The following is a 121,896-nucleotide window of genomic DNA, read 5'->3' on the forward strand; positions in this document are numbered from 1 at the left end:
AAGTGAGATAGTAGCTTGCACCTTGTGTGGAAATCCGAGGTGGGGGAAGATGCGTCGTAAAGTCTTTAAGGTGATGAAGCTAGTGCGTGCTAATTTGTCTACTTGGGTATTCATAGTTAGCTTGGAATCCATGGTGATTCCTAGGTTTTTCACGTCCTTGGATAATTGAGGTGGTGGTCCGAGATCTTCAGGCCAGACGCACAGAGGGTCATAATTTTTCCAGTCACCACATATGAGTATTTCTGTTTTGGAGGTATTTAGTTTGAGATGGCTCCAGGTCATCCACTGATCAACGGCTCTGAGGCAACTGAAGATTTGTGAGTTTTCAATGTTTTTGGGGTCTTCTAATTGAAGTAGTATTTGTGTGTCATCTGCATAGTTGTAGCATGTGAGATTGAAATCATTGATCAGTTCTGGTAAAGATATCATGTAGATGTTAAAAAGCAAAGGTGAGATGATTGACCCTTGGGGGACCCCTGTTTTTGTGAGGTAGGGTTCGGACGAGAAGGGGGGCGAGTGGATGATATTCGCTCTTTTTTGGAGATAGGAAGTAATCCAGTCGAGAGCAATTCCTTGTATGCCGGCTTCGTGGAGTCTTTGAATTAGGGTGTCATGGTCAACCGTATCAAAGGCAGCTGAGAGGTCCAAGAGAAGTAGTGCAGCAACTCCATTTCGGTCGACTGTGTTTTTAAGCTTTGCTTCTATATTCAGCCTTACACGATTTATCTGATCTTCGCTCTTAGATGCATTTTGAGGAGTGTTTAGACTGTCCAACCATTCACTCAACTGCTGAGCTGACAATCCCTGTAATGAAATGTTACTCGCATTTGGTACTGGTAACTCTTGCATTACTGCATCTGAAGCAGCTTGCGGTGTCAAAAGTTTCAAACTCTGACTCGCGTTCGGGCCATTCACTGCATATGGAAGTGCTACAAGTGGACTAAGATCCATTAAATGTCTAGATCCATTGAAAGTCTGTCCTGCAGATGACATCATCTGCACAGGATCACTCACTCCCCCCCGCACAAGACTCTGTGACATTTCATTCTGTTCTCCTACGTCTGATTTCTTCTGCGCAAATAGGGGTACAGCTGGACCAACAGTAATTGGTAGCGATATTGCATCTGGGGCCACCCTAACACTCGCACCTTGTGGGAATGTTACCCCCATTGCCTGGTTCATGACTGGTGTAATATCTGACTGTGTTCCCGTCAGTGGTGTAAACTTCGGCAAACCCTGCACCTGTGCTGAAGGCAATAACATTGGGGTCGGTTCTGTCTGAACTAACATCGGCTTTGGAAGCACTTGCTCCGTTGGCACCATTATGTTCGAGACTGTCTCAGAACTGGTACATCTGGATAAATTCTCTGCACCGTAGGTGGATGTATCTGCGCATAAACCACAGTAGTAGTTCCTGCACTAGGTGTACTCTGTACTACCCCTGGTATTTGTCCGCCTTCTGCCTGTTCAGCTCCCTTGGCCCCCTGGGCTTGTGCCGGAGCAGCTGTAGTGGCAGTGGTACCAGTGCCTGGACCCCCTGAATAGGTTGTTAAAGGTGGAGGTCGATCTCTTAACAGCTGCGTAATGAGATTCTCAACATCAGAATCTTCATCATCAACATAAGACTTTCTCTTTTTCTTTCTTCCTGCACTTTCATCCTCTCCGTAATTGCAGGAAACAATTTAACATCCTGTAGTGTCACTGCTCTCCATTTCTTCTGTTCCCAATCCCATCTAGCTTCAGCTAAAGATTTCTCTACTCGCTTCATTCTCCTTTTGAACTTCATCTCTTGTTGCTGTCTGGCCACTAATTCCCAAACTGCTAAAGCCTCAAACTGTGCTGGTCCCAGTAATTGCTTCAAATCATATAATGAGATTTGTAATTGGTCCAAAATTCTCAAATTAAACGTTCCATGCTCCGGAAATGCTAAAGACCCTTGCTTCTTAGTTAGCTTACACCATTGCTTCAACCACAAACACGGTGCTACACCTTGCTCCTCCATCACAATGTAAGCCAGAGAATTTTCCGGTGGGGTCGGCTCCCCCACTGACGCCTTAATGTAAGAATCACCCTTCATCGTACTCCTAAATGCCCTGAAAAACTTCATTTCGTCTGTTTTGTTTACTTCTATTCAATAATGAAATCACTTTTACTCCCAAGATTTCCTTCACCCGCTCACTCAACCAATTGCCTCTTACAGACGGCTGCCAATCCGCTTGCGGCTCTTCTCACTACCAACCTGATGCCACACTTACACACTGCGGCTGGAATTCTTGCGGCTCGTCCCCCTAATTCGATTCACACAACTAATGCAACTTATTGCGAGCACTTTAACCGAAAACCAATAACTAAAACAAACCTGCTGGTTTACTACAGGAAGGGACACAATCGCTTCAGAGACCTTACGGATTTTCAATAATGGCTCTCTTGCTCATGTAGCTACTCCTCTTTCTCAGTCTCCCACATTTGCAAGCAAAATTTGACCCGCAAAATGTTTACTCTCAACTGATCATTGTGTCTTTCCTGGTGCACATAGGACTCGCCAAATCTCAGTCGAAACTTCTATTACTCGATTGACTCACACACCGACTTGTTGACCACGCCAGAAAGATTACAACATATAACCAAGTGTCTCCTACACTTGCTTGGCAATATACTCCGGAGTCTTAGACCACACAGGGTCCGTACATCACCAACAACCACGTTGTAAGGAAATGCCTCCTTGGCATGGTTACCCCCTGACTTTTTGCCTTTGCTGATGCTAAGTTATGATTTGAAAGTGTGCTGGGACCCTGATAACCAGGCCCCAGCACCAGGGTTCTTTCCCTAAACTGTACCTTTGTCTCCACAATTGGCACAACCTTGGCACTCAGATAAGTCCCTTGTAACTGGTACCCCTGGTACCAAGGGCCCTGATGCCAGGGAAGGTCTCGAAGGGCTGCAGCATGTCTTATGCCACCCTGGGGACCCCTCACTCAGCACATACACACTGCTTCACAGCTTGTGTGTGCTGGTGGGGAGAAAAAGACTAAGTCGACATGGCACTTCCCTCAGAGTGCCATGCCAACCTCACACTGCCTGTTGCATAGGTAAGTCACCCCTCTAGCAGGCCTTACAGCCCTAAGGCAGGGTGCACTATACCACAGGTGAGGGCATATGTGCACGAGCCCTACGCCCCTACAGTGTCTAAGCAAAACCTTAGACATTGTAAGTGCAGGGTAGCCATAAGAGTATATGGTCTGAGAGTCTGTCAAACACGAACTCCACAGCACCACAATGGCTACACTGAAAACTGGGAAGTTTGGTATCAAACTTCTCAGCACAATAAATGCACACTGATGCCAGTGTGCACTTCATTGTAAAATACACCCAGAGGGCATCTTAGAGATGCCCCCTGAAAACATACCCGACTTCCAGTGTGGGCTGACTAGTTTTTGCCAGCCTGCCACACACCAGACATGTTTCTGGCCACATGGGGAGAGTGCCTTTGTCACTCTGTGGCCAGGAACAAAGCCTGTACTGGGTGGAGGTGCTTCTCACCTACCCCTGCAGGAACTGTAACACCTTGCGGTGAGCCTCAAAGGCTCATCCCCTTTGTTACAGCGCCACAGGGCATCCCAGCTACTGGAGATGCCCGCCCCTCCGGCCACTGCCCCCACTTTTGGCGGCAAGGCTGGAAGAGATAATGAGAAAAACAAGGAGGAGTCACCCCCCAGTCAGGACAGCCCCTAAGGTGTCCTAAGCTGAGGTGACTCTTACTTTTAGAAATCGTCCATATTGTGGATGGAGGATTCCCTCAATAGGATTAGGGATGTGCCCCCCTCCCCACAGGGAGGAGGCACAAAGAGGGTGTAGCCACCCTCAAGGACAGTAGCCACTGGCTACTGCCCTCCCAGACCTAAACACACCCCTAGATTCAGTATTTAGGGGATCCGAGAACCTGCAACCGAAAGAAGAAGAAGGACTGCTGACCTGAAGCCCTGCAGTGAAGACAGAGACGACAACTGATTTGGCCCCAGCCCCACCAGCCTGTCTCCCTACTTTGACGAAAACTGCAACAGCGACGCATCCAACAGGGACCGCGACCGCTGAAGCCTCAGAAGACTGCCCTGCATCTAAAGGACCAAGAAGCTCCTGAGAACAGCGGCCCTGTTCAACAAACTGCAACTTTCTGCGACAAAGAAGCAACTTTAAAGACCCCACGTTTCCTGCCGGAAGCGTGAGACTTTCCACACTGCACCTGACGCCCCCGGCTCGACCTGCAGAAAACCAACAGCTCAGGGAGGACTCCCTGGCGACTGCAAGCCCGTGAGTAGCCTGAGTTGACCCCCCCTAAGCCCCCACAGCGACGCCTGCAGAGAAAATCCAGAGGCTCCCCCTGACCGCGACTGCCTCAAACAAGGGACCCGACGTCTGGAACCAACACTGCACCCGCAGCCCCCAGGACCTCAAGGAACCGAACTCCAGTGCAGGAGCGACCCCCAGGTGACCCTCTGCCTAGCCCAGGTGGTGGCTACCCCGAGGAGCCCCCCCTGTGCCTGCCTGCATCGTTGAAGAGACCCCCGGGTCTCCCCGTTGGTTTCTACAGAAAACCCAACGCCTGTTTGCACTCTGCACCCGGCTTCCCCTGTGCCGCTGAGGGTGTACTTTCTGTGCCTGCTTGTGTGTCCCCCCCGGTGCCCTACAAAACCCCCCTGGTCTGCCCTCCGAGGACGCGGGTACTTACCTGCTGCCAGACTGGAACCGGGGCAACCCTGTTTCCATTGAAGCCTATGTGTTTTGGGCACCTTTTTGACCTCTGCACCTGACCTGCCCTGAGCTGCTGGTGTGGTAACTTTGGGGTTGCCTTGAACCCCGAATGGTGGGCTACTTTGGACCCAACTTTGAACCCTGTAAGTGTTTTACTTACCTGTGAACTTAACAATTACTTACCTCCCCCAGGAACTGTTGATTTTTGCACTGTGTCCACTTTTAAAATAGCTTATTGCCATTTTAGTCAAAACTGTACTTGCTATTGTGATTATTCAAAGTTCCTAGAATACCTGAGCGAAATACCTTTCATTTGAAGTATTACTTGTAAATCTTGAAACTGTGGTTCTTAAAATAAACTAAGAAAATATATTTTTCTATATGAAAACCTATTGGCCTGGAGTAAGTCTTTGAGTGTATGTTCCTCATTTATTGCTTGTGTGTGTACAACAAATGCTTAACACTACCCTCTGATAAGCCTAGTGCTCGACCACACTACCACAAAATAGAGCATTAGAATTATCTCTTTTTGCCACTATCTTACCTCTAAGGGGACTCTGTGCACACTATTTCTTACTTTGAAATAGTATATACAGAGCCAACTTCCTACATTGGTGGATCAGCGGTGGGGTACAAGACTTTGCATTTGCTGGACTACTCAGCCAATACCTGATCACACGACTACATTCCAAAAAATTTAATTAGAAACTGATTTTTGAAATTTGAGCTATTTTTCTAAATTTTTAAAAGTCCTCCTAGGGCCTTGTGTTAGTCCCTGTTAGCATTTCTTTTAGAGTTTAAAAGTTTTGTAAAAGTTTGGATTAAGTTCTAGAGATAGTTTCAGATTCTTAAAAAGTATCCCAACTTTTAGAAATAATGTCTACTGCAGAAGGGATGGTGGTAGAGCTCAACCTCACCCCTTACCTGCATCTTAGGATGTCAGAGTTAAGGACTCTCTGCAAAATCAAAAAGATAAAAACTGGATCAAACCCTCCCAAAGTACATCTCCAGGAGCTCTTGGCAGAGTTTGCTAGAGACAACCCCTCTGAAGATAACCTTACAGAGGAGGAAACTAGTGAAGTGGAGGACAATTTCCCCCCTCCACTCCTAGTAAGGGAGACCAGGGTTCCTCCAACCCTGACTCCACAAGTGATAGTCAGAGGTGCTGCTTCTCCCACAGGGGAGTCCAACAGCTCTGGAAGCATTGAGGGCAGCCTCAATGAAGATGACCTCCTGTTAGCCAGGATGGCCAAAAGATTGGCTTTGGAGAAACAGCTCCTAGCCATAGAAAGGGAAAGACAAGAGATGGGCTTAGCTCCCATCAATGGTGGCAGCAACTTACATAGGGTCAGAGATACTACTGACATGCTAAAAATCCCAAAGGGATTGTAACAAAATATGAAGATGGTGATGATATCACCAAATGGTTCACAGCTTTTGCAACCAGAAAAGTAAACAGATCTCACTGGGGAGCTCTCCTTTGGGAAATGTTCACTGGGAAGTGTAGGAATAGACCCCTTCACACGCTCTGGAAAAGATGCAGAATCCTATGACCTCATGAAGGCTACCCTGAATGAGGGCTTTGGATTCTCAACCGAGGAGTACAGGATTAGGTTCAGGGGGGCTCAAACATCCTCGAGTCAGACTTCTCAGTCAAAACACTGGATGGTTGGATTAATGGCAGTGGTGTAAATTATTATGATGGGCTATACAATCTGTTTATGAAAGAACACCTTTTAAGTAATTGTTTCAATGATAAACTGCATCAGCATCTGGTAGACCTAGGTCCAATTTCTCCCCAATAATTGGGAAAGAAGGCAGACCATTGGGTTAAGACTAGGGTGACCAAGACTTCCACAGGGGTTGACCAAAAGAAAGGGGTCACAAAGACTCCCCAGGGGAACAGTGTTGAGACATCCAAGGGAAAAAGTAAAGAGTCTTCTACAGGGCCCCAAAACCCTGCTCAGGAGGGAGGGTCCAAAGCCTCTTCACAATCCTCATTTGGGTACAAGGGTAAAAACTTTGATCCCAAAAAGGCCTGGTGTCATAGCTGTAATCAGCAGGGACACCAAACTGCAGACAAGGCCTGTCCCAAGAAAGGTTCCACTTCTACTACTACTACTACTACAGTTAGCACTGGAATAGCCAGTCTCCAGGTGGGATCAACAGTGTGCCCAGAGCAAATCAGGGTCCACACTGAAGCTACATTAGTCTCTGAGGGTGGGGTGGACTTAGCCACACTAGCTGCCTGGCCCCCTAATATGCATAAATACAGGCAGCAACTCTTTATTAATGGGACTAGTGTAGAAGCCCTGAGGGATACAGGTGCCATTGTCACAATGGTGACAGACAAACTGGTTTCCCTAGGACAATACCTGACTGGACAAACTTATCCAGTCACCAACGCTGACAATCAGACTAAGGTACATCCCATGGCTATGGTATCTTTAGAGTGGGGAGGGGTGACTGGCCTGAAACAGGTGGTAGTCTCCTCTGCTATCCCAGTAGACTGTTTGCTTGGAAATGACCTGGAGTCCGCAGCATGGGCTGAGGTAGAACTCAAAACCCATGCAGCCATGCTGGGTATCCCAGAACTGGTGTGTGTCAAGACAAGGGCATAGTGCAAGGCGCAGGGTGAAAAAGAGGTGTTGGAGTCTGGAATAATGGCCCAACCCTCCAAGAGAAAAGGAAAGAAGACTGGGGAACCAGCTTCAACACAGCAAAAGAAAAAGAACCTCTCTTCCCAGGAAGAAGTTCTACCCTCTGAGGGAACAGAGCCTATGGAGTTGGAAATATCAGGTTGAACTCTTAGGCCCAGGGGGACCCAAAAGGGAACAGCTGTGTAAGGGGTAGGAAACCTGTCCCTCTCTTGAAGGCCTTAGGCAGCAAGCTGCTGAGGAAACAAAAGGAAAAGTCAGTGGAACACACAGGGTCTATTGGGAAGATGGACTCCTTTACACTGAGGCAAGAGAACCCACACCTGGTGCCACTAGGAGAGTGGTAGTGCCTCAGGAGTTTAGGGAGTTAATTCTGACCTTAGCCCATGACATTGCATTTGCTGGCCATTTGGGACAAATCAAGACATGGGAGAGGTTAGTCAACCATTTCTATTGGCCCAACATGTCCCAGAAAGTCAAGGAGTTTTGTGCCTCCTGTCAAGCCAGTGGTAAGACAGGTGGCCATCCAAAGGCCCCCCTCTTATTCCACTTCCAGTGGTGGGGGGCCCTTTTGAAAGAGTGGGAGTGGACATAGTGGGTCCAATTGAACCTCCCACAGCCTCAGGGAATCAGTATATCCTAGTAGTAGCGGATCATGCTACTAGGTACCCTGAAGCAATTCCCCTTAGGTCCACTACTGTCCCTGCAGTAGCCAAAGCACTCATTGGTATCTTTACCAGAGTGGGATTTCCTAAGAAGGTGGTTTCTGACAGAGGTACCAACTTCATGTCAGCTTACCTAAAACACATGTGGAATGAGTGTGGGATGACTCACAAGTTCACCACACCATACCATCCACAAACCAATGGTCTTGTTGAAAGGTTTAACAAGACATTGAAGGGCATGATCATGGGGCTCCCTGAAAAGCTCAAAAGGAGATGGGATGTCCTCTTGCCATGTCTGCTTTTCGCCTACAGAGATGTGCCTCAGAAGGGAGTAGGGTTTTCCCCCTTTGAACTTCTGTTTGGCCATCCTGTAAGGGGACCACTAGCTCTTGTGAAAGAAGGCTGGGAGAGACCTCTTCATGGGCCTAAGCAAGATATAGTGGACTATGTACTAGGCCTACGTTCCAGGATGGCAGAGTACATGGAAAAGGCAAGTAAAAATCTTGAGGCCAGCCAACAACTCCAGAAGATGTGGTATGACCAAAAGGCTGCTATGGTTGAGTTTCAGCCAGGGCAGAAAGTCTGGGTTCTGGAGCCTGTGGCTCCCAGGGCACTTCAGGACAGATGGAGTGGGCCATACCCAGTGCTAGAGAGAAAGAGTCAGGTCACCTACCTGGAAGACCTAGGCACTAGCAGGACCCCCAAAAGGGTGATCCATGTGAACTGCCTCAAACTCTTTCATGACAGGGCAGATGTAAACATGTTAATGGTTACAGATGAGGACCAGGAAGCTGAGAGTGAACCTCTCCCTGATCTCCTCTCCACTGACCCTAAAGATGGCTCAGTAGATAGAGTGGTCTACTCAGACACCCTCTCTGGCCAACAGCAAGCTGACTGCAGGCAAGTCCTATAACAGTTTGCTGAGCTCTTTTCCTTAACCCCTGGTCAGACACACCTGGGTACCCCTGATGTGGACACAGGGGCCAGCATGCCTGTCAAAAACAAAATCTTTAGACAGTCTGACCATGTTAAGGAAAGGATCAAAGTGGAAGTCCACAAGATGCTTGAATTGGGAGTCATTGAGCACTCTGACAGCCCCTGGGCTAGCCCAGTGGTCTTAGTCCCCAAACTTCACTCAAAAGATGGCAAGAGAGAGTTGAGGTTTTGTGTGGACTACAGAGGACTTAATTCTGTCACCAAGACAGATGGCCATCCCATTCCAAGGGCAGATGAGTTCATTGACAAATTGGGTGCTGCCAAATACTTTAGTACCTTTGACTTGACAGCAGGGTACTGGCTAATCAGAATGGAACCAGAAGCAAAAGAAAAGACAGCATTCTCTACACCTGATGGGCACTACCAGTTTACTGTGATGCCCTTTGGCTTAAAGAATGCCCCTGCCACCTTCCAAAGGTTGGTGAATCAAGTCCTTGCTGGCTTGAAGTCCTTTAGTGCAACTTATCTTGATGATATTGCTGTCTTTAGCTCCAGCTGGCAGGATCACCTGGTCCACCTGAAGACGGTTTTGCAAGCCCTGCAAGCAGCAGGCCTCTCTATCAAGGCATCTAAATGTCAGTTGACCCCCCTGAGCCCCCACAGCGATGCCTGCAGAGGAAATCCAGAGGCTCCCCCTGACCGCGACTGCCTGTAACAAGGGACCCAATGCCTGGAACCAACACTGCACCCACAGCCCCCAGGACCTGAAGGAACCGAACTCCAGTGCAGGAGAGACCCCCAGGCGACCCTCGGCCTAGACCAGGTGGTGGCTACCCCGAGGAGCCCTCCCTGTGCCTGCCTGCATCATTGAAGAGACCCCCGGGGTCTCCCCATTGCTTTCTACAGAAAACCCACCGCCTGTTTGCACTCTGCACCCGGCCGCCCCTGTGCCGCTGAGGGTGTACTTTCTGTGCCTGCTTGTGTCCCCCCTGGTGCCCTACAAAACCCCCCTGGTCTGCCCTCCGAGGATGCGGGTACTTACCTGCTGGCAGACTGGAACCGGGGCACCCGTTTCCATTGAAGCCTATGTGTTTTGGGCACCTCTTTGACCTCTGCACCTGACCGGCACTGAGATGCTGGTGTGGTAACTTTGGTGTTGCCTTGAACCCCCAACGGTGGGCTACCTTGGACCCAACTTTGAACCCTGTAAGGGTTTTACTTACCTGTGAACTTAACAATTATTTACCTCCCCCAGGAACTGTTGATTTTTGCACTGTGTCCACTTTTAAAATAGCTTATTGCCATTTTAGTCAAAACTGTACATGCTATTGTGATTATTCAAAGTTCATAGAATACCTGAGTGAAATGCCTTTCATTTGAAGTATTACTTGTAAAATATTTTTTCTATATAAAAACCTGTTGGCCTGGAGTAAGTCTTTGAGTGTGTGTTCCTCATTTATTGCTTGTGTGTGTACAACAAATGCTTAACACTACCCTCTGATAAGCCTACTGCTCGACCACACTACCAAAAAATAGAGCATTAGAATTATCTCTTTTTGCCACTATCTTACCTCTAAGGGGAATCCTTGGACTCTGTGCACACTATTTCTTACTTTGAAATACTATATACAGAGCCAACTTCCTACACATGTGGATAATTGTTTAGCACAAAAGCGCCACACACATATGAAGTTCGACGACTTCCCTACTCTCATACCACGCACACTCCTACTAACCTCACCTGGAGTACGCAGACTCCCTACCTATCTCACATACATCACAATTAACCTGCGATTTTGCTTAAGCCTGTGCAAGCGCAACATACCACTCTCTCACTATCACAAAAACGCAGAGAACATACCCATCTTTACTAGATGACCCGGGAAAGTCATTTCTGGGCTTAAGGGGACATCAGCTTTGCCACAATTGCCATTTCAGAAAAACAAGATTCAAACCTCATAAAATATGGACAACTTAATCTTAACTTAGACTACTACCATAACCAATAATCACCACATAACTAGTTCCCCAAGGAAAGTAACCATCAAGCTGCTACCAAAAACTGCTAGTGCGTCTGGTCCTTAGTAAGTAAACTTACAAGGGGACGAGTATAGGTTGATGAACCTTTTGAATCGCATGGAGTATCCTAGTCATGCAGTGACTATTGAATCAATAACCAACATCAATAATCAAGGTAAACACTTTATGAAACCACAATATAAGCCATTCTAATCAGAAATAACCACTACTCAGGAAAAGGGTTAACAAGTTTTATTCCCTATTGCTTACAATTCTAAGTCATCTGTTAGTTCAAACTTTATTCAAATCAACTCTTTATTAATTCATCAGTTAAAAGACATTGGCCCTCATTACGACCCTGGCGGTTGGCGGAGAAGTGGTGGTCTTACCGCCAATCGCCATGGTCATCCGCCACTTCTCCGATCTGACCACCAGGGCGGAGACGACCCAGCTGACCGCCATGGATTTCATGGGGTTGGGAACTGCCATGAAAACCATGGCGGTAAGCACTATCAGTGCCGGGGAATTCCTTCCCTGGCACTGATAGGGGTCTCCCCCACCCACCCCGCTTCCTTCCTCCCCCCCCCACCCCCCTGCCATCCCCCAAAGGTGGCAGGACCCCCATCCCCTATCCCCAACATAGCAACCCAGACACACACCGTACACGCATGCATACACCACCAACACACATACCCGCACACATATCACCAAACATGCCAACAGCCACACACACAGTCATACACACACACCCACATACAGACAGACACGCACACATTTCCAAACACAACACACCCCCTGCATGCATGTACGCACTCACACACCCCCTCTACATACTCACACGCACACCTTCATTCACGCACACAACACACAACAACCCCCCACCCCCCTCCCCTAATGGACGATCAACTTACCTGGTCCGTTGATCCTCCCGGAGGGGACGGGATCCCTGGGGGCTGCTCCGCCGCCAGCACCCCGTCAACAGAACACCGCCACACCGAATCCGGAAAAGGACGGAGGGCTGCCAGCAGTCATAATTCGCCGAGCGGAAAACCGCCTGCACTGGCGGTCTTCAGGACGGCAGTCCCTCGGCAGTCTTGCAAAAAGACCGCCGAGGTTGTAATGACCACCATTATCTCTTAAAGAAAACATATGCGACAAAGCAACACCATAAGCTATGAATATCAGCATTAATAATGTAATTCAGCAATTAGGTTCATCAGTCATTTGTCACCGTCACCCCTAACATCCTACCTAACCAAGAGTAGCATTAGCATGGGGGTCTTCATGTGAAAAAAACAATTTAGAGAAAACATTAATTTGGAAAAATCTAGCTAAGTGTGAATCTCTATAACAGCGCAGTTGGTATCTAGAAGAAAAGGCACAAAATCGTCAGTCACATTTTCATAGCTACCTATCCAGGATGGATCAGCAACAAGTCAGTCTTCGTCTTCAGGTCATCAAATAGACAGCTACAGATCAGGCTCACAGAGTTTGAGCCCAATATCAGCAACTCGGACAGCGTCTCCTGACTTCATCAATCTCTCCCCAGATTCGCCTAAATTCTGAAGTCTTAGCCTCTTTGTCATGACTTTTTATTAGGGTCTTCCAGTCCATCCCACTAATTGCTAATTGGTCATTCGGTTGGCAGATATGACTCTAACCTATAGTTTTTATTTACCAAATCTTTTAACTTGCGCACAGGTCAATTCACAGAAAGCTGATTGGTTCTTCTTACGATGAGGACATCAACCGGCTCTTTAGGTATCAAAATTGTTGCATATGGCTCTCCAATCAGTGCCTCTCTTGTTCATGTCCTGGGAAAGTACATTTAGCATACACTACACATAATTGTATCAAATTGTCTTCATCATCTCCTGTCCGTCGGTGCATTGCAGAATGTTCTAGCTAAGCAACTTGAACACTGAGCAGTTCAAGGTCTCTGTCCCTGGTTACTAGTCCTTTGCAAGGCGTTTGAATTCTCCATGTTCAGAGCGAGCAAGGTCCAGTGAAACTACGCCTCTGGTTCAGCTAACTTAATAATACAAAACAAAGGTTATGCATTTCATTATGATATATTACTACATTTTTCTCATATTTTCATTATTTTGCATATTTTAGTCATTTTAGTACATATGGTGATCACTCCCAGAGGGCACATTTTCAAACGTGCACATTATTTTTCTACAATTAATTTCTCTATGCATTTTCACATTAGTAACAACATATAAATCATTAATAATTTTCTTAATTAGCATATCTGCTTCAACACCTCCATTACCATCCTTTTGCATTTCCAACCTTCATAATTGAAAGAAAATATCAACCTGGTTTGTAAAATCTTATGAGGTTCTCCAAACTTCCTGCGTCCGACACATATTTTCCAGATGGCCTGTGATTCAAGAGCACCTTAGTCCCTTGCCCTTTTTAATACCTCCCTTGAATTAGCAGTGGCCCCAAAGTCATGGAAAGTAGCTACAGTTGTCCCTCTCCTGCAGAAGCCCTGTGCTGATCCGTTGGCATTAAGTAACTACTGTCCAATCTCTCTTCTTCCCTTTCCAGCTAAGATCTCAGAATGTGAGGTGAATAATCAACAATTTTTACTCATAGGCTTCTGACCTGTACATAGTACAGACACAGCCCTGCCGGCAGTTACCAATGATACGCATGATGTTAGATCAAGGAGGCAGTGCAGCATTTATTCCTCTAGATCTGAGTTTTGCTGCCTTTGATACTGTATTCTATGGTCTCCTATGTGACAGGCTTTATTTATATTCCATTGGGATCTATCAATAAAGTGGCTGACATTTTTCCTGACTAAACTCTCTCATGTTGGTTGTCCTCAAGCCTAACGTTTCCAAACCGAAGCCCAGGGTATATGAAGTCCCTTAGGCCTCCTCATTGAGCCCTGTATTTTCTAATATATACGTCTCCACTAGCTGATCATATCCGCAGGCATGGTTTTCCCTTGATGTCATAAGTAGATAAAATTTGGGTCAGCATCTTGTTTGCAGACAGATCCATTACTGCCAAAATCGTTAACTCATGTTTTCAAGCTGTTGCATTCTGGATGAAATGCCACTCTCTTAAAATAAATAGTGATAAGAGTGAGTTACTCCCCTCTTGGTAGCTGCGAGTGTTGTGTAGCCATTTTAGCTATATTTATATATATATATGTTATTTTAGTGAACTAGGCCTGCCACTTTGCACTTTAACCTAGATATCTTTTATTTTAGCTTCGTTATATTATTTTAATAGTAGCCACATTTGCGGTCTTTTTTATTTTCTTTATCTAGCTGTTCTTCACCTAGGTCAGCACTGTGTTCTTAAACAAGACCTTTCACTCTGTGCTTTTCTCAAGGGTGTAGTAAGATAGGTTGCCGGCAAAAGTGGTACTCTTTGTTTCCACTGTTCATAGAAACATACACACTTATACGTGGGGATCCTTTCTTGGAACATCAGCTGTTTTATTATAAAAACTATTTTGACCCATTTACGTTAGAGGGAGATTCCAGCCAGATGACCACAGCTGTATGCTGATTGCTTCGCTACAGCTGCATATGTGAGAATAATGTAACTGAGAGAAACGGATGAGATCTGAGTGACCACGATTCCCCTGAGGAGTCATTTAGGTCATGCGCCTGGTTGCCCTAGTCATCCCTACTCTTGGGTGGAGATGAGGCATTGCTAGTTAGCAGGAACAAACATGGATTGGGCCGACAGGTGTCACATGGTGTGGGATCAGTCTCAGTCCCCAAGTACAGGTGATTCTTCTGCCGGAATCCAGTAGTCTCATTAGGATAATGAGAACCTGTGCAACACCAGTACTGGGCAACGCTCCATCTCCAATGGAATCAGCAAGGAATCTGAGTTTGTTTCTGATGTGATGGTTTCATAAAGCAATTTAATGTACTTACTTCTAAATGCTTTTTTAAATCTACGCATGCTACACAAGATACATTATTTACCATGGGCCCACTTTATTCAGAGGATTATCATATCCTACATCAATTACTGTAACTCTCTTTACCTTCTAGGACCCCCTAATAAAACTTTATCACAATTGCAACTGATCCATTACTGGGGCCTTCCCACCATTCCCCCCCCATTTTTCTATCTCCAACCGTTTAAAGATGTTATACCGACTGTCAGTACAAAACCACTTCACTTTTAAGGCTTTCTGTATCTGTCACAGAGCCTTCATCAAACATATCCTCATATTTACAATCCAGGGATTCACCCATTTGTTTCAGCATGGAAATTGTGCTCCTCGGATGCCCTACTGCTATTGGTTCCCAGCATCAACTGCATGAAACAAGGGGTGAAAACTGTTTCTTACTGTCCCTCCATCTGCGCTGATACTAACCATCTTAAGTTTTGTGAAGTTCTCAAGCTATTGCTTTTCCACTAGTTGATAAGGCAGTCTTCTTATTTAGCTTAGGGGCACCGTTTCCAGGCAATTTTCTACACTTTGCAAGTAGCCGTCATTTCTATATTTATGTGAAAAACTGAGTCAACAACCATTTGATCATTATCCCACAGGGAGTGAATTTGTTTGCAATCGAACATCATATGAGCTAAGTCACTAAGGGCTCCTCCACAGTTCCAACATTCATCAGCAACTAATAAGTCAAATGTCTCCATTCTCTGAGTGGTCCAGATGTATCTGTAAATCAACCAGAAGCTACCTTAAATAAGTACTGGGATATTTTTGACAAAAGCGAGGCTTTCCAAAATCCACTACACATATTACCTCTTCCAGTGATCAAATCTAACACAAGCAATCAGAACTATTGTCCATCCCCTCTTACTCACAACATACACTCTTCTCCAAAACACATCACCACACCCTGTACTTTTCAAACACCACTCACCAGCAGTAACTCGCATACAAATCCTTCACAAAGAAAACACTATGGGGGTCATTATGACCCCGGCGGATGGTGTTAATATGGAGGAAAGTACTGCCAACAGGCTGGCAGTACTTTTCTCCATATTAAGACATTGGCGGTTTGGCTCAAGCCAAACCGCCAAAGTACCACACCGTCTGCCACGGCGGTAATGGCCGCCGGGCTGGAGACTCGAGTCTCCAGCCCGGCGGCTGTCACTAGCCCACCTGCAGGATTATGACCCCGCCTACCGCCATGGTTTTCATGGCTCCCTTACTGCCACGAAAACCATGGTGGTAGGCACTATCAGTGACAGGGAATTCCTTCCCTGTCACTGATTGGGTGGATCCTGGGGAGGGGGTGGGGAAGACCCCTCTCTCACTCCCCAGGCCCCCCTCCATCTCCAGCCCCCCCGTTCATTTATGCACTTTCATTCACAGACGCATTCACACACTCCTTCCCACATTCAAGCATGCATGCAGACATCCATTCACACACACACACATCCACACACTTATAAACATACAGGCACACATGCATACACACAACACAACATACACGCACTCACACATCCATGCATGCACACACACACAACACGCAACACCCCCCGCAATCATGCATGCACATGCATACACACACACACCCCCACACACACAACACCCCCACCCCTCTCCCAGGTCGGAGCACCTGAATTACCTTTTGTGAGGGGGCCTTCCGGCAGGAGATGGGGCGCTGCTACCAGCAGCAGCGCCCACCAGCAGAACACCGCCAGGCCGTATCATGTGTCATGATACGGTCTGGGGCGGTATACTGGCATGGCGCTGCTGCTGGCAGCACCGCCACCTGTATGGCCACAGCCGGATTTCCGCCATCCTTCTGGCGGAATCCGGCTGTGGTCATAATCCGGTTGACTGCTAGTAGCCGCGGCAACGGTCTTTTGGCCACCGTCACCGCAGCGGTAGGCGATGTATCCCGCCAATGTTAGAATTAGGCCCTATATCTCTTCTTATTACTCCACAAAAACAAAACAACACACACGCCAGCTCGTTACAATCACAAACACTTTCAAAATACTTTCCGTCACACCCACTCCCACCCTCCTGACTACACAAATAACACAAATCCTGAACCAACTTTACTCTAAAATTCACATTCTTCACAGTCTACCACAAACACCCCAACACGGCAACATTCATTCACCTGCCTCTCATCCATTGCACAATTTAGAGCCTTACAATATGACTGACATGCCCTACCACCACCCCTAACCCATAATCCATCAACTCTAAACAGACTTAAACAAAATATACAACATGCCACTTGTCACAATTTTGCATCCCCATGTCTATTACACAACAGGGCTACTCTACAAAAACAACATAACTTATCATCTCACTTTCAACCACCATCTCCTCCACCATCACCCACCCACACACGCAAACCCAACCAAATGCCTTCTAAGCCTGCTGGACGAGGAACACGATATAGAAAAACAACACTATTGTAACCCTCATATAGTTAAATATCAATGCTGGACACATCCTAGATGTCTTTAAGGGGTCCCAGAACTAGTTACTGTTCAAAGCATCACACCAGTCACATGGTCAGACCACTATTTGGTAACTTTCCAACATAAAACACTACACATCAACACACCCAAGACCACCTTACATACATCCGCCTTTCAACCATGGAACAAACTTAATTTTGAACACTTAGAAACATAACTAACAGACAACACAGATCTAGAAACAATTAATTCTGTTCAAAAACTTTACAAGTGGCTACATGAAGCTTTCGATATCCTAATATCACTAAGAAGAACAAAACAGGACAAAAGAAATCAAGCACCTTGGAGGAATACAGAACTAAAAAAGATAAAACAACAAATCAGAAGGCTGCAACTAACCTGACTCAAATCAAACAACATTCAAGACAAACTTCAGCTAAGCAAACTTAACAGAATATACAAACCAACAATCAAAAAAGCTAAAAAAGGTTACTACTCAGACAGAATTCAAAATGCTATATCTGCAAAAAAAGAATTTTATAAAATTTTCAACAAACTTCGAAAACCTAAATGCATGGAAGGAACTCATCCCATTACTCAAGATTTCGCAGTCAAACTAGCAAATCATTGCACAACCAAGTCAGACACATTGGACTCCTTTTTAAAACAAAGGAAAACCACCAACACCAACCCGTTTGCAATAATCCCCTCCAAGAGTAATCCAACCCAGCCTCTGTACTTCCGGCTGCCCTTCTGACAATTGTCCACCACACATCTTCAAGAATATTCTTTAATCTATCTCTGCCTCCACACCAGTAAGAAGAATCATCAATAATTCTTTAACTATGGGAATCTTTCCTGAAGATCTTAAAAAGGCATAAATACGCCAGTTATTAAATAAAACAGTCCTGGAACCGCATGACCCAACAACTTTCAGCCCAATTACAAATGGTAGTTTCCTGGGCAAACTGATAGAAATAACAATTTTCACCCAGACGTCTCAATTCATTGAAGATAACTCCATACTTTCAGACTACCAAACTGGATTCTACCCAGGAAGAGGCATGGAATCTGCCCTCATCGCCATCTGGGATGATCTTAAAAACACAACAGACCACAATGGAGTTGCTGCACTACTTCTCCTGGACCTCTCAGCTGCTTTTGACACAGTTGACCATGACATTCTAATACACCCTACTAAGCTGGTATAGAGGGGACTGCTCTCAACTGGATCACATCCTACCTTCAAACAGAACTAATGTTGTCCATACTCCCCCTTTCTCGTCCAAATCCTACTTCAGAAAAGCAGGAGTCCGTCAAGGCTCAATCATTTCACCCATGCTTTTTAACATCTACATGATGTCATTACCGACAATGATCAATGAATTTCAACTGACATGCTACAACTATGCAGATGACACACAAATACTCCTTAAACTAGAATGCCCCAAAGACTTTGCAAACTCACAACTCTTCAGTTGATCAGTGGATGACCTGGAGCCATCTCAAACGGAATGCTTCTAAAATGGAAATACTCACATATAGTGATTGGAAAAATGATAACCAATTCTGCGCCTGACGATCTGGGGCCAACTCCTAAACTATCTAAGGAAGTAAGAAACCTTGGAATTACCATGGACTTCAAATGAACAAGTGTTGGACCTGGCCCTTTTTGCAGGGTCATCCCCGATCTTTTTGCCTCCTTCCTCCAATTTTCTCTGACCAGTTTTTGTTGGCTTTAGGACTCTGGGCACTTTACCACTACTAACCAGTGTTAAAGAATATATGCTCTCTGTGTAAATTGTATTGATGATGGGTTTTTCCATGATTGACATAGTTGATTTACTAGAAATTCCCTAGTAAAGTGCATTAGAAGTGCCCAGGGCCTGTAAATCAGATGCTACTAGTGGGCCTGCAGCACTGATTATACCACCCACGAGTAGCCCAGTAAACATGGTTTAGACCTGCCACTGCAGTGCTTGTGTGTGCAGTTTTAATCTGCAAATTCGGCCTGGTAAGTGTACCCACTTGCATGGCCCAAACCTTCCCTTTTTATACATGTCATGCACCCCTAAGGTAGGTCATAGGTATCCCCATGGGCAGGGTGTAGTGTATGTTAAAGGTGGGACATGTCCTGGCAGTGAAATACTGCCAAATTCGGTTTTCACTGTGCAAGGCCTATCTCTCTCATAGATTAACATGGGGGCTGCCTTTAAATATTAATAAAGTGCAGATTTCCTTTGGGAGCAGATGGAAATGTGGAGTTTGGTGTCTCTGAACTCACAATTTAAAAAATACATCTCTTAGTGAAGTTTGGTTTTAAATTGTTAGTTTGAAAATGCTACTTTTAGAAAGTAGGCATTTTCTTGCTTAAACCATTCTGTGACTCTGCCTTTTGGTGGATTCCCTGTCTGGGTCAGGCTGACAGTTAAGCTGTTTTTGAATCCCCTCTAGACAGTGAGACAAAGGGAGCTGGGGTGTAGCCTGCATATCCTGAGTCATCTGTGCTAGAGTGGAGGGAGGAGTGGTCACTTACACCTCAATGGGCTGTGCCTGCCCTCTCACAATGCAGTCTCTAACCTCCTGGTGTGTGTCTGGGGCCTGGCCTGGGCAAGGCAGGATCTTGGGAACAACAGAGACCTTTCTTTGAAGTATGCCTACTTCAAAGGCAGAAACAGGTAGAAGTAATGGGCTCAAAGCCCCAAACTTTAGATTTCTTCACAATCACTTCTGGATTCAAGAGTAACCTCTGCAAGGAGAAGATCTGAGGAGAAGTGCTGTCCCTGCCTGTGACTGTGCTTTGTTGGGCTATCCTGCAGTTGCTGCTTCTGCCTGTGAAAGGGGACAAAGACTGGACTTTGTTGTGCATTCCTACTTGAAAAGAATCTCCAAGGGCTTGAACTGAGCTTGCGTCCTGTTTTGAAGTTTCAGGGTCATCAAAGACTTCCTCTGCCAGCACCTGGACTCTCTGCTGAGACTTCTGCCCTGCCAAGTGGTGCCCTGTCCAGTCCCTGGGCCCGTGAAAGGTAAAGTTGGCAGACCAAGAGCTGAAAATCCACGCACAGAACGCTGTGCGGGGAAATTTGACGCACCATCTCCAATGTGGCTGATAAAAGATGTGCTGCTGGCTTCACGGCTGAAATCGACGCTTCATCTGCATCACAGCTGGAAAGTCGACACCCCGCGGCTGGAGAAACGGCGCGCAACACCTGGTGCAGTAGCTAATAACAACGTAAAACCCACGCAGTGTGGTTTTCTAACACCGTGCGACTGGATTTTACTCGCAATGTCCCTGGGTGTCAAAACCACCCCGACTCTTCGTGGATCCGAGGTGCCCCATCCAGAAACTGACGTATCACCAACCCGACCTAAGAAGAAACGACACGCGGCCTAGCTTGCAAGAAGGAATCGAGGCATCGCTGACTTTTTCGATGCACGCTCTCTGTGCAGCTTTATTTTTTTACACAAACCCTTTGTGCAAAATCATGGTTTCCATTGTTTTCTATGGAGTAAGACTCTTATTCTTTTGAAAATTCATATTTTAACTTGTGCATGTTGGATTTTTGGTGGTTTTGGTCTTGTTAGATTTAGATAAATATTGCCTATTTTTCCAAACTAGCGTGTTGTCCATTTTGTAGTGTTTTCACTGTATTACTGTGTGTGTTGGTACAAATACTTTACACATCGCTTCTGAGTTAAGCATGCCTGCTCGTGCCAGGCTACCAAGGGGGCGAATGGGGGTTAACCAGGTGTATTTCTCCTTTGCCCTGACTAGAGTGAGGTTCCTTGCTTGGACAGGAGGTAACCTGACTGCCAACCAAAGACCCCATTTCTAACAACAATGAATACTCCAGTGGACAAATTAGCAAGATCAAGCTTCATCACCATGAAAACTCTGTGACGCATCTTCCCCCACCTCAGATTTCCACACAGAGTGCAGACTACTATGTCTCTTGTACTATCTAAACTGGATTACGCCAATGGCCTCTACCATGGATCAGCTCTTACTACTATGAAAAAACTACAACGCATTCAGTACTCGGCTGCCAGACTACTCCTACATGTAAAGCCACAAGCCCACATCTCCCCTGCCTTGAGGGCCCTACATTGGTTACCGGTTACCAGAAGATCCACCTTTAAGCTGCTTTGTATCACCCACAAAGCAATACATGGAACAGGACTGCTTTCATCAGGAATAAAATCACCAAATACATTCAACAAAGAAACCTCCGCTCAGGATTGGCACCCCGCCTCAAAACACCACCATTCAAGAAATAACAATAGGTGGTACATCTTTCTCTGTTCAAGAGGCCAAACTATGGAATTCTTTATCCCCAAATATAAGATCCATGGATAGCTATCTTATCTTCAGAAGATTACTCAAGAGTTGGCTCTTTCCTACATAACCACCATACCCAAACAGCAATGGACTGTATATCTCTCTGTGTGTAAACATGTTATAATTTGATTATGTGTATACATAAATATATGTGTTTCTTTGTACAAATACGTATAATAACTATTTTATCTTAAAATATATACATACTCTTTAGGTCTGTTTAACAAGTTAAATGTATATATGTATGAATTTGTATGTGTAGGTGTATATTATGCATTTATTTATATATATATGCGTGTGTGTATTATTCTACACTTGACGTTCATAGGTCACTGCATAGTTTCTATATAAGTTGCTTGATTAGATGCTTATGAGTCTCTGTTTTATTTTATCTATCACAATAGGAAAATATTATATTAACTATTTATCTACAAGCATTTTCACTATTGAAATATTGAGGAAAGATAAAATAATGTTATAAAAGTACACAAATTAATTAACTTCAAATAATGTAACTCTTGAAAGCCTGTGTTTATAAGATACAATTTTAAATCTCAATATATTATATTCCTTATACATTTATTCCCTTAATTATGTACACATGTATCTATATATTTACCACTCTAATCCTACTGTACAAGAGGAAAAAACAATTTTACTCTCTCGAAAGCTTTAATCTGTTTGACCATCACCCCATATCCACTGTATCCACCCTGTCTCCATTCTCTGACTCATCCCAAATCCATTTTACTACTATGATCCAAAATAACCCTTCCCAGACTCTTCCCTCTTCTACTCCTCCTGGCTCACTCCAAACCTGTTTATGACTATAATCTCCCAAACAACTCTCCTACATTCACTCTCATTTATCTATCCTTTGACTCATCCCAAAACCCATTTAATTACTATGATCTCCCTAATCCCTTTCTACAGACTCTTCCATCCTCCACCTTTCCTTTACTCATTCCAAACCTCATCTTACTACTACGATCTCCCAAATAACACTTCTGGATTCTTCCCTCCTCTATCTCTCCCTTATTCTATTCAAACCAACTAACAGAATCACATGTCTTCTGCTCAAATTAACTCATACCTCCCTACGCTAATACTAATTCTGTAATCATATTTCCCTATACTAATCCACCACCAATCCTTTGGGTTCCGGAGCAGTGTGCTAGTTGACAAAAAGCACTTTGGTGCCTCATCAGGGGGAGTAACTGCTATATAAATACAATTACAAATGGTGACCCATTCTTTTGTAGTAGGTCTCTCAAAATGTTCCATTTATCTTGCGTGTATATGCTGAGTCTGAAGTTAGATTGTGTGAACAATTTGTATGCTTTTGCAGCTGTGTGCCCTCTTTGGTTGATTGTTATCATTAATGGAGGTAGAAAAGGGATGGTTTACTGAGCTTAGAGACAGCTACCTTTAAATTCAGCACATCATAGAAGTCTCCATTTTGTCTTGAAAATCGGTGAAAGATAGGGGCTCAAGAGTGTGAGCCCAGGTCTCTAATCAGTGTGATAGCAACCCTGTATCATTTTTCCCAAAAGTTTGGTTTTTCTTCAATTTTGATTCTTTTGCCGTGCAACAGGGACTATGGCGTAGAATTTGATCATTTGTTTTTTAATGTTTTATCCAGTAGACCTAAAGCCCTAACTGTGCTCCATATGGTACTCTGGGAGTGTGTGACTGATTGATATCTTATGACCACAAGTGTAGAGATTACAGCTAGAGGGGAAATTATATCTCTTTCTATTTATTTTCATAATAGAATATTAGCCTAGTCATTTCTGAATCATTGTGATCCTAGATGAATCCGAAATGCTGTTTGTGATCTATTAAAGTCAGCCAAATTGATACACTCCCCCAGCAGTTTCGTGAGTCCTATTTCTATTAGGAAGATTCTGCCCTATTTTGATTTTCATAAGAAGTCAAAGATGAAGCTCATTTGCTTTTTTTTTTTTTATTGTTCAGAGCGTTATCCTGAAGCTTGGGTGTACTTAGCTTCTGAATTTAATATGTGTTAATGCTTTTTCTGCATTTAATGTGAATATTAAAACGTTATCCAAATATATAATTGTATGGTATGAATGGTATTCCTTCTGTTTCGGAGTTGTTTGTAAACAGGTGTTAGAAGGCTTCCATCACTAATAGGAACAGGAGTGAGTGCAGACAGCCTTGCCTGTCCCTAGGTAAAGGGAGAAGCAGTGAGATATATGTCCACTGACCTTGACTACAGTAACTGGGTCTGAGTATAGTGCCAGGGTCATTCTGCAGAATTCCACACCAAGGTCAAAGCTGGAGAATGCTGCAAAAGTTGACCCATGATACCTTAATTGGTTTTCTACATATAAGGCCATTGCAATAATTTCCAGAGTCAAACTGTTTGGATTTCTTTTTCTGTTATATGCCCAAAGAGACCAGTATTGCCTGCAACCAAATGAGCTTCCATGAAGCCAGTTTGTAGCAGACAGATCAGGTCTTAAAGGACTAATTCTAACACAGATTCCAAGATCTTCGCATAAATCTTGCAGTCCACATTTGTTAGTAATACTTGTGATGTTTGTGCGGCTCTTAAAAAGCTTGTCGCTCCATATTTATAACCAAACGTGGCTCCGTCGCTTTCACTTGGCCCTCATAAGTAAATTGTTTGAAAAGAGAGCTTAAGGAATCAAACAGGTCTTCTAACCAACATTCCAAGAATAAGGCTAGGCGCTCATTGAGAACACCGAGAACACCCTCCACCCCCCCATAGTAGGCCTTTGATATTTTTTTTAGATTTAATTGGTCTGTTCAGAGTTACTTTGCTGGTGAGACTACAGAGGTCTAAAGTTAGCTGACTCCCCTATTTTTGGTGAGATCAGGTTATTTGAGGAGTACAATGAGCACCGTGTTGATATCTCCCCATTATTGTTCTTGACAGCTGCTATTTTCGTGCTACATTTGTTTCATTTTGCACATCTTCCTAAATTTGTAATTTGTGACCCATAAATGAGCTGGAGAGCTTACTCTATTATTATGTTCGTAGTTTAAGTTGGTCAATTTATTAAGTGTAAGTGGGTCTTTGTTTAAGGACAACGACTTTGCGATGTTAGAAATGTATTTTTCCAGGCCATTCAACCAATTTTTTCTTGGTCTACTTTTGGGACCCATGTTACTAATCAGGACACCCCTGATAGTAGCCTTTAAGGAGCCCCCTCGAGATCTGATGGGTCCGTGCAGCTGGTTCATTGTTATTTAAAACAATTGTTGATGGCGTCTTTTGGATCGCTCAACAGTTCTTCATTCATTTTCCAAATCCCAGTTTGTTGTGATGCAGTGCCTAAGCTGTACTCTAGTGCAATGATAATCAGTTTGATCTTGAGATTGGTAGACCTGTACAGGTGGCCATCTACCAGAATGTTATAAATTCTAGAGGAGCGGCGATTGTGAGACTAAAAGGTATATATCCTTTCCCTGCTGGGTTCTACAGCCTCCGTATATCCTTATGGTCATGGTATTTACACTTTCATTATGCACTTACTTGTGGAATTTGGAAGAAATTTACAATATGACAATCTGATTAGGATACCATCCCATGGGAGTTTAAATTCTCCCCCCAAAAAGATTTGCGCTTTCCAATTCTTATCTGATAGCTTTTTATTAAGTGACAACCTTAAATTTGGCTAATAAGCTACTGAAGCACAGATGCTCATCATGGATAGACTTAGATCGTCTAACTGCAATTGTGTAATAATGCAGTGACCACTATAATCATATTCTAATAGAATGATAATTAAACTTGACATCACCACATTCTGTAGTGACCCCCTGGAGCCACCATTAGTTTCTTGAAGTTGTATTTTCTCAGTACTTATTTTTTTCAGCAGGAATTTTAAATGTTTCTCATTTTATCTGAGTGATGCTTTAAATATTAAGGGATAAGACTTTCAGGGTAGTCATGCTTGAGTTGCAGCTTTAGTGTAACTGTCAACTAATTGTATTGTTAATCCTCTAGCGGGATTCTTGCTGGTCTTTTTCAATAGACTGTGTGAAGACGTGTATTGAAGCTTTAAAGAGCATTGTTATGGAGAGGAGAAAGATATACCCACCCGCATAACTTAATACATTAAATAAATATAGTACATGAATCATTAAGGTTTCTTCTCATTTCTAGTTATGAAGTTGATTTCTATTATGTCTCATCTATTCAGAAATATGTTTGCTCAAAACAAATTATAAACAATTTAAGGATGAACATTGCACATTTCAGTTCAACTAATTTTGTACAGATGAATATCAATATATAATGAAAGAAAATAATTATGGTTCAGCATGTTAATTATAACATCTTTATTTTCCATTATATGTGTATACATACAAGTATAGAATGTATGTCGGAACGACGCCTGCCGGAACAACGATTGCCTGAACAACGACCTCGTTACCACTAATGCCTTTATCACAAATGCCTTAACAACGACTTTTCATTGTAAAGGCATTCCTGGTAAAGGCATTAGTAATAGGCATGCATTGTTCCTGCATGTGTCCTCCCTGGCCCCCACCCCTAAAAATTACCGCAAACCCCCACCCCCCCCAAAACCACACCAACCCCCCACCCTTACCCCAACCCCCACCTCCTCCCTAAAATTACTGCGACCCCACCCTAACCCCAAAATAACCTCAACCCCCCACCCGCACCCCTGAAACCTAAAGTACCCCAACCCCTACCCCTAAAACTACTCCGAGACCCCCACTCTGCCCCTAAACCCCCAACCCGCCCCTAAAATTACCCAACCCACCCCTAAAACAACCCCAACCCCCGCCCCATCCCTAAAACCTAAACTACCCCAACCCCCACCCCTAAAACAACCCCAACTCCCACCCCTAAAACTAAAACCCCAACCCCCCACCCGCACCTAAAACTGAAAATACCCTGACCTCCCCACCCCCGCCCCTAAAACTGAAAATACCCCGACCCCCCACCCCCAAAACTACAACCCCAACCCTAAAACTGAAAATACCCTGACCCCCCCACCCGCCCCTAAAACCCCAACCCCTGCCCCTAAAACTGAAAATACCCTGACCCCCCACCCCTGCCCCTAAAACCCCAACCCCTGCCCCTAAAACTGAAAATACCCTGACCCCCCAACCCTGCCCCTAAAACTAAAACCCCAACCCAGCCCCTGAAACGGAAAATACCCCGACCCCCGCCCCTAAAACTAAAACCCCAACCCCCCACCCCTGCCCCCCTAAAACTGAAAATACCCCAACCCTAAAACTAAAACCCGACCCGCCCCTAAAACTAAAACCCTGACCCCTAAAACTGAAAATACCCCGATCCCCCCACCACGCCCCTAAGACCCCAACCCCCCACCCTTAAAACTGAAAATACCCCGACCCCCCACCCCCGCCCCTAAAACTAAAACCCCAACCCTCCCCACTTACCTGAGTCGTTGCGTCGTCCTCGTCAGCCGACTCCCTTGTTTGTGCCTTAACCACGCATGTGCGTTGTTCAACACCTGCGTGGTTAAGGCACAAAACAACAAAGTTGTGGTTAAGGAAAGCGTAGTTCCGCTTTCATTGGCCACGACTTCGTTGTTCCGGAGTCAGCCTTCAGGGCGTTTCCCACAAGTATATCGTTTAATGTTGCACTATTGTACGCTACAAGTATTGTTTATCAGCGATTGAAAATTGAAAGCTATTTTACTGCTATATACATGACCACCTTGTTCTTCACAGTCTTCTCCCTGAAAGGCCAAGCTTCCAAAATGTTCATGATTCTTAGGTAGCTGTGGAAAGCAGTTAAGAGTTAGTGATTCAGTGATAAAATAGGGGGCCTTGATCTAAAAACAATTGACTGTTTGTGATCACTAGATGAGCCTGAACTCTGGCACACTACTGAAAGAGAAGCACAATGTAGTACAATGCAGCTGTGGTAAAGACAGTTTGATGGGTTACTTAATGTTCACAAACATATGCTGTTCAAAATTGCAACCTGGTTGAAAACACCATGCGGTAGAATGAAGAATTGCTGTCCTGCAGCCAAAACCTAATTACTTTACAAAATGTTTACAAACCGTTACTGTTTGTAATCCACATTACTGTGAAAGCTAAAAGCCACCTGAAACAAAGGAAAGTGTGGAAACAATGAAGAAGTGATACGGCAAGCTTATAAAGTAAAGAAAATGTTCTGGAGTTTAGAAATGGACCCTGAAAGAAAGGTTTATAACAAATATTACAGTTACTGGTGGTCTGTATGTAAAAATAGGTCTATTTCATGACCGTGGAGGTTGTGGAGACTTTAGGTGGATGGCTCCCTATTTGGGGAGGCCCACCTCGATGATAAAGTTGACTGCAGTCTGACATGCTAAAATAATCTGGTGTGTGAGCCACAGGATAAAGGGTACAAGTTAGGACCGCTCACACCCTTCTCAATCCAGCAAGCATGCAGGTAACTAGATATTAGACCTCTGCGCACAAAGGTGGGGTCACAGGACAATACATTATAAAAATAAAATGGTGCAGAGCGGGTGTGTGCTAACTAAGTAAAGTGACCACTCAGCTAACCAACACTTGAGCTTTGTTTCTTGACGCAGCCCTCTTCCTGTCTCTAGTGAGGAAGGGAGGGCACTTTTGGGTCTGTGTCTCTGGATTCCTTCTCCTGGTTCATCGTTTCACATAGTGGACTAAAATAGAGGCCTGTAAACATTACCCCTTGAAAACTAGAGCACTCCGAAAATGCAACACTGCTGTCAACTGCCAGAGCTTGTGCAAATGCAGCAGAGGGAGGTCTACGCAATGAAGGTGAAGGGGTGGGGAGACCAATGGAAAGTCAACCCTTTTTCAAGGAAAATCAAGTTTGTCTCTGAGGGGTATGTGATATATTGTTTGATGGCTCCCTGGGTGGGGGTGGGGTTAAGGAATTCACACACAGAGCCAGAAAGGGGAAATTGCAGGACAATCTCAGTATAAAAAGAACAAAAATGTCAAAGTTGGCACAGCTGCATAAGATGGCCATGGACTTTTGTGCTTTTGGAGAAGGCGTGTTTTCTGGCTTCTGATTTTCCTTCTTTTTAAATGTACCCCACATTTGCTCTAGCAGACGTTAAGAGTCCATTTATGCACTGTCTAACATGAATGTTTGGCATTTGCCAGAGTCGTTCTATAGCTGGCAATGGTGCACTTGATTGCACCAGGTCATGGTTGCTGTTGTTCATGGGGTTGCTGAGACATATCCACCTTATTGTCCTCACCATTTAGATGTGCCTTCCATTTCGTGTGCTAATGGACTTTTCCCGAGATCAGAATCATTGAGTTTGGCACAATTTGACACAAGTGCAGTTGCATAGGGTAGACAAGTCTAATCTTCAAATACAGCAATTTTGCAAGTCAAGACTATTGAAACATGATTATTGGTTGCTATGCAATCAAGGGACTCTGGTAACCCTTTTAGGCAGCATTTTATAAAAGAGCCTGTGCTAATAGCATATGCATGAATAATGATTGCAATTAAATAATTTGCTTGCATAACTGATTTAAATTGTAAGGTGCGCAATAGGATTTCTATGTATTAAAATATGTATTTAGGCTTTCTTAGCCAGAGATTCATTTGTGCAACAGTAGTGAAAAGTGCTAATTCATTCGGTTTCCTTTGCCTTGAATTATTTACTAGGTTGCTGATGTACTAGAAAATGTCCTATTGTATTGAAACCGAAACCATGTTTTAACTAATAACAGCGTTTGTTCTAGCTGTCGAACAAGACAGGAAGCATTATTAGAACATTCGAATGTTGGCATGTCCATTGAAGACAATGGACTGCTGCGGGCTTTTACAGGCCGGTAAAAGCCCGCAGCGCCAACATTCCAATGTTCGCTTTGTTCACAGCAACAGCTGTGAACAAAGCCTCACGGAGCCCGAGGGGATTTTAATCCCCTCGGGCTCCGTGAGCAATTTGTTTTTTTTAATAGAACATTCTGCCCTGAGTGGCAGAATGTTCTAATAGCCTTAGAACCCGCCGTAGCGGGCTCTACCGGCTATTAAAGGCCCTTTCCCTTGTTAAATGCCCTCGCCTTTGGCTCGGGCATTTAACGCGGGAGCGGGCCTTTAATAGCCGGTAGAGCCCGCTACGGCGGGTTCTAAGGCTATATTGAATTCACATGAGAACTGTTAGAATCATCTTGTAAAAGCCTGGGAAAGGAACCCAATGTTTCAAACTTTTCCCCAATGTTATATTTTGGCAGAACTGTATGAATTCATCAAGATGACTCCGCCCCTTCCCTGAGAGAATCTGGAATAGCTGCAAATGTGATGGGCGTCAATAATTTACATTGGATATTGATCTATTTGTGTAAGAGAGGAGTCTTCCAACTGGGGGGAGGGCATGCCCCTACATGATCCTTGGGGGGGGGCGCCAGGCTCTGGCCAAAAGAAGCATTATAGTGATAACAGGGATTTGTTTTAAGCTTAAAAAAGGCGCTGGAGTATACTGCTTTGTAACGGCACATCACTAAAAAAAATTGTGACTGATATACAAGCTGGGAGTATGTGTCTTAAGGGAAAGGGACTCCAAATACTCTTCAAAAACCCCCACCCCCAATAATCACACTGTGGATACTTTTACACGTTAATAAGGCCCGCCCAACTAGAACAGTATGTTTTGCATCATGTGTTGGATTGCATTTTTAAAACAGTAACAGAACCATACTACTGTTTTGCTTTCACTAATGCTGACAAAAATCTTTGTAATGCACTTCTCTGTTCAAAGACGACATTTATTATTTCACCACAAGGTTCCTAAAAAGGAGATTAGGATGTTGAAAGCACACGTTTAAAAATAGTCACAGCAGTGAAAGCAAAACGTACCAAAATGATTCTCAACTGCAATGTACACAGCAAATATATACAGTTATATTATGCATAGCAAATAATGAATTAAAAATTAATCCCTGAGGGCCTGCCAAGTTCTTCATCTTTCTCATGCCAGCAAGACGATGACCGAGTTCGACTGCAAAAGAGATTATCACCCTCACGGGACAGACATCAGTCATCTGACATCAAGAATCCTGATTGAGGCCACTCTCACTCTCGCTGTCGCACTGGGTCATTTTATATCTTAAAAAAACAGAAGGAACTTTCTGGAAAAAAAACCTCATTTAGTAATTCAAACATGCTGGATATTTTAGGTCTGCTTTGAAAACAACACGTTGGGATTTGGCCACAATCCCAAGATGCTAAATCAAAACAAGGCCGTTCCCTGAGTACATTCTTATCAACCAAAGCCCCTGGTGAGAAAAAGCACGAAAACAAGCACAGTTCACAATGTGGAAAAATACAAACAGATTTAACATGGCAGTGTCTAACGTTACGATAAAATAGGCAGCTAATCTGAATACAAAATGTAGTCTGCAACTGGTGAACACTGGACAGCTAATCCTGGTGCAAAGTGGTGCAACACAGTCAGAGGTCAAAAACACATATTTCACTACAACTACAAAGTGCACGTTTTGCCTATACTGGTATGTGTGAAGCTCTCCGCTCTAATTGACAGTCTCTACACATATAAGTGTGGGTTTTAGCAGTAAATGTGGGAGGGATACAGCGCAGTGTGTGAGAAAAGGACAGGCATACTACTACAGGGGACAGGAAGAGTAAGGGGCGTTTAGGGATGGTGAAGAAGAGGCACAGAGAGGGACGTCACCCACCCACACAAGAGTATGCTAATCATATTACTCTGGGAATGAAGACTTGTAACTTACATTTTTGTAGTGAGTTTACACTAAGAGTTTGTGAATACTGAAAGTAGTAAACTTATTCAAACGTGTAATTTATCTTTGTGGATCAGGCCCTTTATGTCTATATCAGTCAAGCCATCAGAATGGACCTAGTGAAAAAATGGAAAGACATTGGCAAACTGTTTCTTGCAGTCATCTTGTCCCTGATATACTCTACAACAGATTTCTCCAGTTGTCAGTGACATTTACCATGGAATGTTCTTCTTCATTAAAATTGGAAAAGCTAGGTCTTTGGATAGAAGAGATAGAGGTAGCTATCAAAACAGCAGTTTTCACAATTAAATTCGGATTTTGTGTATTCAAGTCGCACAGCCCAATGAATATTGACAAAATTACATTGGGTGTATATTGTAGTTCAAAGTGGTGGGGACTGTACTTGTGAGGAGATTATTGGGGGGGGTCTCATTCCTTGTGGAGATCACCTTACTTCACAGGAGTACTGGGGGCAGCATTCTTAATTTCTGTATTCAATCAAAGGACAATGTATGGATGAATACTATTTTGATTGTCCTATTCTAAGCCTAGAATATTACATCTGTAGTTAGACGAGCCAATTAAAATATGCAAAAGTGAACATGAGCTTGTTGTGATGTAATTTCCGAAACTTCAGGTCATCTGTCAATAGCAGTTCTCCTCATACTGCTCAGTCACAGTTGCCGACAATTGCCTTTATGAAAAATCCCACCCCATCCAGCTCAGCATTCATGAGAATGCCTGTTTCAGTCTGGAGCACATCTTCTTTATTCCTTATAAGGCATCTTTGTTGGATCAGTGAGTCCTGACGTCATCAGGAAGGACCATTCCTTGCATCAACAGCCAGGGTTCATTCATTCAATCACTTGCCAGATGCCCACCAAAAGGGAGGAATGGCATAAAGGTATGCAGTCACTTTGGATTGGGACATGGTTTTGGTACTGAAGCATGGGGGAAAGCCACTACTATGCCCTCTGATAAATTCACCCTAAAAGTAACCTGCTGTGCTAGATCTTAAGAATTCTGACAATTACACCTTGCACCTGCCAAGCCAAAATATATTCCTCCATTCCATAATTCATCCACATTTTTTCTTGCATCCACGGACACTCGAGACTCAAAACAACATACCCACAAACATCTGCCACATCAATGTTTCTGTTGGAGGGTGGGTCATTAGTTGTGTGGCCTACACAAGTAATAGGTTTGCATTCTACCATCACTGGGAACCAACCACCCCATTGTAGTGCTTGACTCTCATAGGGTAGCGTTGCAGAGCAGTCCAAGGCTTACTCAAGGAAGGTGGGGTGGGCTAGCAATCACGATTCACAAGCACACAAGAATAACACTCAATAATTGATTGTCCAGTCTGTGCTTTTTCCCTTGATAAAAAAAGTACATTTATTACACGCACACATACACTACTCAATAATATGCAACAATTTATAAACGTACACAAGCTAATGGAATTACTTTTGGGTGACATTGCGTAATCATTCATGTTTCTACAAAACAGAGAGGTCAACTAACAACCCACATGGCAACACATTCACTTATATTCCAATGCAAATACATTAAGGTATATAATCAAATTAGGATTTAAACATGGATGCTTTTTACAGACTTGGTCTTCTTTTTTAAATCGAGGTCAGAATACTGGAAAAGGCAACTAAATCCATTTTGACTCCCTTTTGAAACATACACTTAAACAGGAAACATAAAGAAATCAGTTGAAAATTATTTGAATATTGTGTCAGTTGTTTCAGAATGGATTATTAAAAGAAACAGATCGCCATCTTACAAAAGAGGCTTTACAAATGTACAGAAAATAATTTTTGGTTACCTGCTCTTGGTTGTTTCAGAACATCAAAATGTAAACAAATAGTCGATATTTTATTTCTAAGAAAACTGGCGGTCTAAATCAGACTTGCCAACCTCGGATGATCTTGTATTTTAATTACTGTGTTACTGTACCTATGTTGCATAGTTCAATTTGATTGCTAAATAAAATTATGATCCGTAAATGTTAAATTAACACGAGGTGCACTATGCCGCGCTTAATACGTTTCTTTCAAAAAGCATAAAGCTAGAGTAGGACATACAATGTAACTTGTCTGCACTTTCGGAAGGCGATTGGGAGGGTGCAGTTTACATAATTGGTACATTTCAGACATCCTTTGGAAGAACTAGCGTGGTGAACGATGCCATTTGGCAGGGGTTCTTAACTGGTGGTCCATTGAGCTGGGAGTCCGCACCACCTACTCAAGGGTGCGTGACTGCTAAAAATATATATATATATTAGCAGAATATTAAAGTGTATAAACCTAAAAAATCCTTTTTTTTTGCAAGTCTACGTGTTTCTTTATTTTGCTATATTCTTTTGAGGGTGAAAATGAACAAAATGCTTAGGTAGGGGTCCCTGACTTCCAGCAGTCATTCGGTGATGGTGGGCAGAAACGTCGCCTTATAGTACAGGAAATAAACATACCTCACCTCTTTAACGAAGAAGAATAAATCCTGTCTTGCCATATGGCAACTCTCTTGTCCTGTGCGCCCTTGACCGCCCCCTATCACACAAGCCCATCGCGCCCCTCCCCTCCTTGCCCACTACCTACAAACCGCCCCTGCAGCTGTTTGAATTTAGCTCCCCTGGACAACAAGCCTAGCCATTGGGCACGCGAATGTCACGTGGGGCGATTCAGCGCGCGCGCTTGCTTGGCTGTTCATTTGCTGAGCCCCACCCCCTCACTTTCTTTCATTCGTCTGGGGAGAAAGCAGTGGCGGTAGGATCGGAGGGAGGCAATACTCGGACATAGCGTTTTATTTATTTTTTAAGTTGTTTGCAACTTCTCTTATCACCTCCACGTTTATTTTTTAATATAATTGTATCGCCACCTATATTATATATGTACCAGCAGGCTGGTGGCTCACTTGATATTTTTGCAGTTTCCTTTTTGTTTGTTTCGTGAGCTGCAGTGTGCATTTTGGAATTTCAGCCGTTTCGGGTGTCTTGCATCGTCTGCTTAGTATTGCCTCCTTGTACCGCTGCAGCCGCTTTCCTCCTGCCGGCGACATGGCCACCTCCACGCCGGTGCAGGGCTCGCGCTCGAGCTCGCGTAGAGGCAGTGCGGCTGGAACCCCTCTCAGTCCCACGCGCATTTCCCGGCTGCAGGAGAAGGAGGAGTTGCGCCACCTCAACGACCGACTTGCAATATACATCGACAAGGTGCGGAGCTTAGAGTCGGAAAACAGCGGACTCCGGCTGCAGGTGACGGAGCGCGAGGAGGTGCGCACCCGCGAGCTCACCGGCCTTCGCCAGCTCTACGAGACCGAATTGGCAGACGCCCGGCGCGCGCTCGACGACACGGCGAGGGAGCGCGCACAGCTGCAGATCGAGCTCAGCACTCTGCGCTCCGGGCACGAGCAACTCCAGAGCAGGTGACTTGTTTTTACGAGAGCAGCATGTGCAGAAGAGCTGTATTTGTAAACATGGTGCATATTTATGCAGTGAACTTTCGTGCGAATGTGGAGGTCGAGTTCTACGTTTTCAAAACGTTTGTTGTGTGTATGCGACAATGAGAACAAATGAATCGGGAGGGTTGCAGCCACGATTGGGGGTTGATTTCTTCAGAGTAGATTGAACGTGGTAAAGTTAGTTGGGAGAAGTAGTTAACCGTATAACGTGGATCGATTGCCTAATTTGTTTTGGCGTAGGTTTTCTTCCAGGTCAAGGACATGGAGCTCTGCAGTTGTTCAACGTTTTTGTCTATGCTTTAGAAGCCCCTTGTTCCCTTTGAAAAGTCTGAGTTGTAGTGGTACCTAGTGTTTGTGTGGTACGTCCTGTTTCCTCGACGATAGGGCGTTGCTTCACTCAGTGTTTATAAATGGACACGTGACCTAGTAACTACTAGATAACTGATGTTTCCCTAAAATGGGGAAAGAAGTATAAAGGATCAATTGGTTGCAATCAACACACTTGTAATGGGTAATGTGTGTGTGTTTTTTTTCTTTGTTTTGTTTTAATTAGTTGAACAAAACCTGCATACAACGGCTTCAGTAATACACAGTTACTCCTAAAAAAAATAACAGAGTCGACCCTTTTAGGCGCGAAGTTTGATTGCTGTTGATACATCCTGAGTTAGGATGAGCTCTTTCTAGAGTATAATATACTAGCTGTCCACGTGGGTGGAGGTGAGTCTTGTCCTGTCTGACTTGAGGTGCATGTTACACCAAGCACTTCATACCTAACCTATAATTTGTCCAAATGGTGTACGGAGGAAATGCGTCTGCAGTTCATGCTTGTCATACCTGTGCGGCATTGTTCGGTCCTATTCCAGCAGTTTGCTGTTAGTGAGCAGTAATGTTCTGCTGTGAGTGCTATACCGAAAACAGATTGTGTCTTTCCCTCCCTCATAATGCGTTGTGCAATACCAGCTGATGTCAACTATAATGCAGCCTTATTGCGTGCACGCGTGTCTCCAACTGAATGCTGGTTGTGCTGTCAGCAGCTTCTTTTACCGTGCCTGGTTGAGGTGTTTTTTTTTTGTGTTTTTTTCGCTCCAGTATGCTAGGATTATATGCTTACTGTGGCAGGCGGGGTTAAAGGTCACAAATCCGCATCAGAGCTCACGAGCCTAACATGCCATCTGGCGAACATAACTGTCCACTGCCTGACGCAGCTGTACCGATCCCACACGTGCACCTCTCGAGATGTATGCACCTTTCGGACTTTATAAATATTAAGTCTTGAGCGTTAACTTTTTCGTGAACGTTTCGTAGCCGCCTCGTAATGCGATTGTGCTAGCGTGTCGCCTTACAAGCCCTGTCTGTATTTATTTATCTCTGCACGCGTTCTAAATAAGGGCAACAGTCCCGCGGAAGAAACAAAATGACAGGTGCCAGCCAGTTGTGAAAATACGAGCTTCTGTTTCGTGTGCCTTGGAAGAATTCATGTGGCGGAATTCATTTTAGCCTGTTTTTATGAATTTCGCTTTTGTATCCAGAGTTCTCAACTCCAATGGCGGTAAACACAAAGTTTGCAACACAGGGAAATAGGATGCTATAGATTTGTAGTGCATATACATTTGTGTATAATAGTTAAGTGTGTCTGAAGAAACTGACAGTGTGTAAACAAAAAAGAAAAAAAATTCCTGGCACACTTTAAGCGTTACTATTACCCTTTGCGTTTTCTGATTGGTATAGCGTGAATGGTGAACTATGCAGGCGGGATTGAACCGCAAATGGTGGATGATAGTGCAGTTATAAGTGTACGTTTGATAGGATTAGTACAATTGGGCATGGCTAAACCAGACAAAACTAGTGGAAGTTTGCTAATGGCACAATCTAGTTGCTGGCTCTGTATGAATTTGCTCCTGGATTAGCACTCAGAAACCCAAATTGATTTTATCAAAGGATAAGCAGTTTGAATCACTGTCATGAAGTTGGGGATCAAATGCATGCATCCATCAGGCCACTTTTGGCAAGCAGAACCAAAAACCGGGTAACGGTACCCGTTGTAGATACACTCCAGGAAAGCATTTGGTTCATTATTGACAGCAGGCTTCTGTCCGTGGAGGACAGACTGCCAGTAAGGAACACCTCACCTGCAAAGTGAATTCACCTTTCATTAGATGTTAATCCGACTGGACCTGGCTGCACTGTACAGTGACGTTGATACATTTTTGTTTTGGTGGCAGAGGCCAGAATACCTTCCCTGTCTCGAAATTTATAGTGTTTTTTCCTTTAAATCGTACTACCCCTTTGGGTTATTGATCTCTTCATTGTGATTACTCGAACTGTAGAAAATGAGCTTGGAGACGGGGCGAAATAGATTGTGGGGAATGTGGCAGTGGCATCAGGAAGCACCGAGGTGGAAAAGGATTTGGGTGAAGTAGGTAGACTGATGAGAAGAGGTGATGGTAATTTGAGTGAGGAGGTAAAGGTTGATCCAGAAGTTTAGAAAGGGTGAAAGCTGAGAAGGAGTCCATGGAGGGAAAGTGGGCGAGGATGGAATTTATATCCCTAATGGGGAAAGGACAATGGGAGGGATGAACATAAGTGTTCGCTTTGTTGATTAAAAAAGAAGGGTCCTTTTTAGGAAACCCAGCACAATTGACTCGCCACTTGTCAAGGTGAAAATCCCTGATACCAGTGTTTATTCATCTGTTGTAATGGTAAGATCAGCCATGCTCAACCCCACACTTTCTCCACCATTTTTATAACAACCTTTCAAGCATCCTCTGGCCAAGTACTATTCTGTCACTTCTATCAAAAGCCCTTACTCCATCTTCATTAGAGGTCATACATTTCTGATCTTTATTATCACTTCCAGCCATTCCACAGCTGCCCCATTGCTAATCACCCCAACCCCCTTTCTTAAGTACAAATCCCCATTGGCATGAGATGAACAAGATTGCCCACTCCAAGCGTTACATGTTTAACACGTGCTAGAAAATATCCCAAATGAAGTCTGTTTATTTGTTTCAAATTGAACAGGCTGCTTCTTCTCTTTTTTTTTTTTTTTTTCCGAAGGGGAAATGTTGCACTTTTGAAACAACCAGAACTAAACTGTTATTTGAGTTTTTTTTTTTTCTTCTTTTTTTTCTCCATTACATGAATAATGGTGCTGCCAGTGATATCTAGATTTTGACTTCTACAAGGAATGTTGGTGGACATTTGGTTGGCCAAGTTCTATATTTTTATTCTGTGTTGTGCATTGTTGGATCAAATGTCTAGTGAGCCACTAGAAAGAAAGTGAATGAAATCGGGCTGCTTCTTTGAATATTGGCATCTGGTCTTGTGAATTTTGATAGACGGTGTTCCCTGTCATTTTAAAATGTGGTTGTCTCTGCCTGTCCCTAAATGATATACGTCGGTGTTGCCTACTTGTGCCAGACTCTCGTGCCTCATCCTTTTAAATTGGGTGCCAAAAGTTCATCTTAACTCTCTCTTGAGCAGATTCCAGCTATCACACTGTTTGTATGCTTAAATATTGAGGTGTGGAGCTGCATCAGTGCTGTATATTAGGTTACAAAATACACTACATTCTGGTCCAGCAGCAATATTAAATAGAAATGCTTTTAAAAAAAAAAAAAATTATAATGCTGCAGCGTGTTACCTTCTTGACGGCAGGGCAGTAGTATAAGACTTCCAAACCCTCTTAGTCACAAAATCATCCACACTGTTGTGATTTTAGACACCGGGAAGGTGGACAGATACTGACCATTCAGCGACCTCCCATTTTGCAGAAATAGTAGATTTACACCTCTACAGCCTGAAAGATAGTGTTTTCTAAATGTAAAAGTAATCTTTCTTTTATGATCTTAGACTCCTTTGTAGAGAAGTGTGCCAGCCTGTGAGGTACTGCCTAGTCATTGTTCCATCTAGAACCCCTATTAGTTGTGCTGTACCTAATCAAGACGGCCAAGAGCTTCAGTGTTGGTAAACAAAGAGGGTCATCCCTGTATCATGCCTTAACTAAGTTGAAAAGAGCAGGGCAAACCCCATTTTAAGCAATAACGTGTGTAGCTCAGCACTATCACCCCTAAGGGTATCTGGGCGCAGAGGGTGCCATGTCTGTCATGTCTAGAGCCTCCTGAAATCTGCCAGGAAGGGAGCTGTCCGGAGGTGGAGGGGCAGGTTGTTCCAGGACTTGGCTGTGATGTAGAGAGGAGTGCATGTGCCTTGCGGGAACGTGGAAGCTTAGTGGTTAATGTAGGACGACCCTTGGTTGTGTAGAACCTTGTATGTGGGTGTGAGGATCTTGAACTGGCCTCTCTTCTGTATCAGGAGCCAGTGGAGGTATCGTGTGAGGGATGATGCTGGAGCGTTTGGGGAGGTTCATGGTGAGTCTGGCTGCAGTGTTGTGTAAAAGTCTGGAGTCTTTTGAGTAGAAATAGTAGTTCTGGGTAGAAATTCCGGATTAGAGGCTGCTGCTGACTTGTGCATGCCGATTTTCTGGTGTTGGTAGGGATCCATTTGAAAATTAGGCGAAGCATTTGGAGGATGTGGAAGCAGGAGACAGCTGAGTTTCCATGTCGATTCATGGACAGTTAGCTGGCGAGGATGATGCTGATGTTTCATGCGTGGTCTGGTAGAGTGGACGTTGGACCGAGTTCTACCAGCTTTGGTCACATACGTAGGTGTTCCTCCAGAAGATCAAAACTTCAGTTTTGTAGGTGTTTCAGTTTGAGGCAGCTGTCTTCGATCCATCTTGCTACATTGGTCATGGTGTTGCAGAAGTTGGTTTTGGTGTTGTGGGTGCCCTCTGTGAGTGAGGGGATCAGTTGGGTGTCATCCACATAGGAGACCATGTTGAGTCCGTGGTATTCTGACTGTCTGCGAGAGGGTCATGTAGATGTTGAAAAGGGTGGGGCTGAAGGAAGATCCTTGGGGTACGTCACAGGTGATGGTCTTCAGTGTGAAGGTAAAAGAAGGAAGTTGGATGCTTTGAGTGCGGCTTGAGAAGGAGGTGATCCACTTGAAGGCGTTTTGTTGAAAGTCTATGTTGTGAAGTCTGTTGAGAATGTGGTGGGAGACGCAGTGGAGAGGTCCAGGAGGATTAGAGCTGCTGTTTCTTCTTGGTCGAGGACGGTCCTGGTGTGTGTGTGTGTGTGTGTGGCGGCAGCGGCGATCAGTGGAGCCTCAAAGCTGTGGTTGGCCTGAAAATCCTGATACGGTTTTGAGAAGGTGGTTTTGTTCAAGGCTTTCTTGAGTACTTGGTAGGGGAGGAGAGCGGTCTGTAATTTTTCTTTTTGGTTGCTGTGTTTGGTGAAGTTTCTTAGAGAGGGGTCTGACCTCTGTATGCTTCCATCCACCCAGGAAGGTTTCTGTGGAGATGGAGGTGTTGAGGATGCTGGTTAGTTCCGTGCTGATAGTGTTAGTTCTGAGATTGAAGAGATGGTGGGGATATGGGTTGGTGGTTGCCCCCGAATGGATGGACTACATAGGGGCTGCAGTGGTCTGTGTTGTGATTAGGGACCAGGTGGTTATCGTGTGGTTGTTCACTGTTTGAGGTTGTCCAGGCTGGAAGTGGTGGGTTGGGGGTTGAAGTTGTCGTAGATGGTGGTGATCTTGTTGTGGAAGTAGTCTGAGAGGGTGTTGCAGAGATCGTGGGGGTGGGTGGATGGTGGTCTCTGGCTGTCGAGTCGGAGAATCCTTTGATTTTGAAGAGTTCTTTTGTATGGTTGGCCGCAGTGTTGATGTGGGCGGTGATTGCTGTCTTTTTTTGCTGCCTAGATGTGTTGGTGGTAGTTGTTGAGGGCTGCCTTGTGAGCTGCTCTGACTGAGGGGTCCCTCGTCATGCACCATTGTTTCTCGAGTTAGTGGCAGTTGTGCTCGGAGTTTCTGAGCACCGGAGTTTACCATCTCGCTTGCTTGGAGGTGGTGTTGGTTTTTGCCGGTTTCAACGGGGTTACTCTGGGTGCATCTGGTGATCCAGGTGAAGTTCTGGGAGGCCTGGTTGAGGTCTGCCATTGGCTGGGTTACGAGGTGCCCATGACTTGTGTCCATAGGGTATTGGTTACCTTGCCCCAGCTTCGGAAGGGGGTGCTGTGGTGCTTGGCGCTGGTGTGCTGGGTGTCAGAGATGGTGACGTGGCCTATCTTGTGGTCGGACCAGGTGACTTCAGTGAAGTGGGTGAATTTGATTCTGTCGCTGGAAGTGTAGATAGCGTCAAGTGTGTGACTGCCGCTGTGCATGGGTTTGGTGATTTGGGTGAGGGTGATGTTGCTTTGGTTCTCCAGGCGAGTGGTGGAGTTGGGGTGGAAATTGAGGTAGTGGAGTAGGATGTAGTGAATGGGGCCAATGGGGTTGGCGATGGTGCAGCAGAGAGCTGGATGTGGTCCTGGGGGTCTATACATGAGGGTGCCTCGCATTGTGGTGTTGGCATCAGTCTGGAGTCAGAATTTGAGGTATTCCGTGAGGGAAGTTGGCTCGCCGGTCATGGTACATTAGATGTTTACCTTAATATGATGGTGATGCCCCTTCTGTGTTTGGTGTTGTCTCAGTGTATCATCTTGTAGCTATCTGGGGTGGCCATGATGAGATCGGGGTTTGAGGAAGGGTTTAGCCATGTTTTGATGATCATAGAGACATCCGTGTCATACGTGGCGATGGTGTCTCAGATTTCCACAGCATGTTTTCCTAGGGAGCGGGCTTTGAGTGGGATGCACAAGAGGTCCTGGGTTTGTAGTCCTCTGCGTGGGCCCGATTTGCAGGAGAAGGCAATGTCGTCAGCTGAATGGCTCTTTGGATGATCTAGGGGAGGTCGTGAAACAGCTATTGTTGCGGCACCTGATGTTCAGCACCTGGAGCTGTGGTAGAAGGTGGGAGGACCTGGGGGTGGGCGTGGCCCAAGCACGGACTGGCTTGCTTTTGGCATGTCTGCCTCGCTGCTAGAATCGGCCTGCATTAAATGTCCTGGGAGGAGGAAGGGGCAGAGGCGGAAAAAGATCATCACCACACACGAGTAAAGAGGAGTGCAAGTAGAGCTGTCAAGTGGCAGGAAGGCCCAGGGAGCTGTGGCTGGGTCGAAGGGGGTCAGGCACTGTTCATCCAGTCCGCACAGTGGCCTTCATTAAATGTCCTGTGAGAGGGGCTGGGGCGGGAGGGCGAGAATGGCAGAGGTGGGAAAAGAACATCAGCGGATGTGAGAAAAGAGGAATGCGGGAGGAACTGCCGAGCAGCGGGAAGGCCCATGAGCAGATGGGGCGCTGTGGCCAGCCCCATTTAGGCTGAGACTCTCCATTCATGTTTTGTAGATCAGTATGCGCTTTAGAAAACATGAACCGAATCCCATACTTGTGAGGATTGTAAACGTAAAGGTCATTAACTGAGTTGATGCCTTCTTGGCATCTAAAGCTGAGACAACTGTTTTGTTACTGTCATTAATTAAAGTTAATTATAGGGTTATCAGAGGATGAAATCTGATCTATTTATCATAAGACCATATTGAATTGGGTGTGGGAGTCTGGTTATGCCTGCAGAGAGGTGGTTGGTAAGTACTTATGCTAGTGCCAGTGTTTGTGCTTTACTCAGCAATATGTAGCTGTATTTAAAACAAAAAAAATGTTTGTCAACTTCATGTATTACTGTATCGTGGTTGTTCTGAGATTTGGAAGTCTCTACGTCAAAACTGATAGAAATGCACGTGGCATGCAGTATGGTTGTCCATGTGACAACTGATTTCACCTATGCTGCACTTATAACTTATTCTTACCCAACTTATACAAGAATGTCACTTAAGCCACATAACCCTGATATTTAGGTATGGAAGAAGGTACATTGGGGGCAAAGTAGCAGTTCAATAACCACAGGAGCACCCAGAACTGCTTCTAGCAGGACCGAGGCAGCTGTAGTGTACCTGGAGCAAGGTAGTTTCCGGAGTAAATTCAGTTTGGTACCCCTCCCTGGTGTACGTTGTGTAACAGTCTGGCTTCTGCTGGACATTAGTTGCTGGGTTGTGCTGTAGGTCTGTGCCTTCCTTTCCAGTCTTACTGTTTTGCTGGCATTTGGTAGCACCCAAGACCCGACAAGACTGTTAGACTGGACCAAGTTACAAAAGGATTACAGAACCTGTGCTTCCCATGTTAAATCTTATAGCCCCCAGTGGGTAATGGGGACTGCGATTTTGAAGAAGGTAAAATCTTCGGGGGGGGGGGGGGGGAGAGGTGCATATTTTCAGCACTCTCCCTCTGGTGTGCCCGAGTCGCAAGGGTCCACAGTGGCCTTCGGTTGGACTCCCGCAGTCATGTCTGTCCTCTGTGCTGCCTGCCCCTTGAGTCCATTTCCGGTTTAGCACCAATTCTGGTGTCTTCGGCTCCGCTCACATCGACCCTGGATGAGAATATACAGGCTGTTGTGCTATCCAAATCCCAAATGAATCCACCATTCTGCAGTCTGGCCAGGTTTCAACTGATCCCCTGTTGACTTTCAGTGAGGCACTTACCAGCATCCTTATAGGGATCTGCCATTAGATAGGTTGCTATTACCATGTGCCTAGCAATTTTGCCTTCCTAACTCAAAGTCCCACCAATGAGTCTTGTGGAACAACTGCCACCAGCAGAGTAAACCAAATGCTTTTCCTACTATTCTTCTCTCCCTGCTGGTGGTCAGTTGTCAACCATTTCCAGGTGACCGCATACCTCCTAACATTGTTCGTTTTAGCTATCAACAATTTCAAGTCTGGGCTGCCTGAGGGAAATCTGTCCGACTGTGTTCAGAATTTAGAGGAAACTGCAAAAGACCTGCAGTGATAGCTACTAGATTGTGGATAGGCCCTAATTGTACCCCCACCCAGAGCTGACAGTCACAGATGCATGACTTCTGTGTTAGGGTGGCCATCTGGTAGACGTGGAGATCAGAGGACACCAGTTAACCCCCCGCATCTCCTCCCCCCCCCCCCCCCCTCCCCCCCAAATCCTCGAGAGTTAGGACAATTTGCTTGGCATTAAAGGAAGGCTACCGGTGCATATGAATAACACCTCTGCCATGCTTTACTGCAATAAGCAAGTTGGGGTGATGTCCTGGGCCCTGTACCAGGAGGCTTTGAAGTGACTGGAGGGCCAAGGGATTTCTCTGGTATTGAACCACCTGGTGGCATCTCTAAACACCAGGGCGGACAAACCCATCCACAGATGCTTTGCAGTTCACAAATGGCAGCTACATCTTGAGGTGGTACATGCCATTTTCCAGCAGTGGGTAGAGCCCTGGCTGGATCATTTCACCACAGCCGAGAATAAGTCAACTGTTCAGCACACTGGAGTTTTCCAAGGCAGTTCTGGCTCGTCCACACTTAGTATCAAGGCTGGCGTTCAGGATTCCTGTTTACCTTCAAACCACTACATCTCGTGCCCCAAGTTCGCAAGAGCGGCCAGGCCCTGTTCAAACTAGAGGCTCTGTTTTGGGCCAGGAGAGTGTGGTATACAGGAACTCTTAATCATGAACATCTGTCCTCTTATCGTATTGTTGCTTTGGAAGGATCTTTTGTCATAACAGAAGGGCAGGATATTGCACCCGGGACCATACTCTTTGCAACTTCGTGGTTGTAGCTTGGGTGGTGATGGCTGACCTCCTGCAACCTGAGGTAGTATCTCATCCTGGTGTGAATGTTCCTCCACTAAATCTGTACACAACAGCTGGCAGGGCAATTCTGTGGATTGGGGCAGCGCCTGACAAATTTATCCTTTCCAGGCTAAGTGTCTGAAGTTCAGCTATTTGTTCTGCCTCTAGCCCAGCGTAGGCTAGCCTTAGGCATGGTTAAGTGGTATTCATCGGTCTATTTGTGGTTGCTGGATCAGCATTCATTGTTCAGTGATTTCGTTACGAAGAGGTTTTTGAAAGCTTTGCAATATGTTTCCTCCAAAATCTTGTGTGATTCTCCTGTGAGAATAGAATGTGGCCCTCATATTTCCAATGTGCATTTCTTTTCAGCTGCTGCACCGTCATCTCTTGAGATGTCTGACCTTGAAGACCATTTCCTGATCTCCGTAACATTTTGTAGATGTGAGCAGACTTTCAGACACTGTAAAACCTGAGCTTTCTTTCTACAGAAAGTGGTTACTCCTTTTTAATGTTTCAAGTCATCACCCTCCAGCATACTTGGAACCACCAGCAGGAAGAGAGGTTGAATCAGTTAGATCCTAAATGAGCTCTAACTTACTATATTGATTATACCATGTAAAACCAAGTGAATAATCTGCGCTTTGTCGGACTTTGCAGGTCAAAAAGAGTAAATCTGTTCAAAAACAGATCATATTATAATGGATTGTTCTGTGCATAAACATCTATTCTGCATTATTGAAAAATCAGCCATCGGAAGGCCTGCTGGCTCATTTCACCATGACCACAGCTGTTACCACTGCATTAGCATATGGAGTGCCTAGTTTAGACATCGGTCAGGCGGCTATGTGGATGTCAGTACACACGTTCATGAGCACTACTGCCTCAGCAATTGGGTCTGCGTTTTGGTCTGAGTGAGTTTATAGATACACCGCCTTGCAAGGTACTACTTTGGTACTAATTCACAAGGTGAGGTATCTGCAGTTGTAAGTGTCCAGCAGAAGAACAAGTTACTTACCTTGGGTAACAACCGTTCAGGTGATTACTCCTGCTTAAAAAGACCGTAGTCTAGTGATCTGCACACTGGTAGTGCCGGTTTGCAGATGGGCTCTGCGTGAGGGTTCGGACAGCCTAGAAAGCAACAGTGGTCAGTGCCCAGGGGTGGTGCTTTAAATGTGGCTCCACTTTTGGCGTGGGCTCCACAGTACCACCTGGCGCCGCACATACAAACTACTTAAAAAGTTTCTGGGTCCAGTCTGCCATTTGTGAATTTATTCACAAGTAGAGGAATCTGCAGGTACAGATTTCACCAGAAAGGTAAGTAACTTGTTTGTTGAGTTTAGTCAATATTCAGGGGAGTGGTGCATGTGCTACCTATTCCAGTGATAGGTTCTCAACCTTTTGTTATCAGTGATCAACATTCGTGGCACTCGAAATGGCGAGCAACATCTGCGGTATAAAGGAACTTGTGCGTAGTTGTATTGGTAAAGGTACTCAAGAACCAGCACTGGGATGAATAGAACACACACAATTAACACCTAGAAATTAGCAGTAAGTAACATTACTTGAGGTAATGTTTAAAGTAGAGAAAAACTGCTTTTCAGAGCCGACTATAGACTTTAACCAAAATGTGAACAAACTTAAAGATACAGACGCAGTGGGTGTAGGTTTAAGTAATTCTTCGAAAAATGGCAAATTATGAGTAGGCAAAAATGGTTACAGTTGGAAGGATTTAGAATTTAATATTGGCAACGAACCTGCCAATCTCAGAGTAGCAAGTGTCAGTGTATTGCAAAATAACATTTTTAACCATGAATGGAGCTCCACACTATTGTTTATTATTGATAGAAGCAGAACTGAGATTGAGGTTATTGCAAGGCACTTGTTTTTTACCTTAGTGATTCTGAGGCTCTTTTTCTGCATAAATACTTGAAAAGCATTGGAAGGACTATTCTGAAAGAGAATTGTCTATTCCCTGTGAACATTTAGGAAAGAAGTGATTGTAGGTATAGGTATGAACTTGCTTTGCCCTAAATATGATTTATTAATGAGGGTTGGAGGGGTCAATCTCTGGCGAAATGTAAAGAAATGTAATTGCAAATGGTGCCCTTCAAACTCAACAAGCACCACTGTTGTCCTGACCTTGGTCAGATTGAATTATCACTGTTAGAAATGGGGCCTCTAGTTGCCAGTCGGTTTGCACCCTGTCCAGGTAGGGACCCTCACTCTAGCCCGGATAAGGGAGATACCCACTCAGATAACCCCTGCTCACCCTCTTGGTAGCTTGGCACGAGCAGTCAGGCTTATCTCAGAAGCAGTGTGTAAAGCATTTGCACATAACACAGTGACAACACTACAAATGGACACCACACTAGTTTTAAAAAAAAGTCACTACTTATCTATATAAAACAAGACCAAATACGATAAAAATTCACCATACAGTAATAAATATATGAATTCTGCAAGATTTACTCAAATACAGTTCCTTGAAGTCGATAGCTCCACCTGGGGCTGTCATGGCATCGTGATCAACAAAACCAACAATACAGGCCAGCCGCAGCACTCTCGGGCCAGCTATGGTGTCGGGGAAAACCCGCAAACAGTACCTTTTGGAATTGCGGGGTGACGTGATCCTTGCGGTGAGCTCAGCAAGAGCGGCACCGGTGCGGGAGTCATTGGGCCCTTGAAGTCGCACACCTTACGGATCGAACTCCGGACTGATGAAGTCAGGAGCGCTGATGTGGATGGCGTCTGGCTGTGGTGCGAATCGGGATAATGACGTACGGTGCCCTGTGGTCGCGTTGCAGGCAGCAACTTGGTGACTGCCCCCAGCGGCTTTGGTGAGACCAAGGCTGCGAGGCAGTGCAACATTCTGTGTCACAAGGTCACGGCGCAGGTAGTGGCATTGTTGAAGTGCTGTCGGTAGGCCCAAGCAAGCAGGACAGGATGGTGCTTTGTGATCCTCAGGTGCGGTGTCGACAGGCCACGGTGGTGGCGGGGATGCCTGGTGACTACACTGGAGTCAATGGTCCTGGCGTCGGTGGACCGGTGCCGCAGTGCGGAATGGTGCTTCGTGTACCTCATGAGCGGTGTCCATAGGCCATGGTGCAGGCATCGGTGCCGGTGTCCGCAGGAGCGGCGTCACTGGGGATGCCTACGCTGCAGTGTGAGCAGGCAATGCCGAAGTTGGGGGCCCACAGGTTGCGGTGCGAGCAGCAGCTCAGTGAAGTCCGATGGTGGCGTCGGTGAGACCCGGGTCGTGTTTCGAAGTGGGGCAATGAGACTCCGTGCGTCGGCAAGTCGTGGTGCAGGTCAGCGTCGCTGGGTGTGTCGTGGTGGTTTCTCTTCTTGAGCACCACAAAACACACAGTTCCCAGTGCTGCAGGTCGAGGAAACTGAAGTCTTTGGTGTCCCTGAGACTTCCAACAGGAGGCAAGCTCTACTCCAAGCCCATTGAGAACTTTCTCAAGCAGGAGCACATTAGGAAAGTAATATCCACCATGTTAGGCTGAATGAGCACTTTAAACCAATGTATTAGCTCGATTTGCTGTTTTCCATATGCCCTAGGAATCACACTCTGTTCCCAAAATTCATCCTCTGTACTATCCAGGGTGGCTCAAAGGTGAAATCAACAGGGTGGTGTGATGTGTGCTTTTTTTGTATTTTTTTTAAATTTATTTATTTGACCATTGGTTCCACTGTTTAATCTGCTAGCATTGAGGCTGGTTCGGTCTAATTTCAGTAGCTGATAGGCTGGAGTAGAAGTATAAGAACCCAGTCTGTTATTCATGCAGTTTCTCCTAGGACCGTTTTATTTCGGCCATCAATGACAGTTTTGAAAGCCTGGTCAACATATGGGCACTGGTGTTCAATGTCACTTACTCCTTTAGGCAATGACAGACTGATTCATGTGGTATCCCCTACTGGGCACACGACCAGCTGTGACCCAGCCCTACCAGTCTTTTAACCCTTTCTCTGCTACCCTAGTGCTGAGACGTTTTTATTTATTTATTTTTTATATTTGTGGTACTGAGCACTTAGACCCCCATAACTTTGTATACATAAGCTATCCACATTAAATTTGTGTCCTTTTTGTTTCCCCAAAATCATAGGGATTCTAAAGGGACCCTGTGTTTCTGGATTGCCCTTGAGGGGACTGATAATTTAGACAAAATATAGCTAAATGTTGTATTTTGGGGAGGAAAGGGGGGTAAAAAGTGCTAAAAAAGATTTCCTTTTTCCCCCCTGCAAATTGCACCAACAAAATGTTTGTAGAGCTAAAATCACCATCATGCCGGCTATTGGGAACAGACAGACTCGATTCAGACAACCAATTGTTTTACCACAGTTTTGGAATCTTACTGGGAGATTCCTTACTTTTTGTGTATTCAGCTTCCTTCCAGTTTGTTGGAAAGCTAAACATTTCTGAAAACTAGACAAAATTGTGAATTCAGCAGCGGGTCACCTGTGTAGATCTTTAATGTTCTTCTAAATAAACTAAGTGCCAGAACGAATTTTAACGAACCTGATAATTAGTGGGGGGAAAACGGGCATTGGCAACAACTTTTTCATTTTTTAACTTCTCATCACAATGGCCAAATTACAAAAGCAACATAACATTAATCTGCTAGACCCTTCTGCTTCCGGGGATATATTAGGTTTTCCGAGAACTGGGAGCCAATAACTGAGCTGTGCCTAACAATAGTTTTTCATTATCTGCTGGGTATAGAGCATTTCATATGGTAAAATATAAATAGTGAAAAATGGTATTGAGATCTCTGAATTTGTAGGTACTCATACTAGCATGTATGGAGGGCATTTCTCAAAATGACTTGTCTTACATTTCGAAGATGCAAATGCAGAGAATGACAATTGGTAATAACACTTGTTCTACTATTCTGTTTTCCTCCAAGTCTCCTGATAAAAATGGTATCCTGCTTGTGTGGGTAGGCAGAGTGCCTGTGACGACAAATAACTCAAAACGCACATGGATACATATTTTTATTTTATTTTTTTCACTCAAAACTGATTAAATTTTTTGTGCAGTGTGGCTAGCTGTGGATTTTGGGCCCTGGCTCAGCTGAGTGGGTTTCTTTTTCTTTTTCCTCCCCCTGCAGGGCAAATCTCAAACTTTGCCTGAACATCCATCTTCCTTACATTTCTGTGATGGAAACTTCCATAATCCACAGTAATACTCAAAATTCCTACCACCCACCATTGCCCCACTTGTGCTCATAATAATGCTGCACCTCTTATGTGCTGAGGCTGGTGCCCGTGACAGGAATGGGTGAAACCAAGGACAATTGGAGTCCTTGCGCTGGGTCTCCCATATGTTGCACAGAGAGACATGCACACTTATTCATTAACTAACACAATTATTTTGTGAACAATGCTTATACACAGAAATCAATCTTTGCAGTTTTGTTTGTCCTAGTTGGCTTGTTTTTCCTAGTCACTGAACTTCTGTTTGCGGGCGCTTGAAGTGAAAAAGGACAAAATAGTACCTCAATCTCTTCAGGAGCACTGGACGGGCACTCATTAGGTTAAATCAATCAGGGTTTAGTTCTGCTCCACAGCAAAGACAGGAAGTGATGTTGGGCTTGCAGCGACCACTTACGCAGCTGTAAAGAAGAGTGCCATGCATGGCAACAAATTGTGAGTGCCAGACTGGCTCCAAGCACTTTCAAATATACATCGCCTCGCAAGTGATACATGCTATCACAGGCTTGACCCTAAAAAACAGTTATACCTGGTATCTAGTGGGTTTGCTGGCTTTTCTCCCAAACTCCGTGGGCGGCAGATGGTAATTACCCTAGCCGCCTCTTAGGGGGACAGAAAGACTACCTATTGCATGTTTTCGGAGGGGGGTACAAGCCCTTGCCCAAGAGACCGCTCCACAGCACACAAGGGCTGGTGCAGAGGATGGCTTTTGAGCGGAGGTGTTAAACTATTTCTTTTTGCCAGTAAGCCTCCACTATAGTAGTGGTTAAGAGTCTAGTCTAAACCTGGTTTCAGCAATGGAGCCTGGTGTGCAGACTTGAGCAAATAACTTCACTTCAAAACAATTGTTAGGGCACATTCAAAATCGAACTAGCATTGGCTTTGCCAGTGCCTTTTAGCCATGTAGAGCAATGTGGCTTTTGTACAGTATCAGTAACAGGAAAAAAAGTGCTGTGACACAGCCACCGCTGGCTGTCTCATAGCACATTGTTTTCTCTTGTTGTGTGGGTTGGAGAAACAGGCAACTGGAGGGTGGCTAGGATAGATCAGGTAAGAGGAGGGAAATGCCAATAGGACTTTGAAGCGCTGTTATGCATACGGCGCTGGCTTCTACATATTTTTTTTTTCTTATGGTGAGTGGGGGGGAAGGGCAGCACAGACGGGTGATGGTGGGAGGGAAGAAGCAACTGGGAGGGTGGTGGCAAGAGGGAAGAAGTAACAAGGAGAGGGGTGCTGGGGAGAAGATGCAATACAGGCAACCGGAGTGGGAGGATAAGAAATAAAACCGTTCCTTTGTCATTGCACTAGCAGCGGAAGGACACTAATCAAGATGAAGCTGACACGTGCTGTCTAATTAGGAGGCAGCAAATATGAGTGACAATGAAGCCAATAAATGGTAGGCAATAGACACGGACCAATCCCCTTGTTAAATACAGTATCCCTTGCAAACTACAGTGCATGCACAATGTCTTAGGTGAGACCTAAAAAAAAGTTGCTTTCCTTCTCTCTCGTTCATGTGTACAGCAGCCTCATTGGCACTAATAACAAAATTATCAAATGGAGAATAGTGCAGGAACTGCTGTGAAAAAAACTTTCTTAAAACATTTCACATTGTTAGAGATCACTAGACCAAAAAATAATCATTTTAAATCGAACTCTCAATATTAAAAAATAGTGGTGGAAAAGCTGATAAATATCTAGTCTCTAAAGCCAAGGGTTTGGTTTTGCTAAGGTTTTTTGCAGTTTGCCTTGGAAGTGGATTTTCATTAATGAAAGCCCATTCCAAGCACGTGTGACCTGGTGCTCATGCATGTGTGGTGATGCACAACAGATTGCCATGTTGAGCAAGTAAATGAATAAAAGTGAAAAATTAAAATAGTATTTTTTCACAAAAACAGGTGAATGGCCCTGTAAAACTTGCTGCTGTCAGGCCTTTATAAAAAAAAAATGGGGAAGGAAACATCAGGAAGACCGGGAGAGAATGGAATGAAAAGTGCACGGGTGAATCAAAATGTATTTTTTCCCCCTTTTTGAATCACAGAATGGGCTGGGTAGCATTGAGGAACACTGGGGACTAAAGGAAATGCACTGGGAAGAAAAAGCTGTGCGCACGGCAAAGACATACATTACCATGGAGTTCTTTATTCAAAATGATCCCTTCAAGTATGCAGTGGAAGAATACAACTCACCCAGTCAAAACACTGGGAGACCATAATGCTCCTGGGGTGTAACAAACAGAAGAATAACAAATTATGCCATAATTGAGAGTAGACAACTAAGGTAGACCACAAAGCTGGTCATCTATGAGCAAGCAGCTAGCCCAAAAGCCGACTACGCACCTGTAATGAATTGGAAACAATAGGCCTGGCCAACAGACAGCAAAAGATTATAACCGGCCCTACCTAAAAATCAGTATACTCATTCTTGCTTCCACACAAGTTGCTGCCCTGTCTGATGCACTGGTGAGATGTATGGCTCATTTCTGTTCTGTAATAGTCTAGGACTTGGTGGTCCACAATGCTCTCTTTTAAACTGTGGTTTAAGTAATTTACACTTATTTTTTCTTTCCAGCTATGCAAAGAAAGAAGCAGACCTTGGGGATGCACTGTCCAAGCTTAAAGCCCTTGAATCGTCACTGAACTCAAAAGATGCTGCCCTTGCTACAGCCCGCAGTGAAAAGAAAGCACTGGAAAAACAACTGGATGACCTGCAGGAGGAGTGTGATCAGGTGAAAAATGACTAGCTTTTCTAGCTGCTATAGCTGTTGCACTGTCATATTATCTTGGAGAATCCACTTTTGTGAAAGAGGATCCATATCTGATTTGCCAGCTATTTGCATTTTATAGCTCAAAAGACAATGCAATTAGACTCAATTATTTGACTGAATTAACGTTTTTTAATTTTGGGGGAGTACATAAATTCTAAAATGAAAGTGGCCTTTTGAATGCTTTTTTAATTTCTGTTGGAATCTAGGGAAATGTTATTTTGAAATAATCTGTTGCTCCTAGCTTATAAAGAGTTCATGAGCTGCTACCAGAGTACCCTTGTGACCGTGATTTGCAGTATTGTTAATCATCTTTTCTCTTGAGTTTCCTGGTTGAACAATAACTCTTCAGACTGTTAGGAATGTATAACTTGGGAGACTGTCCATAATAAAACTACATTCCTGGGCAATGGGTCCCAACCAAATTGTGGCAATAGTCTTGCATCTCACAGAAGAATCAATGGTCCATATCCATGAATCCAATAACTTTCTCTCAATTGTGTTCTTTGCTCTGAAATGTTCTTATGGCATATACAACACGTAACAAGGGAAAGGTGTGGACATTGCTTTCCATTGTAGTCTACTCCATCTTTACGGAGCATTTTGCTTATTCAGCTTTTGGTTACCAAAAATGTTAGCATGGAAGCAAAATATGATTTGTAGCACAATCAATTGGAGTTTGTGTGATGACCACAGAGCTGAAACCCATGTTTAAATTTTGTTTGATTATTGTACTTAAGCTTAACGTACCATATTTAACCTAATTTCAATATTTCTTAGATGTAAACTTTTAGGCTTCCTCTTCAAATTATATTCTAGTGTTTAAAATTGCCTAACCTCTTGTCAGAATTGTTTAAAGGCATATGTTAATTTAAATTTTTGGTTCTAAATTGTAGCTTGCAGCCTCCTTGAACTCCGCCAAGAAACAGCTGGGGGATGAAACGTTGATTAAAGTGGATCTTGAAAATCGTTGTCAAAGTCTCATAGAAGAACTGGAGTTTCGTAAAAATGTTTATGAGGAGGTACTCTAAATTTAAACTAATTGAAATTACTTAACAAACATCTGTGCTTGGACACTTCTCCAAACTTTAACTCCCTTCTTTTCTTCTCAGCTTGTCTTTAGCTACTCTAATGCCTTCCGTGCCATTTTGCATCTTGACCCTGTCATATCATATATTATATTAAGGTACTTCTCCCCTCTGCAGGAGTTTATAAGCATGGTTCTTGAATATTCTGGGTTCCAATATTCATATCCTTATTGTATATAAAGGGAATCTGATTGTCATGCACTGGTATTGGTGGAAATAATGCTTTTGCCCGTTTTGAAAAGGAACTTAACAGGTGTTAAGTGCCTGCTCCCTTTCACAGTAGCAGAAAACTGACATGCAAGCTCCTACTTGCTGCTTGATTATAAATAATTCCATATTCCAGGGATTTAAATGAGCTCAATAGGCTTTTGCAGTGTTGGCACATCTAACTTCATGTCTGGCAGCAAACAAGCTGACTTGTGCATAAGCAGTTTGTATGAATACCTCTTTGTGCATCTTTTCTTCATACCTAGGAAATTAAGGAGACCAGCAAAAGGCATGAAACTCGTTTTGTGGAGGTGGACTCTGGTCGCCAGGACTATGATTTTAGATTGGCTGAAGCTCTTCAAGATATTAGAGAGCAACATGACTTACAAGTTAAACTGTATAAGGAGGAACTGGAGGAAACCTACCATGCCAAGGTGCGTATTTATTTATTTTTTTCACTTGTATGATGTGAACACGCTGCTGAGGACGTGATACACAGAGGTAAACTTATACGTTTGTTACACTTTTTCAGTGTTCATAAAACTGCATTTTAAAGGTAAGTCCAAGTGCAGAAACTCCGTAGTCGGGCAGAGAACTCTGCATATAAAAAGATGAAACTGGCCTCCTGTATCATGCGCCTCTTGCGTTTCCTCTTTAGTGAACCTCATCCTTGGTCACCTGACCATCTGCTTGGTGCCTGAATACTTTAGTGCTATTCGTGCAGTTAGTTTGTCTTCAGAAGAATGTTTTAGGCAGCCCGCTTTGCAATGCTGTTGCTTATTATTTGTTCATTTTTGTGTACAGGTGATGTACAGTCTTTACAAAATATTTGCCACTTTTGCCAAAATATAATGCCTAAAAGGACCACCTATAATTCTTTAATACTCACTTGCTAGTTGTTACCAGTAATGTACTGTTAAGTAGCATCAGATTATACACAACCTAATAAATACTTTATTGTGCTCTTTATGTCCAGGTGTTAAATAGCTTATGATTTCTAGAAGGATGCTCTTCCAAACAAACCTGCTCTTCTTGTAAACTGCTGTACCTTTCTATGGGTTGAATTTTGTTTCGAGGTTTAGTTCTATAACACAGTTCTTAATATTAAGACAAGGTAAACACAATAGCAAAATATAATTATTTGTAGTCTAGGCCGGAGCATCAATTTTCATTCCTAGCTTCTGGAACATTATCCCCTACCCTGATGTAGATTTCTTCCCAGAGGTCATGTGTCAAATGACTCAAATACTTTATACTTTATACTTGAAATGTTTGTGTGTCTGGTTTAACACTTTGAATATCTAATAGGATAGATGGATGTGAATTTTGAATTGCCCACTGTTAAATCACTTGCATCAAAGGGGGGGAAGGAGGAATGGGAGGGGTTAGGCTAACACCCCCAGCCAGGATCGGCTCTAGCGCTGGTTGCACTCAGTGCGACAGTCCTGGTTTTTTTGGCTCCCCTCTCCCCTGTGACCTTCTACATGAATTTCCTCATTATCACTCCAACAGTGCACCTCATTTCTCCATAGCCTCTCTTACATGCATTTAATTTTTTATAGTGCTGCTCATAGTTCATTCACACCCAGTTCTGTGATCTTCATGGTACAAGCACCAGTCCCACCACCCTAATGCCCACCGGCAATAGGGCTGGGCAAGCATTTCCAGAATTGGGTTCAAAGCTAAACTCCTAGCTATTGTAGGAGGGGAAAGTGACCAATTGTGCAGTTCAAATATATTGGACAAACCTGATAGTATAACATATTTGTTGTATATTTGACACTGTTCCTAGGCTTTAACTCATTTCATGTCCAGAAAATTGTTCTTGACCCATTTGTGGCTGAAAGTACAGTTTTAGTTCACTTAATGAAATGTTGAAACATATTCATGGGAAAGGTTGCCCTTATGTATTGTATCAAATATTAGGCTTAGTAGGAGTGCTCAGTTTCTGCCAGTAGTTGAAGGTGGAGCCCATGGTTCATCATCAGACTTTGTTATAGAACAAAAGAGTGAAAACCCCAAAAGTGAAACGGGGGAAAGAACGGCAAAACTGTGACCAGCGGAGTAAGCAAAGATGACAACCTGCAAGAGTGAGGAAAAAAGCACAGGGAGTGTCCAGTGGTGGATGAAAATGGCACACAGTAAAATCACATCTAGGCAGTCTTGGTGTTAGTCTCTCACAGCATTTGAAATTGCCAGGTACAGGCTGCTTAATGGGTTACACCACGTTACGCTGGAGTGTGTGACTGGTTAGTCACAAATTCAATTTCCAAAATACTATTCCTTCTTTCTGAGCTAATTGTGTGCAACGAGTTGGCAGTATTGCTGCCTGTAAATGCACTGCCACACACCTGTGGTACACTAAATAAAAATCCAATAGTTAGTGTTAAAATGCCACATTGAGCAGTTCCCATATAGGTATTCTATAGAGCAATATCCACGCAGGAATGCACCAGGCTGTTATTGACGAACTCTCACAAAAGTTGGCAAGTGGGCAGTATTATGGCGCAGAGGTGGCAGCCTTGATGGTAGACGTCTAGCTAGAATAGATGTGAAGTTATTTGTTAAGGAAAATTGGTACAATTCCCTGTAGAGATGAAAAGAATCAAAGGCTATAGAGGTCCAGGAATGGCATTCTTGTTCTCCATCTGAATCCATTGCAGTGTTTAAATCATCCTTTGTGCACATCATTGCTGATTTTGTGCCACAGCCATACCCGAATCTTATTTTGGTATTCTGAGAGGTTATAGTCTTAGATCTATGTAGATATGTGTCTTAAAGCAGATCTTTGAATCTTTCTGACTAGAAACAATTACTTATTGACCTGACCATAAGTTAGAAAGAGGGTTTGTTTGAATGCCTAGTTGTTTTAGGGAGTTCTTTTGGGTATAGACCTTTAGCCAAGGCGTTGTAGATATTTCTAGCTGTATTGGCTGCAGAGCTATTAAGAATATTCTTGCATACATGAACAGGACATGGATATGCCGGTGATCGTGTTGGCTTACAAGTTTTTGCAGCCTTGATAAAGTCTTGTGTGGTCATGGGGCTAAAGGAGAGGAACTCTGGTTGTTTTCATAATTTGTTTTCTAGTAAACTGCACAGCATTGCTGGAATTGTGATTGAGCAATGATTGAGCAGTGGAGAGGAAAGGGGGGGGGGGGGGTCTAAAATTATTTGAAGGTTAGGAAGACCTGTGGGTGTGCCAGGCACACATCAAGGGCAAGTGGCAAGGCCTTCGACTGTGCTGCCAAGGAACCCGGATGTCAAAGTTCACCTCCACTTCAGGTACTGTGGTTGGAGGACCCTTTCCCTCGGAGTTCTTAAAGCAGGTCTGTTTTTGTAACCTTGGGGGCCCATCAGCTCTCCTTGTTCAGGTCTCCCGTCTCATGTTAGTCTCTTGACCACTGTCTTCTCTTCAGGCTGCTTTCCAGGACATAGTGCATAGTCTGAAGCAAGGCATCCATCAAGTTTCATGGCGTTCCTGCCTCCAGTCAGCTTTTCCTGCTACACTACTCCTGACTTTCTTCAGAAGAAAAAAATTAACATCCATGCTTTTCACCATATTAAGGTTGAACAGTGGCTATTCCTGTAGGTGTTTTCTGTACAGACATGGACAGTTATTGGAAAGAATATATAGTGAGTTCAGTGATTATACACTGAGGCCCAAATATGCATCAGTTTAGTATCCATGTAATGACCCATTTAATAGAGTCCACTACGCAATATATGAAGTGACCAAACCAAAAGTAAGCCCATATTAATTTAGGAAAAATATAATGTTGCATGTATATGCTCTACTAGATAAGATTCGTATTCCGACGAGACCACTGTGCACTACCTAACTCCTTGTAGTCACTGTCATCCACTCACTAAGATTTCAATGAATCAAGGGCAGAATGGGTGCAGATGGGAACTGTACAAATAATTTAAAACAATGTGATTCTGAATAAAGCAGAGTGTAATAAAACCACTGCACTGCTTCTGGATAATAACTAATACTCTGCAACCATTGACATAACTTCATGCACCCAGCTGGAAAAGTTGAGATGCTTAGGTTATGACGCGGTTTTTTTTTTTTTGGGGGGGGGGGGGTTTTAAGCACGTAGTTAACGCATGTGTTTCAGAACATCTGTGATTCAAAATTCAGCAATCGCCTGCCCATATGTGATCATCAGAAAAAGAGCCTTTAAGTAGCACACCTAAAAGAGGAGCTTTGTCTCTGCCCACATGTAGGTTACCTTGCAGGGGGTGTGGAATTCCTATAGCCCGACACACAGGACATAATGTTTGGGGGTCAAGTACAAGTTTTCATGCTTAATGGCCTTGGGACAAGTAGGCCCAACACCTTGCAGTGCACATTCTGCCAGTTTACAGGGAAGGGAACTGTCTGAAGTTGAGGTAATGATTGGGTCCATATGCTAATGCTGTTCGATCTTGTATTTATGGTTCATTAATGTAAAGCCGTTAGAGTGAGCGCTTTAAATAACCATTGTAAGGTCACACTGCACTACCGACAGTGGTTCCAGTAAAAAAAAAAAAGTGTACACATGTTTGGGGAAAATTTAACAATATGAGGCTACGTATAATGCTCCCAGAAAGCTCTCTAATGTTTTGAAGAAGTTTGTAAACAAGATTGACGAATCTTTGCTTTCAGGAAAAAATCCATGTAGGGGAAAAACGTTTTTCTGAATTACTGGGAATTTCTAGGTGCTGGTTCTTTAAAGCATCATTTTCGTAAAAATGTGTTGATGCATGCTAGTATTTCTATAAATATTCGTAATGTGAAATCAGTGTAACCATTTTCAACAATATTATAGGTCAGTTTTTGTTTTTTTGTTTTTGTCAATGCATATATATATATATATATATATATATATATATATATATATATATATATATATATATATATATATGGTTTTGGCATGGCTTTTGTGGGAGCTGCAGGCCCTCAGCATTGTAACAAATATTAGCAAAAAGCAAAACAATATTTGGTCTCAAAAAGCACACATTGCCACACTAGGTCCTGGCACTCAGCAGAACTACTTTGTGTGCCAATATGCTCCTTGTGGAGCTCACAGTAAAGGCAGCTGATAGATGGATATAGAGAGAAATTGAATTTTAATAAAAACAATGTCTTGGTTAACACCAAACTAATAAGGGCCCAATTCTTAAAGAAAGTCACAAAAGTGTACCCATGGTAAATGACTGTATTAGTGGCTTTAATGAATTTGCACGAAATTACAGTAGTAGACCATGAAATTGTACTCCAAGAAAATATTTGAACTGTATTTTAGCTCGAGCAATTATGCATATGTGGTTTTGCTCATGCGAAAATCTATTGAGCGTTTACAAGTTCACTTTCCTCCCAACCACTTTTTTCCCCCCAACCCTGGAAGAACGTCTTCTCCTGCCCTTTTCAGGAGTGAATTTCTAGCTTTTCTCAGTATGGGAAAATTAGAGAAGAGCTGGTGAAAATCCTTACTACATGCAAGTTAGTAGGTTTGCACAGACACAGAAGCCATTCCAGCCCTGGAACTATTGCTTACTGCCTCCTCCAGCCCGAGTGTGTAGATCTACAGAGGTAGCAAAATACGGAAATTGCTATAGTAGTGCTTGAAATTACGAATATTCAAGCACTGCTATAGTATTTTAGCTAATGCATAATCAGGGAGGCTATTGTCAGAGCTTTTACATAATGAGATTGGTGCCATGTAGTGCCACAACGAATTATTGCAGATATTTTTACGGGACAACCGTTTTAGAAAGCAACCAGTCTTGTGGACTAGTAGGTATTTTACTAAATTCCACACTCCTGTGTTGAGTACACTATTGGATTGGGCAGACGGTGTATGCTGTCATTGAGAAACAGTGCTTGTCATATTCCTGTTGGATCCTGAGGCCTAACGAATATTCAGTCACCTTAAAATTTAATGATGTGGCAGTCTGCAATGGGAAGACTTTCATTTATGCTGTAACATTATTAGCTAATACTATTTCTAAAACATCATGACATGCTCACTGTGTGCATTAACTACACTGTAGACAATATTTTTATTACTAGACTAATCCTTTTGACGAATAACTATTTTAATTTAGGAAATTCCCTCATTCCATATGGCTGTGTCATCCACATTGAAGCTGCAAAGGTCTCTGTGCAGATTTTTTGTTTTTCTCCATTTACATTTGTGCTATGAAGAAAAAGCAATTGGCTCTACCCTTCCGTCCCAGTACTCCGGACATGCATGTTTCTGCTTCCCCAACATGCCTCATGATGATCCTGCCGCATCAGTGCACTCTGTTTGCTTTTCCAGCTGCAGCCACCCCCACATGTACTACTCCCCGAAGCAATGGGAGCCAAATTCACAGTTGCTGGGATAGCCCGGACCACGAGGCTCACTTAAGACTAGAATTTGGGAAAACTTGCAAATAGGTTAAGAGTGTGACGGGATTAGCCACTCTTTAATTGTATTCATTTTACGGTAAGACAATGCTTTTAGTTCATTACGAAATCTCTGCTCCTGTCCCTTCTGCAGAGACAATGTTCACTCAAGTCTTAAATTGATTCCTCTACTCCCTGCAAATTCTGCACACTAGTGGAAACTAAATATCTGTGTAAGTGGTGATGTGTGGAACTTCCTCAAATTCAAGCAAGCAAAACAAGTTAACAGATTTCTTGTAGATGGTTTAAGGGAGAGTGGGCTTCTCCTCTGAGAATTTTATTGAAACTTTTGAGGTCGAATTTGCTAAAGCTCTGTAGCCCCTTATAGGGCATTCATGTAATATTCCTAACAGTAGATCCTTTTTCTTTTTTTCAAATGTCACATGTCAGAAATGGCTTCCACTATACCTTGGTCAGCATTTTTTTTTTCATGAGTGAGTCTCTTCTACAAAGGCGTGTGTACAGTTCCAGAAATTTACCATGGGTACTTTAGCCATAGTCATGGGTAACTGTAAAAATGTCCTCCGATATACAAGGGAGAGTGTAGGAAAGTGCCCTTGTTGGCATGGTTACCTGCCCACTTTTTGCCTGATATTGATGCCAACTTGACTGAGTACAGGATTCCTGCTAACCAGGCCCCAGCACCAGTGTTCTTTCCCAGAAACTGTCCCATTGCTCTCACAATTGGCACATCCCTGGCAGAGTTAAGTCCCTTGTGACAGGTACTCATGATACCAAGAGCCCTGTGGCCCGGGAAGGACTGCAGAATGAATTATGCCACCCCGGGGGACAATTCACCAAGCACAGGCACACTGCCATTGAAGCTTGTGTGTGCTGGGGGGGGGGGGGGGGGGGGTTGTAGAGAGAGACAGTCGACGTGGCACCCCTTCCAGGGTGCCATGCTCACAAACCACTGCCTGTGGCATAGGTAGGTCTTACAGCCCTAAAGGCAGGGTGCACTATACTACAGTTGAAGGCATAGCTGCATGAGCAATATGCCCTTATAGTGTGTAAGTTCATTCTTGGATATTTTAAGTACAGTGTGGCCATATTGAGTATATGGGCTGGGAGTTTGCCATTACGAACTCCACAGCTTCATAATGGCTTCACTTGATACTGGGAAGTTTGGTATCCAACTTCTCAGCATAATAAACCCACACTGATGCCAGTGTGGGATTTATTGAAAAATGCACCTAAAGGCCATCTTAGAGATGCCCCCTGTATGTTGCCAGCCTGCCACTTCCAGGCAAGTTCCTGACCACATAGTCCATGGACCATTTTGAGCTCTCAGTGGCCAGGAACAAAGCATGCACTGGGTGGAGGTGCTACACACCTTCCACACCCCCTTCCCCCACCCCTCCTGCAGAAACTTTTAACACTTGGCAGTGATCTCAGGCCTCCTGTTACAGTGCTCCCAGGGCACTCCAGCTAATGGAGATGCCCCCACCACCAGATAAAGCCCCACTTTTGGTGGCAAAACCGGTGGGAAAAATGGGAAAACAAGGAGGAGGGACCACCCATTACGTGTCCAGAGCAGAGGTGCCCCCCCCCCCCCCCCCTCCCCAGGACACTGGAAGTAGCCACCCTCCGTGACAGTAGCCATTGCTACTGCCGTCGGACCCCTGCAATGCCCCCTAAACCCAGGATTTAAGGGCTCCCCTGAACCAAGATTGTCAGGTTCCTGGTGACCTCACAAGAGATGGCTAAGCTGACCCCCAGCAGAGAAGACTGAAGACAAACTGACTTGGCCCCAGCCCAACCAGCCTGTCTCCAGCTTCAAAAACCCTGCAAAAAGAAGGCGACATATCCTGCAGGACCAGTGACCTCGGTCTCCAGAGGACTGCATGCACCCCGGAGGACTAAACAACGGCCCCGTCCAAGGACTCCATAGCCTCCCGGATCCGTGAGTCCTGTCCACTCTGCACCCGATGCCCGCAACCCGCGTCCAGGTGGGCCACCGACTAGTGCTGGTCCCCAGGCGATTTTGAGCTAGTGCCCATCCTGGGTTGATCCCTCCAGTCCGCCATGACAATGTCTGCAGCCTAAATCCGGAGGACCCACCCCCCCTTGACTGCGACAGAAGCAGGCCTGATTTTTGAATTGCCCCCTCCCCCCCCCCCCCCCCCCCCCCAAGGCTCCATAGGAGCCCATGTTAAACCAACCTCAACTTTGACCTCTCCATCTGGCCGGCCCAGTGTTGTTGGTAGTTGGTGTTTGGAGTTAACTTGAACCCCAACCTTTGGACATCCTTAAACCCTGGAGACTGGAACTGTAAGTCTTGTACTTGCCTTTAAATTGTACTAACAACTCTTCCCCCCCCAACTGTTTCTGAAAATTACACTGTCAATTTTTAAAACAGATTATTGCTATTTATTCAAAAACTGTATAACTTGCCAATACTTAATGTGGTATTGATACATATGTTGGATGCTTACTTGCAAATGTACGTACCTGCAACATGAATCTTGTGGGTCTAGAAATAAAGTAACTAAACCTATTTTGCTATATAAAAACCATTGGCATGGAGTTAGTCATTGAGTATGTGCTTCACTTTATTGTCTGTGTGTATACAACAAGTGCTTTGCACTACCGTCTGATAAGCCTAATTGCTTGATCACAATACCACAAAGAGCATTAGTATTATCTACTTAGCCTCTGTTAACCCTTTAGGGAACCCCTGAACTCTGCACACTGTCTCATTTTGATTATAGTATATACAGAGCCAGCTTCCTACAGTAAGCATTTTGCCATTGCCGTCTTTTTTTTTTCTTCAAGAGTACAAGAAATCTCTTGAGGAGAATTACCTCAAATATCGGTCCCAGCATTTTTGCTATGGATCCACCTCGTATGCTTAGAATTGCATGTATCATGTCCGGATATTCCGCCAGGTGTGGTGTTGCGTGTTCGGTGTCCATGCTGATGGGTATGACTTGGCGAGCGGCTTTATCACAGTTACGAGTCCCTATGACCACCAATGATGGTGTCTTAATGGAAGCATGTCAGGGCCTGCAGTTTGCCATGGGTAACACCTCCCGTCCGTATGCTATTTGTGCCCTTGTCCACAAGGTAAGAATAATCAAGTATGCCAGACCAGCAACACACGTGCAAGCATAACAAATACACGTACGGACAAGTACATACTGACAGTGATTCTTACTCCTTCCCTCACTCATTCTCTCACTGACTGAGTGCATGGTGAGACGAGCTAGTGCAGGGTGGTGGTGTGTCCCCATCAGTTCTGCAGACTATTGTCCCTGTGTGTAGGAAGGGTGAACAGAGTGCCTGTATGAGTGAAGAAGTGCAGGCTAAGTAGTGTGGCTCCATAGTGAGAGTGTGCTTGTTTGCATGGTGTGAGTGCTGTGCCAGTGTTGAAGTGTGAGCTGTGCGAGCAACAGGAGTGCTTATGTGAGTGATGTGACAGTGTAAGAGTAGGGAGAGAGGAGTGACTGCAGGATGAGTGATGTGACCACATGAGTTTGGGTGCGGATGAAAGTGCAGAGTGGGACGAATTAATACATGGTTAGTGATTTGCTTTTTATTAGTGAGATTGCGGAGTGACAGGTGAGTAAATAAATCCAGGATGTGTACAGAGCTGCAAATCATCTGTGAGGGTCACATGACGGTGAACTGTAGGCATGCACAGATCAAGTGATTTGCCCAGAATCGCAGAATGTTGAGCTGACACCAAGACTCTAATCTGCTTCTGCAGCTCAGACTGTTAAGCCACAGCCTTGCCTAAAGTGTCACATCAGTGCAGGGTGAGTACAAGGTGAACAGCACAAGTGCATGGTGACTGGTGTGATTGCACTGTGATCACTCTGTACAGGGTAAGAAGAGGGAGAACAGCATGAGTGCAGTGTGTGCTGGGTGAACGCTGAGCTCGCGTGAGCACAGGGTAAGAGGAGGAAGAACAGTGTGAGTGCAGGGTAGTAGGAGGGTGAATGGCGTGAGTGCATGGTGAGTATTGAGTGCGCAGTGTGATGGCGAGGGCCAGTTGGGCAGAGCTGAGATGTCAGACGGGCTTGTGGAATGTCAGGCGGGCTTGTGGAATGTCAGGCGGGCTTGTGGAATGTCAGGCGGGCTTGTGGAATGTCAGGCGGGCTTGTGGAATGTCAGGCGGGCTTGTGGAATGTCAGGCGGGCTTGTGGAATGTCAGACGATGGCTGAGGTATGTGGATCTGATGTTGTGGAGGGCCTTGTATGCGGCATGAGAACCTTGAAGGTGTTTCTTTTGTTGATTGGGAGCCAATGAAGGTCTCTTAAGTGACCCTCCGGTGGCTGCTGCAGGGGATGTCCAGGATGAGTCTGGCCGAGGTATTCTGGATTCGCTGCAGTTTCTTTTGGAGTATTTGGGAGGGGCCTGTGTAGAGTGCGTTGCGGTAGTTTAATTTGCTGCTAACGAGCACCTGGGTGACTGTACTCTATCGGGATCCATTTGAAAATCTTTCGGAGCAGGCAGTGTGTGTGTAAGAATGAGGATGAGACTGTTGGTTTGGTGGCTTATTGAAAGCAAGAAATTGAGGATGATACCCAGGTTGCAAGAGGGTCAATGGGCTCCTCAACTCAGGATGAGGATCTCCGTTTTGTTGGAGTTGAGTTTCAGACAGCTGTGCTTCTTCCGCACCCCCTCCCCCCCCCCCCACCCCCCCCCCCAACCCCCCAGGCGGCGTCTGACTTCATTCCATTGTGGAAGTTGCCTTTTGCGATTGTAGGCTTGTTGGTAAGGGAGAGGATCAGTTGGGTGTTGTCTGGGTAGGAGACTATGCTGAGTCCATGGTTTCTGACAATGTAGATGTTGAAGAGGGTGGGGCTCAGAGAGGAGCCCTGAGGAACTCTGCAGCTGCTCTGACTGTTTTGAGGAGAGTGATGGGAGCCTGACTTTGTGGGTTCGGCCGGTGAGGAAGGAGCAGATATGTTATAAGGCTTTGCTTCGTCATGGACTTCAGTGCAGAGGTTGAGGTGGGAGACTGTGTCGAAGGCGGCAGAGAGGTCCAGGAGGAATGGGGGCTGCGGTTTTGCCTCAGTAGAGGAGAGTGGTCTCAGTACTGAGGTTGCTTCTGAAGCCTGATTGGGAGGGGTCCAAGATGTGGTTGATTTAGATGAATATGGTGAGTTGGGAGTTGATGGCCTTCTCTGACTTTGGCTGGGAAGGGATGCAGAGCGATGGGTGTGTAGTTTTTGAGGTCTGTCAGCAGAGGGTTTCTTCAGCAGTGGGTTGATTTCTTCATGATTTCCATCTTCGGGGAAGATGGCAGACTCTATGCTGCACCATTATCTGCCCCATTGTTTGGGTGCGATGATGGTGTGGTGCCCGCTTGGTAGATGTGGTGGGGGCATAGGTCAGAGGAACTGTGGAGTGGATGGTTTTTATGATCTTAAGGGTGTCAGTGGAGAGAGTGGTCCTGTTGAGCAGAGTTGGCTAGGAGCTGGAGTCTTTGGGTGCAGTGGTAGCAGTGTGGGTGGGTCTTCTTTGACGAACCTATTGCTGTTCTAGCATGAATCAGAGAAGGAGGGTGGGGAAAATAAAATTGCTGATCTGCACCAAACTTTCAGTCTTATGATTAGGGTTGCCAGCTCAGTATTTTGATGTCCCAGCCCGTACAAAAAGAGAGAATCACCTATTGCTGGTATTTTTAGCACTTGCGTGTCCATACTTCAAACTACAAATGAAAGCACTTTTAAATGTGTTCTAGGGCTACATTAATGATCCTTGACTAATAATTAGGGGAAACAAATACAGAAAATTAATGTTACAAATGAATGCACAGTTTTATTTACATCCCTATTTAGTGTCAAGGCGCGGCCTTTCCAGGGTCTTAAACAACAAATGGCTGGTATTTTTCTTTTGGAAAGGTGGCGTGAAATGCGTTCTGCCACTGGCAGTAAAAGTAAAATACAGGTTTAAGGAATAGGCAGAGCAGGGACCCAGGGGGTACTGGAACCAGTGAAATGAACAAACCGTCTCCTTCGCCAGGTCACATAGGTATGTAAATGGTCTTTTAAAAACGTCTCCAAAAACGTCGGTGTTGGAGATAAGACTCCAGACACTGCTGAGTCCATGCCACAGCAGCTCAACCTACAGTAGCCCGGGCTGAGGCACGAAGTGGGGGTATTCGCAGATCGCACTCCAGGTTTACACTACAACAGTCGGCAAGAAAGTGTATACCTGAATCCACATTTGGACTGCCACTATAGGGGATTGCACATAAGTGTTGAAGTCTTGTGTGTAACTTGTGTAGAAGAAAAGATGGCAGTTTTCCGAAAGTACTTTTGTATGGCATAAAATGCATACTTTACCATCTAGGTGATCCATTGCTGACACCGTTTAATCTACAGGGATTGGATTTGCTGCTTTGTCTGACCTCCAGACTTTCACACCTTGCCATTACATGTTGATTTAACTAGTTTGTGTGCTCTGTTTTCTACTTAATTTGTACATGTTATGCACATGTTTTTCTACCCAAATTTTTGCATGCCTAATATTCAATATATTTTATGTAGTATACTTTATAATATATATGATTTTACAACACATATAATTGTGGTGAATAACTTCATTGCAGGTGACTTGCCTTGGCCAAAGATAAACCAATCGAGAAATGGAGGGCTGTATGGTAATGGTCGGTGCATGGTAAACTAAGGCTACCATATTGCCTGTAAGCAGTCCGTTTCCCCAAATAAAGGTTTTAATACTTTTGACAGTTAAAATATCAATGTTGCGAGACATTGACAAAGGTAACATACCTAAAACATTAGAGAAACAAGGCACTATAATCATTTTCACTGCCTGGACTCTACCCCAAAAGCCAGGTTAAGATGGGACCATTTTTCATACTCTAACTTCGTTTTAGCAATAAGCTGATGTAAGTTATTTTGAATCATACTTTAGAAACTTGTGTTGATATAAATACCTAGATACTTCAGACTATCTACTTTCCATTGAAAATTGTAGCCCAGGATAGCTGCTTTTGTTGAACCCCAGGTCAATGGGAGAGCTTCACTTTTATTCCAATTGACTTTGTACCCCGAAATGTTTGAGAAGCAAGAAAGACAGGAGTGCCGAGAATGAACAGCGTCTTATTGTTGCAACCAGTGGTTATAGTGCTAGAAGAAATGAGGGGAGATAAAGGACAACCTGGCGGGTTCCTCTTTGCACTAAAAAGGATTTTGATACCCCCCCCCCTTTTCTTGGTATAACCATCTGACCTTGGATATGTGTTAATTACTTGGAGATATATTAATTACCTAATCCCAACCTATGCAATGTACTGAACATATAGCTCCGTTAAGTGTGATCAAAGGCCTTCTCTGCATCTAAGGATTATGCTACTGAGTTTTCCAGCATCCTTGGGAAGCCAAAGTATGTGAGCCAAAGTGCGGAGATGGCTATGAGTTTCTCCCTGGCATGAATCCGAATTGTTTTTTTTTTCTTTTGACAAGAATGGTGGCTAACCTCTTCGAATCTATATTCAGAAGAGAAATCTGACTATAGTTACTGCAGTTTAATGGATCTTTCTCAGGTTTGGGATGGACAGTTATGATAACTTTATTTGAGAGTGAGGAGACTACCAGTTTTCTCACCTTCTTTATAGGCGTCATAAAAAGCATCTCTTGCTTCTGGTTTTACCCAACTGTAAAATTCCCCAGGAAAACCATCTTCTAACTATGCTCAGTATGTGGGCGATTGGAGATTGCTTGTGCAATTTCATCCTTTTTTGTTTCGCCCGCCAGCATGAGCTGGTCCTGTTCATTGAGGCAGGGGAGTGTTAATTTATCAAAGAATCTGTTCTTTGAGGTGGTGGTCGTCGTCAACTTCTGAACTATATAACTTGGTATAATCTGCAAATGTATTAGCTATTGCCTGAGTCTCATTAGGAGCTTACCTTCAGAGCTAGATAGCTGGAATAGCTGTCGTAGCTTCTTCTAATCGAGCTGCTCGTAAACAGCCAGCTTTTTCTCCTTGCTCGTAATTACGGGCCCTTAAGTCTATATAACATATTTTGCTTTCGAAGTATATAGCATATTACGTTTCATCTTAGCTTTTTCCAGTCTACGTCTGGAAGTTTCATTTGGATTAGCAAAAGGAGCATGTCTCAGGGTTTTGATATCATTTTCCATCATTTTGATATGTTCTGTTCTACGTTTATTTGTTATGGCAGAATCTCTCATAATTTTCTCCCTAATGGTGGCTTTTGCAGCTGCTCTTAAAATTTGCAGAGAAGAAACTGAGCCTTTACTGTCTTTCATAAGTATTCAAATGTGATTGTAATTGGGACTTCTCTGCAGGTAGTTTGTATCAACATATGTTTAACCGCCTTGGTTTCCTACAAGTGTGTTGCAGACCTAAATCAAGCTGGAGACTGATAGGAACATGTTCTGAGAGTGCAGTTTCTAAAATATTACAATCTAGTCCTTGTGGTAAAATCGAAATAAGGATATAATCTATTCTAGAATTGGGTATAATGTACTGAGGAATGGTCTCTTGGATGTAGTAAACGCCAGATGTCCGTCAAACCATGATGTTCTCATGTCTCCCAGTATTGCCCTCTCTGCCATGAGTTGTGTCTAAGGGACCCGCTCTGCATAAGATCACATCTGGGGTAAGATTACAATTGCCTCCCAGAACTATTTTGGAAATTCCTATTTCCGAAGGTAATTTGGCTAGAAAAAATTTAAAAGATAGGTGAACATGGGTCTGGATTTGGCTGCATAGTACTCGAGCTGTACTGGGTAAGATGGGGAGAGAGGGCTGGGCATGTTTGTCCTTAAACTCACACTCAAAGCCCTAGGACATAAGTGACAATTAATCAGCAATAGTTGCAAATGACTGCTTGCCTTCTTAGAACCTGTAGCAAGGTTGACACTACAAAACATCGTCCTTTGCTTGATTATCCGACAGTGTTGAAGGAGGGCAAGTTAGAAGTATCATGTAAATGTTTCTGTCCAAAATGATGAGCACTGTGTTCAGCGACACCTCCGGGCAAGTTGATCCTCATGTGATAATTAAGTCTCCTTAGGGCAGTGGTTTTCCAACTTTTTAATGCAGCGTACCCCAGTTGAAAAATAAAAATCGGGCCCCCCTCCGAATTTTTCACAATTATTCTATTAAGATGGCAATGTTTAAACATGTCTACACTTAAACATTGCAGCTAAGTTATGTTAAATTATTTTTTTTTTAAATGCAAGAAATTGTTTTCTGCTTAAAACAAAGCTCATTTATCTGCATAATTCTTCTTTTTTGCCAGAGCCTGGCACCCCTAGTTCCCCCCTTCCCCCCCCCCCCCCCCCCCCCCCCCCCCCCCCCCCCCCACCCCCCACCCCCCAGATTGAAGACCCCTGCCTTAGGGGTTCCTTTAACTTTTCAAGTTGTGACACTGTGCTTTTAGACGTACCCACCGTTCCAATCACCTCGTGGTGGTGGTGGCTTTTTTTTTTTTTTTTTTTTTAAACAATGACAATTAAGAAAGGAAGGTTCGATCTGCTGATTAGTGCCGTGGGGGGCTTTGCCCTGAAAGGGGATGCAAGTCTCAAAGGGTCCTTTCTATATTTTTCACTTTTCTCCTGTACCTCACTTAATTTCCTCCCTAACCACCAATAAGAAATGCACATGCCCATATACCCTAACATACAACTGAGTTCTGATGACTGGGAGGCTAACGTTAGCTGTTGATAAATGCAATGACCCTAAAAATTTGAATGCTGGCGCAGCAGTCTCAGCCGACCATCCTCCCCTGGCGTAGCAACTTGCCTACCACAATTTGGAAATTATATTGACTTTTCTGTTGAACTTTATATAACAGGATCGTACCTCCCTTGCAATGCCCAAAGTTCAAGCTAGCTGCCTACTGAGGAACTGCAGAAGGAAACATAAATTATCAACACAGACGCCTAGCGCTCTCTGAGCCCTGTGTAGTTTCCCCTGAGACGGGAGGCGTGATACTTTTTTTTTTTTCTTTTTTTCTTCTAATTTGTGTGTGGCCAGGAAGTTGAGGTAACTTGACAGCATGTAAGAGACATTGCTCAGCCATGTTTCCTCATTTGTGTGCTGCAGTTTGCCACTTGATGAACCTACACGAGTGTTCTTTATTACAGCTGGAGAACGCCAGAATGGCTTCTGAGATGAACAGCAGCACAGCTAGCAGTACCAAAGAAGAACTGATAGAAAGCCGCATGCGTATCGACAGCCTCTCCTCCCAGCTTTCTAATCTGCAGAAAGAGGTAAGCACGGACAATTTGTCGCTCACATTTGTCTGTACAGGAGTGGCTAGGGGTGCTGTGTGATGCAGATCACAATGCGAGAGCTGTAAAGGTTTAATGTAGTGGAACAGCTGAGGCTGTGAAAGTATTATTCTGGAACAAGCAAAGTGCATGCTGTCTTTTTCAGAAAATAACACCGCGGATCCAAAATGTTTTGAGAGGCCAGCGGGCACAATGAAGTAGGCTGTAAACACATTTCATGAAAGAAAACCCTCTAAGGTTTTTGTTGTTGTTAGTTTTAAGAATGGTCTCCATTCACTTAAACAGTGGGCTTTTTCTGTGTAATATTCATGATTTGTGGACCCTTATATTTAGTAGGCGAAAAAAATTAAGCTTCAACTACGATTTTCACAAAGCAGCATTGCACTTGGCTTTGAATTACAGATGGGTTGTTGTAAATAGTCACTAGCATGACTTAAGAGTGCATAACTCCTTCCGGGCTTTTTTCACATAACTAAACATATATAGTTTGTAGTGTTGAAAGATTATTTTATTGAAACTTTTAAACAAGATGCCTTAGTGAAAAGAGCGCGGGTAGTAATCTTTTGTACGTTTACATCAGATTAACTGTTGGGACCCACAAGACCGTTTTTGGAGCTGTTTTGTGTTGTTAGTCCTGTCCCAGTGTAGTAGTTTGAAAGAGGAAGTATTACTCTGAAGAGTATTCACGTAGGAACAGCTGAGCAATGTCAGTATTTTACGAACCGGACATGAAGCAATGTTTTACTTTTTAACCTGATGGTGGTTTCTACACACTCCAATTTCCGGTATTGCTTCACTCCACCTAAGACATAGCAGAAAAAGTTGGTTCCGTGAAGATACTCTTTTAGCTGCTGTTTTCAAATCTAGTTTGTGATGGAACAACATCTACAGGTAATATGGTCTGACCTTTTGGTTGTAAGGACACGTCTGAATTTGCGAGTTATGCTAAAGGTTGCAACTGTAGTGCTTATTTTGGAGTTTCTTATGATCCTTTATTGTTGCTCTTGCATGTGGACCACCAACCTGTGGGGGAGGATCGCCATCTAGTGGAAAGTACTCCCCTCCTTCCAGGTTGCTTATTTGTTGCTTCAGTAGCTGTGGGACATCGTTGAGCTCCGCTTTCTTTACTTTTTGGATACACTCTTCTGATTTTCTTAAGTCGACATTTGTTTTTTAACTTGTTATAAATGACAGCGCAGCATTCTTCATTTGTTTTTGGTCGGTAAACTAGCTGTATATTTATTTCCATCTTATCTGTAAAGTCAAGAGCATGGCATGATCGGATGCAAGAGTTGGAAGAAACGTTAGCCAAGGAACGAGATAACTGTCGCAGGATGCTGGCGGACAGGGAGCGAGAAATGGCTGACATACGAGGACAGATGCAGCAGCAACTTAACGACTACGAGCAACTTCTGGATGTCAAACTGGCCCTGGACATGGAGATTAATGCTTACAGAAAGCTGCTGGAGGGTGAAGAGGAGAGGTACAACACAGATTCTTGTTCGCTAGTTTGGATTCATGTTTATAGTTGCATGTTTGCAATAACTCTCACTCTCAGATTGAGGTAGGGGAAAGTGGTGCTTGGGGGCGTCTGTCCTATGCGTTTTCCCGCTGTCTAGAAACCTCCTGTAACAACTTCCCACACGTTTGCAGGGTGGTACAATGTGGCTCGGTGGTGGCATTGACCTAGTGGTGACTGACGTATATAGCTGCTGACGCCACACACCGTCTGTTTCTTTTTTGACCCGGAGCTCTGCTGCCAGTCATTTTGTCTGTATTCAGGCTCCCAATAACCTAATACAACCGTGTGCACATGGAAAAATGATGTCGCCTCAGAAGGCTACAAGCCTTAAACTGCACTGTGCCTGCTACAAACCAATATTGGTTACGGATCCGCATGACGTGTGCTTGGTGGTTAGATGCAGGACTCGAAGTCCTGTAACAAACGCTCCGCAATGCACCGTAAGATTATTGGGTAGTATGAAGATAACTGTACATTGCCAAACACAAGAATATGGGCCAGAAGTGCTTCGACATCCCTGAATGCTTTCTTTCCAAGGCTTGTCCTGGTTCATCCTGGTATTTTGGTAAATCCTAAGCAAAGTCAAAAGATCAGTCTCGATGCAAGCAAAAAATCTAAGCTGAGACCACTCTACCCTCCTGCTCCCTCTTCAGGGAGAGGTCGCACACTCGGCATTCTGAAGATCTGACTTTGCTGCTATTGTCTCAATTCCGTGGAGCTGCTGTGCCCCGAATATCAGTCAATTGTTGACTCTGCAGCAGGCACGGGCAATTAAGTAGGTACTGCTGCAAGTTTGGTTTTATGGTCCCAGGCCCCCTTGATGGCCTATAGACCCATTGATCTGCTGAGATCTCCAACTGAAGCGTGGTCGAGGGGGGCGGGGGGGGGGGGGGGGCTTTGCTAACTCACTCACTCACTTCTATAAGGCATGTGCCTGGCCTCATGCTGGCACCAAGTCACATGCCACTTGCATCGAATCTTTGCATCAGAAGTGGATTCCCTGAAGCAGTTTTCAGATCCAGAGCAGAGTTCGGCTAAATCTCGTCAAATATGCTGTGAAATCAAAGTCCAGCCCCTGTATAAGAAACTCCTGTACCTGTAACTCAACGCCGGTACTGCAGACAGTCCACTGATTCTGATGCTGTATAGGACATTCAGCATGTGTCCCATGATAGATTAGGAAGTGGTGGAAAACTTGCTGTCTCCCTCACTACAGTGATACTGGTGTAAACTTTGATTTAAAAGTGCTAATGACCTCTCTTTACTTGAACCCTCCATTTTGTCCACCCCCCTACAAAAGACTGCTTCTTACAGGGCTCGAAAAATCCTAAAAATGTTACTAGACCTGCAGGTCAAGTAACTTAAATAATTTACTCGACCTAACTGTAATGTACTTGACCCATAAACTGGTCCCAAATTGTGTGATCCTAGGCAAGTAGTTTACAGATTTGCCTTTTTCTTCATTCTCCCATATGATTGCACCTTCAAATATGTGACCTCAGCATTTCTGCAGTACAAAAAAACCTCTTTTATTTAAGTAGACTAAAGTTTTCTGCATACATCACAAGAATGTAGCCCACATGCCCATGATGTCTAGCCCACACAGCCTAGGACTTCTTTTAGTTTACTAACATCAGGGCAGGCGTGTTTCTCTATTTGTTCTAACACATATTTTACTAAACCATGATGTGATAACATATTGTCATCTACACACAGTAACATTCCAAGAAATGTCTAAAAACCTCTCCACTAAGTTGCAGCTTTACTGATAAAACTATATAGTGTATTCATCTTTGAAAATTGGGTTTCAGAAAACATATTCTTTGCACATCAACACAATGTATTCTGATTTGTTTTTATCCTATTAAAATGCTTTTTCGTCACATAAATATAAAAAAAGGGATTTCATAACAACTCATATTTTGAAATGTTTGTACAGTTGACTTAGTCATTTAAGTGTTGTTAGGAAAAACCTGACACCCTATATCATTTTATTTTACATTCTAAGCAGCACATCACACTGTTTACACCTTAAGTCCTGGAATTCTGCAGTCAGAAGGAAAATTAATTTTAAGAAAAACTGACTTTTGACCTCTGTGTGAACACAGAGCAAATGTGATGGTAGAAAAAGATTTAAAGGCATCTTTTATTGCCCCTCCACTTTCCAACTGAACAGAACACCTGTTCAGTGTCAACTTGCCAGAAGGGTCAAGCATGTATTAAAAATAGCTCGACCTGATCAAATGAGACTTGCCAATGCGAGTGGTCGAGTGGATTTTTCGAGCCCTGTCTTAAAATGTTAGCAGTTTACAGCTCTTTGAGGTGCAATACAAATGGACAACACAACTGCAATGCAGTACTGGAACAAGCACAGCAGTGTGGGTGTCCCATGTACTGTGCCTGTAGGTGCTGAGTGTCACTGGTTGGTCATTTGGATTTCCTGACTGTCGACCAACTGGCGGTCTACCTGAAGTGCTGAACAGATGAGCTCAGCTGATGCCTGCAGAACATAAGTAGTGCTTGCATTTGGAGGTAGTTGATTGTCTTCGCCTAGTGGGGCATGCCCCAGGTAGATCTTTTTGCAGTCTTTCAAAACACACACTTTCTTTCACCTTCTATTTCTTCCTCTGGCCCCTCTGGGATGTGTGTTCTGCCTTCAGTGTTACTCCTTACTCTCTGAAGCAACAGGCACTGCAGTATGGTATTTGAGGCACTGACCACTTCCTATTATGCTCTCGTAGCGTGGCATGCTTACAGACTGACACAGCTTATGAATGGGATTTAGAGGAGTATATGATGAATAACCTGTGGTGTAAAATAATTGAAAACTGCACACTTTCAGTGCTGGTATTGTTAATCTAGACTCTTGCGAGAATGTATATAGGGAAGGGGAGGGACATGGAAATGATCATTTTGGTTGTTCAGGAAACACTTACCTTTGTTTTTCTATGCACACCACTTCTTGAAGCGATAGGCAACAAGGTAACAATTGCACATCAATGCCAGAACGGATTTGCAATAACATTTGGATAGAACTGTGCACAGAACAGTTTGGTCAGTTAAACCTAAGCATTGGCATAGCAAATAGGTCCCGCCTTTGGGACCTTATACGTATTTAGTCATGCATCACATTAAACCTTTATCAGAAATAAACTGTGCTTGTGCATTCCTTCTCACACTTGGCATTATTCTGTAATGGTCAGAGCGTACCCTAGAGGGCACCACAATAAAGATAGCATTTGGAAGAAACATGTTCGTCCCCATATAGTCAACACCTAGAGGGCAAAAGCCCATGAAAAGAGAAGGTAAGAGAGCATTGCAGTGTAAGCACATATTCAGCCCCTAGTGGGCATAGTACATTACACATTTTCAGGCCTAGCAGGCCTGCTAGAATATTATTACAAACAAGGCCCTTAGAACAGAAACTACTCCCATCTGTAAAGCAAAAGCTCCAGCCATGAGAGCTTAAAAATACATTGAATGGTGGGAGAGGTAATGATTTTGGGATGCCCCCAGCCTAGTGTGGGGACCCCAGAAGATAAGCTGGACACACAGTGCAGGTCGTGCTGAACGTTTTGGTGGTGGTCTCATTGTCCTAGGGCCACCACAGGCTGAGTTATGGGCAAAAATGTGTTGTAAGAGTGCCCTGCAAAGCATTATAGGGCAAGTTTCTCCAGTGCAATGAATACGGAGAGCCGCATTGAGAGTTTCCCTCATGTTTTTTCTATTTAAAATGCGCCAGTTTGTATATTTTCCAACTGCTAAACTTGGGAAGAATTTAGGAATGGGGCTGCAAATTTAACCAGAGTTTAACCAGCGCTAATGTAAATCACTCCAATCTTCCGGTTGAGTTTGCACCACACACACCCCACACCACACGTGCACCGCACGCACACCACACACACCCCTCCCTCCAGCTTGCAGCCTTTGTGGGCGCAGACATGCAAAGAAACAGCAAGATGCCCGAGGAAGACTCCTAACACCACGAGCACGAAGCTGCAGAAAAAAAAAAGTAGTGTGCCGACACTAAGGTATGTGGTCGACCATGTAATAGGGCCTGTCTCCACCGTGGGAACAAAACAGCCTCAAGGCGGGACAAACCTAAAGCATTTACATGACAAACCAAAGGAACTTTTGAAAGTCAGGCCAAGGAACGATTGGAAATGATGACTGTATGATGGGCGTGGTGAAAGCCCACAAAAGTAGATTAAAGCATGTCGAGAAATGGCGCATGCACTCTTCCTAGGGTTGACCTGAAAAGGCACGACCATTGCCAAAGTTTACCATACCTAAAAGGGCTGTGGTGCGTTAAATAATGTTTGTTGGCTAGTAAGCAGCTGATTAAGACTCCAAGGGTAAGAGACCCCAAGTGCATCTTATTTTGAATGTCTAGAAGTTCACCGTCCGTATTTAATCTCCCACTTGGATGCACTGGCTTTTACTACCCCTTTTCTTGCCAGTTTTGGATAAAGGTTTATTTAAAGTATGTTGCTTGTCCAGTTTTCCATGGTCCATTAGTGGCTGTGACAGTACTACATTGAGGCACTCTAGTAGGCTTATTTGTTGGTAGAGGGTAATAGCTGATCTGGAATTTTGATGAGCCATAAATTTGGTCAGCGAGTGCTGTTTTAAAAACTTTTTTTTAATTGTATTTTTTTATTTATTCTTGTTCTTTAGTCTGTGTACATTCATAGGAGTCCGACCTGCACATGTATTTGTCTTTTGCCGCAAGAGTGAATTTACTCAGTGGCCTGGTTAACATTCCTTTATGAACACTGGCCCTACTTTTTTCACTTGCCAGGCAAATGCCATGTTTTTGTTTTGTAAACCTCGGGTCAAAGCCTTTCAGTTTCTTGGTATCATGACTGTCCTGTAGAATGCTGTAAATCTACCTTCCACTTAAGCTTATTAACCGAATTCTCCACAGGCTCAAATAATTTTGACTTTAAGGAACACCCTCAGCTCGATATTTAAACTGTCTCTTGCGGCTCCACTGTGCCACTCCTCCCAAACCATCCCCAAGACAGCACAACATAATGTCATTTATATTTCAACTATGCTATTTACATCATTTTAAAGCAAGACGCTGCCAACCTAGACCGCAGCATCTATGCTCCAGTTTGCTGTTATCTAGGGGAATCCATCAGCTGAGGATTGTGCATGCAATCTGTAGGCATGCTCTCCAACAGGACAAGATTGCACAAAAACACCCTTTTGCATGGTCAAGGCTTGCATTAATTCACAAACTTGCACCGAATCAGTCTCTGAACAATGATGGATAATGTCCCCAAGGTTAGAAACATTAGGCCATGTGTGTATGCACACGCTGTTTTCCCCCAAAAAAAATAATTTGGAAAACTAGAAAAACATGTTAACTTTATATCCAAGTTAGAGATGTTATTTTTACAACTTAATTAAAAAAAAATCTAAACGTATGCTTTGCAGTAATCTCTACTCGTGCACAACCCCGTTTTTACTACTTATGTCACAAAAATGGTGACATAATTTATTGTCTCTTAAGAATACCATAGTTGGAGCTGCTTTTCGTTGCATCAGTGTTTTCCTTTATTGAAATGTAATTGGACGTTGGGTCGTTACAGGGAATTCCCTCCACGTCAGTGGTGAGGTAAAGTCACACGTGATTTCTTTGATAATGTAATTTGTTGTGGTGATCGGGATCGTGAATAGTCCGTCGGGGCGATTTGTTTTGCTTACAGTCATTGGTGAATTTCAGTGACTTAAGTGAAATCTGACCCACCCATCAATTCCGTGTGGGAAGCAGTTATAGTTTATTTCAAGTAACTACACCTTGCGCCCTAAAGTAACTATAACTCGTGCCCTCGCCATGCCCTGCAGATATACAGCGCTCACCACAACTTACTTCTAAAACGTCATTTACAATATACATAGAACATCAGCAGTCAAATAATTGAAGGAAAAACTGCGAGGTGGGATGAGAGTTAGTTTTACCTTAGGACGCAAGCTATAGTTAATTGAGAAAACTTTAACTGCTGAATTTCAAAGGTTTAGTACAAGTAAATTCAGAATCTAACTATAACATCCCTGTAACATTTGGTATTTCAGTGAAAAAATATTTACTATAACACTGAGCCCTGTTTCTCCCAAATCAGTTGTTTGGCCTTTCACAGCAGCCTTTGGACGAATGAGCTGTGCGAAGTACCAGCCTCACCAGAACTGTATTTGGTCAGGAGCAGCATGTTCCATGATTTGATCCAAACCACCTGTGCTGGCTTTCAACCAGGTGCGGTTGCCTGCGGCCGTGTGGGCCCACCCTGCTTCTTTCCAACTAGCTGTGCATTGACTTTGACACCATGCTTATGACCTTAGGAGTGTGTAACAGTTTCCATTTGCTAACATATTTAATGCTTTTTTAAGAATCTATTTGAAATGTGGAAGACTGTTGGAGCGACTTTGTGAAAATGACTGGTACAAGCTTCCATTTGTGTAGCAACAAGTAGAAGACAGATGTTTGGAGCACCTCTAGGTAGGGCTATGAACCATGCACCAAAGCCACCATGGCAATCACTTGTGGACAGAGCACCTATGTTTCGAATATCAAGTTTGCATCAAACCCAACCAGGCAACTGGTGGCAGTGGGAGTCCTGCTTGAACTTAATCAGACCGGGACAACTGATTACTAGATAGCCACATTTGAGCCAACACAGCTTGCAGCGAACAGACTTGGCGTTTTCAAATCGAACGGTAATCCAGTCTGTTGAATGCCAGCATAGCAAACCCAAAATTAAAACGATCGGATAGTTAAAGTAGATGCAAGATTACCCTTTTAAAAATTAACATTTCACCCCTTTGCTTTCTTTCGGATAGGATTGTTGGATAATTGTGACTGGTGTCCAGTTTTTAAAATGTTCTGCATTTAATGGCTGTTAAGAGTGCTTTGCTTATAGTATGAGGTAAAAAGAAATTCAGTCTTTCAGACCAGAGGGCTAAAACGCTTAATCTACAACTGAAAATGTTGTTTTTTTTATTTCTAAAGGCTGAAGTTGTCTCCTAGTCCAATATCCAATGTGACTGTTTCTCGAGCCTCATCCAGTCGTAGTGTACGCACAACAAGAGGGAAGAGAAAGAGAGTGGATGTGGAGGAGTCGGAGGCTAGTAGTAGTGTTCGGATATCCCATTCTGCTTCTGCTACTGGAAATATTACAATTGAAGAACTGGATATAGATGGGAAATTCATACGCCTGAAGAATACCTCTGAACAGGTAGACATTGTTCTTTTAATTTCAGCAACTAGTTTAAGGGCAGTACAATTTCTATGCTCTTTATGCGTAGAAGATTGTCTGTGGGTCAAGGAAAATAAGTCTGAATGTTTGTGTTCGCAAGACTAGTTGGTTCAACCTCCTGTGGTACAAACTCTTGTATGCAATGCCACTTTGTTTTTGCAGGAAAAATGACAATGTGTCCCAAAAATATTTGTGAAGGGGAAAAACCGTGAGAGATTGCAGACCGTTCTTAAATATTATTCAATTTCTTGTTTTACGTAACAAGAGCTACCCAAAAAATTGCTACAAACTGAAACGGAATAAGATTGGAAACAGTTTTACTAGACTAATAGTGCATTTTATTTAGGAGTGCTTTTAATACCATTTCGGTAAAACATTTAATCAAACTTGTTTGATACATGCCAATATTTAGACCTCTTCAGTCTGATGTAGCTTGGCTCCAGTGGCATGCCCATACGTGGTGCCTTGTGCACAGTGCCCCTGGAACCAAGCAACATCTGACTGAAGATGCCTCAGAGTAGGGTGATTTTACACATTAGTGGTAATCAGTCATGTCTGAACTATGGGTATTACACTAAAGTAAAATGTGCAGGAGGATTTGTCTGCTGGAGTTGCTTCCAAAGGTTAGGTGGAAGAAATTTCGCTAATAGTTGGAATTTTTTTTCTAGTTTTGGCTTTTAGGTGCTTTAAATACATCGGAAAGCTGGTGAAATGACACCAAAGCAAACATAAAGATGATCGGGAGTGGTTAATAAAGAATACAGTTATTGGTGTGGTTTTTCGGAACACAGTAAGAGTGGAAGCTTTTTGTGTGTATTAAGACTACCCACAAGCATGTGGAAATACTGCTTCTGTTTTGTGTGATGTGCAAACTCCCCATGTCCATACTCCCAGCTTGTGAATCTAGAAATTCAAAGTGCTGTTGGAAAATGAGACTGAAAAACCACATCTCCTACACTAGGCTACCAGACCACTTTAATGTAGCTGTTAACTGTTCTGTTCATTTCCAATCGTTACTGTAAGACTGGAACGTTGGTTTTGTATGTAGGCAGCAGCAGTAGTAGAAGTGCCATTGCAGTTACCATTGCTACATGCCGTTTTCAGGCTTGTGCTTGCAGGCCTCCCTCAACACTGCATCCACCATACAGATGTTAATCCATTCATCGGGGTTGATTTTTGGTAGTTGCTCACAGGTTCAAAGCAGAACTTGTGATGCTTCAACTACATGGCTACCACCGACTCTGGTTTAAAAAAAAAAAAAAAAAAAAAAGTAGAATTTCTTCTGTTTGTGCACAAGGCTAAACAAAATTGGAAGTGTTTTCCTGAGGTGGACGTTGGTGAGACAGTTGCGTGGACTGCATAATTTCTCCAGTATTGGATCTTTCATAGATTCACATGCTTGAATCATCCCCGTCGTCGAGGTGGGAGCCTCACGGTAAACTTAAATATATAAAAAGCAGTAAGTCAGTAAAAATAAAACCAGTAGGCCCAAATAGGCCTCATAAGGTATTTTACAGTCTATCCACTTTGTTTTGTGAAAAAACCCAAACTTGAGTATCAACCAATCAGGATTCAGCCCCTCCCAAACACTCCCAACAGAGGCTGAATTCCCTCAGATTTTCTACCGCACGTCGTGTGAAGGGAGTCTCCCTGAGCTCTGCTCAGTTTTTTTCCTATTTTCTGACTGAAGATTGTTTTTTCTCTCAGGAAACTAGTTACAACTTTACTATGTCTGAAAAGGCAAAGAAGGGTCTGTTCAGAGACTGTGACAACTGTGGGAAGAAGAGACTACATATTGATGACCCCCACAAGAAGTGTATTTACTGCCTTCATCCAGACCATAAGGTGAGAGACTTCAAAATCTGTCGCACCTTTAGTCAAAAAACCCTCAAAGACCGAGAGGGTAGATTTCTCTTATGGCTGCAAAAACAGAAAGCCTTAGAGCATCCTTCATCAGACAGCGAAGAGTCACCACAAACTTCTCGCCCTCAGAAAAGAACAGGTGAGAGAGATAGAGGTGCGGATGAACCACCAAGAAAAATGCACAAAAAGACTAAACAAGTCTTAACTGAAGAGGCAGTTAAACATGGACCAAAAAAGGTTCATTCAGAACCTACTACGCCGTTACACCGGAAAAGCACCTCAAAGAAACCATCCCTGTCTCTGTCACCACAAAAAGAGACAGAAAAACTCTTTTTGGTGAAAAAACAACCGTCGACGACCGCCCCGTCGACGACAGGGTCGACGGTAACAGCGACCACGGTATCGTCGACGTTCACAACACCATCCTCACCGATGATTATGACGTCGTCGCCTTTGTCATCGACGACGATTATTACTGCAAAAATCTTCAAAAGAGCTTCGTCGGCAACCACATCGTCGACAGCGGAGGCCTCCTGGGTTCACAAATCATCCAGGGCACTCCCATCTACGCAAACTACGTCGGCGAAGCGACCGTCGTCGTTAAAATACCCGTCGACGAAGGGACCGTCGACTAAGGAAAAGACGCAGTCATGGACGGAAGCGTCGACGAGAGACCCGTCGACGAGAGACCCGTCGACGACAGTACAGTTGACGACAGTACCGTCGACGAGGGAGCCGTCGACGAGGGAACCGTCGACGATGGATCCGACGATCACCACAGCATTAACAGTTTACAAACCTTTGGACATTTCACCAGCTCATTCCTCATACCATCATGAGGACTCCACCAGATTCTTACCCCTTTCCCTTATTAATATAGGGGACAAGCCATCTGACATTTTGCCAATGCATACATCACCAAGTAAGGTACTGCCATACCCACCGCAACATCTTTTAGACGATGAGGATGATGTTCAAGGAATGTTTGGGGCAGCTAGTAGCCCGTCCCAACTAAATGTCAAATGTCAAGAGTTTGATGAAGAAGAGGATCAACATTACCAGCATAGTTATGCTTCAACATCTTATCCACAGGCAAACCAACCATCGCCTCTAGCTATGCCTAGCACATTAGTGACAGATTTACAACATATGTCGAAGGACTACTATAAAAGGTTCCCACCGTCAACTCAGTCCACGCCACCTAGACCTCAGAGTTACCAGCAAGCTCAAACTACTAATGTTTCCGAAACGCCACAGGCTAGTAGACCTGTAACTAGCCAAGCTCCGGAAGCTTACCTCTCGTCGGACGACGAAAGGGAAGAGGGCGAGCTAGCAGATTCAGCGGCTAGTGAATGGGACGACTATCTCGTTCCCACACCATCTCCACCTCCAGCAGCTCCAGTGGATTCTCCTCCAGAAGACATAGGAGGTTTCCATAATATCATAGAGAGAGCGGCGAAACGTTTTGGCCTGGAAATTGTTTCCCATGAAACTGAGTGTTTTTTGTATGACTTTAAAGAGCCATCAAAGAGATCTGTAAGAGCCATACCTATTGTGGATTTCTTATGGCAGGAGGGTTTGAAGGCAATGAAAAACCCGGCAACAGTGCCTTCACAAATGCCAAGGCTAGAGAAAAAATACAAGGCCCCAGATGATTCTCCGGCCTGTTTAGTCTCACAACCAAAACCTGACTCGGTTATATCACAGGCGGCTCAACGACGATCCAAAAACCCCTCTACACCTATTGCGTCTCCCCCAGACAAAGAGGGAAGGAGACTAGACAATATCGGTAAGAAATTCTCCTCGGTTGCTGCAGTAACGGTCAAGGCGGCAAATTCCCTCGCCATCCTGGGAAGGTACGATCGGCAGATGTGGGCAGACATGTCCGTTTTTGTAGATTCACTGCCAGAAGATCTCAAGGTGGAGGCAAAAAAGGTCTTGCAGGAGGGAGAAAGGGTTTCCGCAGAGATAATAGACAGTGCAATAGATATTTCCCTCACTGGCTTTCGACAATTAGCTGGAGCAGCAGTCCTGCGCAGACAAGGGTGGCTTAAAGCTACTTCATTCAGACCAGAAGTCCAGACTCGTGTTCTCGACATGCCCTTCGATGGAGAGAGTTTGTTTGGCAAACATGTCGATGATATGCTGCAGGCTATCAAGACGGATACCGATACGGCAAAATCCCTAGGTACCCTGCAATATAAAAAACTACCTTTTCGTGGAGCAAGGGGTAGAGGTAATTACTCCTTTCGAGGTGGATACCAACAATACAGGTCACAATATACATCTTCCTCCACAGGACCAGGACATCAGCACCATCAACAACAGCAGCATTATCGATTACCACCAGCCGCAGCTTACAAACATCCGGCTAGAGGAAGAGGAGCTGCCCGAGCAAGAGATACAGGCAGAAAGCAATGACCAGCGGATAATCTCAACACCTCCCCAATCAATATTGAAGGTCGGAGGTCGCATCAATTCTTATTTCCCCAAGTGGAAGGCTATAACATCGGACAGATGGGTACTAGATGTGGTGACCAGAGGTCATACTCTGGAATTTATCCAAACATCACCGAGTGTCCCTCCATCGGGTACACCGCCTCTGAGGTTGAGCCAACTTCTCAGGGAAGTAAGGATAATGCTAACAAAAGGAGCAATAGAACCAGTCCCTTTATCTCAAAGGAACAAGGGATTCTATTCCCGGTTTTTCCTTCTCAAGAAACCCTCAGGAGACTGGCGCCCCATCCTGGACTTGAGAGCACTAAACAAGTTTCTAAAGAAACAATCGTTCAGGATGGTAACGTTGCAGGATGTCCTGCGTCTCTTAAACACGGGCGATTGGATGGCATCCCTAGACCTCCAGGATGCTTATTTTCATATCCCCATATATCGCAACCATCGCAAATTTTTAAGGTTCAGGGTAGGAAGTATGTACCTCCAATTCCGGGTTCTACCATTCGGTCTCAAATCAGCCCCCAGAATCTTCACAAAAATGCTAGCTCCAGTAGCAGCACATCTTCGCCAGGCAGGTATCCAGGTCTTCCCTTACCTGGACGACTGGCTTATAAAGGCACCCTCAAAATTCCAAGTAACAAATCATATTTCCTATTGCCTTCATTTGTTACACAGCCTGGGGTTTGTAGTCAACTACCAGAAATCTCAGATATACCCCAAACAAGAATTGAGTTTCTTGGGAGCAATTTTGGACACAGTACGCAGCAAAGCGTACCCATCACACGAGAGGAAACAAAAGTTAACCTCGTTGGCAGACAACCTATCCAGAAAAAAGTTTGTTTCAGTCCGCATCTACAAATCATTGCTCGGAATGATATCATCGTGCATTCCGCTAGTCCCAGATTGCAGGCTCCATATGCGACCCCTGCAAGAGCAATTGGACATACAATGGACACAGGTCCTCGGCTCCTTCGAAGACAAGATTCGCATAACGCCTCTAATGAAGAACACTATGAGGTGGTGGGCGACTCCAACCAATTTCTCAAAAGGGCTGTCTTTTCTTCTTCAAACACCAAGTTACATAGTAACAACGGATGCCTCTCTCGAAGGATGGGGTGCACATTGCCAGGACCTGCAAATCAGCGGAATCTGGAATCAGCAAGAGAGCCAGCTCCACATCAATTATCTAGAACTCAAAGCAATACACTTAGCTCTAAAAGCTTTCTTGCCAAAGATACAATGTTCAAGCGTCTTAATCCGGACGGACAACATGACCAGCATGTTTTATCTAAACAAGCAAGGAGGCACAAGGTCCCTACAACTCTCGCAGCTAGCCCAACAAATTTGGACATGGGCCATCAAACACAATATTTCACTAAAAGCGGAGCATGTGCCAGGACAGATCAATGTTGTAGGAAGTTGGCTCTGTATGTGCTATTTCAAAGTAAGGAATAGCATGCACAGAGTCCAAGGGTTCCCCTTAGAGGTAAGATAGTGGCAAAAAGAGATAATACTAATGCTCTATTTTGTGGTAGTGTGGTCGAGCAGTAGGCTTATCCAAGGAGTAGTGTTAAGCATTTGTTGTACATACACATAGACAATAAATGAGGTACACACACTCCGAGACAAATCCAGCCAATAGGTTTTTATATAGAAAAATATATTTTCTTAGTTTATTTTAAGAACCACAGGTTCAAATTCTACATGTAATATCTCATTCGAAAGGTATTGCAGGTAAGTACTTTAGGAACTTCAAATCATCAAAATTGCATGTATACTTTTCAAGTTATTCACAAATAGCTGTTTTAAAAGTGGACACTTAGTGCAATTTTCACAGTTCCTAGGGGAGGTAAGTATTTGTTAGGTTAACCAGGTAAGTAGGACACTTACAGGGTTCAGTTCTTGGTCCAAGGTAGCCCACCGTTGGGGGTTCAGAGCAACCCCAAAGTCACCACACCAGCAGCTCAGGGCCGGTCAGGTGCAGAGTTCAAAGTGGTGCCCAAAACACATAGGCTAGAATGGAGAGAAGGGGGTGCCCCGGTTCCGGTCTGCTTGCAGGTAAGTACCCGCGTCTTCGGAGGGCAGACCAGGGGGGTTTTGTAGGGCACCGGGGGGGACACAAGCCCACACAGAAATTTCACCCTCAGCAGCGCGGGGGCGGCCGGGTGCAGTGTAGAAACAAGCGTCGGGTTTGTAATGGAAGTCAATGGGAGATCTAGGGATCTCTTCAGCGCTGCAGGCAGGCAAGGGGGGGGTTCCTCGGGGAAACCTCCACTTGATCAAGGGAGAGGGACTCCTGGGGGTCACTCCTCCAGTGAAAGTCCGGTCCTTCAGGTCCTGGGGGCTGCGGGTGCAGGGTCTCTCCCAGGTGTCGGGACTTAGGATTCAAAGAGTCGCGGTCAGGGGAAGCCTCGGGATTCCCTCTGCAGGCGGCGCTGTGGGGGCTCAGGGGGGACAGGTTTTTGTACTCAGTCTTAGAGTAGTCCTGGGGTCCCTCCTGAGGTGTTGGATCGCCACCAGCCGAGTCGGGGTCGCCGGGTGCAGTGTTGCAAGTCTCACGCTTCTTGCGGGGAGCTTGCAGGGTTCTTTAAAGCTGCTGGAAACAAAGTTGCAGCTTTTCTTGGAGCAGGTCCGCTGTCCTCGGGAGTTTCTTGTCTTTTCGAAGCCGGGGCAGTCCTCAGAGGATGTCGAGGTCGCTGGTCCCTTTGGAAGGCGTCGCTGGAGCAGGATCTTTGGAAGGCAGGAGACAGGCCGGTGAGTTTCTGGAGCCAAGGCAGTTGTCGTCTTCTGGTCTTCCTCTGCAGGGGTTTTCAGCTAAGCAGTCCTTCTTCTTGTAGTTGCAGGAATCTAATTTTCTAGGGTTCAGGGTAGCCCTTAAATACTAAATTTAAGGGCGTGTTTTAGGTCTGGGGGGTTAGTAGCCAATGGCTACTAGCCCTGAGGGTGGGTACACCCTCTTTGTGCCTCCTCCCAAGGGGAGGGGGTCACAATCCTAACCCTATTGGGGGAATCCTCCATCTGCAAGATGGAGGATTTCTAAAAGTTAGAGTCACTTCAGCTCAGGACACCTTAGGGGCTGTCCTGACTGGCCAGTGACTCCTCCTTGTTTTTCTCATTATTTTCTCCGGCCTTGCCGCCAAAAGTGGGGCCTGGCCGGAGGGGGCGGGCAACTCCACTAGCTGGAGTGTCCTGCTGGGTTGGCACAAAGGAGGTGAGCCTTTGAGGCTCACCGCCAGGTGTGACAATTCCTGCCTGGGGGAGGTGTTAGCATCTCCACCCAGTGCAGGCTTTGTTACTGGCCTCAGAGTGACAAAGGCACTCTCCCCATGGGGCCAGAAACATGTCTCGGTTTGTGGCAGGCTGCTAAAACTAGTCAGCCTACACAGATAGTCGGTTAAGTTTCAGGGGGCACCTCTAAGGTGCCCTCTGGGGTGTATTTTACAATAAAATGTACACTGGCATCAGTGTGCATTTATTGTGCTGAGAAGTTTGATACCAAACTTCCCAGTTTTCAGTGTAGCCATTATGGTGCTGTGGAGTTCGTGTAAAACAGACTCCCAGACCATATACTCTTATGGCTACCCTGCACTTACAATGTCTAAGGTTTTGTTTAGACACTGTAGGGGCACAGTGCTCATGCACTGGTACCCTCACCTATGGTATAGTGCACCCTGCCTTAGGGCTGTAAGGCCTGCTAGAGGGGTGTCTTACCTATACTGCATAGGCAGTGAGAGGCTGGCATGGCACCCTGAGGGGAGTGCCATGTCGACTTACTCATTTTGTTCTCACTAGCACACACAGGCTTGTAAGCAGTGTGTCTGTGCTGAGTGAGGGGTCTCTAGGGTGGCATAAGACATGCTGCAGCCCTTAGAGACCTTTCTTGGCATCAGGGCCCTTGGTACTAGAAGTACCAGTTACAAGGGACTTATCTGAATGCCAGGGTGTGCCAATTGTGGATACAATGGTACATTTTAGGTGAAGGAACACTGGGGCTGGGGCCTGGTTAGCAGGGTCCAGCACACTTCTCAGTCAAGTCAGCATCAGTATCAGGCAAAAAGTGGGGGGTAACTGCAACAGGGAGCCATTTCTTTACAAATGTTCTAGCAGACACCTTGAGCAGGACAGTCATTCCTTATCACGAGTGGGAGCTAGACCAGAAAACTCTCAATGGCCTGTTTCTATTATGGGGCAAACCAAACTTAGACCTATTTGCCACTCTCGAGAACAAGAAATGCCAGTTCTACGCAAGTTGGCTTCCCCAAAAAGATTCGTGGGGGAATGCGTTTTCGATGAGATGGTCAGGAGTTTATGCCTACGCTTTTCCTCCGATCCCGCTCATTCCGAGAGTCATCAGGAAAATGAAGACGGAGGGGTGTCGACTTCTACTCATAGCTCCCAGATGGCCCAGACAAATATGGTATACGGAGCTCCTCATGCTCTCCGAACGACCACATCTACCACTCAGACAGAGTCCGACTCTTTTAACGATGCACCAGGGACAAGTCACACACCCACATCCGTCGTCTCTTCATTTGTCGGCTTGGCTCCTGAACACAATGAATACTTAAATCTCAATCTCCCCAGAGTGTAGAGACATCTTAGCAAAAGCTAGAGCTGACACTACCAACAAAACCTATAGACTTAAATGGAAACGGTTTTGTGTTTGGTGTGCAGCCGAAAATATACATCCTTTATCTTCTACTCCGGAACAGATACTTCCATATCTCCTGCTCCTGGCAAAATCAGGACTTGCATATTCTTCCATACGGGTACATCTGGCAGCAATCTCCAGATACCGCAGATCACCAGATAGACTCTCTTTGTGTTCCACAAGAATTGTCAAACAATTTATGAAGGGCCTTTTTCGGGTCTTCCCGCCAATTAGGAAACCCCCGCCTCTATGGTCATTGAATGTTGTGTTGATGCAACTCATGAAAGCTCCTTTTGAGCCGATCCACAAAGCTGACCTAAAATTCCTCGCATGGAAAACAGCGTTACTGTTAGCTCTTACTTCGGCAAAAAGAGTCAGTGACATTCAGGCTTTCACCATCAAACAGCCGTTCCTCCAGTTTACAAACTCGGGTGTCATCCTGCGGACAAATCCTAAATTCATTCCGAAAGTTCCCTCAACATTTCATTTAAATGAACCAGTCATCTTAAAAACCTTTTTTCCAAATCCGCAAACAGTGGCGGAAAAAACATTACATTCTCTCGATATTAAAAGATGTTTAAAGTTTTATCTACAGAAAACTCAGGCCATCCGCCAGTCGGATCAATTATTTGTAGCATTCGGCGGAACAAAGAAGGGACACGCGGTGTCCAAACAGACTTTGGCAAGATGGATTGGCCTGGCGATTCAATTCTGCCATTCAAAAGCAGGAAAGCCGCTCCACACCAAGGTGAGAGCCCACTCTACAAGATCGGTAGCCACTTCAGCGGCACTCTTTGCAGGTGTACCACTACATAGCATCTGTAGAGCAGCAACATGGTCCAGCCAACACACATTTACAAGACATTACTGTCTAGAGACAAACCAGGTCGATACAGCAGTGGGACAAGCAGTGCTGAGGCATCTATTTCGTTAAGGTGAGCCTCTTACACATCCCACCACCACACTCGAGGTATGGTCATTAATGGTTCATTTTCTTCTACTGTTTAACGTGTCGTATTCTCCATAATAGCATAAACTGTGTCAGGATTTCTTGCCACACACATTTTATTGCTTTTATATTCGTATGTTTGTGAATATAAATATAATTATATGTAAGTGCATATTTAAAACTGAACTAATGTGAATCACATCACGTATAGAATTACGATGGAATTACAGTCAATGTAATTCAGTAAGTAAGAAAACATTACTGCTCGTTACTCGGATTCAAGCATGTGAATCTATGAAAGATCCAATACTGGAGAAGAAAATTAGTTACTTACCTGTAACTGCAGTTCTCCAGTATTGGTATCTTTCATAGATTCACATGCGACCCACCCTCCTCCCCTCAGAGGCTCCCCTATTATACAGATATTAAACTTCACACTCCTAATAGAAAATCTGAGGGAATTCAGCCTCTGTTGGGAGTGTTTGGGAGGGGCTGAATCCTGATTGGTTGATACTCAAGTTTGGGTCTTTTCACAAAACAAAGTGGATAGACTGTAAAATACCTTATGAGGCCTATTTGGGCCTACTGGTTTTATTTTTACTGACTTACTGCTTTTTATATATTTAAGTTTACCGTGAGGCTCCCACCTCGACGACGGGGATGATTCAAGCATGTGAATCTATGAAAGATACCAATACTGGAGAACTGCAGTTACAGGTAAGTAACTAATTTTCTTGGGTAATATCAAAACGGCTTACCTGCTGTCTGCACTAAAGGAATACTGCTTCTTGCCCATGCACTCAACTGTCCAATGACTCTCCAATGAGGCCTATTTTTCTTCCCCAAGTCACAAACATGGGAGCCACAGAAAGTTCATTTGGTGGTTTTGAATTCCTTCTCCAACTAAATGTTGGGCATAGTTGACTTTGTGCTGCATAAAAACTCATAAAGAGAGAACAAAAGCTGAAACACAATTTATTTTCAGTCCTCTTCCTTGAACGTTTAAGAATTGCATCAGATTTTTGCTAATCGAAAAATCATTGCAAGAAAAGCCCATATTTTGCTATTAAATATATATTTATTTTCAAAATAGGATCAACCTTTGGGAGGCTGGGAGATGGCCAAGAACATTGGAGACTCCACAGCTGTTTACAAGTTTACCCCAAAATATGTACTGAAAGCAGACCAGATGGTGACCGTAAGTGATATGATAATTTGCCCATTCAACTGTCATTCCATCTGCAAACTGCCATAATGCATGTTGCTAGAGCTGCCACATCTTTAAATTGAGTTTGAGCACTAATTCCAGGTGACCACATCTGTCTATTTTCACTGCTCTGTGCCCTTTTGTTAGCTTCAGTCTGTTTATCCCAGTGGTTTCCTGGTCTTCGTTTTCTATGCAGCAGCAAGTATTTATACCTTGTTCTGTGATCAAATGTGAAATCCAAAAGGAGATTGTATAAAACCAGGGGAGTGCTTAGGCGCATGTATAAGACCTGGTGTATTTCATAGTTTTTTCACCATTTGTGTGGCTAGATTTGTTTGTCTGTTGTCCAACTTCCTTCAGCGCTGACTATCATTTTTGTTTTGGCTTCTGAAATGTTGATTCAGCTTTGAGTAATACATGCTATTTGAATATACCCCCCTTCTCAAAATTCTAATTAAAAAAAAAAAAAATGCACTCTATGCCCAGCCGTAAGACTGATCCCTGCTTCTACAGCGATTCCCATCGTGTCAGATTCTCTAGTGCATGGGAGTGCTCTTGAAGTTCCTATCTTTTTAACATTAACTTCTCTAAAAACTGCATGGTCAAGCTCTTCTTACTACTGGATTTGTTGCTTGGGCTGCCTTCAGTGCATTCCTGTACTGAGAATGGTGACATTTCATCTTGTATGGAGCCTAAACGAAGTGTTTGGTTTAGAGATTACAAATATTGCAGTTGGCTCATGTTCTGGATTCTTTACTACCTTCTGCTGCTTCTTAACCACCCTTACTTCCCCCAGTATCCATATCACTCCTATTATCTCTCCACAGTGCTTCTCACATTTTGATGTCTATTTGCATGTATCTTTCATGCTAAAAGCTCACCAACCCCCACTCCCTTCTTTGCTAGCCGCTCTGTCTTTTCTAACCTATCCTTTTTGACCCCACTTCCTTATGAAAAGTTCCAGTGTCTGATCTCTCTTCACCTGAAGTTATCCCTATTGAGATAGACCTTCACCACTCTTTTTAAAGTCCCTTCCTTTGGTATCCTTCCAAATGTTGAGGGGGGAAAATGTGCACACCTGGTTAAGATGCAGAAGGGGATACAAAGGCTGGTAGAAAAGGGTAAAAAAGAAAATGTATGGATGTATTGATGGTGAAGAGAAACTGCATTTGTCGTAAGAGGAGCAAATAGGTAGGCTTGATAACCTGACTAGTCTTTTTGGTAGAGCCTCTTCTCAAGAGTTAATATTCATTGAGAATCATCCTTGGAGTATGAGCAGAAGTGACACATTCAGCTACCCACTCCTGATCCAGTATTGCCCTCACCAGGTCTAGGCTGCTGGTTGAAGTGTATCCTGACAGTCCTCTCCAAGAAGGTCAAAGTTGCTGTGCATCTAGAGTTTTATATGATGAGAAATTATGGTGACTAGCTGCCTGGTTACAATATAGATCCGTGGGATGAATAATTATTTCAAAGCAAGCTGCTTTGCCTTATTAATCAGGCTTCATAAGTTCAGCTTGTCTGTGCAAGAGGAAACCGGGTTCCTACTTCCTAGGAGGAAGACCTGGAGGAGTCTTTCCTACCTTTGCTCAGTTGCTTGTGGAAGGAGGACCAGGCCCTGTTCCAGACTCATCCCTTGAATAGAACAATGCCTAACCGCAAACTATACCCCAGTTATTATTTAAGCTGGACTTGAAGGAGAACTTTGTGTCCTTGAAGAAAACTATATGTAATAGAGAGAATGTTCGATGCATTACCTTTCTACTCTTGAAAACAATGCGTCCATATTTCCACTTCTGGAAAGATGATATGCAGACACAACCAGTGTTTTCCCTTCTAACAATGTTGAGATGAAGCAAACTCGGACTAAAAGCAGACTGACCTCCTAAACATGCTGTAAAGTATTCACCTGAATCTGGCTGATTTGGTTTCTGTCACAAATGTGATGGTATGAGACTGCTAAAAATGCAAGCCAGAGTTCGAAACATAAACCATGCCAAAGGCATGTTTTCCAGAGGTTGATAACTTGCAAATGAGATACTCTAGCACATGAACTGAAAGCCAGGAGAGCCTTTTGAGCAAGAAATTGTGCATTGTATAAAGACCCAAGATGCCATTTTGCACAAGCAATCTTGCAGCTGATGTTTGAGTCTTGTTCCTATGGTAACTTCTAGCAGCACCCCCAGCAAGGGTGTTGAACCCAGTGAACATGAACTTCCAGTTTAAATGGTACAACCAAAAACAGACTTTGCTGATTTCCTTAGTCTCCCCACTTAGCGCATTGGCCATTACTTGATGTACCTCAGAATCAAGAACCATTTAGTTGATATTGTCTGGACAGCTTGCCTAAAGACCAAATGTCACTAAAATCTTGCACCACAACAGCTAGTGTGCTTTCTATTGACCTACACCGTGTCACAAAGGAATAATGGAGACACTTCGAAATGTCAGTTATCTAATTTGAAGATCAGTGATGGGCCAAATTTAATTGACAATCCCTCATGTCTTTCGTAAGTGTCTCTCGTGGTAAATCGCCTTACAGATAAAGTAAATCCTGGGGCTTTTCACTCAAGCTGTGAAATGCTAGTTAAGGATGATCTAGCCCAGTCATCGGAATAACTTGCTTTGATATCGGTCATCCACACCTTTTGAGCTGATGTGTTTTTAGGAACATTGGTTTGCTTACAGTACTATAGCATGGCCTTGCAAAGGGAGTAGTGCAAATCTACACTGACTATACATATCTCTCTACCCAAACCCCCCCCCCCCCCCCCCCCCCCCCCCCCCCCCCCAATACCAAGTGGGTTCCCATTTTCACCTATCAGTGGCTGTTAGTTGGATATATGCAGGCTTGAGTAGGTCGGTCAGGCAGTGTCACAAGGTTAGTTATTACTAGATGTCTGGTTGGCATCATGAAAGCAGCATATAAGAAAAATGTTTGCCAGTGCATGTAACGGGCAGTTACTCAAGGAACCGACACTTTTTTGGGGGGGGGGGGTTGGTAAATCTCTATTTTTGAAGATTTGTTTAAAAAAAATGTTTTTATTGGTTTCTGCCCGAAGGACAAATGAAGGCCCAATTACTAGGTACATAAGGGACTCCTGGCCGTTAATGGTATACCCTTAAAATGTGCTGAAGATGCAGATAGTCTGCGTGAGTCGTGGAATAGTAAATGGTAGGTCTGTTACAACCGAAAAATCATCTGCATATATGCTCTTTCCACGTCTCTCCCCAATTGATCTCTTGTCCTAGCGCAGGGTTCTTCAAAGTTGGTCCTGGAGAGCCGGGTCCATGTCAGGTTTTTAGCATATCCACATTTAGAAAACCGATGTTTCAGAAATCCACATTTTTCTAAATGTGGATATGCAAAAAATCTGGCATGGACCTGGCTCTCCAGGACCGACTTTGCAGAACCCTGTCCTAGCGGATCACCCTTCATCCCAAACACCAGGGTGAATATCAAAAGGGGGAGCGGGTACCCCTGTCTCGTCCCCCCAGTGTAATGTGAAGGTGTGCAACGTTACCCCATTAACTCTCATTTGGGCCTCTGGTTCCTGGTACGAGAGGCAAATGCACCCAAAAAGGAGGGACCAAATCACTCTAGCACTGCACGCATATAGTCCCATTCTAGGGCGTCGAAGGCCATAGATGCGTCTGCCGAGAGAACTAGTATGGATATGTTGGTGTCTGACACTCCAGCCAGCACTCCGAATAGATGTTAAAGGTTGATTCTGGTGCTTCTGTTAGGCATAAAGCCTGATTGGTCGGGATGAATCCGTGTTCACAACTTGCCAAAGTCTATTTGAGAGGGGCTTGGCCAAGACTTTGACCTCCACATTTAGAAGGGATAGAGCTCTGTACGACCCACATCGGTCTGTGGGCTTGTTTGCTTTGTAGAGCACCACTGTTGTGGCCTGTCGTTCGTCCCATGGGTGGGTCCCTATGGCTTTGGCCTCTGTCCACATTTTGAGGAAGTGGGGCACTACTTTGCTGGCTAGGCCTTTGAGCTGGATGAGTAGGCCATTTGGTCCCATAGCCTTTCTGGATGTGATGAAACCTATTGCTTGGACGATTTTGCTCTGTGTGAAGGCACTCTAGCATTTGTTTGCTTTGCTGTTAAAATGGGGTTTTAATGTCTCCAAGGAACTCTTGTATCTCATGCTGGTGCCCCTGGTTTAATAAAGGTTGGAGTTGTAAGTTGCGGATTCCTCCGCTATGTCCTCCGCCCTGGTTTTGACCTACCCACTATCGGCCTTGAGCTGAAGCACCCAACTGCGCGTCCAGATCACATTTCTCCAGCCATGCCAATAACTTGCTGGCCTTGTCCCCTACCTCAGGCTCCTGAGTCAGGATGTGGGTTTTACATGCTATGTCTTCGGCCAGGTCCCTATATTTCTCTAAATCTAAGAGTATGGACAACTGTCTTAGCCCCCCTCACCACCCTCCCCCGCACCCCCAACCACCCCCCATAGGCTTGGCCCCTTGGAGTTTTATAGGCTTCCTATATGCTAGTAGATGAATTCACAGATCAGTGATTGTCCTTAAAGTAATAGTCTGTCTGTTTTAGGGTGGGGAGTGGTCGGATATGCCTCATGCAAGGTGTTTCACTTCAGTTATTCTGGTTAGGTGCGTGTGGTGCTGAAGATATGATCTAAGAGGTAGGCACAGTTATGTGCTCCCTAGTGGAATGTGTATTGATGCTTCTCTGGGTGGCGAAGGTACCATATGTCTACCAGGCCAAGGGCCTCTGTGAACGTTGCTAGAGTGTATGTAGTTTTGGGTTGTGTGGCTTTGGTGACTGAGTCTAAAGCTTCAAACATGAGCACGTAATCTGGTGATGTACCACTGTAGACAGTCTCTACCGATACAAAATGAAGATTGTTTTTCAGGCACAAATATCTACCTGAAATGATCAATACAGATAAATGCCTTATTTTCCATGTTGAAGATGGTGAAACCGGGTATTTTTTAGGAATCCTGATACTTATGTATATATATATATATATATATAAGTGCCACACCATATTAAGAATGTACTTGTTCTGTGGTTCCACAAGAACATTACCACATAGAAGCCCGTGTGGAAGCAAAAGTACTGGCCATGAAAACAAATGGTCTTTAAACCCTTTGGCTCGAAAACCTTCTAGAATCTAAATGAGGAAGTAGTACATGAGGGACAGATCATCTTAAACTCCAACATTGCAATAATATTAGATGTGTCAGTATTATCAGACATATCTTTATCCGTTTTCTTGTATGCTGCCATACCGGGCATATGTAGCTCTTTCGACTGGGTACATCTCAGTTTGCCGAACTCTAATTTGTAAACACTTGTTTACTCAGAGTGGATTAATGTTTAGAAAAGATCAACACCATTAAAGGCAAAACCAATACAGTTTTACAATAACAAATACCCTATAACCATGTACTGTAGGGTAGATGTCCAGTATGATTGGATGCTGTCACCATATCTTCACCCAGAAGCACTGATAGCATGCTTAACCATGCAAATGCTACAGTTTGCCAGATCATAGACTTAACACTTACCTGCTAGGTGCCAGCATTTACTTCAAGTTAACAACTCTACAGCAGGTAATTCGATTGGAACACAAAAGAGACTACTTTACACCTCAATAGCAATTATCCAAATACTTAAGTAGTCTGGCCTACTTGACAACTTGGTAATTGTGGATAGTTGTAGTCCTAATCAGTTCACCATTAGTGTTTAAAGTCTGCAGCCGGTGTCTTTACCTCGTGAATGCCGAGGGTGACATGTACCATCACCATCCATCCATTCATTTCTATCAATACACAAACAAATGGATAACCGACGCACACTTTGAAGTTCTAGCATCAAGGCAAGGCCCTGGCTGCAATTTGCTTCCACATCTACAGTCTGGAGATCAGAGGTCCAACTAGTCCCTCCCTAGGGCATCCAATATCACTAAAAGTTAAGGTGGTGTTGATTCAAACAGATCATACCTCAACAGTGTGCTACTTGCAGAAATAGGTATGGATAAGGACACTAGTGATGCCAAGATAGCATAAACTATATAGCATTAGACATCCCCTAAAACATAGCATACATGTGGTGGTGTAGCAAGTTAGATGGTTAATGATCTGCCTGACAAACTGTAGGTCAAGTTGAATTCCCATGTTCTTTGACATACTTCTGTGAAGCACAGGATGGTTTGAAACACTGGATATCCCAAAACTACACCTCCACGATCCCACAACCAAAGGAATGCATTGATGGATTTGTTTGCTGTAGCAAACAAGGTGATGAAGATTGAATTAATATCAGCCACTGGCTATGGCTTGGGCTGTGTTCCAGTCCATCTTTTAGTAACCTACTTCATGTTAAACATGTGCTGAGGTACTCCAGTTATGACACATCTGAGTCAAGGAAAATGCTCTTGACAGCAGTCTTGCTTAGGTTATTTATTTGTAGCCTTATTAATACGTGCATGTCAAAACCTCACTGGAGTCTGAGGAAAATCTGTCATTTACTTCTGCAAGCATAATATCTTGCTCAGCCTATTAGATGGGGTTCTCAGCCACCACAAAATTAAGAGGTTTAGTACCTCATCAGACAGCATGTCTGATCTGTCTCACTGTGCCTTCCAGTGAGGTTACAAAAAACCCTTCGACTTCTTGCTCTCAAAATATGCTTCTAAGCAACAGCCTGAATCGTATTTTATGCTCTGTGACAGAGGTTTGTTTGCTCACTACAACAACCCTTGACTAAAAAACAATCATAATACAGTGTTCACGATCCATGCACAGAAAATGCTGAGATGAACAAAAACATGCATGATGTGTGTAATGTCTGATACACTCCTTGAAGCAGATTCCTCAACTTGTGAATATTCCCCAGGTGTTAGAATGGATGGAAAACCTTTCCATAGTTGCTCTCCTTGCTGGAAGGAGGTGCAATGTGGCTCTGCATTGATGCCATTCAGCTCTAGAAGAGACGTACGAGGCCTGTAGAGGCTTTTTTTTTCTTCCCCTTTTTCTGTAAAGACTGTTGCAAGCAGATGTCTGTGGCAGATCCCCACAAGGTATGTTTGTGGTGCCTAGAGTTAGTCGGGACTCCAAGATTCGTGGAGACTGCACATTGATTAACCAGAGGCCATCTTGGAACGGGAGACAAAAGTTTGTTGCCAAGCACTAGAAGACTCAACATCTGGTCCACTTAGTCCTTCTCCAAGGCTCGTTCCTGGAATCTATGGAGCCCCTCTAGCAGCAGGTCTTTGTTGTACTTCAGGTTCTGTTGCATGTCCAAAAAAGCACAAGTTGTTGAAGCATAGTTCTGCTCCTTTGTGCCCTTCCCATTCACCCGACAAAGCATGTGGCTGCTTTAACAAGCTTGCTCTCCAACTTGACTGACTTGATAGCCAATTACGCTATTGTTTTCCGCCTAACCAGAGATTCTTGGGCCTTCAGCCATGCCATGCCAGATCGAAGAGTTCAGCACAGCTATGCTCTGTTCTTCACATCTCTACCCTCTAGCATTCCTTCAGGCCCCATTAAGCCAAGAGGCCTTCCACCTGAACTACCACTGACAGGATTGTCACCAATGCCAGCATGTCTGCCCCCATTTCCAGTTCCAGCACTGCCGATGGTTGCATCCAAACTCACATTGAGCCTGAACTTGTAGAGCGGGAGGTCCCTGTTGTTCTCTCTGACGCAGGCTCGACACTGGTCTGAATTCGACCACTGCCAAGTCTGAATCTGAACAAGGCACCAGTTCCTGCACTTGAACTTCTATATTGCAGCTAACATACATTGTATTCCTTATTTGGTACGGACTCTGACAGCGATTATGACCAAGGTGATGAGTTCGCTCAGCCCTATGCTGAGGACAATTGGTATGAGGAATTGCAGTAGGCTAGATACCGCCCCAGAGATGGCCATTTTCTCGTCTCCAGCCCAGCCACAGAAAAATGCTTCCTGCGCTATGGTTATGCATAGGGCAGCTAAGGTTCTTAACCTTCAGCTCCCCACCATGGAGGTGAAAATAAACATGCTGACCGGTTCTACAACTGGGCCAAATACTTTTGAGCCCCCTCCTCTATATCAGTAGGGCCTTGCCAGATTCCCTCGTAGGGGCTTGGGCTAAGCATTGTATTGTCCTTTCAGTTAACAGACCAACTGCTAGGTGCCATCTTCCTGCTCCAGATGACCCAGTCCTTTTGATGACACACCCTTCTACAGAGAGCCTTGAGGTGCAAGACGGACAAACAAAATTCTGACCACTCCCCAATCAAAGTAGGTGGCGACTGTAAAGAAATGGCTCCCTGTTGCAGTTACCCCCCACTTTTTGCCTGATACTGATGCTGACTTGACTGAGAAGTGTGCTGGGACCCTGCTAACCAGGCCCCAGCAACAGTGTTTTCACCTAAAATGTACAATTGTTTCCACAATTGGCACAACCCTGGCACCTAGGTAAGTCCCTTGTAACTGGTACCCCTGGTACCAAGGGCCCTGATGCCAGGGAAGGTCTCTAAGGGCTGCAGCATGTCTTATGCCACCCTAGGGACCCCTCACTCAGCACACACACTGCTTACCAGCTTGTGTGTGCTGGTGGGGAGAAAATGGCTAAGTCGACATGGCACTCCTCTCAGGGTGCCATGCCAACCTAACACTGCCTGTGGCATAGGTAAGTCACCCCTCTAGCAGGCCTTACAGCCCTAAGGCAGGGTACACTATACCACAGGTGAGGGCATATGTGCATGAGCACTATGCCCCTACAGTGTCTAAGCAAAACCTTAGACATTGTAAGTGCAGGGTAGCCATAAGAGTATATGGTCTGGGAGTCTGTCAAAAACGAGCTCCACAGCTCCATAATGGCTACACTGAATACTGTGAAGTTTAGTATCAAACTTCTCAGAATAATAAACCCACACTGATGCCAGTGTTGGATTTATTAAAAAATGCACACAGAGGGCCTCTTAGAGATGCCCCCTGTATTTTACCCAATTGTTCAGTGCAGGACTGACTGGTCTGTGCCAGCCTGCTGCTGAGAGACGAGTTTCTGACCTCATGCGGTGAGAGCCTTTGTGCTCTCTGCGGACAGAAACAAAGCCTGCTCTGGGTGGAGGTGCTTCACACCTCTCCCCCCCCCCCCCCCTTGCAGGAACTGTAACATCTAGCAGTGAGCTTCAAAGGCTCAAGCTTCGTGTTACAATGCCCCAGGGCACTCCAGCTAGTGGAGATGCCCGCCCCCTGGACACAGCCCCCACTTTTGGCGGCAAGTCCAGGGGAGATAATGAGAAAAACAAGGAGGAGTCACTGACCAGTCAGGACAGCCCCTAAGGTGTCCTGAGCTGAGGTGACTGACTTTTAGAAATCCTCCATCTTGTAGAAGGAGGATTCCCCCAATAGGGATAGGAATGTGACCCCCCCTCCCCTTGGTAGGAGGCACAAAGAGGGTGTACCCACCCTCAGGGCTAGTAGCCATTGGCTACTAACCCCCAGACCTAAACACGCCCTTAAATTTAGTATTTAAGGGCTCCCCTGAACCTAAGAATTTAGATTCCTGCAACTTACCGAAAAAGAAGACTGCTGAGCTGAAAATCCCTGCAGAAGAAGAAAGAAGACACCAACTACTTTCGCCCCAGTCCTACCGGCCTGTTTCCTGCCTTCTAAAGAAACCTGCTCCAGCGACGCTTTCTCAAGGACCAGCGACCTCTGAATCCTCAGAGGACTGCCCTGCTTCGAGAGGAACAAGAAACTCCTGAGGACAGCGGACCTGCTCCAAAAAGACTGCAACTTTGTTACAGAGGAGCAGATTTAAAGACCCCTGCAATCACCGCAAGAAGCGTGAGACTTGCAACACTGCACCCGGCGACCCCGACTCGAATGGTGGAGAACCAACACCTCAGGGAGGACCCTCCGGCGACTCCGAGACTGAGTAACCAGTCCCCAGCCAGCCCCCACAGCGACGCCTGCAGAGGGAATCCCCAGGCTCCCCCTGACCGCGACTGCCTGACTCTAAAATCCCGACGGCTGGAAAAGACCCTGCACCCGCAGCCCCCAGCACCTGAAGGATCGGAACATCAGTGCAGGAGTGACCCCCAGGAGGCCCTCTCCCTTGCCCAGGTGGTGGCTACCCCGAGGAGCCCCCCCCCCCCCCCCTTGCCTGCCTGCACCGCTGAAGAGATCCCTTGGTCTCCCATTGATTTACATTGGAAACCCGACGCTTGTTTCTGCACTGCACCCGGCCGCCCCAGTGCCGCTGAGGGTGTACTTTTTGTGTGAGCTTGTGTTTCCCCCCTCCCCTCTCCGGTGCCCTACAAAACCCCCCTGGTCTGCCCTCCGAAGACGCGGGTACTTACCTGCTGGCAGACTGGAACCGGGGCACCCCCTTCTCTCCATTGAAGCCTATGCGTTTTGGGCACCGCTTTGAACTCTGCACCTGACCGGCCCTGAGCTGCTGGTGTGGTAACTTTGGGGTTGCTCTGAACCCCCAACGGTGGGCTACCTTGGACCCCAATCTTAACCCCATAGGTGGTTTACTTACCTGCAAAACCTAACAATACTTTACCTCCCCCAGGAACTGTGAAAATTGCACTAAGTGTCCACTTTTAAAACAGCTATTTGTGTTTTATGTGAAAAGTATATATGCTACTGTAATTATTCAAAGTTCCTAAAGTACTTACCTGCAATACCTTTCAAATGAGATTACATGTAGAATTTGAACCTGTGGTTCTTAAAATAAACTAAGAAAATATATTTTTCTATAACAAAACCTATTGGCTGGATTTGTCTGAGTGTGTGTTCCTCATTTATTGCCTGTGTGTATGTACAACAAATGCTTAACACTACTCCTTTGATAAGCCTACTGCTCGACCACACTACCACAAAATAGAGCATTAGTATTCTCTTTTTTTACCACTATCTTACCTCTAAGGGGAACCCTTGGACTCTGTGCATGCTATTCCTTACTTTGAAATCGCACATACAGAGCCAACTTCCTACAGCAACATTTGGACAACTCCTCTTCACATCCAAATTGGCCCTGCAGTAGATCAGTGCTTCATGCTAGTTGGTCAGTTGAACTAATGCCCTTTGGTACGCAAAAGCACAAGTCCTGGTGCACCAAAAGACCTTCACCATGTCCTTTTGCAGGTGATTTATTATGGTAGTGATGCGCCCAGTTCACCATTTGTTGTGACTTGGACACCAGCATTTTTTTGGGGCAAACTGTAGGCACCTGGGTTGCCATTCATCCTCAAATTTGGCTGTGATCAGTTGGGTTCTTGGGCAACGTCCAGTGCTCACTGATGGACTTGCCCTTCAATGGGACTTGGCTGTTTGCAGACAAGGCGACTCTGCCCATAAAAACTTCCATGAGAGTAGGGACACTGGTCGATCTCTGGGTCTCTACCCAACATCGCCAGCTGCACAAATTCCACCATTCTTCTTCTTTTTTTTTTTTTTTTTTTTTTTTTTTTTTTTTTGTGGCTTTGATTGAGGCATCCCTTACCACCTTCCCATCACAGAAGGGAACCCAGCATTTCTCAGGACAGGCCGAGGTGGCCACTGTCCCCATGACCAAGGTCAGCAGTCTTTCCCCATCTAGCACCCACCTTCACTGTAGCTGCACCTGCCATATCTCTTCCACTCCGTGCAAGGCAGAATCCACTGATTCTGTCCAGGTTGGCAAACAGTCATGTCGCACAGGTGAGTCCTTTATGCTTTACCCTTCCTTACCCGCGGCACTGCCCAGATTGACGAAGGACCATCCATCTTGTAGCAGGAAGTGCAAGCCCTTTTGGCCAGTGGGGCTGTCGAGGGGGTGCCAACTCCAGAAGTAGCAGGACATAGTTGTCTATTACTTTCTGGTCCAGAGAAGGACTGAGGTGTTCGGCTTATTCTAGTGCTGCGTCCTCGCAACGCCTTCCTCTGGAAGGAAAAATTCAAAATGCTCACTGGCACAGGTTGTGTTTGCTATCAACCCTGGGTATGTGATGGGTGGTTTTGGACCTGCAGGACACCTATTTCAATATTCCAATCTTGCTGGCTCATCTGCACTACTTTGGGTTTGTGGTGCGAGAGGCTGCATTTTCAACTTGCTGTGCTCCCCTTTGGTCTAACCAGTTCCCCTCCGGTTTTCACAAAAGTAGTGATGGCAGCACACCTTCCAAGGTCAAGGGGAGGCAGTTTTCTCCAGTCTCTGCTACTGGTCCTTTTAAGGCGGGCCCACCCCCAGACAGTGTGGAACCACCTCCAGACCACAATGAAAGTCCTGTCATCTTTGAACGTCACTATAAACTTAATTGGCGCTATTCTGGACATTGTTTGGTATAATGCCTTCTCCCAGGGACGAGTCAGGATATTCTGGCTATGACCCCAGTCTTTCAACCTCGTCATGGATTTCAGTGATGTTGTTGTCTCTGAGGGTGCTGGGATTGAGGGCTTCCGTCATATGAAGTTCCATTGGACCCAACATCAAGTGGACCTCTCAGACCAGGTTCAGATTTTGGAGGGGTCTGTGAAAGCTATGCAGTGGTGGCTTCAGAACCACGATTCGGTTAGACTGATCCCTCCCCCACCTAGATCGGACAGTGACCGATGCGCCACTTCTGGCCAAAGCAGCCACCTGGAAGAGGTGAAGATCTGATGCTTCTGGTCTCCCATGGAGTGTCTGCACTATATCAACCTCTGGAGCTGAGGAAAATCCTCTTGGCATCATTGAAAGTGCGGCTGGTATGGACAGCCCTGTCGCCACGTAGTACAGCACCAAACATGCTGGAGGGTCCTGGCCCCCTGTGTAAGGCTCAAGCACCAAGCCATCTTCTTACGAACCACCTGTCAGGCTAATTTGCAATCGGTGCCTGGTGGATCACAAGTAGCAGTCCGCTCGGAAGACGGCACCAGGCCTCCACGAGTAGGTAGAACCTTGGCTCCATCTGATTGCCATCGCTGAGAGCGTGCAATGCTAGCACTTCTCAGTGTCTGAGTTTACATGGCTTCTCTCGATTAGAGATGTGTTGCGCTGCAAGTAAAACTCTGGACTCCTGCTTAAGTTTACCCTAATACCACTCCTGCACTGAGTTCTCAAGAAGGTCAGAACCAACTGGGTATAAGTCTAGAAAAATAGCCTATCTTTTCCCTATAGGGTATTTAAAGCAGCCAAAACTCAATACGATTACCACTGGGACAGATAAACATGCCAGCAGTGAGATTAAGAACGTTCTCCATAAACACTGGAATTTGATCCAGGATGAAATCCACATTGCTGACACACCCTTATTCACATTCAAAAGGGAAAATCTTACAAGACCATGTGGTCAGAGCATTGTTCATTAACACTAACTATTAAATGACGTGGAAAATGGAGCTCCTGCTCCCCCCACCCCCCACAAGCATGCAATTTTGGAGATCCGACTCTCCTTTTATTTATATGCGGCCTATTGGTGCATGTTGCCGAACGCCAGAGACAGCCTAGAAAAAAGGCCCGCTCCTTGCAGTTATGAAGCATTGTGCTTCCTTGGAACATCATACTCCTGGTCTTTTGGAATCTTTAAGGGCCCCTTGTCATTTATTTGTAAGTTACTTTTTAGTTCTCGCTCACAGTGAGACATTCAATGTGAAACTTCTAAAATCGCTTGCCTTTCCATGGTGAGTTCACCATCTCTCCGATATGCACATTTAATTTGATTAATATGGGAGGATTGTATTTAGTTTTTGTTTTCCCTTTAGGAGTTTGCCTAGACGTTCTTGACTCGGGGTACAAGCAAATTAGTTTTGCCATTTAGTGGTGTTTGGATCATATTCCCCTTTATCTGTCAACACAGTAATTTTACCGGTTTTATAAAGACATCCTGGAGAGTTTCCTTTTCATATACCATTGGTGTTGTGAATTATTCTCAACACAGGAGAGGCTGAAACATGTCTACTTGATTATGAAGGATGTTCCCATTGATTGCCCTGATGAAGACCCCTCTCTGATGCACTGCTGACACGTTAGTCTTGCCAGTCGAAACTGCGATGGAATCCTTCTGTATACCTGGATCTAAAAGACATTATGCTGATTGTTGTGATTCCAGTACATCATCTCAGTTGCTTTATCTTTAATGAATCTAGTTTTGCAGCATGAATCCTCTTCTTGATTCACATGCTTTATATTCTGCGATCTAGTGGTATGGTCTGGAATTGTCCTTTTCCTTTTGTGGTGTTTTTTTTTTTATTTTTTTTGGGGGGGGGGGGGGGGGGGGCGTTGTTGCCCACCATTTGGTAGTTTGGTCTCCTGTGTGCAGTCAGACAGCTCCCTGGATGTTCCTGTGTATAGTTGCCATCTTCAAATTCTTTTTTTCTACCGTTGGGTCTGGAAGCAGTAGACCCGTTTCAAAAGTTCTTTGAAAATTTTACACATTTTCACCAGAAAATAAAGTTGCAGAAAAATTGCAAAGAGGACGAGAGTAGGGGGGGGGGGGTTTTGACTGACCCTACCTGGTGAGAGATCTCACCCAAACCAGCCATGTGATCAGAGAATGAGGGCAGGTAGGGGACGTGGAAAATACCCTGTTTTAAATTCTCTCCCAACTGTCACCACAGAGTGTCACACGAGATCTGTAACCTGCCTTACGAAGGATCATCTGGACGAGGATTGCAAAGCTTGCACCTCATTCGTGCTGAAGACCTCGAGGGCACGTCGTAGACAGACTAAAGCAACCCACCATGACCACCCAAAGATCACAGGTATTGCTGAAGGAGCTAGGCCTGTCCAGTGATGACAATGTCATGGAAACAAACTGCACATGGTGTGAGGGAGGAGGGGGTGTTTCGGCTGCCGAGACCTAGGCTACAGCCGCAACGAAAAAATAGAAGGCCGTTTTGGATGTCAAAAAAAAACAAAACATAAGGTAATAGACTCCGGACACCCCAAGTCCATCCTCGGACAAAAAGTCCAAGAAGGCAGCTTTAGCACTGAAAGCATCGACTGAAGGTCACCCCAAAACTAAAGAGGCCCATGGAGCCCAAACGGGGGATACCGAGATGGCAAAAACAGTCTAAACCCTCTAACAGCGCATGGAGAAAGGGGGTGGGGGGGTATAATTGTTGGGCACCAAAGAAGAGTTCTTCACTGACACGCTCAACGTCAAAATTAAGGCACAGGAGGTTGTGAAAAGAGTAGGTTGGATGCTGAAGTGGCAGTACTTTATTTATATATATATATATATATTTTTCTCCCAAAGCAACTATGAATTTGACCAGTCCCTAAAAAAAAAAAAAAATGAATTCCAACGAAAGTCAGCAACCATCTACGTCAGAGATGACCAATCCGTGCTGGAAGTTCCAGCAGCACCGGAGCCATAGGAGGAACAACCAGAGGATTTCTTTCCCTCAGATGAAACTGAAGGAGCAGGGGGCTTTGACGAGCGGCTATGGGTCGAAATGGAGACACATTCCCCAGAAGGGATAGACATATACACCTCAAGGCCATCACCCCCTGACGACCTCTTGTTGTACAATAGCCTTATCAAAAGGGTTGGTGACAGCTATGGGTTACAACTGGAAGAGGAAAACACTCCTGCTTCCTTTTAGGTACACTAATGCCTGCTCTCTAGGGTAATTTGTACCTACCAATACTGCCAAGCATTCTGGACCAGGCGAAGGAGGCATTCAAAGAACCTGAAACAGCCAAGGTAGTCACGCCAATCGTTGAGGAAAACATTATAAACCCTCAATACGACCCAAGGCACATACAGGGCGGTGCTCCAGCACACTCTATAATAGTATCAACTGAAAAATGCCCCATCTCGGTCTTTTCAAACTTTTTAATGCGGCCCCACCACTGTAAGGGGAAAATGTTTTCACAATAATTCTATTGTTGCCAATGTTTATATATGTTGAGACTTGGATAAACATTGTAGTTAAGTTCTGTTAGGTTTTTAAAATTGCAGTACATACTTTTTTTGCTTAAAACAAAGCGCTATTATCTGCATAATGCTTCTTGTGGCCAGGTCCTGCTTACTTATGAAGGCGAGGTATACATGTATATCCATATCTGACATCAAAACAATAACTAGAACGACTGGGGTGCTCCATAAATCAAGAAATCATTACCCCATCTAGAGCAAGAAAATGTTTTTGGGTGCAACCCTAAAGTTGAGGACTGCAAGAGCATACCCTATCCCAAAGAGTAGAAGCAATGGCAAACCAATTTCCCCTCTATCAGAAGGAGCAATCATGAAACTATTGGGCACGATAGAATCATGCAGTCTTCTAATAACATGCAAGACTGCACATGCAACCTTTCCAAGAGTGGGTCTGCAACAAATGGTCATAAGCCACCGGGAGATAGGAGGATCTAGTGGTTGTCATAGCAAGGATACAAAGGGAAGCACTATGGTGGAATTCAAAACCGGTGACCCGAGGAAGACCATTCAAGGCATCAACTCCCAGAATGACCATCACAACCGATGCATCCCACAGGGGTGACGTGCACATTCAGGGAACCTGAAAATACGCGGTCTGTGGGACAACACAAATGCGTTAAAACGTATCAACTTTCTGGAGATGAAGACCGTCTTGCTACCTCTGAAAGCCTTTCAAAATTAATGCTGATGGAGATAACAAAACAACTATGTTCTACCTGAACAAGCAGGGAAGCACAATCATACATGCGGTGCAAACTAGCACATCAATTTTGGCATTGGACTATTTTAAAGAAGATCAGCCTTTTCACCATCCACCGGGAAAGGAAAACATGGAAGCGGACAGACTAAGCAGATAGGAAGGCAGTTCACACGAATGGGAGCTGAATCAGGAAACACTTGAAAGGATATTCATGGCCTGGGAAGACCAACAATAGACCAGTTCTCCACAGCGGAAAACATAAAACTTTGCCTCCAGGTTTCCAAACCACCAGTCAAGGGAATGACCTATCCCTAAACTGGGCAGGGGGACTTGCGTACACACTTTCCTCCGATCTCCTTAATACAGGAAGTACTGTAGAAGGACAGCTGGGGGATAATCTCATCCTCATAGCCCCCATTGGGGCAGACAGACTTGGTACTCGGATCTGCAAGAGTTGTCCAGAGGACAAATGACTAAAGAGAAAGGGGGGGGGTGAAAGGAAGGACCTGTTAATACATGGGGGAAAGCTGTACCACCCAGAATCGTAACACTCAACCTGGTGGCATGACGCCTGAATATATAGTTAGGACACCTACATGTAACACCCAGAACAATGGAAGTTCTGAAGGAGGCAAGAAAGCCTACCACATGAATATGCTATGAAGCGAAATGAAAAATATATATTTACTGGTGCACTAAAAAAATTATGATGGAAACTAATAAAACACTTGACAAAGTTTTAACATATCTCACTCCTCTATTTGATAGTGGGTTCATCTACTGATTGTACACCTAGCAGCAATAGTAGCATACACCAAGGGCACTTCGTGTGCTAGTTTCTTCACATCACCAGTGTTGAAGACATTCTTAGAGGCATCAAAGAGAATTGCACCACTAAGATCAGTTCCAGCACCTATGTGGAACCTAAATGCAGTATTACAACTCAATTAATGGCAAAACTATTTGAACCTCTGCACAAGACAGATTTCAAATCACTCACACTAAAGACTGCTTAAATTGCCATCACTTGCTTGCGAAGAGTCGGAGTTGCAAATGCTAACAATACAGGAGCCATACTTGCAAATACACAAGGGCAAGGTAGTCCTCTGAACCAACCAGCAATTCCTGCCAAAGGTAATTAGCAGTTTTCATTCTTCAGGGAGCTACAAAGACAAATGGAAAGAGCCCTACACCTTTTGGATATAAGAAGGACTTTGATGTTCTATCTGCAAAAGACTAAAGACTTTCGCAAGGCAAATTAGCCATTTGTGTCCTTCGCAATAGCAACCATAGGGGGGTCACCAGTAACCATTGGAACAATATCAAGATGGATTGTAAAAACAATACAAACATGTTGTTCGAAGGCAGCGTTTAAGTTATCCACGTTGTCTAGGGCACACTCCAAGAAAGAAGGGTGCAGCATTAGTGTTCCTAGCAGACCTACCTTTAGAGACAATCTGCGCAGAAGCGACACAGGTAAACCCATGCACGTTCACAAAACACTATTCTGTGGACGTTCAAATGAACAAAGAGGTACAGGTGGGACAGAGTACTACAACACCTGTTTGCAAACACTACCGCTTTTCAACCCATCCATCCCAAACGAGGAGGTACCGCTGCATAATCTAATGCAAAGCATGTGAATCCAGAAAAGGATTCATGATGCAAAAACGAAATGGTTATCAGTAGGAGTAGATTTGCAGCCTGAAGTTCTGTGGATTCACATGCGACCCACCTGCCTCCCCAGAAAGAGAACATTAACGCAATCAGGTGGGGGGCAGAAAATAAAATCTTAAGATGGCTACTATGCACAGGAACATTCAGGGTGCCACTTGGGGCAGACATACCACCAAATGGTGGTCAATACCCACAACAAAAAACAAACAAGGAAGGACAATTCTGGGCTCAATCACTAGAAGGTGGAATAATGCAAAGCATGTGAATCCAGAAAACTCCAGCTGCAACACTTAAGTAACCATTTCGGTCTTGACCAGACTAGTTTGCAAACTATGTATTTGTATAAATGTTCTTCTTTTTGTATTATACATCAGTTGACACTCTGCACAAGCACTGTTGCATTAACCATGGAGTAGCCTTCTGAATAGTTTGATTACTACTGTTAGGTCTCCATGAGTTACATTTTTTTCCAAACACGTATTTTTTTATCTTAACTCGTCTGTGTAGGAAATACTCAACTGTTTTCTTAGTGTATACAAAAGGAATCTGACAGCACAATTTTGTGTGTATAATATGTTGCCCAGGTTCTGAGGAACACCAGGTTACCCTATAGTTAATAACCGGTTCTGCAAACCATAGCATCCTTTCTACTGAAAACTGTAACGCTGTTCTATGTCAAAACATCACTCTGCTGGTGTTCTATGCTACACCGCACCCATCCAAATAGAGACATTTGCCCCAAAAAAAGGGCTGAGCTTTGACATTGATCGAAGTAAAAAAAAAAAAAAACACTGGGTGGACGATCAGTTTTGTGGGGTTCACTGAGCAACAAAAAAGGCAGAAGTGTGCCATCTCCATTTGGATCATGCTCTGCATTAAAATCTGCTATGCACTGGCATAGAAGCAGCCTCCAGAAGGACAGTGAGCCCATTCCACCAGAGTCAAAGCTGCTACCATTGCATTAGCACGTGGAGTCCCTGTTTTAGACATCTGCCAGGCATCTATGCAGGCATTCCTCCATACGTTCTCAAAGACTGTTCTAGACAGCCAAGCCTGCTGAGAAGTGCACTTTGCTTGCTTTGTCTTGCAGGACTTCCTGGTTTGTCCATCCAAAGCCTTGCCTCCCTTAAGGTACTTGTTTGGTATCTATTGAAAAGGTGAGCAATCTGTGGTAAGTGTATTGGAGGAACAAGTTACTTACCTACTGTAACACTTTCTGGTAGAGACTAGGTCTAGCTACAGATTCCTCACCGATACTCGAGTACTTCCTGTTCTGTGATTGAACTCTACCCATTAATAAGATCCCTGTCTAGGTTTCTGAAAATTGGTCTGTCAATTTGCTTTTGGAACCTGCACGTCCTGGAGGTATGGACAGTCCGAAGGCAACTGACGTTAACGTGCAGGAGTGGCGCCTGTATTATCCCCACATGTGATTTCCGAAGCAGAACGTCAGTGGGGAGCCACATAGTACCACCTTCCGGCGCTCAGATATTGTAGCAAAGTTTCCAGATCCAGTCTAATGCCTGGGGAGTATTCAAAATCCTTGTCTAGATAGTCTCTACCTGAAAGTGTGTTTCAGGCTGGAAGTATCTTGGTTTTTTCCCAGCTCATCCTGAGATATACTGATTAATTCACAAAGACCCAAGTCCTCTGCCTCGTCACCTCCCAGCGCAGTTCTAATAACAGGGAAATGATGGAGATGCTGAGCTATGATAAGGTCATAGGCATATCTGCAATTCTAGTGCTCCCAGACAGTCTTTGGGAAGACAGACAACATAGGTGCAGAGCAGTGACCAAAAAGGACTGTTTTAGCTGCCTGCACATGCCTGCATGGACATGACGTAGAGGTACATCCTGCTGTGCTGTTGCCACAGCAGATAGCAAGATGGCGTTAAACACACCTGAAACAGACTTGTTTTTATCCTTGTGTTAGAAACCAGGGGCATCACACATCGGATTTTGCTAACAGCGGGGGTGGGGGGGAAGGGGAGATTGCCTGAAGTTGTAGGAAAAATTATCATGTGTAGTCCGCGTGAACTTGCATGTGTTACCTATTTTTCAAATGCTTCTAGTTGCTTCAGATGTATGTGAATACATTTTATAGAATGCTGAAATGTGACTTGGGATTTCCTTTCTATTCAGATCTGGGCTGCTAATGCTGGAGTGCCTGCCAGTCCGCCTTCTACCCTCCTGTGGAGGAATCATAACTCCTGGGGCACGGGTGAAGATGTTAAAGTTACATTGAAAAATTCTCAGGGAGAGGTAAGCTGTTCACCCTTTGTATACACCAACTTTCCATTTATATAACCCACTGTACTAATGTCTTTTTTCCTTGTTTTTGTTTACTATCGTTTTCACTCAAATTGAGAATGCTGCAAATATTCCACTAGAGTAAGGAACTTTCTTGGAGAGAAAATAAGCAGCCGGTAGCAGCAATACTATCATCAAAATGCCCGCATGATCTTTCTTTTTCTATGTTATTGAATAGTTTTCAAACCTTCACTTACAATTGAATGTCAAGTCAACTGCAGTACTGGAACTTACAGTACGTGGATTGTTAATATGTTCTGGCGACAATAGATCAGCAAAATAGGGAATTAACAGTTGTGCACGAAAATAATTTTCTTTTGCAGTCTATCCTCCATTTTTGGCTGACTGGCAGCCAAATCAGTGGACTTGTTTAACAGTTTCATGAAGAGACAATTTTGAAATGTTCTGCCTTTTTTCCCTCTTTTATATAAACTGCAGACCTAGCAACATGGCAGCTGAGTGCTTTACAAGTAACAGGTGAAACGATGTGTAAGTTACTTGATGAACAGTGCGGGGCATTAAAGTGATTAATTCGTAAGAAACACGTTACTACTCTTCTGGAAGTAAGAATGTTGGGGCTTAACCTCATGCGATCTGGAATAGATATCCCCAGACTGGGCCCTAAGCAAAAGAATGTCTTTTGATTATTTTTAATGGACTGGACAAATGTGGATGAGGTGCAGGTAGTGCTTTAGTCATTGGATGTCTGGAGCAAAGGTGACTTTAATGTTGTTTTGACAGTGTATGGATGGATTTGTATGCAGTTATCAGTGAGTAGGTTTTCAAGGGATTCCTTGTGGAAGTTGAGGATGATGTGGGATGAAAACTGGTCCCAGTTGGACTTTAGGAGAACTATTGGTAGATGTTACCATTGAATTCTATTAAATACTTAAGGGTGTGGATGACCTGGGTAGGATGGTTGATGGTGTAGAAGGTGGTTTGATAGGTCCATGTATATCAGGAGGCCAGTGGGTGGTATGGGGGAGATGGGAGTAATTTATCAGTGGTCTGGATAGCATTAACCACATTTCTGATTTAGATGTTTCTGTCTTGCAATATGATTGGAAGCTGGGCTAGTTGTCATGCAGGACATTGTTGCACTGGATCTGATCTTGTGTAAACTGCTTTTTCAATGCTGTCAAGGAATGGTGAGTGGTGGACCATTGTTGGTGAGGTTATGATTGTCAAACAGTGTTCCTCAAACTGTGGGTCGCCAGCATAATTTTGGTGAGTCGCAAAAGTTGTAGCAATAAATTAAAAAAAACTTTATATTCTGTGTTTATCTTGACACATTAGCTTCATTTCGAAGACCAAGGTCAAATGTAGGACTGTCTTCTGACAAATTGTTGCTCATGTTTTTAACGTGGGGATTGGTGTTTACAAACTCATCTCGCTTTGCAGTCAGAAGGAATGTAACATGAATTGTGTGACAATCTTGCTGTAGTACAGGGAGAGTGAAGGGAAAGGCTACAGGATGTAGTTATTTTGGAACACCACGTAAATACCTGTAAAATGTGAACGGTACACATTCAGCATTTAGGAAAGGAAAAACAAAGCAATTTTTTTTTTTTTTTTTAATTAAAAAATGTGATGGAAGCAAATATTGTAATAGGATCTAAACAAATCAAGACACTAATCAGTGATGCACAAATCACTGAAATCTGATTTCTACTCAATTATTTGTATGCAATATAGTTTTAGCCGTAAAACTAAGTCTGTGCCATTTTGGTGGGTTTTAAGTGGCAAACAGGCAGTCTGTAAATGACAATGTGCCACCACAAGATGCTTAAGTTAGGTGTTCAGATGACTATTATGGGATGCACAAAGAACTTAATGGCTTTACGCTTGCCTGTGAAGTATGAGCTCGGAAGTGATTGATACAGTGCTTGATAGTCATTGTTGTATTTAAAAGTAAGCCTGTGTTTAAAGGTAAGCCTTTTGGGTTTATTTAACATACCTACATGCACGCCAAGCAGGTGTTATGCTGCAATTTAACAGTTCTCAAACTCCAAATTCTTAGGTGTATTTTCTCACATAAACTGATGTCCAATATCCAGCCATACTTTATTGGGGAGCCACGGGGCTTGTTCCACAGGTAATTAAAAATATATGTAAACAACCAACTAGCATTTGTAGGGCAGTCATTTTTAGGTTCTCTACATAGATTTCGGCAATTAGCTTTAGTCAAACATAAGGGGGGGACAGGGAGATTGATACGGTCCAGTTTAACTCCCTAACTAACAAAAATCAATAAGGTACACTATGCCTAAAGGAGAAGAAAAGAACACGGGTCTTCAAGACACTGCTAAAATTAGAAGCAAGAGCCCTCACACATCAAATGGATGTCATGCTTCAACATAGGGCTAGCTCCTCGCCAGACTGGTGCTGCAATGTCTGACTGGGCCCACAAGGGGTCTCTTTGCTGGAGATCTTGAATTTGAAGTGTGTGCCATGATCGATACAGTAGCTATGAAGTAAACCTTCCGTCTGGAAAGAGGAAGAGGTAAAATTGTCTCGGGAACCTCAACAAAAATTATTTGATTTAGGCATTGAGGATATTGGTCAAGATTAAAGATACAGGAGCATGGGAAAGGAATATTTCACCACTTGAACGATACAAAGGAGCTATAAGGGACCATCTCCCTCTAGGTAGAGTATGAGGTCAACATGTTTCGCACCTAAAAGGTCCATACAGATCACGTGGCTCTTCATCAGGACCAAAACAAATATCTCCTAAGCTACATTACTTGCCCTAGGCCGAGTATGAAAGGCAAAAACTAACTTACATAAAATGCTACACAACTCGAGGCCTAAATAGGTGAGAACCTGTGAACAGAATAAATAAAAAATAAATATATATATATTTGAAATACATTACACACCTAGTAGTGTTGTGACACTCCGTGTTAATGTGCTACCATGCTAAATGTGACACAACTCTCAATGAAATGTACCTTACCCTCCTAATTTGGGGACCGGGTTCCTTGGGAAAGTGCGGGCCACTGGACTGACGTCACACTATGTGGATCATAGAAGCATCAGTGGTTATAATGCACAGAGATGGCAAAAAAGAGGTAGATACATGTACATCATGCTATGTAACTAATGGTAGGAAAAGGTACAGCTGTTTAGAAAAGTCCTAAAGAATATGAGCTGTATCTCTAAAGAGCGGACTGAGGCAATGCCATTGTGTGGCAGATAAACTATGACCTACGCTGCATGTTCGTCCCGGGGCTGATGAGCCCCGTCCTTATGTCCTGATTGGTCCACACCAACTCCATGACCTTGTGACCTGACAACCGCAGTCATCCTGTCACTTCCGGGAGTGTGGCCATCAGGTAGGTCTCCGGCGTTGGACCGTGCTTAGTATGTGAGTACGCTCGTTGCTTTTCAGGCTGGTTGACACTTATTCCAGATTTTGTTTTAATGTTGTGCTTACCCTTTGCTAACTACCAGCCCATCGTGCCACAGCAGCAACAGGGGACTGACTAGCGAGCTTTCATTGTTCAGACCGGAGCATGGTGCCACGACAAACGCGCGGAGCTCTACTCCGTTTTCTGCATGTATGGAGTGATATTACTTAACCGATTTGATGAATCAGTTCTTGAATTATTACATTGCCACCATTGTTTTTAAATGTATTCATTTACCTTCTTTTCTGCCTTACTGGCATAGGCCATTGTTTATCTTCCACACAATGGCCTTGCCTCAATCCGCTCTTTGCCAGTACAGCTCATATTATTTTGGACTTTTTTTCTAAACAGGTGTATCTTTTCCTACTATTAGTTACATAGCATGATATATCTACCTCTCTCTGCGCATTATAACCACCGATATGTCTGTGAGCCACATAGTGACCTCAGTCCAGTGACCCGCACTTTCCCAAGGAACAAGTTACTTTTTGCCCTTCATACTCTGCCTAGGACAAGTTAAGTAGCTTAGGATTTTTGTTTTGGTCCTGATGAAGCGCCACGTGATCCGTATGGATCTTTTAGGTGCGAAACATGTTGGCCCTCATATTATAGTTAGAGGGAGATTGTCCCTTATAGCTCCTTTTGTATTGTTAGTGGTGGAACATCATTCCTTTCCCACTCTCCTATGTTGTTAATCTTGACCAAGATCCTCAATAACTAAATTGAATAATGTTTGCCAATTTTACCTCTTCCTCGCCTGCTCTTTCCCGATAGTAGGTTTACTTCATCCCTACAGTATTTATCACTGCACACACTTCAAATTCAAGATCTCCGGCAAAGAGACCCCTTGTGGGGCCCGTCAGACATTGCAGCGCCAGTCTGGCGAAGAGCTAGCCCTATGATAAAGGATGACATTCACTGGATGTGTGCGGGCTCTTGCTTTTAATTTTAGAAGTTTCTTGAAGACCTGTGTACTTTTCTTCTCCTTTAGGATCAGTGTACCTTATTGATTTTTGTCAATTAGCTTTACACTGCACTACCTACTTGTAGATTGACATTGACTGTATCCAATTTTTTCATTAATGGAAGAAGCTATCTGCTCTTTAATGGTTATCTATGTTGGGTATCTTTTTTTTTTATTTTTATTGAAGTGACAGCCAATCCAGACTTCAGTTTTAATTTGTTCAAATGTTAGTTTCTGCAAATGCTTTTCAAAATGAGTTAAACTTTTTTTTTTTTTGTCAAGTGTATTAGTAAAGGTAGTTTACCATAAGCTGAAGGTTTGACCTCTCATTTTCTTTTCCTCCACCCCACCCAAGGAAGTTGCAACTAGAAGCACAGTATATAAAGTGATTTTGGATGGTGAGGAAGTTGAAGAAGACGATGGTCACGAGGAAGATGTTGAAGTTGTACAAGAAGATTTTTTCCGGCAGCAGGTATATTTCAGTTTGACTGCCTGCACAATTTAATAATAAAAAGCACACATTGCTCACCAATATTTCATCTACACCTGTAAAAGGAAATGTCTGAATGCTTTATTCATTACATTTCATTTTTTGTTGTTGAACATGTTGGATTCAATATATAATGTTCATTATCCTCTCCTTAACAAATATGTTTAGTTTCCTCGGTATGCTGAATTTCAGGAATATTTGTCTATTATAGGCTAGTGACTATGTGGATTTTTAATCACATAGAAAATGTCAAGTGCAGGGCTGAAAAGTCTGGGATATAATTAATTTGTTACCTCTGTACAAATGCTATATAATTTGCTACAAAAAAGATGAGGTAGTTGGTTGCAGTGAAGATTTTTGTCACATCTGGTGTGCTAAGTGCAGTTAATGCAAATGTGAATTACCTATGACGGGTTTATTTATTACACTGGATTATGGAGGGGGATCTCGTAGGAATCCTGTGTGGAGACTTGCAGTTGAATCTGATATGTGATTGGCAGAACCAGCTCATAGGAAGGGACATTGTGTTTAATGGGATATTTGGTAGACCTGCTAGTAGGCTGTTGTGGTAGTGTAGTGGTGTCAGCTATGCAGGTGAGGAAGTGTGAATAAGGATGGTTGGAGTCTCTGGGATCCTGAGTGGGAGGATTCAAATCACTGAAGTAAGTCTTTTCCAGCGTGAGTTCATGAAGTCTCTAACTAGAAGGGACCATAAACTGATACTCGAAGTAGAATATTTGTTGGCTAGTATACATAGAAAAGTAGTAGAAATGAAGCCAAGTTTTGGAAAACACTGCAGCTGGTGGTCGAGCTGATTGAAAGCCAGCTAAACTTAGTGATGTGTGGACCAATCCATAAGGGACTGAAACTACTTGGGGCATTTGCAAGTAATATCTGGGTGAAATTTGAAGATCAAGGGGCAAGGTGACACTGTTCAGGTCATGAATCCAAAATAGTTTATAGTTTTGAGAAATTTTGTGGCTAGACTTTTAGATTATTTTGGAGTAGACTTATGTAGTTGTGAGTAATGTGATCTGATCAATACAGAATACGGCAAAGAAAACTGTGTGTATCCTGGATCGGACCCCACATTTTTTCCCCACTTTATTTTTGCATGAACACAAACTATTTTCAGAGTTCTGGTTTTTTTTAAGCACATCTAGGTGTAAAGCAAGCCTTTTAGTGACCGTCACAGTCCATCCTAACTTCCAGGCATACGCCCCATCACACTACACCTGTAAGACTACAAGATTTTCTCCCATGCTGGGAAGGGATCACCTCTGACCAATAGGACCTCTTTATAAAAGTTATTGCCTGGAGCTCACAGCAACCCCACAAAACATCCCATCCCACAGACACACCTGCCTGCAGAATACCAGTGCCGCCTTCAGGAAGAGGTTCAGACTCCTATCCTCAAAGGAACAATAGAACCATTTCAGCATTATGGAAAATGGGTGTTCCTTCGGTACATTTGCAGCCCCAAAAAGGATGGATCTCTAATGCTAATACTCAATCTAAGGCCCCTTCACAAGTACACCTTCAGAGCATTTCCCTGTGGTCACTCCAGAGGATGTAATCTCTGCTCTAGCAAGGTGACTTCATGACTGCTCTTGAGCAGAAAGACACCCATTATCAGTTCATAGTGTTGCCATTCAGTGTCACCACTGCCTCTGTAATCGCAAAATACATCACTGTTGTAGCCAGCCATCTCAGAAGGGGCAGCATTCAAGTATTCCTTTACTTGGATCATTGTCTGATCAAGAGTGCAAGCATACATCAATGTCTTGCTCACACCCATACCATTATTTCCCTCCTCCACATTCCACTCTGGGCTTCACAACAAATCACCTTCAGATTCAACCCTTTGTGGTAGCCTTACTCGATACAGTCTCCAGCAAGGTGTATGCCAGTCTGGCAAGAGTGCAGACATTCTAACAGTTACTACGTCTTTTGCTGCCTGATCGTCAATTGACATGTGTCCACTCCAATGTTGTCAACACAGCACTCTTAAGCGGAACAGCGGCCTTCTTAGGAAACATGCCAGTAGCAGATACCTGTAAGGCTGCAACATGGTCAACACAACACCTTCACTAAGTAGTGTGTGGATATCCAAACGTGGCAAGAGGCTTTAGTTGGCCAAACTGTAATAGACTTTTTATCTGATTGCTACCCACCAGTTTCATGGCAATGTATTGCTTTATACTCCATGCAGGGCATGTAATCCACAGCAACATATGGTACAAATTGAGTGTTATCCCGTATCTAGCTACTTGTAGCGCTGTAGATTCACATTCTCTTGTACACCTTCCCGGGTAAGAGTGGAGGTTCCAGGTGTTTTATTATCTAAAATATCATTCACAATACACCATGCTCATTTAAAAACATTTTTTTCATGTTCTACTAGTTTTCAATGTTATTTAAAACTGAAATTGCGTTTCCTTTCTAGGGAGAGCCAAGAGATGTAAACAGAAGTTGCTCTATAATGTGAGATTGCCCTAGGAACAAGCTTCAAAAATCCAGATCTTCCGTACAATGAGGAGCCTGCTGTAAAGCACAAGATATTTTTGTATTTTCTTTGTGAAACTAGAAAACTTGCATTTATTGCCTTAATTTCTTGTCACATGAAGGGTTGTTTGTAGTTAAACATCAAACTGTGAATCAGTCATTGCCATTGAACTGTGAATTTTTATTTTCTTAACTTACCATTTTGTAGTCTTGCAGTTTTTCCTCATTGTACAGAGTGGATCATTGTTTGCCTTTTCCAGCAAGAAGACTGTACTGTTTTATATTGTCCCCTACTAAATATCATTGTTCACTGAAGGTTAAATAATGTTAGAGATGGGAAGGCATTTTCAATATAACTTTTTATACCACTATTTTGTACAGTGTGTTTAGGTTTACAAAGGTTTTTAAGAGCAGCTATGTAAACATATCTAATCATGTGAGTATTGTTTTAATTGTTTTTTTAGGCTGAGCCCTGGTAAAGATGTAGAAAGGGTTGTGAGAATTTAGAACTCTTATAGTGTTTTTTATGTGGAAAAAAATTAAAAAAAACATTTTAAATTGCTTGTAGTGGTTTACTCGTAGCACTACCCCAGAAAGTTGCCTTCCAGGTTGAGTTAATTGGTGATTGTATTGAGTGGCCTTCTGACAGATGCTGTAAGTGTTTATATCCAGAAGTTACAAAAAAAAACATAGATTGGCTCCTTGGATTGCAAAGCCCAAATACTTGGACGGCTACCTGAACAAAAAAGGCTGTAACACATGCTTAGATATTGTTTTAAAATAAGTTAAGTTGAAGGGGGGATAACACCCTAATTTTTATATTCTTTGGTCTGCCTGTCGAACTGTGGAATGGCTTCTCTCGCCTACTTAAAAACCCCATGCAGATTGCATAGTGCCATAATCTCCATGTTTTGAAATTGACTTGAATTTTTAGTTTGCCTTTCTAATATTATGATTTCTGAACCCGCATGTATCTCCTTCCTTGGTATCTGTTAAATACGATGATGCACCCTGCTCTTCCTGACTTCAGGTCACTAGTGTGTATAAGAACATGGGAATATGACTACAGGTTGTAAAACATGAATAATCTTTTTATTGACCGTTCGCGGTTGAGCTTTGACCTGAACTACCACCTCAGTAGTGATCGAAGCACCCCTGCCATGATACCCTGATATTGAGAAAGCGGTAGAGCTAAAACTCCAACTCCAACACTGCAACTTCTCTGCACTGAAAAGACTTCAAACCTGGTTTTAAACTGTCCTTATCCCATCATGCCTTTTTTGGCATCAGCCACGTTTTTTTATGGTGTTTATTTCTAATGGAAATACTACTTTCATGATTCAATAGAAACATCTGCGTTGCTGGGCATTGCCAATGAAAAGTTTTCAATCTGCGTGTTCCTTCAGGACATAAATCTCCACAGTCAAAAACTCACGCATTTTAAGGGTCTGTATTTTACCTGTTCATTGTGGAGGATCTATTGACAGTTGTTGACCTGATCTTGCTTTGTCAGGCCAGTTTGAAATCCTTTTCATTCTAGCTTTGACCCACTGTAAAACCTTTGGTCAGTTCAAATACTGTAGCATTTCGAGACATCAATATTGACCCACAAGGCCAAGGGTGTCCTTCCCACTACAGAATCACAACAAGCCCTCAATGTCACCACAGCTAAGTATAATTGATACTGACATAATACAACAATATATATTGAGTGCAGCCCCCCACCCAAAACACTTCCTGAATATTGTGACTGCTCTCCGACTCCATGGGAAATGTCCAGAGATGGATTTTGAATTCTCACCTAAGACTCACACTCAACAACTGAGTTTCTTCTATTTCCATCTTTAAAAAGCACCACTTAACTGTGCAATTGTGATGGGGTCCTGCAAAACCAGCCTTTTTGGACAAAGCTACGCAGGTATACCCAACTGGCAATAGAGGGCTCCCAGGTGTTCCCTTGTCAGTACAGTAAGCATAACCAATACTGGTCGGAATTCATAGGGTTCAGAGAGGTTTTTGCTCCTGTGGCAAGGTAATCCACAGGATTAGTATTTGTTTGGGGTCCTGGGCAACCGCATATACACTGTTTAAAAATCATGCGCTGTTGGTGCATGAAGCAAAGCGTAATAAGAACAAAATACTGTCTGCATGCTTTTATTTTACAACACTGATAGTCACTAACAATGGTAATTTGAAAACAAGAATGCCTACACAGTACTCAGCTGTTGTTCCTGTCCAGTTCAACATATGCTGTAGGCCATTACCTGACCTCGTATCTTCCTTTAATCGCAACTGCTATAACTAGCATGATGACAATCTAATCATTCTAAAGATTGTATTGCTTATGCCATTGATGCTTTTAACATGCTTAATAGCCTACTAGTTTGCTATCTGTCTCAATCCCTGGAAAAGCAGTGATTCTTGAATGTGGCAATTGGAGGAATAATCATCCTTCAGGCATATGGCCTGATGTGCTAGCCCCTCACCCTGCTTCACCATATGCAACTCATTGGATGAACTTAGGAGTCATCATGGAGTCAAAACTATTTCTTATAGCACAAATGAAGTGGCCAAATGCAGCTTCCCCATGATGCCTTCAGATTGACCTATTTATGGTTTGTGAAAAAGGTCCAACCTTGCATCCCATTCGTACTCTCCACAGAGCTTGAGGATATGGGTGTTGGAGACGCATTGTTAAGAAGGGTTGACAATCAGTACAACAGAAGCTTCTTGCACTTATTGTTGGTGGGTCATCAAATTTTGAACTGTGGCCTCATTGCCCACGGAGCTGGTAGAGTGCTTTTGGAAGTGCATGCGACTAAGGCATGCACTACTGCCATGTTATTGGTGACAAGTAGGAAGCGCGAGGACCCCATGACTTACAGGGCATAAAATATAGTGTGGGTCATGTTACAGGAGAAAGGGGAATGGACCATTTAGGGTAGCATGTTAAACATCTAGATTTGTCTTGTGATAAATGCTAGTCTGGGTGATGTACCTAGAGCAGAGCGTATGGGTTCGCTAGGATTACTCCAGAGTAGTGCATAATAAATGTAACACATTTTGTTAACAAAGTTGTGCACTGCAGGATTTCCTGAATGTTGTGTGAAGTGTGCTGCGTTCAGTGGATTGCCAGTTAAGCGCATCTAAAGGAACATTTTGTGACATTGTAGCCTGATCAAGGAATTCATGTGTAAAAGCTGACTGGGCAGTCCTATTACTTTCAGCATTTACAGGTGGGAATATTTTAGAAAAACTGATCCAACAAAGTTTGGGCTACTGTATGAATTTAAGGAAAAATTAAACATTACAATATTTGTACTTTTCTTACATGCAATTCTCTGTTTTAAGAGTTTGTTAAATATACAATCAACCCCTAATTATTAGCTGAACTTGGTGTGCCACCTTGAGTGGGATTTATCAGTGGATTTATTCCAGGCCTGTGGAGGTGTTGAACGAGAGAAACGGGTCTTCTGCAAATACAATTCTTTCTGAAGCTCTTGCGAATGCAG

The 121,896-nt window shown here is 44.0% G+C and overlaps 1 protein-coding gene across 1 annotated transcript; it reads left to right on the plus strand.

The window, feature by feature from the left end:
• Positions 1–34,258: 34,258 nt before the first annotated feature.
• On the plus strand, positions 34,259–118,942 carry LMNB1 (lamin B1). The gene is made up of 11 exons (XM_069227260.1): positions 34,259–34,949; positions 52,362–52,518; positions 53,451–53,576; positions 54,116–54,283; positions 70,381–70,506; positions 71,790–72,010; positions 79,065–79,290; positions 90,322–90,426; positions 110,845–110,964; positions 115,745–115,861; positions 118,326–118,942. Exons 1-11 carry the CDS (start codon positions 34,585–34,587, stop codon positions 118,365–118,367), a joined length of 1,773 nt encoding a protein of 590 aa, XP_069083361.1. The 5' UTR covers positions 34,259–34,584; the 3' UTR covers positions 118,368–118,942.
• The last annotated feature ends 2,954 nt before the right edge of the window (positions 118,943–121,896 follow it).

This window comes from Pleurodeles waltl, chromosome 1_1, assembly GCF_031143425.1.
Source record: "Pleurodeles waltl isolate 20211129_DDA chromosome 1_1, aPleWal1.hap1.20221129, whole genome shotgun sequence".
In the NCBI taxonomy this organism is placed as follows: Eukaryota; Metazoa; Chordata; class Amphibia; order Caudata; family Salamandridae; genus Pleurodeles; species Pleurodeles waltl.

Excerpts from the sequence above, each read along its gene's own strand:
- LMNB1 (XM_069227260.1), top strand. The coding sequence starts at position 34,585 with ATGGCCACCTCCACGCCGGTGCAGGGCTCGCGCTCGAGCTCGCGTAGA. Across the intron at positions 53,577-54,115 it reads GTAAAAATGTTTATGAGGAG|GAAATTAAGGAGACCAGCAA; the intron begins GTACTCTAAATT and ends CTTCATACCTAG. Across the intron at positions 115,862-118,325 it reads AAGATTTTTTCCGGCAGCAG|GGAGAGCCAAGAGATGTAAA; the intron begins GTATATTTCAGT and ends TTTCCTTTCTAG.